General features: G+C 44.0%; 2 protein-coding genes and 7 long non-coding RNA genes across 9 annotated transcripts; 5 read left to right on the top strand and 4 right to left on the bottom strand.

Moving 5' to 3' along the window:
- Positions 1 to 6,418: 6,418 nt before the first annotated feature.
- LOC308590951 lies at positions 6,419 to 8,398 on the bottom strand. Its single transcript, XR_014009964.1, has 2 exons — positions 8,355 to 8,398; positions 6,419 to 6,764 (listed from the first exon to the last, which is right to left on the bottom strand). It is a non-coding gene; the product is annotated as an uncharacterized lncRNA (long non-coding RNA).
- A 1,426-nt stretch (positions 8,399 to 9,824) lies between these two features.
- LOC308590958 lies at positions 9,825 to 11,464 on the top strand. Its single transcript, XR_014009971.1, has 2 exons — positions 9,825 to 9,981; positions 10,425 to 11,464. It is a non-coding gene; the product is annotated as an uncharacterized lncRNA (long non-coding RNA).
- Positions 11,465 to 27,028: 15,564 nt separating this feature from the next.
- On the top strand, positions 27,029 to 27,551 carry LOC308591423. Its single transcript, XR_014010172.1, has 2 exons — positions 27,029 to 27,063; positions 27,346 to 27,551. It is a non-coding gene; the product is annotated as an uncharacterized lncRNA (long non-coding RNA).
- A 24,032-nt stretch (positions 27,552 to 51,583) lies between these two features.
- On the bottom strand, positions 51,584 to 55,405 carry LOC308591847. Its single transcript, XR_014010290.1, has 2 exons — positions 55,265 to 55,405; positions 51,584 to 51,716 (listed from the first exon to the last, which is right to left on the bottom strand). It is a non-coding gene; the product is annotated as an uncharacterized lncRNA (long non-coding RNA).
- Positions 51,730 to 71,179, top strand: KCNG4 (potassium voltage-gated channel modifier subfamily G member 4). Its single transcript, XM_081202819.1, has 3 exons — positions 51,730 to 52,116; positions 55,003 to 55,801; positions 68,399 to 71,179. The coding sequence occupies exons 2-3, from the start codon at positions 55,058 to 55,060 to the stop codon at positions 69,179 to 69,181; spliced, it is 1,527 nt and encodes a 508-aa protein (XP_081058945.1). The 5' UTR covers positions 51,730 to 52,116; positions 55,003 to 55,057; the 3' UTR covers positions 69,182 to 71,179.
- Positions 71,180 to 82,961: 11,782 nt separating this feature from the next.
- On the bottom strand, positions 82,962 to 100,292 carry LOC308590948. Its single transcript, XR_014009961.1, has 2 exons — positions 100,168 to 100,292; positions 82,962 to 83,194 (listed from the first exon to the last, which is right to left on the bottom strand). It is a non-coding gene; the product is annotated as an uncharacterized lncRNA (long non-coding RNA).
- On the top strand, positions 100,284 to 105,206 carry HSBP1 (heat shock factor binding protein 1). Its single transcript, XM_081201324.1, has 4 exons — positions 100,284 to 100,431; positions 101,703 to 101,769; positions 102,785 to 102,901; positions 104,696 to 105,206. The coding sequence occupies exons 1-4, from the start codon at positions 100,387 to 100,389 to the stop codon at positions 104,704 to 104,706; spliced, it is 240 nt and encodes a 79-aa protein (XP_081057450.1). The 5' UTR covers positions 100,284 to 100,386; the 3' UTR covers positions 104,707 to 105,206.
- Positions 104,787 to 112,254, bottom strand: LOC308590937. The gene is made up of 2 exons (XR_014009948.1): positions 112,130 to 112,254; positions 104,787 to 111,657 (listed from the first exon to the last, which is right to left on the bottom strand). It is a non-coding gene; the product is annotated as an uncharacterized lncRNA (long non-coding RNA).
- Positions 112,255 to 112,551: 297 nt separating this feature from the next.
- LOC308592510 lies at positions 112,552 to 120,045 on the top strand. Its single transcript, XR_014010534.1, has 2 exons — positions 112,552 to 112,732; positions 119,894 to 120,045. It is a non-coding gene; the product is annotated as an uncharacterized lncRNA (long non-coding RNA).
- The last annotated feature ends 24,134 nt before the right edge of the window (positions 120,046 to 144,179 follow it).

Here is a 144,179-nt window from a genome sequence, read left to right as displayed (position 1 = left end):
GGAGGTCCGTTCTTAACCTGAAACTGTTGTTAACCTGAGGTACCACTTTAGCTAATGGGGCCTTCTGCTGCCGCCGCATCCTCATCTCATCCTGAGGTAAAGTTCTTAACCCAAGGTACTATTTCTGGGTTAGTGGAGTCTGTAACCTGAAGTGTTTGTAACCTGAAGTGTTAGTAACCCGAGGTACCACTGTAATATGTACCTAACATGCATAATATATATAATATGTAGCTTCCATATAATATGTGGAAGCTCATTGGGTGAGAGATTGTGCAATTTATTGTGCAGCAAAGTTACCAGCAACTTGCTTATGCATTCTCTTGAGCAACCCTATTCTATTGGTATTCACCAATGGAACAAGGATACCACTAAGGTATACAGCCCAATGTTCTGAAACATCTGTGCTGAAACATTAAAAACTGCATACCTCAAATAACCTATGTGGAACATGGCATTGGTGGTACAGTACAGTACACCACTGACCCAACGGTAGCAAGTCACACAAGAAGCCTGGTCCTGTCAGGAATGGGAACGTCACTGCAGTCGATCACCCAGAATGGAAGACAAAAGCGTTCTGTCAATGACGCCTGTCGAGGGTTTTGCTCTGAGGGCATCCAAGGGTCCAGAGGTCATGTCCGACCATGGAATTGCTCAATGGGAGCAAAGCCTGCCTTGGAGTTAGCTCCCTCATCCATCTTCTCATTTTCCCTCCTGCCCTGCATTTCCTCATTATGAGAATGTCCTCACCGCCACGTTCCACTCCTGCCAAGGCTGGCCAATGCATCTCTGAAGGCATCCTAATTTTTTTTACAACATTGTTGTTTCGCTGATATTTCTATCTTAGCAAAAAAGCTTAAGGAGTCTTCAGGAAGAAATTTCCAAACATTCCACGTAATTACCACCATATTTTTTTTATTTGTTTATTTGTTTCCACAAATTTATACCCCACCTTTCCTCACAAAAGGGAGCCCAGAGTGACTAACAAATATATTTCAACAGAAAATGTAGTAGTAACAAACAAGCAAGCATGCACACAGCACTCGGATGAACACACCCCACTTGTGAGCAATGTATGTATTAAGTGTGGTAGATGGTGCTTCTGGGTTGTTGTTGTTTTATTATTTTACATTTTTTATTGATTTATTGTACTCTTGCATTTGTATCTGCTGTAATTTCCTTGTGATAATATTGTGTTATTCTGTCTACTGCCTTGGGAGCCTTTGGACAAAACAGCATAGAAATAAACCAATGAATGAATGGCAGTACCAATAAAATATAACCAATAAAAATAACCAAGATAAACACAGTAAAACTGAATAATCTTAGTATTGTTGCATATTTAGTTAGTTCTGTTGGCGTTCTTCCTAAGTGTCCCTGCAAACAGGCATTTTCTCATGGGTGTGCTCTGCACCAAGTTCTTGACACCGTAGGCACATTCAAATCCATAACATGCCACTTTAAACAATCATGGCTTGCCTCAAAGAATTATGGGAAGGGTAGTTTGTTAAGGGTGCTGAGAGCCATTAGGAGACCCATATTCCCTTCAAAGAACTACAGTTCCCAAGGTTCCTTGGGAAGAGGGACTGATTGTTAAACCACTCTGGGAATTGTGCAACTTGAAATTGCCAACATGTGGTTGAGGGTTGTTGCAGATGACTTGTCTATTGAGCATCTCCCCTGAACCATGTGCAGAGAGATTGTATAATGTTGGCTATTTAATGATTAGCCACTCTTTATACATCTGCAGGGAGGTTCTACAATCTTTTGAGAGTTTGTTCCACAACAGCTCCAAATCAGCACATGATTGAATCCCGCCCAAACATAGTGACGGCCTGGAAGCACCCCATATCCTCATTTATAAAAACCCACAATAGGAACGCAAACTCCAGCCTCTCCATTTAGCCATTCATTCCTCTAGTCTCACGCCATGTGAATTTCATCCACTACGGAGCACTCAGCCAAGCTTTATCAATGCACATGTTTTTAAACATTTGTCACCAACACATGCCTGATTCCTTTCCTTTTAAAGATGCTTACAGGCAAACATTTCAACTTATCTAAATTTAGAATTAACTTTGGAATTTTTCTGTTTATTCCATGCATGGGTAATATAATCACCCAGAATTTATTTGAGAATAAGGGAGACAGATTGAGGCAGTAAGAGCATATCTACACCACAGAGTCCAACTGAGAGTTTTGCATGGGTTAAGACAGATCGTGTAAGACAGATAGCCAGTTTCCCAGACTATCCCTGTACCTATGCTGATTTCTCTCTTATCTCTTTGATGTTTAGACTGATACATCTTAGGCTGCATCCTGTTTCAGCTTCCTACTCCCTCTCACACACTTTTTTGTGGATCTCTCTTTTGAAAACAAAGAGGCAAGCATGGCATTTTTGTTTGTCCAGTTAGATAATTAATTAGGATAGAACTCTTTCCTTTCAATAATGTACTTCCTTTAATAAATAGAAGCTTTCTTATTTTATACAAAGTCAGTCTGAGTCTGAATGCCTTTCAACTAGATGCTTGCTCTAAGCAAGGCGCCATTTAACTAAAGTTAATTTCTTCTTCTGCATATAAACTCTATAAACTAACATCGGTTTCATGGCCATTTAACAGGCACAGCTCCCTGCCCCCCCAGGCCCAGGCAGCCTTTCTCAACCTTGGGTCCCCAGGTGTTGCTGGACTTCAACTCCCATCATCCCTGATCACTGGGCCTGCTAGCCATCCTGGTAGATGATGGGAGTTGTAGTCCACCAAAAATCCGGCCCTGTGCACACATGTTAATTTGCATGCATGAACATTAAAGCTCAATGCAGTGCCCAGCCTAACATTTGACACACTGCAGCTGCTGAGGTATGTTTTGAACTGTCAGGAAGAGAAGATCTGGGCCTCTGGGATTTTCTAAGCAGTAACTGAATTTACTCTCTATCTTAAGAATGGTTTCTGCTGAAAGAATGAGTTCCCTGTGTGTATTTAGTTGATTTATAGTGTTGGTTATAGTCAGGCTACTGCTGGAGACCAGGTCTGGAAAGTCATAAAACTGGCAGATGGGAATTTCCAAGAGCTCCAGATGAAACACTGTCTGGGCTGGGTGGAGCCTTCTGCTCATTCCTCAAAACAATACAAGGGCACTGCTGGCTCAGATCAAGAGTTCCATCAAGTTCAATATCTCCTGTCAAATGTGGCCTGCCTCATGCCTTCTGGCTGAGCAAGAAGAGACATGGCAGACGCTTATAAAATTAGGCATGGCATGGAGAAAGTGGATGGGGAAAAGTTTTTCTCCTCTCTCACACCATTAGAGCATGTGGGAATCCAAAGAAGCTGAATGTTGGAAGAGTCAGGGCAGATAAAAGACAGCACATATTCAAACAGCACATTGTTAAACTATGGAAGGTTTTTATCTGCAAGGCTTTATACAGTTTCCTAGCAGGACTCCCAACATAGGCCTGAGACAACTTTCTTATAGCCTAACAGGGGAATCAAATGAGGATGGGTTGCCAAGACTCCTGAATACAATACACCTTTTACTTTTGGCATCCATCCTTAGAGCAGAGCCGTAGCTATGGGATGGGGCTGGACTATCCAGGTAATTTTTTTTGCCTTGGGTGAAGCCTCCAGAGGGCCACCACTGAGGCTCCCAGCCTGTGTGTGTGTACAGAAATGTACATGGGTGGATGCCAAATTGGGTCTCTGACCCGGGTGAAATAAAGCCTAGTTTTGCCCCTGGTTTGAGGTAAGGTTATCAACATTTCAGCTACCCTCTGTAGCTGAGCCTTTAACATCGGCTTAATGTCCAGATGTTAGTGAAGGATACAAGTGACGTTTGTGCTGCAAAAAGCGTCATTTGCAGATATTGACAGATCAAACCACTTGTCAAAAGCACAGGAGCAGGCCAGACCATTTCTCTGCAGATCACTTGGCAACCTTGCTTTTTTTACAAGGCGTATTGTTTTAGCTGTCATGGCTTATGGCCAGTAGACATATCTTTGGCAAATTCTTCAAATACCTCCTCCCCCTCTTTTTTCTTTGGTGTATGTATGCATGGTGCGTGTGTGTGTCAAAACTGACATTGCTGCTATGGCTGTGGAATTGCTTCCAAACATGAAAACATAATTCTCACTCTAGGGCAGCTGAGCTGGCTGCCAGAGTGACAGGGGGAGGCCTTACCTTCTGCCAGAACTTCTTTGAGGGATTAGACAACTAAACCTTGTATCACCACCACCCCAAAATCAAACCCAAGATTGTGTGCATGCTTTGTTTCTTTCTTTTCCATCTACTGCCAAGTATAAAGACTGTGAAGTGACCACAGCTTGAGAGGGCAGGATTCCTGAAAGCCCTCTGAGAAAAGACTGCATATGGAAATTGTGCAAGCCAAGGAACACAAATTCTTTCAGATATGGCTTTAAAGCAAAATCTCTCCCTCCCTCTCTCTCTCTCTGTCTATTTCTGGTGACTCACTGACTTCAAGGCTGGATTGCTGCAATGCACTCTGTGTGGGGCTTCCCTTGCACCTGACCTGGAAACTGCAGTTAGTGCAGAATGCTGCTGACAGGAGTGAGACGCTGTCTACATGTAAGAACTCTGCTCAGAGATCTGCACTGGTCACCCATTTGCTACCAGGTCAATTCCAAAGTGTTACTGTTGGTATATAAGCAGTTTGGGTCCAGTTTACTTGCAGGATCACCTTATTCCATATATGCCCACTCAACTGCTTTGATCTGAGGAAGTAGCACTTTTGCAGTTACCCCATAATAGCCATTCCATGCTTGTAAGAAATCCATCTTTTAGTGTGGCAGCACCTTTGCCTTTTGATTCCAACCAGGTGCCTTTCCTGCACTCTTTTCAGCACCTGCTTGAAACATTTTTGTTTAGGCACACCTCTCCAGATATGTAGAAGTTATGTGTGTTTTATCTTTTACATGTTTTTAACTGGGGGTTTTTCAGTCAAGAATTGTAATGTTTTATTTTATACTTTTGTAAAACTTGCTTAGCGTCTTGAATGTAATAAAGTGATGTATAAATTTTGTTAAACAAAGAAAGAAAGAGCTAGCAGCTGAGAAGCAGACTGAACTGGAAAATAGCTCAGCTGGTCATCACCTTCCCCACAATGGAGATATATACTGTACTTCTATTTCAGTTAGAGCAAATATTTCTAAATTTGCATCTACACATGCACATCAGCAAAATGTGTCCTCTTTGGTAGTGTGATATAGTGGGTTAGAGAAAGCCCAAGTGGCGTAGGAGTTAGAGTGTTGAACTAAAACTTGAGAGTCTGGGCTTCTAGTCCCCACTCAGTCATGAAACTCTCTTGATAACCTTGGGCCAGTCACCCTCTCTCAGCCTAACTTACGGTACCTCACAGGGTTGCTGTGAGGAAAAAGGTGGGGGAGAATCACATTTTCTTCTTTGGCAATCACTCATAGCTGAGTAAGATTGTCTTCCATGAACACGCTTTTAACCGTGAGTCCGTAAGTGACTGTGGAGGCCACTTCTGAATCCACACGTCCTTCCACAGTGGGGACATAGGTTTCCGAGTGGGAGTTGATCATGGTGAAGGTTTGCCAAGTGTGCCTTCTTCTTAGGACATTTCTCCCTTTCGTCCTGAATTTGAGCTTGTTTTGGTAAAGGCTGTTCTCCAACTGGAGCGCTCATAGGCCAGTGTTTCCCAGGTGTTTCTACTACATTTCTTTTATATTTGCCGTGAGAGAGTCCTCAAACCTCTTTTGTTGACAATCAGCATTACACTTTCCATTTTTAAGTTTGGAATAGAGTAGCTGCTTGGGAAGATGATAATCAGGCATCCACACAACATGACCAGTCCAACGAAGAATCATTGCTTAACCTACCTCACAGGGTTGTTGTGAAGGAAAAGATGGGGGAGAATCAAATACACCACCTTGCGCTCCTTGGAGAAAAGGTAGAATATAAATGTAATATCTATATCTAATGTGCAAGAAACCACTCGTGTGAGGAGGGAAGGCTGAGGGTAGGTGGAAATGTCCCATGGACCCCTGCATACAACCCACAGCCTGGAGGGTCTCTATCCCAGAAAGAAATTCTGGTGTCCCCCATGCCTCCCTTGTTGACTGTTGGGTTGGGGTTAGAGATAGTCTGGCACCTGTTGATTTCTGAAGTCTGCTGCACTGCCTCTTGCCTGAGCCCAGAGCATTGCTTATCTTTTCCTCTTTGGCTGCTTGACATTTAATCAGAATGTCAGATGCAGAAGCCTGAAAGCCATGGCTTGGGACAGACTTTTTGGTTCATTAAAGTCCTGTTCTACTAATGGCCTGTGCGTGCTTTCAGAGGCCAGTGAGCTAGACTCCAGCTGTTCAGGCCTGGAGCTTGTTAGAGTAATTTTCTAAAGATTAGCAAGCATTGATTCCCCAGGAAAGCTTCCCCCTCCTTTTTTTTAAAAAAAAAGAAAGACAGGAAGGGGGTGGGGGAGATTGCCCAGTGCCCTTAATCGCTCCTGACTGCACCCACAGTATGCATAATTTAGGAAGCAAACCTTTCATGGTTGTGGTTGGAAAACAGAGGAGGGAGCAAATGTGCAGAACTGCTTGCCTTTAGAATAATTAAAAAGCCAAGGACATTCCAGCAATGCTGTTAATGACAGCAAATATTATGTTTTTATTTTACGTATGTAATTGGGTGGTGGTAGATTTTCCACTCCAACCCCCTACGTCCCAGCAGCAGTAATTGGCGGATCAGCCCATTTCCATGTCAGTTTCTCATGTGCTCAATCACAGGACTGTTCTGTTCCTATTTAAAAAAAAAAAAACATGAAAAATGCACGTTTAAATTGTATCCATTTAGTTTTCATTTTTCATGCATTATTTGCCTCAAATACTTGGCATTTTCAAATACCGGAAGTGCTTTTCAATACATAAAAAACACAACACCCTGAAACTATATTGCAGAGTTTGGAGGTGTGTGCAATCCACTGGGAGGTGCATTTCAATTAATGTATAAACCCAGGACTGGCAAATAAGACTGGTTCACTTTAGCATGCAGACTGAACAATCATCTCTTTCGCTCCTGTGCAGCAGAGCTCCAGTATGCCTGGCAGCCAGAAGTACAACAGGTGCAGCAGACCTCCATCACTTGATCTCCATGCTTAGACCTACATTTATTTTTTTTATTTTGTATACCTTCATCCAAAGACCTTAGGATGGTTCACAGCATAAAAATATGAGATAAAAAACACAAAATATGTAATAAAAATAACAGAACAAACCAAACCAATAGCTGCCACCCAACCCCCGCTTCCACATTTAAAACTGTGGACAAAGGGATATTATTTCCTTTCTGGAAAGTAGAAAATGGGTTTATGTTAATGCTTCTATAGGCTAATGCAGCATTTAATGTTTAACAGTCACTAGCAAATACAAAGCAGCTGAGTCCAAAACTGAGGGAATATTAGCAGTAGAAAGTTGAAGATGAGAGCAAGTTAGACTGCAATCTCGTACACACTTAGCTCACACTCCCATTTATCGTAATATGGCTTCTGGAGTAGATTTGCACAGATGTTTGGAGTGTAGATTGGAGTGTAGATTTACACTGTGTTTGGAGAACCTGGAAAGGAGAGGAATGGAAGATGGGGCCAGGAAAGACTTCTCTAAAATAAAAGTGGGACTCAAGGAGGAATTTAAAGGAAGAGAGGGAAGGGCAGTCAGGGAAATGCTTTGGCACATCAAGGTGACGAATTAGAGAGGAGGCTGCAGCTAGAAAGCTGCAACCAAATGCCATCTGTTTTTAGTGCAAGGGGTGGAGTAGAAGGTTGTGTGTGGAGGCCTCTTTCCATTGCCCTCCCTGTAACCTCAGCTTTTGTGTGGAAATGCATCAATCAACAAGAAACATCTCAGACAGGACCTTACAGCAGCTCAGGGGCCAGGAGGTCAGTAAATGTCTGAACCGTATCATTGCAAAATTTCCTATCATAATTGAGGTTTTCAACTCAGCTTGATATATGTTGGTTGTTGCTTTTTTTAAAAAAGAAGAAGAGTGATAACAAACCTGCTTGCTAGATTTTCAATATCTATGCCAATAAGAACATACGGAGATTTTGCGTGATCCAGCCAAAGACTCATCTAGCCCAGAGTGCTGTTCTTGGAGTGGCCAACCAGGTACCTATGAGAAGTTTGCAAGCAGGACCCAAGGGTGGCGGTTCTCTCCTCACCTGTGGTTCCCAGCAACTGCCATTCAGAGGCATTAAAAATCATCCCTGCCTCTGACTATGGAGGTAGAGCCTAGCCATGATGGCTAGTAACCATCAACAGTCCTCTCCTCCATGCAAGCCCCTCTCAAGAAACTGAGTTGCACCCAACTCAGGTTATAAATATGCAGTGGTACCTCAGGTTGCGAACACCTCCGTTGGTGAATGTTTTGGAACTCGAGAGGCACAAATACAAGATGGGTGACACCTGGCTTGAGAGCAGTATATGTGAAAAGGTTCTAGGAGTCTTGGTTGACCACAAACTTGACATGAGCCAACAGTGTGACGCGGCAGCTAAAAAAGCCAATGCAATTCTGGGCCTCATCAATAGGAGTATAGCATCTAGATCAAGGGAAGTAATAGTGCCACTGTATTCTGCTCTGGTCAGACCTCACCTGGAGTACTGTGTCCAGTTCTGGGCACCACAGTTCAAGAAGGACACTGACAAACTGGAACATGTCGCTGCGGGATCACATTCATCCGGTGCTATACCAGCTGCACTGGCTCCCGGTGGAGTACAGGATCAGGTTTAAGGTGCTGGTTTTAACCTTCAAAGCCCTACACGGCCTAGGACCCTCGTATCTACGGGACCGCCTCTCCTGGTATGCCCCACAGAGGAACTTACGGTCCTCAAATAAAAACATCTTGAAGGTCCCAGGCCACAGAGAGGTTAGGCTGGCCTCAACTAGAGCCAGGGCTTTTTCGGCTGCGGCTCCAACCTGGTGGAACGCTCTGTCACAAGAGACCAGGGCCCTGCGGGACTTGACATCTTTCCGCAGGGCCTGCAAGACAGAGCTGTTCCACCAGGCCTTTGGTCAGGGCGCAGCCTGACTCCCTCCTTTGGCAATCTTTACAATACTTTAGTTTATGGTTGCCATCAATTTTGATTTTAATTAATTCTTATGATGTTTTTATAATGTTGAACTATTTTAGTGTTGTTAGCCGCCCTGAGCCCGGCTTCGGCTGGGGAGGGCGGGATATAAATAAAATTTATTATTATTATTATTATTATTATTATGTCCAGAGGAGGGCAACCAAAATGGTCAAAGGCCTAGAAACGATGCCTTATGAGGAACGTCTAAGGGAGCTGGGCATGTTTAGCCTGGAGAAGAGGAGGTTAAGGGGTGATATGATAGCCATGTTCAAATATATAAAAGGATGTCACATAGAGGAGGGAGAAAGGTTGTTTTCTGCTGCTCCAGAGAAGCAGACACGGAGCAATGGATCCAAACTACAAGAAAGAAGATTCCACCTAAACATTAGGAAGAACTTCCTGACAGTAAGAGCTGTTCGACAGTGGAATTTGCTGCCAAGGAGTGTGGTGGAGTCTCCTTCTTTGGAGGTCTTTAAGCAGCTGTCTTTAATGATTCTATGATTCTATGAATGCCGAAAACCCAGAAGTAAATGCTTCCATTTTCGAATGCGTCTCAGAAGTCAAAAGGCTTCCGCTGAGGTACCACTGTATTTTTCTCAATTTTGTCTGTAAATTTGCTGACCGACCTTTGCACCTCTGCTTTTGGACATTTCAGAAGTTGAACGGTCTTCCGGAATGGATGATGTTCGAAAACCAAGGTTCCACTGTACCTTTTAAGGAACAGAGCCTGTGCATTAGGAAAAGAGAGGGAAGGATACTGAGGGAATGGATTGGCTGGCCACAAAAAAGCATTCCTAAACTTCCTTCTCTTCCTCTTTCTGCTTTGGAAATGTTGATTGAGGGACAAACCAATGAGAATGTTGTTTCTCTAAAGCAAAACCAAAGTGGAGGTTTGTTGTTTCTAATATTTAGTGGTATAGATTGCATTTATTTATCCACAAAGAACTTAGCACAGGCTACATTGACTCTTATGTTTGACTGCCTTGGAACAGCCTTCTGCAGATGTGGCTGGTTTATAACTCCCATCAGCCCTGACCATTGGCCATATTGGATGAGACTGATGGGAGCTGGAGTCTAAAACATCTGGAAGGTACCAGGTGGGGCTCTTGGTGGATGTTTCACCATGAAACAATCCTAATCAGGGATTGTTTCATTCTGACCCACAGTCTGGTAGTTTGAGGGTTTTCTTATGCTATTTTCTTTAATTAAAGATTATATAAGCAGAAGCCGTGGTATAAAGAAGCCTGAAACACTTTGAAGCAGCTAATCTGCCTATTGTTATTTTTCATGTGGTCAAAATACATTTAGTAAACACAGTGTTGTTTATTCACAGGAGGCTAGGTTCAAGCTGGTGGTACTGGCATGCAAAGGACTACACAGCTTGGGACAAGGATACCCAAAAGATATTCTCATCCCTTCTACACCCAAACTTCTGCAGAAGAGGGCATCCTGCAGATATTGTCTCTTTACGAGGTCCATTCCACATCATGTAGGCATCAACCCTTTGATCAGACATTACTACTACTACTACTACGTCACTTTACTCATAAAATAAGTCAAATGAACCTACAAACTATTGTCTTTCCAGCACTCGTTCAGTGACTTTCGTCTTTCAACAAGCTTTTGAAGTGGAGATTTTTAAAACATATATCACAATTGTGTGAATTTTAAATTGTTTTATACTGTATATACAATTGTTTTTATATGGTTTTTTTTAAAAGACAACAACAAGCATGTGTAATTGATTTGATTGTTTAAAATATGCAGTCCTTTGGTATATGGCTTTGAGATAGGGATGTGATTTTTCAAAATCTCTGTTATAATTTTCTAAAACTCGCTCGCACTCATTCCTTATCCCGACTTCTCATGAGCTGGCTCAGCGGCCCTCAGTCCCGTAGGCTCATTACTCTGATGCTCGGCTGCCTTGTCAATTTCTTTCTCTGTTGCGTGCCTGTTGCGAGGTCTTCCAATTAGGCACAGTGGAGTCTGCTGGGAACGAGGCATCCATCAAGGAAGGCTAAGCGGCAGAGCTGAAGGAACAGACTAAACAAGATGTAAACTGGAAGGCTCCGCTCCGCCCTGTGCACTGCCACTCCACATGACTGAGCAGGGTTAGATTGGCCAGGTGGTAAAAAAACACAGGCCAGGCTTCAAGTGAGGAGCTGCCAGATCCTTGGCAGGCTCCGGTTGAAATGCTAACAGCAACCAGGTCTAAAAAACTCACCGGTGAACAAATACAGACTTTAATACACGGTTGTGGCCTCGCAGAGCAATGGGCCAGATGCGGCTCTCAAGTCCTATCCATTTGGCCCTTGGCACTCTCAGACAGCCTTCCCTCCTCATTCCTCAGCTGTAGGATGCTAGCATCCAAAATGCATAAGTAAAGAGTCAATTGCAAGAACTATAGAACTCTGCAATGTCATATATCTGAGGCAGTTGTGGCAGTTGGTACAGTTATGGCAGTTAGCAGAACAGTCTTAAGAGTTAGAGCAGCAGGTACACTGTCTGCCTCAGAGAGAGTTAGTCTGTAACAGTTTAACCTATGTAAGACATATTTAAGAAACATCCACCTGCTTTGTGTTTTTAATCTGCATCTGCAAGTACAAGTTATTGGTTCTTTAAACTTTCAAAGAGCGTGTCTTGCATAGTTTTTATAGGAGGGGAAAAGACAACTAATTAAAGGGTAACACGACCCAGGGCTATCTTCCGCATTCCCTAGCAAATGGAAACTAGAGTCTAATTCCCACATCATCAGACCTGCTCAACACCCTCCTGGAATGTAAGAACTAAGAAGGGCCTGCTGGATCAGGCCAATGGTCCACCAAACCAGCATCTTGTTCTCACAGTGGCCAACCAAGTGCCTGTGGGAAACCCTCTAGCAGGATCCAAACACTCTCCCCTCCTGTGGTTTCCAGCAACAGGTATTCAGCAGCATTTACTGGAGGCACAGCATATTCATCCTGGCTAAATAGCCATTGATAGTGTGGTGATGGACTCCTTGAAGGTGGCCCTTTGTCGGATCAGCAGATGGATCAAGTGAGGGCGATCCGCAGAGCTAAGACCTTCCAGATCTTGCCACTGTCACTCAAAGGGAACTAGAGCAGTTATCCCATCACGCTCTCCGGGCACTGCTTTGCCAACACAGAAAAGGCAAAGAGTGGCACTTTCCACTGCTCCATGGAGGGCCCCTTGGCATTTTGGAGAAAGGCCTCCAGCAACAGCTCGACCTGCACAGCTTTCCCACTGAATTCGTCCAAAAATTGGTGGAGCAGGGCATGGATTTTCAGTGAAATGCCCTTGACCGCAAGGTCCCTGGCCAGGTAACACACTGCCTCCAGGAGCTGCTCTGGAGGCAGGTAGGCATCAAAGACCATGGGAAGAGTATAGCTGTTATGCAGTAATAACTCTGGGGAAGGTCCTTCAGTTGGGTTGAGGATCCACCGAGCCCTAAGGATTGCCTCCCAGCCCCAGGTTGTTTCCTTCAGCATGGCTTCCTTGCGCCGCATGACAGGCAGGAGGTTGCAGAGTGTCTCTGCTGCCTCACAATCACAGCTGGCATCTGGCTCTAGCACACAGAGACCCAGGACTGCCACCATCTTGCCCAGGATGGATTCTGAAGCTCTACAGAAGGGTGTATATTTGCTTCCAACAGGAGGCCTGAAAACTTCTGAAGAGCCTTGCTGCGGACCTCTTTCTTCCAGCTCTGCAGGCCAGCCAGGACAGAAGCTAGCTGGACCTGGAGTTCTTCCTGGCTGAAGCCCTCCAGCAAAATGCCACCGGGCTCAGCAGCACCCAATGGTGCTGGGACACTCAGAAGAACGTCCTCCTCTTCTCCTAGGCAGCAGACTGAGATGGTGTCAAACTCAAAGTCAGTGCTCATGGTCATCAATTTTCAGACAGCAATCGGTCAGATTTAATTTTCTGCACACATCTACTTCTTCAGACAGCCGATAATCTAGGGCCATTGTATTTTGATAGATAGCCTCTTTCATTTTGGAGCTTTGGTCTGAGAATAAATCTTAACACTGTGGCCGTGCGATTGGTAATTATCTCTACCATGGCTTGGATATGGATAAGGCGATTCAAGATGTATACTGAGGTACGGTACCCTTGCATACCATCCTGACGCCAAGTGGCTGGGCCAAATTATTTAATGATACGAGTGGGGGGGGCATTCCTGGGTTTTCCATGTTTGGGTATCTCCTATCAAGGATGCTTCAGCCGATCTCTTGTGCCTCAGATCATCGTGCAGCGGGACAGCCAGCTGACCTCCTACTTCACTGGGGAGGAAAAAGAACTTAGGCATGAGTATCCCTACATAACAAACCAAAGGGCCACAATAAATGTGATAATGTGTACCCCTGGAAATCCTTGAGTGTGCTTCTAATAGAGAAGTTATGGTAACCTGTTGCTTTATGAAACTGATGATTTTGCAAGTTGCCGTCTCCACCCCAATTGGGGCAGAAATACAGCTAATACGTTGAATCACAAAGATACGGCTCAAAGCTAGAATGTAAGTTGCTACATGGTGCAAATGGCTACAATTAACACAGGTTCCCAACTTGCACAGTACCATAATGTAACAAAATACAGTGAGAATCAAACATGAATCAGCACAAATTGCCAGAGCTTATTGTGCACGTGTAAAACATGAAATAAGGTAATGATGTATATGATTGGTGAAAATTGAAATGCTTTGTTTGAAATGTTCTAAATACCACCACCTGGACCATTGGGTGGGGTTGCAGTTTCGCAGAACTATCAGACTGTAACCTTTTGCTTTGCAATAAACGTTGGACTCCCAACTCCTCGCGTTTCTGAGTTTTTTATTGACATAGACTCAGGAGATAAGCTATTTTTGGCTTACAACAACAGTCCTCTCTGAATTTTTCTAATTGTCTTTTAAAACCATCCAGGTTGGTGGCTATTAGTACCTTCTGTGGGAGTGAGTTCCATAGTTTCACTATGCATCGCATGATGTGTCCCTGAGCTCTGGCAACTCTGGAAGGTAGGAAACCAGTCCACAGTACCAAGTTAAATTTGAATCTTCTCAAAGGGTCTTGAGAAGATTTTGTCCAGAAAAGGCAGACCATAAATCTTCTTTTATCAACCACTTGCCAAACACAAATTTAAGAAGAAATTCCCTTCCCTTCACCCTTGTTCTCTTTCCCCACTCCTTCCCAAATTCAGACCGAAATTCTCCTCAGAGAGGTTTAGGCTCCATCCTAAGCTAAACTACTATTAGATCCACAACCTCTTTTCTGTAGTGATGCAGAATATGACGCAGAAGAGTGCATCTGAGCATGTGCAGTGAACCCTCCTCTTACCACTAACTAAAACAAAAGTCTTTAGGTTTAATCCATGGCTTCTAAATGCATTTGAGCCACGAGATGTCTTCTGTTAGAAATTAAGCACAGTGTTTCCTCTGAAAACTCATTTTTTTTTAATGATAAATAAAATTAGATTGTAGCTCCCTCTTGTGGAAGCAGCACCATTTAGCTGTCGTTTAAGTTTAGCAGTGCCAAGGAATGCATACAGTACTTGTATAGTTAGCATATTTATCTAGCATACTGAAAGTATTCTTAAAATCACTGCCGCATACTAGCACAGAAACTCTGTGAGGCAGCAAATCAGCCCATGGTTGTAATAATCCAGTTTTGATGGAAGGTACTGTTGCTCTTAGTATATCTGACTTGGTAGAAGGCATCTGGAACCAATGGCCTTCTGTCACAGCAATTCAGCCTTCTCGGCTGCAGCTGGACTTCAGCCCTCACTTATAAACACTTCAGGAATTTGGGATAGCCCTGACCTTCAAACAAGCATCTCAGCAGCTGGTCCCAGGAACTAGGCCAAACAGCTGCATATGTTATACTCTATGCTTTAAAAAAACAAAACCAAAACCAAAACCAACAGCCCCCGAATTCTGTTGCCAATGTTATTTTCCCTTTGCTAATTTTCATATTTTCAATTTCTTTTCTCACCTATTAAAGGAGAATGGTAAAAAAGAAAGAAAGGGAGAACTTTACAGCAGTGAACTGGTGTTGTGCAGTGTGTTATCTGTAAAATGAATTCAGGCTCTACCAGGAGCTAGCTTATTATGAACAGTGTTTATACAATTCCCTGGCAGGCCTCTTAACATGAACCTGCAGCAGTTTTGTCCTCCCATCTCCCAGAGGGAGAAGAGAATCTGGGTTGCACTGAAGGGGACAGCTCATAGTTAATTCACAGTGCCTGGGTGCTCAGGATGAAATATTTCTACCTCATGGTGGAAATGATACATAGAGTACTAATTGACTCATTTTCCCCAGGAGATTTTTTTTTTTGTTCTGATGAAACCATTAATATTTTACAAATCAGTCCTAATAAAGGTGAGGAACAGTGTGCGGAAGGACTTCCTTGCTGGCAGGAATGACAATGATGTGGTTTTGTATTTCCAGTTCCCACCAGAGTGATTACGTACATTTTGCTGAGCATCAGCAAATTCTATCCAGAACAGTGCTCATTCTCTGCAGGAGACAGCCTTTTGTCTGTGTATGTATCCGTATAAGAGACCAATTCTGTGCTACAAATATGTTTGCAAACGTGACATAAAGGTTGGCAACATTCAACCCGAGGTGTGAGAATCCCTTGCAGATGACCACAGTATCTGGACGCAATCAGTCAGGTCATGTAGCCACAGCAATGAGCAGAGGAAGAATGACTGCTCAGATGCATCATGTACCAGCACAACTAGCTGCATTCATCTGCCCCAGTTGCAACAAAACAGGTCTTTCCTGCATTGACCTCTACAGCCACACCAAGCACTGTAACTCTCCAGTGACTTGATTTCACCCCCAAAGGTGCACTCCTTCATAGTCTCCCAAGACAGATGGATGCCGACCAACAGAAGATTGTGTAGTATGTGAGAAAGGGACCGGATGAATGGAGGATCACCAAAACTGTGGATGAGATCACACAAGATGTAGAGACTGTTGGAAAGAAGAATGTTAGACCACAGTCTTATACATCCAAGTGGCAAGTGGAGGGCTTGACTCTCTAGGTGGGTGAGAGTGCTAATAATAATAATAGGAGCTGGCTGCAGATAATACCACAGACCCTTGGTGGGGTCTGCCTTCCTCTGCTCCCCTCTCCCAATTAACCTCTGTCTCCGGGGCCTGCACATGGGCCATAAGCTAGGGAGAGTTTTACAAACTTTTCATGCACACACTTTTTAACATGCATCAGGAATTCAGTTTTACTAGCAAAGCGGAGGTTAAACTAGTCTCTTTCCAGCTCCGGGAGGAGTGCGGGGAGCGTCTGCGCAGCACACCTACACACTGTAGATGACACACTAACGTGTTGCAACAAACAGTTTGGAAAGTTCTGAGCTAGGGCAACCCTATGACATCACCAGGGACTGCCCCTAGGTCTTAGGTTTGGAAATCTCAGGGTCTGGGATGTTCCTCACATGGCAACCCTATTCTTGTATAAAGATTCACAACACACAGCTAGACTCTAGCCTACAGGTTCTGCTTGGTCCAAGATAGTTGGTTGTCTGTCTGACTCACTACAGTGCATTTACCAGTAAATTCAACCCCTCAAATAGTTGCCAGGGTTGTAAACAATTTGAGGAGGCCATGGCAGTGTGCAGAGCATGCCTGCGAAACTGATTTGCAGACAAGTGAAACGGAAACCAGACTTAGGCTTCTCATTTCCGATTGAGTTGGAAGTTAAATCACTTCACATATGGCACTTTACATAAGATTACAAATTAACAACAAGGCTCACACAAGGCAATGAGAAATGTAATCAAAGGGAAATGAGTGGAGGCATAAACACAGCAGGGCTAGTTATCAAGAGCAAACGCACGTCAAACTCACTTGGGGTCCCCAGCTGAAAACGATAAGAACGTAAGAAATGCCCTGTCAGAGCAGACCAAAGGCCCATTCAGACCAGCAGGCTGTCCTCACAATGGAGAACCAGGTGCCCCTACAGGAAGGCCAGAAGCAGGACCCAAGTAAAATCATTGCCCTCCAAGAGAGACCAGTACCTTAGAAAAATTATTTGGTTTCTCAGCATTAAATATGGAGGGGCCACAAATAAACACAAGCACATGAAAAAATGCTGGTCTTACTCAAAGGGCACACATTTTACATGACTAACTTAGGTCCATTTATTTCAATGGGTCTACTCTGAGGAGGCCATTGGCCTTCCTCAACCCTAATCTGGAATGATGAAATAGATTTAATCTCAGCTGCAGCCTCTACTGCTACCCAACCTAGCGTCTTCCAGTTGTTGTCGGACTACAACTCTCATCATCCCTGACCATTGGCCATGTTGACCAGGCTGATTGAAGTTGTAGTCTTAAATATCTTGAGGGCACTAGGTTTGGGAAGGATACCCTGTTGCCTTTTCATTGTGGCCTTTCTGAACTGTAGACGTCTGGAATAGTACTGGAGAAAATGTGCCTCTTCTGTTGTTGACAGATTAGAATTGCATTTTAGGAAGTTCAGTTGTGGGTAGTGTGTCCTCGTCTGCTGAATGTCAGCATTGCTTAGTCTAGCAAATGAATACTATCAGGACAAGAGGCAGCCTTCATTTAAGCACTAGTCCAATCCCATTCAGCACATTTAAACCTGGTGATTTCCTGTGGGAATCCCACAAGAGGGCACCAGTTCCTATAATCAGCATCTGAGTTCAATCTCAAGGATTGCAAACTATTGATCTCCAAGAGAAGAGTCTTTCTTGATTCAATTGGTTCAGTTTCTATAGCTAACTTGAACGGTTCTTCAGCCTGATCCATGCGTGCAGTGACACCACACATGACCCCCCCAACCTTCAAATATGGATATGCACAGTGAATTGCGAGATTTATCTGGTGAAATCAGGCTACCTGCAATGGATTTCATGCACTGAAAACCCAGTGTGCAGCAGCTGTGTAAAAGGTCAGTTCCATGCTAGAATTCATAATAAAACTGCCAGCGGCATAATGCTGTTATACAAATCTATGGTGCAACCACACTTGGAATACTGTGTACAGTCCTGGTCATCTCACCTTAAAAAGGCATCTGAAATATACTCGGAATCGAGTGTGAATTTCATGCCTTTTATTCAGCTCATAGTAGTAATGAATGAAACTTTCCCCAAAACGTCTAGCTATATATACATTATTTACACAATGGGCCCCGCGTGATTGGCTAATTCCGTCTGCTCCTGTAGGCCAATCAGGTTGTGGATTCACCTCCTCCAGAAGCCTGATTGGCTGCTCCTGCAGGCCAATCACGTCGCTGATTCGCTTCCACCTGGAGCTGGATTGAGTGGCTCCTGTGGATCAATCAGACTGCTGCATTCTGGATCCTATTGTTCTAGGATTCAGCTCAGTACATAACAGCATCTCTCATAATACTAGAACCCAGAGCCTTCCAATGAGCTGAATGTTGGAAAAATTGGGACATACAAAAAGGAGATACTTCTTCACACCGTGCATGGTTGAACTATGGAATTTACTCCCATAAAAGGTAGTTACACCCACCAACTTGGATGGCTTTGAAAGAGAATAAGGGTATTATTGGCAACTAGCCGTGATGGCTAGGCTAGGATCCACTTCCACTGTTGGAGAAAGTATTCCTCTGAATACGAGTTGCTGGGATTCACAAGTGGGGAGATTGCTGTTGCGCTCAGGTCCTGCTTGCAGGCTCCCCATGGGAATCTGGTTGGACACTGTAAAAAATAGGACTAGACGGGCCTTTGGCCTAATCCAGCAGTTAGGCTCTTCTTATGTAGGCCATGGGTGGCCAATATGGTTCTCTCCACAGGTTCTTACTACATCTCCTAGAATCTTTTATTATGGGTCATGATATGTGGGGCTGCCCATTCCACCCCCGAGCCTTGTGGTCCAAAGTGGTACATTTTAAAGAGACAGGCTTCCTACCTCAGTGAGAATTAAGTCTTTGAGTCTTAATTGGCCACAGCCTTTTCCCATATACAATTGCAAAAGCTTTGGAAGCATTTCTTCTGTCTCCAATGTGCAGGCTTTCAGTGCTGTTGCTGATGTAGCTGAGATGTCGCCATTGGTGTTTAGAAATCAAGGGAGGTGTTTAGGTGTTTAGGGAGGTGTATAGAAATCAAGCCCCTGCTCCCCTCAACCCCCCCAACCTTTCAGTAGAAGGAAAGGGGACCTTGTTGAGAGTATAGGACTGGAAAGCCAAGGGAGGGGCAATGGCATAGATGCCAACTCCCAGGGGACCTGGGTGCCTGAGCACCCACAAAAATCCCCATGAAGGGACTGGGCACCCATAAATTTTGGTGCCAGGGCCATGCAAGCTTCATGACATCCACGGCCCTGGGCACCCATGGTCACAGGGCTAAGTTGGTACTCCTGGGAAGTGGAGTATTCTGGCAATGGGCATGTTCCATTCTGCAACGTTTTGTTGCAGGTTCTATTTGTTTAAAGCTAATTTCTCTCTCCCCATCTCTTATTCTTGCTGCTGACCACCCTTTCTCTCTTAATGAATGCATTTCCAGCTTGCTACTCACCATCCTCTGCCTGGCTAGGCTTGTCAACTTTTCTCTTAGCTTCTGTAGCAATTAGCAGCCGACAGCATTCATCCTTGTAAAAAGCTTCACCAGCTAATTCCTGCAAGACAGGTCATTTTAAACCAACTATACCATTTTTTCTTGGTCTGTTGCCATCTACAGGTCACCCCAGGTCACTTCTGTGACTCCAACAAGTTTTCCTCAAAGTGTTCCAATAGCAGCCATCAAACCAAACTTTTCAATTTCCCTTATTTCTCTAAACAAGCATAGCTGTGGCCCAGTAAAATTACTGTAATGTAATTTTACCTTACTTTTAAAAACACACTTGGTCCTTAAAAAAAGAATAAACACCATGACATGTAGCTTTTAATATCCATCATTGCACATTCACACGAGACGTTTATTTTATTTTATTTTTGAATTGTGCCACACAAAAGGTGGCTGTGTAGACAGAAGTCCTTTCTTTTGGCATTCTTGACCAGTATTGATACATTAAACAGAAAGCACCAGGCTGCAATAAATAAAGCATTCTGATGGAAGCATATGAATATCTGATTGGAAAGAGGGAGAGGTATTTCATTTCAGATCTCCTTTTCCAAAAAGTCTGAGAGAGGCTTCTGCAGTATGGAAAAGAAGATCTGGTCCCATTTCTGAAAGAACACGCAGTCTAATTTTGGAGGTGCCAGATTGAAAGCGGTAGACGAGAGTTTGTAAGAAGGCTTGATGAGGTGGGAGGAGAACATTTGCTCAGGATCTGCATTTTTCTAGGTTACAGGGAAATAGGGATGGTATGGGTGGCTTAATTCAGTTCCATCTCAATCTTGCTGGCCCTCATTCATAGCTCTAATCTGTGCTGTTTGGAGCTGATTTTTATTTTTATTTTTGATTAAAAAATGCATGAATTCTGCATGATTTGTAAAACATAAAACACACATTTGAAATGTAAGATATGCCCCTTTCTATTTTTAAAAGTATGTAGTAAGTTTTATTATGCTTAGGCTGAAATACTCTGGAGAGTGGTTTCAAGGCTAACCTTTACGTAGCGCACTAAATGTCAACTACTTTCCACATTTGTAAGACATCAGTCTTTTAGTGTGGCGGCACCCACTATTGACACGGTTCTCTTTTGGGCAGCTGCTGAAAACATTTTTTCCAGCATGAGGCAGCATGGTGTAGTGGCAGCATGGTGTAGAGCAGACCTGGGAGACCCATATTCAAATCCCTGCTCAGTCATAAAGGGTAAATAATCTTCTGTCTAATTTACTGTAATTAGTTAAAGCTATGAAAAATTAATAAAAATCTTAAGTGAAAAAAGAATCTTCTGTCTAACATAATATTTGTTCTACTATATTATTAAATACTATTTTTCCTTTACACTGTTCATTGCTTTTTCATAGAATCATAGAATCATAGAGTTGGAAGAGAACACAAGGGCCATTGAGTCCAACCCCCTGCCAAGCAGGAAACACCATCAGAGCACTCCTGACATATGGATGTCAAGCCTCTGCTTAAAGACCTCCAAAGAAGGAGACTCCACCACACTCCTTGGCAGCAAATTCCACTGTCGAACAGCTCTTACTGTCAGGAAGTTCTTCCTAATGTTTAGGTGGAATCTTCTTTCTTGTAGTTTGGATCCATTGCTCCATGTCCGCTTCTCTGGAGCAGCAGAAAACAACCTTTCTTCCTCCTCTATGTGACATCATTTTATATATTTGAACATGGCTATCATATCACCCCTTAACCTCCTCTTCTCCAGGCTAAACATGCCCAGCTCCCTTAGCCGTTCCTCATAAGGCATCGTTTCCAGGCCTTTGACCATTTTGGTTGCCCTCCTCTGGACACGTTCCAGTTTGTCAGTGTCCTTCTTGAATTGTGGTGCTCAGAACTGGACACAGTACTCCAGGTGAGGTCTGACCAGAGCAGAATACAGTGGCACTATTACTTCCCTTGATCTAGATGCTATACTCCTATTGATGAGGCCCAGAATTGCATTGGCTTTTTTAGCTGCCGCGTCACACTGTTGGCTCATGTCAAGTTTATGGTCAACCAAGACTCCTAGATCCTTTTCACATGTACTGCTCTCAAGCCAGGTGTCACCCATCTTGTATTTGTGCCTCTCATTTTTTTTGCCCAAGTGCAATACTTTACATTTCTCCCTGTTAAAATTCATCTTGTTTGTTTTTGCCCAGTTCTCTAATCTGTCAAGGTCGTTTTGAAGTGTGATCCTGTCCTCTGGGGTGTTAGCCACCCCTCCCAATTTGGTGTCATCTGCAAATTTGATCAGGATGCCCTTGAGTCCATCATCCAAGTCGTTGATAAAGATGTTGAATAAGACCGGGCCCAAGACAGAACCCTGTGGCACCCCACTAGTCACTCTTCTCCAGGATGAATAGGAACCATTGATGAGAACCCTTTGGGTTCGGTCAGTCAGCCAGTTACAAATCCACTGAGTGGTAGCATAGTCAAGACCGCATTTTACCAGCTTCTTTACAAGAATATCATGGGGCACCTTGTCAAATGCCTTGCTGAAATCAAGGTAGGCTACATCCACTGCGTTCCCTTCATCTACCAGGCTTGTAATTCTGTCAAAAAACGAGATCAGGTTAGTCTGACATAACTTATTTTTCAGAAATCCATGCTGACTATTGGTGATCACAGCATTCCTTTCTAGGTGCTCACAGACTGTTTGCTTAATGATCTGCTCCAGAATCTTCCCTGGTATTGATGTCAGACTGACTGGGCGATAATTATTTGGGTCCTCTCTTTTCCCCTTTTTGAAAATAGGGACAACATTTGCCCTCCTCCAGTCTGCCGGGACTTCGCCTGTTCTCCAGGAATTCTCAAAGATGACTGCCAGTGGTTCTGAGATCACATCTGCCAGTTCTTTTAATACTCTTGGATGCAGTTCATCTGGCCCTGGAGACTTGAATACATCTAGACTAGCCAAATATTCTTGTACTATCTCCTTAGTTATTCTGGGCTGTGTTTCCTTTGCTGAATCATTTGCTCCAAATTCTTCAGGTCGGGCATTGTTTTCTTTATTGGAGAAGACTGAGGCAGAGAAGGCATTGAGGAGTTCAGCCCTTTCTGTGTCCCCTGTTTGCATTTCACCATCTTCTCCTCTGAGTGACCCCACTGTTTCTTTGTTCTTCCTTTTGCTACGAACATACCCATAAAAGCCTTTTTTGTAACCTATAATCAAAACAAATGACTCCATTGATTAGATCTGAATTTCATTTTTCTTAATTCATCCAACAGTTTTTCAATTGATCTGAGTTCCCCTTATTTTCACTGGAACTATGAACTTGTATGCACATTTTATTTGGTGGGAGAATTGCAAAGCAAAATTAAAAGAAGAACAAATTTTGGAAAAAGGCTGTATTCTGGTTTGTGCGTTCTTTCAGAAAGTGTGATTTAGGGAGGTTTGCTTTCAGTGCGAACTGAATTGAAATTTTTCCTTGTTCTTTTTCCAGACTAGTGGGAATTTTGTCACTTTGTTGATAACCTTCCAAGGTAAAGGTAAAGGACCCCTGGACAGTTAAGTCCAGTTGAATTTGACTATGGGGTGTGGTGCTCATCTCGCTTTCAGGCCGAGGGAGCTGGCATTCATCTGCAGACAGCTTTTTGGGTCATGTAGCCAGCATGACTAAAGCGCTTTTGGTGCAACAGAACACTGTGACTGAAACCAGAGCACACAGAAATGCCGTTTACCTTCCCTATAGTGGTATAGTGGTACCTATTAATCTACTCGCACTGGTATGCTTTCAAACTGCTAGGTTGGCAGGAGCTGGGACAGAACAACAGGAGCTCACCCCGTTGTGTGGATTCGAACTGCTGACCTTCTGATCAGCAAGCCCAAGAGGCTCAGTGGTTTAGACCACAGCACCACCCGTGCCACCTGCCACCTTCCAAGGATACATCACATAACTTTTCTCCTTAAAGATACAGTGCAGGGCAAGGGGGCAGTGAACCAACTCTGGGAGAAGAGTGTGTGAATGGAGAAAGTTGTCGGGGGCGGGGAGAGGGGAGAAAGAAGAAAACAGATTCTGATTAAATTGACTGAATCCATGTCAGGCGCGCGGAGAGCTCTGAAAGAGATTTCCCAAGCTCAAAGCCATAATCTACTCAGGAACCATAAGAAGCATTAGAAAACAATTTGACAAAATGGGGAAAAATTGGTCCCCAGATATCAACGAGGGCAGCAAGGAAAAGAGAGGCAGAGAGCATATAAATGTGTTTTTGAGTTACTGGTTTAAAAACAGAACTAAACTGTTTTGTATGTGCTGCTCTTCTTTCCTCGGTTAGTTTTAAATTTGAATTTAGTGTATTGTATCAAACTAAGTCCTGCTCAAAGTAGACCCACTGAATGAATGGCCCTAAATTTGTCATGTCACTGAACTTAAGCAGGTCTACTCTAGCAGTGAATACCACCCAATGGCTCTCCTCCATCAGACTTGAATATAACCATACCTGATTTTCTTGGAGATACAGTGGCAAATAACAAATTATTTACTGCTTCTTTCCTTTAAAAGCCCTATAAAAGGGTGAGCTTAGGGTCACCCCTGAACAACTGAGAGTACGTGTAGAATCTGTCCTGGTTGCAGAAGCACTATCCTATATTCTGAAGGATTCCAACAGATATTGATGAATTTTGAACAAACTATGCTTCTGATAGGTGTGATGGCAACACGTTGGAATTTTGGGTGCAACTTAGCTTGTAGAAGAGAGGTTTTTCATGGGTTAAAACAGACAAAGAGTTAGGACCTTCAGACTCTCCCTGTATCTTTAACTTCTTGAGCTGATCTCTCTAACTCTTTCATGTTAGAATGATACGTCTTAGGTTGCATCCTGCTTTACAACATCCTCCTCCTCACATTTTTTCTCTTGGACTTCAAGATGAGAGAGGTAACCTTGGAGCTGTAATCTGAGAACAAAGGAGCGAGCATGTGGCTACCTTTGTTCTTCTCCAGACAAGTGGGAACTTTCCTGTCCAGGTTCTGCATTACAGCTGACAATATTTAATTTACTCCAGAATTATTTTCTTTCTTTCTGTGTTTACAGGACCAGGGGCGGAGGAAGCCTCTCAGGCACCTGGGGCGGTGCCCCGAGGGGCAGTGTGAACCGCCCCTAGGGACACGGCGCATGCAGCTTCTTCTAGGGACATGGCACACGTGGCACCCATTATAGCTCGGACCGTCTGCTGTAGGGTGGCTGAGGTCGCATGGCGTGCTGCATCCCTATGGGCATCCCTATTGGCATGGCGGCAATCCACTCAGGGGAGATTTTGTCATCCCCCCCCGGATGACACCCAGGGTGGACCACCCCCACCACACACCCCTTTCTCCACCACTGTACAAGACACACTCTGACTGGCAGCAGCTCTCCAGGGTTTCAGACACAGGTATCCACCAGCCAGGGATTGAACCCAGGACCTTCTGAATGCAAAACTGAGCTACACTTAATTTAAAATGAACACAAGAAGCTGGAATGAAGCTCCAATGATGTAGAAAGCTACCTTGTAGACAATAGGTCCATCTAGCCACCACTGGCATTTACTCATCAGCTGTCCAACTCCTTTAGCAAGAGTAGCAGGGATTGAGCCATGCATATTCCAGCTGTGGGACTCTTTTACTCTGATTTCACAGCATGGCTCACAGGCAGCCTTGATCAGGTGATCCTATGTGAAGGAAGCTGCAGAGTCTGGCCAGATCTGGAAATGGTACAGCCACTTGAAGGAGAAGGTTGTGTTGTGATTCATAATACATTCCCCTTGGGGTGTTGGTGGGGATTTAAGAAGGGATGAATATGTCTATTTTGGTTTCTCTATGTTTCTCAATTTTTCTCATGGAGAAAAGGTTTCCCCTCCTTTCTCATAACAAAAGAATTCATGGGCATCCAGTGAAGCTGAATTATGGAAGATTCAGGACAGATAAACAAAGGACTTCGTGCATAGCTAAACTGCTGAACTCACTTCCACAGGAGGAGCGATGGCCACCAGCATGGATGGCTTTAAAAGAGAACTGGACAAATTCACAGAGGAGAGGGCAATCAGTGGCTACTAGCCATGATGGCTTTGTTCTGTCTCCACAGTCAGAGGCAGGAATGCTTCTGCAAACAAACCACTGGAGACCACATTAGGGGAGAGTGCTCTTGTTCTTTAATCCTGCTTGCTGCTTTCCCACAGGCATCTTGGGAGAACAGGATGCTAGACTAGACAAGACATTGGCCTGATCCAGAAAAGGCTCTTCTTACATTCCCCTATTATTTACATTTTGCATATGCAGCTTTCCTAACATACAATTTTGCAAGCACTCTGCCCACTTTCATTATTTTTGCACATTATTTTCCTCAGTATATACACACTTTTCTCTAATACATGCATTCCTGTACCCTTTTTCTTTTTGGAAAGGGCACCACAAAATTTTGGAGAACAGAGAATTTTGAAGGCTATTACTTTTTCAGGGTTAGATGTTGCACCCACACCCCTAGCTGGGGGTCATTTGAGGAACTGGCCTTGTCAAAGCATTTGCCTCTGAGCATATGGGAATTAAGGAGATTCATTATTAAACGGCTCTGCATAGTTCTAAGTGCATTAGATCCCAGCACAAAAAGACAAAGCGTGATCATTGGTGACAAATGGTTACCTTCTGGGGAAAGTTCAAGTTTTAAAATACAGAGTACCTGGTGGTTTGGGGGAGCCCACCTTTTGCAAAGGAGTCTCCATCTCAGCACAATTGGATTGACACTTTCTGTTTCCAGTGGAATGAAGCTGATGATCAACAATGACAGCTAGAAGGTGTTTGCTCTATAGAAAGTAGACCTCCTCCCTTCAATATGTATTATAGCCTTGCCATAAACACTGCCACTTTCAAATGGGAAGTGGGGCTGTGGGTGACTGTATTATCTTTAATCAATTTGTTAGCCTTTTAGTAAAGGTAAAGGGACCCCTGTCCATTAGGTCCAGTCATGGCTGACTCTGGGGTTGTGGCGCTCATCTCGCTTTATTGGCCAAGGGAGCTGGCATACAGCTTCCGGGTCATGTGGCCAGCATGACTAAGCCGCTTCTGGCGAACCGGAGGAGCTCACGGAAACGCTGTTTACCTTCCCGCCAGAGTGGTACCTATTTATCTACTTGCACTTTGACATGCTTTGGAACTGCTAGGTTGGCAGGAGCAGGGACCGAGCAATGGGAGCTCACCCCGTCGCGGGGATTCAAACCGCCAATCTTCTGATCGGCAAGTCCTAGGCTCTGTGTGGGACATGGGTGGTGCTGTGGGTTAAAGCACAGACTTTTAGACCACCCTTCAATTCCCAGAGTTCATTGAGAAGAAGCACTGGTTGTTGAGTCACACTGGGAATTGTATCCTTATGACATGAACAGTGGTCTCCTAACAACTGATCATCCTTAAACTGCACTTCCCAGAATTCTACAAGGGAAGCCAAGGCAGTTCAAAGTGGTATGATCATGCTTTAGATGTATAGTGCATATAGGGTCTCTGAGGCATACTGCTCCAGGATGCCCTATCTTTGATCAAAGAGTTTCATATCAGGAATACAAATGTTATTAGAGCAATAGAGGAGAAAGCCCGAGGCCGCAAAGCAAAGCCTGGCTTACAAATCATGTTATGTAACAAAAGAAATTCCTCTAGACTACAAGCTCCCTAAATGAAGATTGCCCCAGATTTACAGCAGTGACGTTGCTGCCTTCAGATCCATGACTGGTATCTTCTTATTGGCAGGAGAGGGGATTGCCAACTGACCAGAAAACGATTGGCCAGGCCTGCTCTGCCTTTCACAGCAGTTGGCCCTGCAGAAATGAGCAAGCAAAGTTTTCCACGGCAAAGAGAAAGAAGCATTCGCCACCTGTTAACTTCTACAGATCAAGGTGATTTCAGAGATGCAGGAGCGGGGAAAAGTAAAATAGTAAAAATGTTGGCAACTGTTAGGAGAAGTTCTCAGTGAGGTTGTTTCTGAACAAGCAGGTGTGATGTAGCAGAACTGCCATCTCAAATGGCAACACCTAGTTAATTTGGGGACATTCTCCATGTTGCTGGGGACCATCAGTGACATGAATCCGCTCTTCCAAATCCTTCTGCTCAAGTGGAACAGAAAATAATATAGCTTAATTGGTGTTAAGTCCTAAATAATGCACCTTTCCATGTTTAAGGCAACCATCAGCATTATGTATCTATATCTATCTATCTATATTCACAGTTGCTTTTTATTTTACAAATATATTGAGGTAGAGTGAGTGTGCTGGAACAAAACTGAGGTGGGTACCTTTCATAAAGAGTTTTACCACCGTCGTGTAAGGCAGGCAAAGTCCAGTTTCAGGCAAGGCAAGGCAAGGCAAAGCATGGCAAAAATAAAGTTCCAGGTAGCACCATGGACAGCTCCATGTTGAGCTCAGACTGGAGATTCATGCAAGTACAGTATCTCAAATGTTGCTTCAGCAACAGACAACCCTATACTGAGATACAAATAGGACTTTAGCTCAGTCTGGACGGTGACCTTTGCTTCCTCTGGGAACAGCCTTTTACAGTTAAAAGGAACTTGTTCTCTTCAGCAGCCATTGGCTGAGACAATATAAGAGAGTCTGCAGTATTTCCCAGTATGAGGAAGCTCTGTGTCAGTGGCCTCCCAGTGGGGATGAATTTCCTTTCCCTGCCACAATGACAAAGTGGGAAGAAGTATTGCTGCAAACCAGTAGTGACAGAATGCATGAAAACAGAGATGTTTGTTGTCGTGAACATTTCCACGCTTTGACACGACAACCTTTCACAGTGAAAATCAAGACTAGCAATAATTTCACCAATTACATGCCCTCTTAAACAATCCAGTAAAATCATCAGCAACTAGGCCCCTGACAACCTTCGAAAACCTCCTCCTAACAACAAAGGGACACGGCAAAGGGATGGTGTCCGCAATATACAAAATAATACTCCAAAATCCCACAAAGCCCCTAGACGTAATCAAAAAATAATGTGAGGATGACATAGGCTATGAGATTAACCCCACTCAGTGGACCAGAATGTGGTCTAACCCCCCCCTTTAAATCCATATCAATGAAAAGGAAAGAACTCACTTGGAAACTCACCTACAGGTAATACCTAACACCTAGGAAATTAGCGCTAATATGCCCGGAACCTCACCAAAATGCTGGAGAGGGTGCACCTCCACAGGGACATACCTCCACATGTGGTGGGAATGCCCCCAAATTCAACTGTTCTGGACAACAGCCATATGAGAAATATGTAAAATAACTAAGCAAATATTAGAAATAACCCAGATTTGGCCCTACTAAACATCTTCCAAGACAATAATGCCCACTGACATCACAAATAACTCATAACCCACCTACTCTCAGCAACCAGAAACATCATAACCAGACACTGAAGAGACCTGTCAGGAGTAAGCATGGACCAATGGTACCGAATAGTATGGGAAACAGCACTACTAGAAAAATTAACCAATAAACTGAAACTGTTGTTGTTGTTTAGTTGTTTAGTCGTGTCCGACTCTTCGTGACCCCATGGACCAGAGCACGCCAGGCACTCCTGTCTTCCAGTGCCTCCTGCAGTTTGGTTAAACTCATGGGGTCAATTAGAAGAAGATGCCTTCACTCCGGTATGGCTCTCCTTTATCACATACACAGTCCAACAAGACAACAACAATAATCCACCAACAGCGTACAAATCAGTATGGCTAACCTGATCCAAAAACACTTACCCACCCCCCACTCACACACGAAAACAAAGTTCGCCACAGCCAATCACAAACAAGCAACCACACCCTAGGCCACCCCCAACTTCTCTCACCACCAAAGGAACACAAGTGAATAGTAAAGAGAACCCACACAAGTGACACTAACACAAAACCCCACACATACATTAAGTAAAATAGAAACATCGCCTCCCGACCCCACCCACCATGGCTCCCTCCGCCTCTTCCCCCCCTTTTCTTCCTAATGTAATCCTAGTGTCTCAAGAAATGAAACTGACCTATGGAAAATGTAACTTGAAAAAAGAGACATTGTGCATACCTTTGTAAACCAAGAAAACTTTAATAAGAAAGAAAGAAAGAAAGAAAGAAAGAAAGAAAGAAAGAAAGAAAGAAAGAAAGAAAGACTAGCAACAATTAAGGGACCAGCCAAGGCGGGATTGGCAGCCCTGTGGAAGGGAATATACGCCTAGCGCAAAACGACAGAGATTTTCTTCTTCGTCTGTGTGGGTGGGAACTTGTGACATCACTCCAGACAGATGGGTGTGTGGGCTGCTGCCCTCCATCCTGGTGGGTGTGTAGTAATTTGGAAAAGCCACCCCCAGCTGGTGCTTCAACAGCTGTTTGCAACCTTTTCCCTAATCTCCCCTCTCTGAAAGGAAAAAAAAAAGCAGATTACCTAGGAATGGAATGAACTGGTCCATTAGGGATGGGTGCTCTTGCCAAGAATCTCATGTTCAGACCGCACCACCACAACAACAGGTGTTGTAGCGTCTGCTGTCCACACTTCCCAAGCCAGCTTCAGTAAGCCAGGGCTGTAATCTCTCGCTGCGTTTCATAATTGTTTATTCTGACAGTTATTCACGTGGGATTAATGCAATCCAGAACAGGCATCAACCCAACATAGGAAAGCATGGAATTCTGTTCCTATGACAAAAAAAAAAATCAATAAAAAGGGTTTTTTTAAAAAATTAAAAAATAAAAAGTCATGTTAATGAGTAGATGGGGTGGGATTTATTAGTTGTACTTTTTTGTGAACCTGCTGTGATTGTAGTATTTATTATTATTATTTTAGACTATCCTTTCAAATCAGGGGTGGGGAACATGTAGCCCTCCAGATGCTGCTAGACTCCAGCTCATGTTGGTCCCAATTTGCATGGCTGGTCATCTGAGAATAGGGGAGCTGTAGTCCAACAATTGGGGATGCGGGTGGTGCTGTGGGTAAAACCTCAGTGCCTAGGACTTGCCGATCGGCGGTTCGAATCCCCGCGGCGGGGTGAGCTCCCGTCCTTCGGTCCCAGCTGCTGCCCACCTAGCAGTTCGAAAGCACCCCTAAGTGCAAGTAGATAAATAGGTACCGCTTTATAGCGGGAAGGTAAACGGCGTTTCCATGTGCTGCGCTGGTGCTGGCTCACCAGAGCAGCTTTGTCATGCTGGCCACATGACCCGGAAGTGTCTCCGGACAGCGCTGGCCCCCGGCCTCTTAAGTGAGATGGGCGCACAACCCTAGAGTTGGACACGACTGGCCCGTACTGGCAGGGGTACCTTTACCTTTACCTTTAGTCCAACAATTTCTGCCCAGAAAAAATATTTTTCCCCACCCCATTAATATATATATAATAAAATCTCTCTTTCATACTAGTGGGTTCTAAGCAACCTTGGAGTACATTCCTGTGCATGTCTCCTCAGAAGTAAGTCCCATTAAGTGGAATGTGGATTATTATTCCCAGATAAGTATAGGATTCCAACCTTTACCTATAAATAGCAGAAATGGTGTGGTCTCAGTTGAAACAATAAATCTCATGGTTCATTTCAAGAAAATCCCTTCCAATAAGGTTTGAGAATATATCTCTCAGAGAATATATCTCCCAAACAGCTCAAAGCTCTGATCCTTAGCTGCCTTGATTTCAACAGTATATTTACTGAGGTTAGGGATCATCTCACAACTGAGCTATTCATCTAATGTGAAATAAAGATGAGAATAACTCTGAGCATGCGGAGAGTGTGTTTGCTGCCACTGGGTAACCGCAGCAGGATGCCAACCCACTAAGCAGTTATGATGCAAGGCTCACAGCTCAAGATAGAGGTGCTTTTCTGACAAGATTCAGCCCCACAAATCTTTTAGAAAGTTTGAATAAATGTTGATGAATGGGAAAACAGCGGTTTTCTTTGCCGGATGTGGTGCAAAGTGGCTAAAGGAGGTTGCTCCCATCTCATTTATGTAATAATGAGAGGGAACTATATCGTGCCTAGATCTGGATTATAAAACCTTCCTGGAAGTGCTGTGTTAGCCAATAGCTTCGCATCTGGAGTCAGAGATCAGGTGGCTGGGGCAGCTGGGAGGAGCGGGGGTTCATTCAAAATAGATCTGCTGAACAGCTAAGAAGATTATTGGGTTTGATTTGCAAGATTAGAGGCTAGAACATTTTGCTTGCCCTGTTTTTCTTCCCCTGGAGACTTTTTAAGGTTGTCACCTTTCCCTCTCTCTCCCCCTCCCCTTCTCCTACCTGCTAGGCTTCATGCTTTTAATTACTGTGATGGAGATTTATTTACCTTGCACTGTCTGTGTGACCATACATACCTGTTGAATTTATGGGAGTTGTTGAGCAGGATTTTAATGATTTACGGACTCTCCAGGCTGCTGAGTTTTTTTGTGGTGAGGGGTGTATATTCTGCAACATGCCATTGATGCAATAATAAAGCATCAGTGATAGAGCTATACTGGACAATCAATACATCATTCCACTTTATAAGTAGTTCTGCACTGCTTCCCCAACATTATAGCATTTTTGCTGCCTGGAAGGGCCCTCGTGCCACATGGCACAACCAAAACAGAACAAGCGCACACAAACACACCAGAACATTTGGGGAATGAAAAGTGACAGAACTTCTGCAGGAAGCTATGGCATGAGGACTGATCAGAAACGAAGCAGTATGGTCGCCACAAAACCTTTGCAGGCACAAACAGTACTGAACGCAGGATCACAAATAAATGCCCTAATATCACCGTGAGCCCAAATCCACAGGAACATGCAATTACAAGGACATCTGGAGAGGCTGTTTGCGAAGAGTGTTATAAGCCACCAGCCATAAGGGCCCTGTTGTGTCTGAAAGGGAATGGGTATGAACTGAGAGAACACACCAGCAAATAAATAATGTTTCACAGATGCATTTTGCAGTACTGCGAGTCCGTTCCAGAGGATGGGTCGAGATTTCTCAGCACTTCTTAGCCTCAAGAACACCCAAGAGCCTTAAAGTGCCAAAGCTGTAAGGCTGAAAATCTTTTCCTTTACTGCAGAAGCATATTGGGTGTATGTGTGTATGTACACACACACACACACACACACACACACACACACACACCCCAAAACAAAAAACGTGGAATTTCCCCATTGGGGTCTCTCTCTCTCTCTCTCTCTCTCTCTCTCTCTCTCTCTCTCTCTCTCACACACACACACACACACACACACACACACACAGTGTAAGAGGATTACAGCAAAGCATAGCAACAGCTTCACATTTCATCAAGACAAATGAAAGCAGAGTTGGGGCGGTGGGGCGGGAGCAGACAAATTAATGGCAATGTGGCAGCTCTGCTAAGAGCCACCTAAAAAAGCAAAGTGTTGACCATAAATGTTTTATGCTGCTGCTAATATGTGGATGCAAAGCATTGCCAGGGGCAGCCATGTGTCCCCATAACAGATGCTCTGCTCACCACTTAGAAAAAGTTACATAAAAGAGAGGGGGGGCTGAGCACAGGACAGCAGCAAAAACAGACATTGGAGCTTTGGCCTGTTAATTGCACTTTTGACCAGCACCAAAAGAACCACATGCCTTATACCAAGTTACACCCCTTGACCCACCAGGCTCAGCACTGTGGCTCTCCAGGGTTTCACAGGGGAGATTCCAAGCCCTACCTGGAGATGCCAGGAATTGAACCCAAGACCTTCTGCGTGCCAAGCAGATGCTCTGCCACTGAGCCCTTCCCTTCACTCTAGAAGCAGGAGGATGTATTCTCAAGTAAGAGCCTTGGGAAATTCCATCAGAACACATGCATCACTTTGGCTATGCTCTAAATGGCTCTTTGGATCTTAGAGTTAACTGGTTGGGATCCCACTCACGGTGACCCCACTCCAGGGAGCAAAGCCCACTGTGGCAGTTTTTAAGGGCTGGGAGCAGACTACAGCAAAGATGGCTACATCCCAGTCCACTCCCAGGCCCCGCCCCCTAGGACTGCCTGGATTGGCCAGAATTCAAATTGCTGACCGGCGGGAACTTCCAATGCACCATGCGGCTGGCCCAGGGATTTTCCCAACCACCAGCTGCCTGAATAAACATTGCTCCCAGGGTTTTGGAGCCTGTTGCGATGGACTGCAACTGCTGCCCGCCCCGAATGGGTAAGTGGACATTGTCATGTCATGTGGGGAGCCTGTGGCCCTCCAAATATTGTTGAACTCCAAATCCCATCATTCCCAGCCAACCTGACCAATGGTCAGGAATGATGGGAGTTGCAGTCCAAGGGATCTGAAAGGCACCAGGTTCCCCATCCCTGTTTTATAGCTAATACCAGAGGGTGACGAACCTGTGGTGCTCCAGACATTTTTGGACCTTCAGCTCCCATCAGCCCCAGCCAGCATGGCAATTGGTCAAGGGTGATGGAAGTTGTATTCTTGTCTGACAAATGCTTGACGGCTTCAGGCAACCCTGAGATCACAGGATGAGAGAATGTTTTTCACTGTTTTCAGAATGTTTTAACTAAAATTGCTTTTAGAATGCTTTGGAAAAGATTGTATTGTTCTTAATGCGTTTGCCACCTTGGACTCGGTTGGGAGGGCAGGGTATTCATTCAATACAGCAGCAGCAGCAGCAGCAGCAGCAACAACAACAACAACAACAACAACAACAACAACAACAACAACAACAACAACAACAACAACAACAACAACTCTGGTTTCTTTTCAAATCTAATAGTAATGGTGCTAGTAGCAGCAGTAATAGCAACAAAGTAATCATAGTAAGCAACAGTAATCATCAACATTGTCAGAGAGCAATAAAAGAGAGCAACAATATGATACATCAGTGTATCACAAACCACCTGAGTGATTCAAGCATCCTACCTAGTCCCTTCTCTTTACTCAGCCCCATCTCTTATTGATGAGCTGCTTGTTCCATGTCTTCCTTAAGCGAAGTTGGCTTAGGTTCCAAATCACCACCGCCGTGTACAGGGAACAGATGGCTGTTCCTAATGCTCCTGCTATACTGTATATCTCCTTTAGGTCTACAATAGAAAGTGCCAGTGGTAGGACCCCTGGGGCCTATCAGCCTGATCGGGCAACTGGCATTTAATTGGAAAGGAGGTCAGGCTATTCCAGTGCTGCTGTTTGTCACCTCTATCGGAAGGGAGAAAATGGCCAAGAAATAAAAGTCACCGCCAGCCAGGACAGCAGGAAGGTCTCTGAACTGAAGTTTCAAGTGGAACTTGGGAAAGTTGGGGAAAATTATGCCACCCAAGGATCAGTGACTTTGATCAGAGGAAAGGAAGTGCTATTGCAAAGGCCATAGGTACAATTTGCTTGCTCCTCTCTCCTATAAAACAGACAGGTAACACCAAGTATTTTGCAATGAGTAACATTGGCAGACCATACTCTAAGGAAGTGTATGAAAAAGCAGGTTGGCAGATGAAATCAGGCACCATATTGGATTTACCTATGATTCTTAGATACTGTCTTCTATCATCTATCTATCTATCTATCTATCTATCTATCTATCTATCTATCTATCTATCTATCATCTATCTATCTATCTATCTATCTATCAATCATCTATCAATCATCTATCATCTCTATCTTTCATCTATATCTATCTATCATCTATCTATCTATCTATCTATCTATCTATCTATCTATCTATCTATCATCTATCTATCTAGTTATCTATCATCTATCTATCTATCTATCTATCTATCTATCTATCTATCTATCATCTATCTATCTATAAGATGCACACACATTTCCCCTTACTTTTTAGGAGGGAAAAGGTGAGTCTTATAGAGCAAAACATATGGTAGTTTTCCCAGTGGCTTAGAATAAGAAAAACAAAAACAAAATAAGTCATAAAACCATAAGACCAAAAGCTATGTAAAGTCAACAGCAACACAACAACACATGACACTCCACAAAGTATCCTTCCTTCCTTCCTTCCTTCCTTCCTTCCTTCCTTCCTTCCTTCCTTCCTTCTATTTGATTATTGATTACCTTTTTAGTTACCTAACACAGACCAATCTCCCAAGTCCTAGTCCTACACTCTAACCATTACAATACACCACACTGGCTTTCTTTAAAACCAGTGCTGTAAATTGGGCCCAGTAACAGCCAAGAAACCAATGCTGTCTACTCAAGACTTTGGACTGATTACATTACAGGCAGGTACAAAGGCATTCTGTGTCTCTTTCCTACCTATTAATGAAAGGAAGGCTATTGCATTTTAATTATGGATGGCAGAGAATCATGAGATGCCTGTACTGGAAATGAAGATGAGTTAGGAAGGGTTAGTTTCCTTCATTTTATCAAATGGAACAGTGATCTGTCCAGTGTAGTATGTCTAGAAAGCCAACTTCAATAAGTAATGGAGGTTATAATTCAGAATACTAGAAGTCTGCGGGGGGAGGAAGTACTGTTTTATATTTGTATTTTCATATATTTATACCCTATCTTTCTTGTGTTGTGGAATCTGAGACATGGTTTATTTTATGATCATTTCTTAATTTACATACCACCTAATGCCAAAGACTCTCCTCCCTGGAAGAGAGGGGAGCGGTTGTGGGCGGGAGCCCAAGCTCCGCCCCTAGCAGGGGGCTCACCTGGCTGGCTCCCACGCCCCTCGGCAGGCACCTAACCAGGTGCCTCCGAAGGGGCGTTTACAGCAGCCTTTTGCTGCGGCGCCAGCCTCTCCTCGTCCTCATTCTTCGCCGTCGTCTCACCGCGAGTCACCCACCCTCCACTCCCTCTTGAGCTCAGGGTCGTAGTTCATTGGCCTTGCTATGGACCTTAGGTTGGTCGCCCTGGTTGTCCAGGTGGCCTGGTAGGAATTTTTCCATTTGGCGTTAGGCTTTTTGTTTTTTTCGCCTACCTCGTAGCAATCGTCACAACTTTCGTGGTATTGGTGGGTAGGTTAGGCATTGGAATAATGTGTTGTGGTGTGTCGAAGGGCTAGGTGTGGCCATCGCCTATGCCTTCAATTTTTGGGTATTCCGTTAAAGGAATCTGGCGGTCGTGTGTTCTGTCCGATGCCTGCTTGGCGGGAGGCCATAGCACGACCCTCAGTGACATCAGGGGAGAGCCTATAGTTGGATTTGCATCAAGAGGCTCCACCTACTGGTGAATAAACCCCCCTTGTTATTGACATCCAATGCCTAAGCCAATACCTTTTCACTGCTGTAATCAATAAAGTTGTGGCCTTTTCATGCCCATTAACCTTATATCACGTGTCCTTGCGTATTCATTTCACATTGCGGGGGTCGGGTCCTCGAACCACAATATAGGCTTCTAAGTGGTTTACAAAGTATAGAAACCAATTATGAAGCATTACAAGATACAAACATACGTGATTAAACTATACAGTAAAACAATCCCATTAGGGCAGCACAGCAGCTAAAACAGGAGACTCAGGTTGAGGAAGGGCCAATGAAAACAGGTGAATCATCGAAAGCCAACGGCATGCCAACATAGATGAAGCTTCTCATATTTCAGCAGGGAGCGTATTCCATAACACTGGTGTCACCAGTGGAAAAAACCACCTCCACATCACCACAAGCTGATAATCATTGGGCTGTGGTAAGACTAACCAGATTCCATTTGTTGATTTCAGTGCCCTTACCAGGAAATGGAGGGGGAAATGGTCTTCCAGGTAACCTGGTTGAGAGTTCTTTCCATGACATTTCCTGTCCAGGCTTGACCAGATGAACCAGCGATCCCTCTCAGTATAAGGCTACATTCTATGGCAGTGTTGAGCAATCTGTCTTTCAGTGAAATTTGTTTGCCGTTCTGAATTTCTTATGCTGGAACTCCTGATAAAACTACAAGGAGTTTCAGGATCTAGAGTTCTAAAACCACTGGTCTTAAGTGTCAACTGAAACATGTATTAAAAACAAAGTTCTTTTAATTTCACTATTAAAAAAAACACGCCCTCCATCAACACAAATGATTTTCTCAAGTAATCTGTTATATCGTGGAATCCTGATGCCTCCACAGTTTAAGGGGTGGCAGCAAAAAACAGATGACTTCTTTTTTTAGCCATCTTAAATTCAGGGGTAATCTTCCAAGTATTAAATATTCATGGTATAAAATATTTAGATGTCCTGCACCGCTCTGCTCTGGAGAGCTTTATTCTTGTTAGTGAAGAAAGAGATCTTCCTTACATGTAGGGCCAATTGCATTTTTTATAAACAACAACCCATAGCTGCAACCTCACTTCAGTCTTTGCCACGTACAAAGCTGCAATGGGCATTGTTTCGAATCTGGCTCCTAGAATGAATGCAAAATCTGCACCGATGAGGGTTCTCCCTTCTGAAAGCTCATTTTCTGATTAACAAACTGTAGTTTGCTATGGGTGCTGGGTGTTGTCAGGAGGCCCCTCTTCCCCTGCCAGAGCCATAAATCTCTGAGTTTCCTGTAAAAAGGGATTGTTTTTTAAACCACTCTGCAAATTGTAGAGAAATAGGCCTCCTAACAACTCTCAGCAACAACAAACTACAGCTCCCAGAATTCTTTGGGGGGAAGCCATGACTGTTTAAAGTGGTGTGATACTGTTTTAAATGTATGACGTGAATGTGGCCCTAGTGCTTCTATCCCATTTCCATATATCCCTTCCACACTGCACTACCTGCAGTGTATGCAGCTGTGGGTTTTTGACCAACCAATATACAGTGGTACCTTGGGTTAAGTACTTAATTCGTTCCGGAGGTCCGTTCTTAACCTGAAACTGTTTTTAACCTGAAGCACCACTTTAGCTAATGGGGCCTCCTGCTGCCGCCGCGCCACTGGAGCACGACTTCTGTTCTCATCCTGAAGCAAAGTTCTTAACCTGAGGTACTATTTCTGGGTTAGTGGAGTCTGTAACCTGAAGCGTATGTAACCTGAAGCGTATGTAGCCTGCGATACCACTGTACTGGAGGACTTCCGGGTCAGCGCCATCGGTGAATGGCGGAGTTCCTCCGTTCGGAGGAACGGGCTCCGTGGAAACTGGGTCTTCCCGCTGCGGCGAAGGTGGGGACCCGCTATAAATCCCAGGCAGAGGAAGCCTGGGAATGTGGGGTTCAGCAGGGCACCAGGAGCGCCCCCCTACTTGCAGGGAATCCCATTTAGGGGCTCTGGAGTGAAGTGGGGTGAGAAGCGTGGTGCTGCGAACTGACTGCTACTTTCACGGAGTGAAGCCGCACAGCCATTGCCGCTGACTTTTTCCTGTGGACAATTGGATTTAAAACAAGTACCCATGAGTAGAAATGGAAAATTGGATCAAGAAATTTCTTAATTTGATAACGAAGCGGGAAGGTTCAAAACAGGAAGTCTGCCTTCCGCTTTTTGTATATAGACTAAAGCAAAAACTTTGTAAGCTAAAGCCTGGAAAGCTGTCAAAAAAGTCTAAATTTCCTTCATTTAGAATTACTGAAACCCCCTTGGAAGCAGGAGGAAAGGGGGGGGGGACTTTGTTCAACCCTAGCAGGAGAGGATGTGAAGAAGGATAAGTTTCCACCGTCTCTAACCTGGGAACGGGGTGTCAGAGACAGAAATTGTTGGAGAGGTTCACTGACTGTCAATGGAATATTTTGACAGATAGCTAAAGAAGAGAAACAAGCTGATTTCAGTGTTGCCTTTTGCATCTTAAAGAAACAAAATATCTGAAAAATATCTGAAAAACGAAAGTAATTTTCCTTTGTTGGATTTGCCTAAAAGAAATGAATACAAATAGAAATTGCCTCCTCTAGAGGGAGCTTGTCAAATTGTTGCTGCAGTACATTTGAGGGCTCAACAGATGTGAGATTAAGACCGTGGGAACAGGCTTTTCTGAACGTGACTAAAGATGAGTTGGAAAGAAGAATGGGTGCTTGCCTTATGCAAGACAACTGCCCTGCTGGAACAGATGCATGAGAAGATGGACTTGATGAATGAGAAAATGGATTTGACTGTTGCAGTTAATAACTGTGAGCAAATAGGGAATATTGATACAGAAATTATCCAGGCACCAACTCATGAATCTGTACTGACTGGGCAAGTGCAGAAGATAATGGAGGAGGATGCGGTTGCACCCCAAATAATACAAATGGAGAGTCCCGAGGCTCTACAGGAGTATGAGCCGTTGTCATTGAAGATTGAAGTTGGAGTGGGCCAGGGGGCGTCTGGAGTTGAGGAGGTTCCTAATGTTGGAGAGACCTTGGAATATGCTTTTAAATACTTTTTGGACTATATTGAGGATTGTGGGGAGTGGGACTGTGGGGAATGGGTGGGTTTGATGAAGGGAGATGGAGACAATTTTGGCTTGGAATCCCCCAGAGGCCTACCCCTCAATGAGAAAGGAAAGAAACTAAGAAAGAGACCAACAAAAGACAAGGAAAAGGGCAAGTATAAACAACAAGAAGAAGAATTGCAGAAGGGACATGGAAGAGACTTAAGGGCTTCGGACATAAGGCTTCCAGGTTGATGGACTAGATGGAATGGACAGTAAGGACTGACACGATCCGAGACCAGGAAGAAGGGACGTTGGATGAAGATTGGAAGAAAATCTATAAAGAAAATTTTCTATTTGGGGAATTGGCTAAAAATTAATGAATATTAGGGAAAATGTTGGAATGAAACTATATGACTTTAACAGAAATGATATCAGGAGTAATGTATATTTGATAACTAAGAGTCAAGCTTTAAGGTGTTTTAGGGTAAGATAAGGTTAAATTAATTAAGGTAATGTGAATAATAGAATATGGGGAAAGATGGAAAGGATTGGTTGAGTTAATTATTAGATTAAATTAGGTTAGGATAAATTTTTTAACAAAAATTGAGAAAGATGGAAAGAATTTGCTGAAATAACTAATTAAACTAGAATACAAAAAGGGAGGTGTGAGGAAGTCAATGAAACAAGCAAATGGAAGTTTTAGATATGTAATCTGGGATTTGTGTTGTTTTCTTTGTTCTTTTTATCTTTTTGTTGTATTCTTGTATTGGTTTTTGTGTTTTTTCTTTTTTTGTCTATTATATTGTTGTTTTTTAATGTTTTTTCTTTTCTTCTTATAATTCTGAAAACTACTAATAAATATTATTTTTTTAAAAAAAAGAGATACCACAGTACTGGCATGTCATGTACAATTTCATTTACAACAGTGGGCATGGTGTGACCCAACAAATGTCATTGGACAATTCCCCCACCCTTTCTTTACATGTGTGCCTCTGTTTTCCCCTAACAACTACATGAAGAACTGTACGCTGGTATATCACCCCAATTTTCTTCACTTCAATCCTCCAATTTTCCAGGTTAAGAGGGCTGCATTTTTTCTGGAATCAAATGATTTTTTCTGGAATCAAATGACATGGAAATGAGCACTAAACATGAACTATGTTTCATTAGTTGTCCAGAAGTGGCCTTTACATCATGTGAAAGCCTAGATATACTGTGGAAATTAACGGTTAGAGAAATGTCAGGGAAATTGAATAAATTGCCATGTTAATGCAGCCTAACTTGTGATTCGCTATAACTTTCTATCAATAGATATAATTATAGCAGAATTGGTTTTGATTTCCTCCTCCTCTTAAGCGGATATTTTCCCCCTTAGTTCTTCTGGTGTTTTTTTTTATTATTCTCCATATTTCTTTTGTTCTGTTTGTTTTGATCCTTTGGCATTTTAACCCCTGAGTTTCTGAATTGCTTTCCTTTCCTGCCCCCTCCCCAACTAGTCATCTGTTCTTCTTTTCCAGTTCATTTAATTTTCAATTATCGTTTCCATTTTTTTCCTCATTTGAGCTGATGTGCGTCTTTCCCCTTCTCATTCATCTTCAAAGTTTACAGAACTGTGAACTCAGTAGAATTACAGTGTTCCGAAAAACATTTCAAGGTCATACACCATATCTGTTGTGGTGAGGTATTTGAGGCTTAGCCTTCTTCAGATCTCTAACACATGGATTTCTTGTTGGTTAATGGCAGCAGTGTAGTGGCAAATTCAGAAGTGCAGGGTGCCTTCATGGTAAGCACAACTATGCCCCCTCACAGCCGCACCCCCTTCAAAGAGCATATAATAATCTTATAATTATACAATAATAATAATTAGGGATGCCTTGCAATGATCAGTGCCGATCTCCATGTTCTGCCTTCCAACCAGATCTTCTGCTTTCTGTTCACATACACGGGCAAATGATTTGGAGTGCTCCAATATATTCCTTTCGGAGTGGCTTAATTTGTGTTTTCCTTGAAGTTGCATTGTACATAACAGAACATGCACACCATTCTCTTGAAACTGAAGCACCGAATGTTTCTGGTGCTCCTAAATGTTTAGCTTTGGAGCACAGAGAACAACTCCTTCTCATTGAAGAACATGCAAACATAAGGAGAACCTGCTATATCAGGCCTATGGCCCATCTAGTCTTGCAGCCTATTCCCACACCGGCCAACCAGATGCCTGTGGGAACCCTGCAAGCAGGAACCTGAGTGCAACAGTAATCTCCCCTCCTGTGGTTTCCAGTAAATTTAGAAATAATTGCTATAAATTTAAATGCAATACATCTCACTACATCAGGGAACCTCTAACCAGGTGGCTTGTCTGCCTGCACAATCTGCTGTGCAGGTGCCAATTGTGGGTGGGCAGCTTTGAGGTTCTCCCTAGGGTTCATTGCCTTTAAACTGGACTTGGACCAGTCAACCCTTCAGATAGAGGATACCTTGAAACAAAGGACTGCACTGTGCAAAGCAGGAGATATGGCCACATTAATAATAATACCCTGCCCACCTGGCTGGGTTTCCCCAGCCACTCTGGGCGGCTTTCAACAGAACATTAAAAGCAGAATTAAACTTCAAACATTAAAAACTTCCCTAAACAGGGCTGCCTTCACATGTCTTCTAAAAGTCCACATTTATTCAACAAGGCTCCCAATTCTGAATTTTGCCAATGCTGCTTTCTGATTTGCATTGCTCAGTATCTCATGCGCCTGGGCACAAAGGCTGGGGGCAATGAGAGGCAAGCAGGAAAGCCAGATTTTGTCAAAGGGCAGATTTATGTCTGAAAAAGCTGACAAGGATTAGCTCAAATACCCGTTCTTCAAACCTTGGCATGCCACCTTGTTTTCAACTCTCTGAACTTGATTAAAACACATCAACAGCAGCACTCCAGAGCAAGTGAGGTGAAGAACACTTTTTTTTTTTTTGCTCCAAAGCCTCAGAGCTATTAGAAAGAAAGATCCCTGCAGATCTTGACTTTCTCCCTGAAGAAAAACAAACTGGAGGTTTACATTCTTTGTGTGCTTTACCCATTTTGTTGCATATATACCTAATCTCTTAGCAAAAGTGCAGACGACAACAAATTCCTTGTACATCAACTTTCAGAGTCAGCTTATCAAAACTCACCACATTCCAGGTCCCACACATCAGGAGGTTGGGAATGAAAGACAGCAACTGGGAAGATAAGATGGGGAAGCTGGCTTTTCCTTTCCTATGGATGGCTTTATAGCAGTGTGTACAATGGACTTGGAGACCATGAGGACTAGAACCAAGAAACCTTAAGAATGATAAAAGAGAAGTTACGTACACCACTAGGACAGCTGTTCAGAAAGAAATACATTATCTTCTGGTCAAAAGTTATATTTGGCAAAATTGAGGACATTTTTAACAAGAAAAAAAAATCACAAACAGATGTGGGGATGTTACCTGATGTAATGGTTTCTAAGGGGTTGCTCGTGTGCAAGCAGGCAACTATCTCCCTGGCTGGGTGCAAACACCTGGCTGGGCTGCCAAAGTAAACTTTATCTGTCCAGACGCCACTCACCCGTGGCTGACTCAGTCGCTGGCAGAATCCGTGAGTGGGCGTTTCTTAAACTTCTTCCAGCAAAGAAGCTCTTTGACGCCTAGTCTCCGCCTACCCTCTCTGCACGAAATCCTTCTGCCCAAGGAGGGCGTGGGCAACGGAGGACCCCTACTCTCCCCGCTGGTCCCAGGCAAGGAGTCATGGGACCGCCTCGCCACTTCCCCCATCTGCCCCCCTTCTCCACTGGTGCTACACTGATTCTCTTCCCCAGAAGATGGGCTGCTTCTCCCGATCCCTGGACGCTCTCTGGAATCCCTCTGGCTTTTGCTCTCTCCCTCCGGCACTGATGGCAGTTCCCTGACACCTGAAGAGTAAAAAAATGAGAAATTGAGAAAAAGTGAAATTGACAGATTTGCCTGTTCTGAAGTCTGTGGCAAAGAAAAGGAGTTACCTCTCCCCTTTGTACCTGCTGTAATCTTGATAATTCCCCCCCCCTCTCTCTCTCTCTCACACACACACACACACACTGATGCTGTATACATTTTTTTAAAGCAACAATACCTCTGCACTAAATGCCAAGCCTGAGTCTCTTACTTCTCTTTCTGTAAAATGGGTCACATGTCTTGGCCTATTTTTCCAACCTTGGGTATATATTTTATTTTGCTTTATTGTACTCCGCACAACTTGCTTTGTGCTCTGTTGTCAAATCATGAAACTAGGGAGGTTCCCCCTCCCCCCTATGGATAACTCTCTGCAAGAGTCCAATATGTTTGCCTCACTGAGAACAACAAGCAACTGCATCTGTGCATCCATATGATTGCTTAATCTTCTAGTTTCGTAAGATAATTATGGGACAGAAAAATGAATATCCACATGTAAATTCAAACCCTAAGCATCTGGGGTGAGTGCCCAGTAAGCTGGTGATTGAGGGAGAACTCTGCTCTTCTCAGCTGTGAGATGGCCTGAGATGTAACAATCCCATCAGGGGTATCTGTGTTAATCCATTGCACCAAAAACAACAACAGAGTCTTATTGCTCTTTACAGATAAACACGTTTATTGTGACCATAGCTTTCATGGACTGCAGCGCACTTAATCAGATTCACAAAGTTTTATCCTGAGTTGAAGGTCTATGTACACATGGAGCAAGTGGGGGGGGGTTGCAAATAGTGAGGCCCCATCTGCCCTATACATTCAAAGCAGTAAAGCAGCTTTCAGCAGGAACTGCAGGCCATTGTGAACTCCTGAGGATTGATAACAGAATAAGGTGGAGGAGATGAACCACTTAATGGGTGCTAGAACTACAGACAACTTGGCTGCAGGTATCATTAAGGTGGGTTCAGAGTAAGAGAAGTGAATTGGATATAAGTAGAGCCCCTACCAGCTTCCCTACCAGGCAGATAGAGCCAAGCGGATCGATTTTCAAAACAAACATGATATCCTTGAGGAGAGGGGTTCTTTGAAGACAGGCTTCTAAGGCTCTGCTGTTGGTCTAGCTGCCTTCACAAGCTGCTTGCTACTCATAATGAACTCCTAAAAAACAGGCCTCTCAGAAGGGGGCAAAGGGGGAATGCTTTTCAACTGAGCAGGAATGACTGAGCCAGATGAATCATGAAAGGAGAACCCCCTGAGGATGCTTTCAGATCAAGTCATTTTCTAGGTCAGTTGTGAACTGCATGGGTAACTCTGCACCAGAGAGTCAGATGGCTCTGGGGTCGAAGCTCAGCCCTGAAGCTCACAGGGCAGCCTTGGGCATAGCTTGGAGACTTAAGAAACTGATTCTCTTTCATAGCTAGGAGGAGAAGTTAAGGATCCAGAGTTTAGAGAGCTTGGCTGATGGTGCGAGAGGTTACCTAGGCTGCTACTTACTGATCTCAGAGACAAATCAGAGAACTTGTGGACTGTGAAATCAATGGAGGGACCACAAAGGTCGATTTGGCTGGCTGCAGTCCATCCTGCAGGTGCAATGTTTCCTAAATGTGGAATGAATTGTTTTGATTTCTCAGTTGGGAGGAAAGGGAATTAGCCACATCTGTCACCCCAAAGCAAGCAGCTGTAACAGGAGAGTTATTTTCTATGTTAATAGTGGTTTCCTGAGGATTCTTTGGCCAAGAAGAATCCATGGAGATGTGCCTTTTACTTCCTGTACATTCAGGCTCTGGTTTCCAAAGCTTCTGCTGATCTCAGGGACCTTCAGCTCAGTGGCATGACACATGCTTTGCTTGCAGAAGGTTCAAAGTTCAGTCCCTGGCATCTCTAGTTTCAAGGAGGAGATAGTAGATAATGAGATAATTCATTGGTCTTATGAACCCCCCCCCCCTCTTTAGAGGATAATGTGTATTCCATCACTCCACAATCAAGTGAGCTACCTCTACTGCATTTGGAGGCTGTCCTGTTCATTCTACTGAGTGGGCCCTAGGCATCACCCCCAAATTCCTTCCCTAATAGCACCACAATGGCCGTTAAAATTGTCAAAATATGATGAGATGTACCAATGTGAATCACAAACCATGCACACATTCTCAGCCTTGAAATTACAGAACCATAAACCCATATTCTCAGGAACGAGTTCAGGACAACTCAGCTGACCAAAACAGAATCATTTATCATCAGCAGCATCAGCATCAGCATCACTGTTCTTAGGGCTTATCCAGACTTGTCATTGCCTTGCTACTTTCCCCCAGGAAAACCCAATCTTTAGCACGGAATATTGACGCAAACATCAATCAGCTTTTCTCCAGATGGACGTTTGCTCCAATTTATCACTAAAGAGTGGATTTTCCAGGGGGAAGCAGTGAAGCAAAACTACTTGGATACATGTCTAGGTAGCAAGTGGAAGTGTGGACAAGCCCTTATTCCTAAGACCTGGGAATCAGCATCATCTCTTGATTTGTTCTGCAGTGGGGCGAAGCAAGGTGGTGAGAAGGTTGGTGCTGGTGCCCCTTGTGACTGATGGGGCATAAGGCAGAGAGGATCACGGAAGGAGCAGGCAGAGCCAACAAATTCTAGTTTTGTCCCTATCCTCCTCCCTGATGAGTTCTACAAGGGGCAACACTGAGACTAAGGAGAAGGAAGCTTTATTTATTATTTTTTTTCAGTGCTCTTTTTTCTAGAAAAATAGGTGCCGGTACTCACCATGAAGTTGTTACAGTAAGTGCCACACTTTTTAACAAAACAACAACACCAAAAACAAGAGGTGACGGTACTGCGTAGCCTTAAGTACCCCCTAGAAAAAAGGCACTGATTCTTTTTATTTATTAAATTTGTATACTGCCCTATATCTACAGGTCTCAAAGTTGTTAGTCACTGTCACCCTTGGACTAGTTGTGAGAAAGAAGGAAGGAAGGGCAAGGGTTGACTGAATGCAGACTGAGTTTGGTGGGGCAGTTCCCCATTCACTTAATGGACCACTAGGCTGAATCCACTTCCCTAAACAAAAACTTTTAAAGGAATACCTTTAGCATTCACACTTCCCTGAATTTTGTGATGCACTTCTTGTTAACCAGGCCTGTCTTTTATTCGTGCTCCTTTTAAACAGATCGCCTCTGAATTCTCTAAGGATTAGAATAACTCTTTGCCTGACATTTAATGCATCATAAACACAGAGCTGAATTTGTATAGTAATTGAATTTTACAGTCCAGCATTAGGAGCAAGTAGACAAAAGCAATCAATTTTCCTCCAATAAAAACTCTAGGGATGTATTCCCCAGGTAGTGTTTCAGAAGATTTCATGATTCAGAAATGTGGGAGGAAATAGATGTATAGATCACCTATGTGGGGTGCTTAATAAAAGACTTGGCTGGATCCCTAAATCAGAAGTGCATGGCTAAAGCACACTCTACGGCAGAGTTTTAAAGTCATAAAAGCAAGCAGCAGTATAGCATGGGAATATAGACTGCTCAACCTTTTAAATATTCCATGTAGTCTGCTAGCAGAGCTCCCTATTTTTTAAAAAATGAGAAATAAAACCCCAATTAAAAAAGGGGAAATACATAAAGTGTTGACTGAGGTCTGAGCTTTCTCAGTAGCCAGGGAATGCTGATGGAATGTTTGGGAAGGGTTAAGAATTGGGGAGGAGGGGAGTTTGAACGGAGTAGCTGGAATCCTGACCAGGGAAGGCTCCACACTGCAACATTTAGTTGCAAATCCCACAAGTTAATCCCTGCAATCACAGGCTGTGCACACACCGTAAATTTGAAGCACGTCAAAAGCATATTTTTCCTACAAAAGAGAATCCTGGAAACTATAGTTTAGCCCACATGAGTTATGATTCCCAGCACCCTTATAACAAGCTACAGTTGCCAGTATTCTCATTCTCTCTGTCTCTGTCTCTGTCTCTGTCTCTGTCTCTCTCTGTCTCTGTCTCTCTCTCTCTCTCTCTCTCTCTCTCTCTCTCTCTCTCTCTCTCTGTGTGTGTGTGTGTGTGTGTGTAGAGGGAAAATGTGCTTTAAATGTATGGCATGTTGGCAGCCGCAGTGTGCTTTACACTTGGTTTGGAAAGAAGGGGGGGGGACCTGTGTGCACGCTAAAGATTTATAGCTCGGAAACATCTCCTGCATCAATGAGCAGGTCAAAGCATATAGAGTGCAAAATCTATACTAATGCTATTAAGAGTAAATGAAAGTTTGGATGTGCATGCTGAGAAGAAGAAAAAGCAGAGAGGCAATGTATACTTGCTATCAACCCTCTTGATGTTTTTCTTATTGACTATGAACAAAACTACTTGGTATTCAAATAGGTGGAGAGGGGAACTTCAAGTGAATGACCTTGGTGATTGTGGTGGCAGTGGGAGGACTATAGAAAATTAGACCCCATCTGCACCATACATTTTTTTGAAAATGTATTTTTATTAAAGATTTCCTTGGTTTACAAAAGTATGTGCAGTGTCTCTCCCCCCCCCCCCATAACATTTTTCACAGATCAGTTTCATCTGTTGAGACATTAGGGAGAAGAGGGGGAAAGAGGTGGAGAGGGGGGGGAGGTGAATGGGGGTGGGGTCGGGTGGCGATGTTTCTATTATACTTAATATATGTGGGGTTTTATGTCAGCATCGCTTGTGCAGGTTCTCTGCTATTCACTTGTGTTCCTTTGATGGTGAGAGAACTTGGGGTTGGTCTAGGGTTTGGTTGTTTATTTGTGATTGGTTGTGATGATCTTTGTTTTCATGTGTGAGTGGGGTGGGTGGGTGTTTTGGATCAGGATGGCCATATTGATTTGTATGCTGTTGGTGGATTTTTGTCACTGTCCTGTTGGGCTGTGTATGTGATGCAGGGGAGCCATACCGGGGTAAAGGCGTCTTCTTCTGTTTGTCCCCGTGTCAGTTTCAGTTTATTGGTTAATTTTTCTAGTAAAGCTGTTTCCCATACTATTTGGCACCATTGGATTTAAAGCAGTATCATACCATTTTCAACAGTCATCACTTTCCCCTGAGAATCCTGGGAACTGTAGCTTGTTAATGGTGCCGAGAGCTGTTAGGAGACCCCATTCTCCTCACCAAGCTACAATTCCCAGAGCTCCCTGGGAAGGGGGGACTGTTAAACTGTTCTGGGAATTAAGAAGATGATAAGAGCCAATGACACATCTAGCCCAGCATCCGGTTCTCCCAGTGGCCAACCAGATGCCTGTGGGAAACCTGCAAGCAGAATTTGAGCACTTTCCCCTCCTGTGGTTTCTAGTAATGGTATTCAGAAACATTGCTCTTTCCAACTGCGGGGGGCAGAATATAGCTATTGTCACTTGTAGCCACTGATAGACTTCTCCTTCATGAATTTTTCTATTCTTCCATCTAGGTTGATCACCATCACTGCCTCCTATGGGAGCAAGTTTCACAGTTTAGCTATGTAGTGCATGAAGAATTGCTTTCTTTTATCTCCAAACATTTCATTGTTTCATTGGATTTCCATGAGTTCTTGTACTATGAGAGAGGGAGAGAAAAAAAATTCTATTCACTTTCTCCACGCCATCCATAATTTTATGAAGTTCTATCATGGCATCTCTGACTTACCTCTTCTCTAAAGTAAAAAGTCCCAAACACTGTTCTGGTATGTGCTTGAAGAATCTCTTCTGCAAAACACTGATGGCCTGGAGGTGACCAAAGAGAAGATTGGATTTGTAACCAAGTCGGGTTTTCTGTCTTGCCTGAGACCATGCCTGCCCCTTAGCCTTCCCAAAATTAATTTCATTCACACTTAGCCTTCTCTGTGATGACACAAGCTTGAAAAATGTCTCTGCTTGCAATGGAGAGCGGGGAAACCAATTACACATGCATTATTGTTAAATCATTTACAAATGTAACTGGTGAGGATGTTGATTAGGTGGTGGGCATGAGAGAGAGTGTTGTGTTTGATAAATAATGTCTCTTTATGAAATTCTGCAACTGTTTTTGCCTAAGGGGCGCAAGTCCCAAGGAATGTTAAGTGTGCAGATTGCACAACATCCCTTTCAGGAGGATTCCTGTTTCAAAAGAAATCAAATTACTATTGAGCCATATCACATAATCAGACAGGCAAATGTAGATATGATACAGCCTATGTGCTGGTTATTTTGAAACAATGGTATAATGTAGTGTCTAGAGTCTGGGGATTGCCAACAGACTCAACTCAAATATATATTTTGCTGGAAACCATCCAGAGTGACTGGGGCAACCCAGTCAGATTGGCATCATAATCATCGTCGTCGTCATCATCATTCATGTCTCCTTTCCTAATTACAATCAAATTGTATCTCTCCAGCCCTCACCAAATTAGAGACCTTGTGTGTGTGTTCAATAGTTTGTAGCCACCAGTCATCATTGCTCATAAACCTAACCATTTTCTAGGTATTAGTGGCTATTATTGAAAAGAAGGGACAATCTTGCACAATTTAGTCATCTCGTCTGTACACTGATGATGTGAACAACTCCTTGTGTGAACAGTTTCCCCCCTCTAGTTTATTCTGACTAACCATTAGGAATATCTTTATGATGATAAGAGCTGTTTGATAGTGGAATTGACTACCTTAGAAGCTGATGGACTCTCCATCACTGGAGTGGCACAATGGATGAAAAAGTGACCTTTATACAGTAGGCTAGTTTCTGCACGCACACACACACACGGACCCCCTCTCTATCCTTCATTCATGCAAACAAGAAACACTATCACAGTTCAAAGACACAGTCCAGTCAGGCAAAAACTCTCAAGGAGGATGAAAGCAGAGGCAGTGAGGGAGTGTAGTCTGGGAAGAGTCCTGAGGGCCAGATGGAGCACCCTGGAGGGCCACATGTAATCCCCAGGCCTGAGATTCCCTACCCATGCACTGGAATGTGACAGAAAGCTGGGAGAATGGGAAGGATTGTTGGCAGCTAGTATGTGTGTATACACAAAATACACTGTAAGGATATGCCCGGTTGCCATAGGCGACAAGGAATTCCTTAAAGGCAATTGGGCCGACTGTTGCAGGAAGGATGGAGCATTCTGTCCCTCTTCTGCACCTGGCATGGAAACTAAGAAGGCAGCCAGATGGGGGAAGTCCTCTCCACCATATCCAGAACACCAAGCTGTTGCAGAAGCAGCAGATAACACCATCATTCCTCTGCCAGCCTCCAGCAGGCTAGTAATTTTTGTGGGAGATCAAATATATATACAGCATGATTGTGTCTTCCACAGGGGTTCTGTTCTGGAGGTGGTGCGAATACGCAAAAATGTGTTTCTGCACCAGGAAAACCCAACACATTAGAGCTATCCACCTTGTGTACAGTTATTTGTGAGATTTCAACCAGCCAGCTTTCAACTAAACAAGTTTAAAATTACACAAGTTCATTGCATACATACTATGTGCGATTCATATTAGTATTCCAAATCATCCATTGGCTCTGTGCGCATGCAAGAGTCTTGATGTAAATGCAAAGTCAGGAACAGCTGTTGTGCAACCCCCTACAAGCTCCATCACTCATGGAGCTGTCCCAAACCTTTTGTCAGCAGCTTATTACATAAGGGGAAGGAGCCTTCTTCCCTAGAGTGAGATGACTGGCTGGATCCATCATCCTGGCACACACCCACACACCCCAAACCACTACAACAACAGCAAACTTACCCTGTGCACATGCCCTATTAAATCTTATGTGAAATAGTAAAGTGCTTTTTTAGAAACCTGGAACTTTCAGAACTCAACACCTGAAAGGAAGCTGCTTCTGGGGTGTGTGGGGAAACACCCTGAAACAATTCAATTGCTGCCTCCAAAGTCAAAAAACAGGGAGAGAATGGCAAGTGTTAACACTGGCAAGTGTTATGGAGAACTGTCTTTGTCAGCATCAATTTATTATTGAGCATTTGTTGGGTCTCTCTGCTTCCACTCCAGACTGCTGCTGAATTGCTGGTATGCCCTGCAGTCTGCTCTAAGGATGAAGGGCTGGAGGATGCTGGAAAGAGAGAACAAGGGAGAGATTATGTCTAAGCCCTTCCCTCTTCCCTCCCTCCTCCTTCTGTCAGGAGGACCACACTGACAGCCCTCCAGGGAGGAAAAGCGGAGAGAGGGAGAATACAGACTTTGTCTCTCTTTTCAGTTGCCCAAGAAGATTTAGGGATGCCTTCCAAGTCTTTGAAAGGGTCTTTGAGTGAGGGAATCAGTCTATAAAGGAGAGAGAGAATATCAAGAAGCAGATGCCGGCCAAGAGCAATTTTATTACATCCATGGAATCAGGGCAACAAATGTGCTTTGATGCTTCTCCATCCCCCAGGAATGGCAACAATTCCTCGCAATGTGTTCTGCTCTTGCTGCTGGGGAGACAGTTGACCCGGACACAGCCCGTGTTTAGCGCAGTAAGTAACTTTGCGAAACTTCGTTCTGGAATGCTGTCAGCCTGCACCGGGAGGGATGGCAAGCCGGAGGCAGAGAAGAATAAGACTGGAGGGGTTTTGTGCTTACTCCCCATTAGCTTCAAACCTCTACAAAGGGGTTTGCTTCTCAGCATTGTATGTGTAATTGGTTTTGTGCGATGTCTACTTGAAGGGGAGGGGGGGTCGTGTATGTATTTAGCAAGAATGAGACAGAATTCCACCTGCAGGCGGTGTCTGTGAAAAGGAGAGGATGAACACCAACCTAAGCCCCACAGTCTGCAATATGGGGATATTGATATTTGGACTACCTTACAGGGCTGTTGTAAAGGTTATAAGATAATTTGTGTGAAGAAATCAAATGCATACATCATTGCTTTCAGCTTCCTCCTATGCTTTTCATGATTCACAGCAGCTCAGCAACTGTAAAACTTCAGGCTTCCCTGATTTTCTATTTGCTTTTGTTGCATCCATGGTAAAATGTGGAAGGGGCAGGTTGTAGCTCAGTGACAGAGCATCTGCTTTGCATGCAGAAGGTCCCAGGTTCAATCTCTGGCATCTCCAGGTAGAGTTGCGGTGGGGACCTTCTGGACTGAAATCCTGGAAAGCAGCTGCCAGTCAGTGTCAACAGTACTGAGCTAGATGGACAAATGGTCTGACCCAATATAGAGGAAGCTTCCGGACTCCCTGTGAATGTGAAATGGAACCAGTCTGTGGATGCTCAAGAGAATCCTGTTAGACGCTTGTCAAACCCTTGAGAAGTTATTCACTTCCATGATATTGCCGTTTCTGCTTCTCTCTCTTTTGGGGGTGTGCAAATGTGTATAACTTTAAAACATCATCAACAGAAGAACAACATTTAGAACTTCCAGCTAAGATGGGCAGCCTTTGTAAGCACTGCCGCCTGTTCTCTTAGGACAGACAAACTGCCATCATGTTAATTAATCCCTGAGAGTATCCTAGGTACCACTGTACTACCTAGACGGATTTCTTGCTGAAATGCCATCATTCAATGAAGTTGATTTGCAGCAGATTCAGGGCAGGCAAAAATAAATCCTGCCCATATAAACATGATTAACTTATGGAATAGGGATCTAGTGAGGTGGGGGAGGGGAAGTGCTTAGATTTATTTTATTTTATTAGGATTAGACAAACTCAGGATGAGTTGGTCAGCCAAAAGCTTTTGGGCTTGATAGTTAAATAGAACTTTCACATCCACAGGCTCTGTGTCTCTGAATACGAAAGGATCAGTACAAGCCAAAGAAGGAGACATCACCTTCATGTCCTGCTGGAGGCATCTGGCTGGTCTCTGCTGGAAAGTACAGGATTGTAAAGTTGGAAGGGACCTCAGGGGTCATTTAGTCCAACCCCTTGCAATACAGGAATCACAACTAAAGAATTCCTGGCAGATGGCCTTCCATCGAAGGAGAGTCTACCACCTTCTAATGTAGTCTATTCCATTGTCAAATAGCTCGTACCATCAAAAAGGTCATCCTAATGTTTAATCAGAATCTCCTTTCTTGTAATTTGAACCCTTTGGTTCGGGTCCTTCCCTCTAGAGCAGCAGAAGACAAGCTTGCTCCATCTCCCATGGGACAGCCCTTCAGATGTTTGAAAATGGCTATCATATCACCTGTCAGCCTTCTCTCCTCCAGGTTAAACATCCCCAGCTCCCTCAGCCATTCCTCATAAGCCTTGGTTTCCAGACCCTTTGCCATCTTGGTTCTCCTCCACTGCACACATTCCAGCTTGTCTATATCCTGGACCCAGACAACACTTTGGGTTTGATCCCAGCAGGGCTGTTTTCACTGCGGCACTTCTGTTCGCACTACAGGAGTGGCTGCTCCACCAGGGTGTCATTGAGGAGGACTTCAATATATAAGCAGATATATATTGGTTATACATCAAGTTTTCCCAGGAATGAGGTTTGATTGAATCCAGTGGCTACCCTTCTTTTTTTAAAAAAAATAATAATAGAATGTGTCAGCAGAAACAGCTAAGGCATGCCATAAAAAGGGGATGTGGGACCTTTTTCAGCCTGAGGGATGCATTCCCTGCATTCTGAAGGGAGCTTCCGGGCAACCTCCCAAGGGCTACATGCCAGTGGTGGGTGGAGCCAAAGGCAAAAGTGGGCGGAGCAATGGATTTAAAATTTACCTCAGTGCAGAAGGCTAGTTTCTGGACACACCCACATATCCCTCTCTATCCTCCGTCCAGGCAAGTAAGAAGAATTGCCAGAGGACACACTCCAGCCAGACAAAAGCACTTGAGGCTGTAAAGCCAGGCCAGTGAGAGGGTATGGCTCGTGTGTGGTCTGTGGAGAGTCCCGAGGGCCTGATAGAGAGGCCCAACAGGGCCTGAGATCCCCAATCCCTCCTTGTAAATAAAGGGGTATTTTGTTGTTGGGTTTTATTTGTTTGCAAATTGTCCTGGCATTTCTTGTTGAAAAGAAAACTGGTATTAACATTCTAACAACTACAACTGGTTATGAGAGACAGGTGCTTTTGCTCATGCAGTACATAGCCAAACTGTGGAACTCACTTCCACAGGAGGAAAAGGTGGCCACCAGCTAGGGTAGTTTTAACACAAGATTGGACAAATTGGGGCTGCTAGCTACAATGGCTATGTTGTGCTTCTCTTGTCGGAGGCAGTATGCCTCTGAATACAAGTTGCTGGAAATCACAGGAGTGGATAGTGCTCTTGTGCCTGGGTCCTGCTTATAGGTTGTCCACAGAGACCTGGGTGAACAGGATGCTGGACTAGATGCGCCATTGGCCTGATCCAGCAGGGCTTTTCTTATGTTACCGTGTTCCTCATCTCACAATGGTCATGATCCTGTCTCTGTTTTCCCTCCTATTTCCACCTCCCTAGCCAGCTTGGCTCTGATGCTGCTTCTGTGCTGGAGCTCCAGTGACAACCCTCAGAGATGCCTATTCTCTCTGGAGGCAGTGACCACGACTACAGCTACAATTCCTGCACTTCCTTGAACCACCTGTTTCCCATCTCAGTGGTCGAGACTCCCCCCACCAAAGGGGTCCACTACCAACGGGCCCAGAGGATTTACCACCCAGATCGGCTCGGGACAGTCGATCTGAAGAGGGAGATCATGGTCAACGTTGGCGGCATCAAGTACCTGTTGCCCTGGAGCACCTTGGACGAGTTCCCCGCATCCCGGCTGAGCAAGCTGAAGTTCTGCAGCAGCTACGAAGAGATAATCCAGCTGTGTGATGACTACGATGAAGACACGCAAGAGTTTTTCTTCGACCGGAACCCCAACGTTTTTGGGGTGATTGTCAGCTTCCTCGCGGCAGGGAAACTGATACTCCTCCACGACACCTGTGCCTTGTCCTTCCAGGAGGAGCTGAAGTACTGGGGGATTGAGGAGTCCAACTTGGAGAACTGCTGCTTCCGGAAGCTCTTCCAGAAGGCTGAGGAGCTGGCCGAGGCGCGCAGAGAGGAGGAGATGCAGATGAGCAAATTGACGTCCTGCGTCCTGGAAGAGGAGACCAAATACGGCCAGTTTATGAACAAGCTGAGGGACATGGTGGAAAACCCCCGGTCGGGCCTCCCAGGCAAAATCTTTGCTTGCCTCTCCATCCTCTTTGTGGCCACCACAGCGATAAGCCTTTGTGTCAGCACCATGCCGGACTTAAGGGAAGAAGAAGACAGGGTGAGTAGGCCCTGTTTCGTATTTATGCTCTCCTTCCACTGTCACAGGCAGATGCTGGGAGTTCTTAGGTTTCATAAGTGGGGAAAGTGTCGTTCCACTCAGAAGGATCATAGCTCAGTGGTAGAGTATCGGCTTTGCATGCAGTTTCAATTCTTTCCATTTCCAGGTATGGCAGGGAGAGGCCCCTGCTTGGAACCACAAGAGCTGCTTCTGGCCAGTGTAGGCAGTACTGAGCTATATGGACCAAAGCCGGTTCCTGTGTTCCTACCACCCTGTTTGTGGGCAATGCATAGAACTCCCTCCCACAGAAGGGAGTGATGCCCACCAACTTCGATGGCTTTTTAAAGAGGACTGGATAAATTAATGGAGGAATGAAGCTACCAATGGCCACTAGCCTCTATTATGTCTCCATGGTGAGAGGGAGTAATGCTTCTGTGTGCCGGTTGCTGGAAACCACAGGATGAGAGTGTGCTCTTGTGTTCAGGTCCTGCTTGCGGGTTTCCTGCAGGCATCTGTCTGGCCACAGTGAGAGCAGGATGCTGGACTAGAAGGGCCTTTGGCCTGATCCAGCAGGGCTCTTCTTCTGTTCCTGTTACCATAAACATCACTAGTTATATTACATCTGCAGACCTATGTTACATCATGATATTCTGCAGCCAACACTGCATGCCTACGTTTGGACTAATTCACTCATGCATTTTCCTCTCTTTTGCTTTTGAGTGTTGTACACTTGTTGCCAATGCACACAGGTTTAACTGTCCCCATGTGTGTATAACGCTGTGAATATGAATATGCATATGGATGGGGAGGGACATTGTGGTAGCACGCTTCACTTGCATATAGCTACATATATGGAGGTAGGGGATTTCTCTAGGTGATTGGGTTCTCTGCTTCTTTTTTCACTGAGTCACCTTGGGCCACTCACCAACTCTCACTCTAACCTGCCTTAAAGGGTTGTGAGAAGGTGGGCTATAAATACAAAAACAAGCAAATGAACAAACACAGGTCTCTTGGTCCTGGGTCAACACGCTAGCCACTGCACCAGGCTGGTACTCTGCTAATTTTATGTGTTTGTTGTGGTAAAGTACTTCTTGGGAAACTGCCCTATCTGTCAAGAGTGGCTCCTAAGTGTGGAAGTGTGTGTGTGTAGGCAGAATTATGCCCAGCGTGAAGACTAATCTAGTTTTTCTAGGGAGTGGGGGAATGAGGTGGTCCAGGGGGGAAATAATCAAATGGTTCGTCAATGTATGTTAGAATGAGTGGTTCAACTTTCCCGGATTAGCAACAGGGTTTAATTTGAAATGAAGGTTGCTAGTAAGCTCAGTTCAGAGCAAGCTCAGAAACTGTGAAATGAGAGAGTAACACTTTTGCATATTCTAACTGGCTGGTGGGGAAGGAAATCATTCCTGCCTCTGCTAAACACCTTTTCACAGACACCATTTGAATTGCACAGGAACACAGAATAGAACTACTAAACCTATAAACCACTCCTTGGAGAACAAAAATCTATATTCACACAACAGTGCCTCTGAGTATGTATAGGGTGCCCTTTCATCACCAATGAATCCGTCAAGCCACTGAGATTGGGCAAGATTCCTTAGACAGGGCTTGTGGATGCCTTAAGCAATCATTGGTTTTGCATTTGATTGTTTGTTTGCAAATACATGTTAAATGGAAGGGAAGCCAGTCCATTCACTAATGGCAATATTGCCTTTTTTTTTTTTTAGAAAACAATCTCGAAAAATGCATGTTCTTTGTACTAAAAGGAATGAAAAAGGCTACAGTTGACTGTCGTTCCCTCCAACTGTATTTATTGTTACATTGATTCTTTTAAAGCCATTAGCATTCACTAATATTTTCTGCAAAAAAGTATTTTTAAAATAAAAAAAACCCCTAAGGAAAGCCAATTAAATTTTTGGCACAATCTTTCTTTCTTTCTTACAAAACAGCACATGTTTACTCAGACGTAAGTCCCTTTTTGTTCAGTTAGGGTTGCCAGGCCCAGACATAGCCAGCAATTGGCTGTTGGAAACAACTTTGGGCAAAACAAAAAAAAAAGCTCTGGGCAAAACAAAAAAAAAAGCTCAACAACAACTTTGCCCCCCTTCCTGAAAACAAAAGCTCAACAACTTTGCCCACAATATGGCAACCCTAGTTCAATGCACCTACTCCCAGGAAAGCATATTTAGGAATGCAACCTTTCCCTTTTATAAAGTGCCAGAATATTCTTTGTATTTAAATCAGTGTTGTTTTTTTCAGTTTGATCCAAAGCACATTTGCTGAGAAGTTAGTATTATGGAGGCTTCCTCAGAGGTTGAGCAAGGAATGCCCACAAGGTTCTCTAAACATACCTATGTGGTGCAGTGGTTTTGCTTTGGCACACAAACCTCCACCATGGAGAATCTGTGAAAATCCAGCAGTTGTTGGGCTTCAGCTCCCATCAGCCTGCAACCAGCATGTCCAAGGGCCAGGGATGATGAGAGTTGTAGTCCAACAACAACTGCAAGGCCATTAGCTCACTATCCTCACTGTTTCCTAACAGAGAATCTGGTCTCTCTCTTTATCACTTGAGTATTTTGAAATAGACTTTAGTGGTAGTAACAGCAGCAGAGGAGTAGAAGTAATAATAAGAAGAATTCTGACCCTCACCATCTGCCTTTAAAGTACCTGGAGAGAGCAGTCTTATGAGATACACTGAAGTCATCATTGATGCATGAATACATTGGTGCAATGTGTATCAAAATAACCACACTGACACCACCACTACCACCAAAACAGTGTTTATACAGATGTGCACATAAAGATATCTACACCTTCTTCCTACAAGGCATGCAAAATAATATCTGTGTCAAATGCACAAAATTGGTGATAAAGAGAGAGGAGAAAATGAGCTGCCACCTATGCGCGATCACAGTATTGCTGCATCATGTGAATTAATGCAGAATAGTTAATATCCCACTCCCATTGCGCCAACCTGTACTTAAAACCACAGACAAGCAAATCAGAATCACCTTCCTAAGGTAGCCAGCTGATCACAAACACTCCCCAACCCCACAAAAGCACAAGGCCAGGGCTGGTTAAGAGCAGCCTAAGATGCAACTTTTGGGAAATTTCATGACACAGAGAAAAGCAACATCACTTCCTAATGTCCTCAGATCAAATAATGGTTGAAGGTAGTGCTGTAGCAGCTGGTTCATAGGCACCTTGGAAACTGCCTTACACCACTGTTCCCTCCAGCACAGAAGGCCCACACTGACTGGCAGTGACTCTAGGGTTTCAGCTAGGGAACTCTCCCAGCTCTAGCAGGAGATGCTGCTAGGGATTGAACCTGGGACCTCCTGCATGCAAAGCAGATGCTCAACCACTGAGCTAAGGTTCAAAAGCTAGAAACTGTACTTCACAAAGAACTCTAGAAAGCCAGTTTAAAAACATCCTGCTTCTTTTTGCCAGCCTTCTGTCGCTTTGTGTGTTTGAATCAGAGGATCATAAAAGAACCTCAAGGTCATCGTCTCTCCTGTGCTGATGCAGGGAATCCCTTGCTACAACAATCCTGCTGGATGGCCTTCCAGCCTCTGATTAAAAAACCGCAAATGAAGGAGAGTCCATCACCTTTTGAGACAGTTTATTCCACTGTCAAATAGCTCATGCTGTCAGGAAGTCCTCCTCCTCTAAAGCTGGAGTGGGGAACATTTTTCAGCACTGCAGTTGCATTCCTTTGTGGGCAACCTTCGGGGGGGGGGCATCCTGCAGAGGAGAGCCAAGGCAAAAGGTGGGTAGCCCAACTCCTGGCATGTGGCCCCTGGAAGGCTGCTCAGAAGGAAATGTGGCCCTTAGGCTGTAAAATGCTGAGCTTCGGTGAACCGGAGGTCTGACTCAGTAAAGCAACTAATCGTGAACTCAATGAGGCTGAAATCTGTGCACTGCTCTAAAGATGAATTATAACACCAAAGAGGCACAGAAATCCTTTGCAAAGCTTTTTCCTAGCATATGATTCAGATCAGCTAGATGCCTAGCTAGCTTGTGACATCCTAGGGACAAATGAGGCATGTCAGTTTATGGCCAATGTATGCTGTTTTGTAGCCCATGTCAGATCAGCCCAAGAGGTGGAAAGCCTCGTGGAACTCAGGCAGACTACTTGTCCAGAGTAAACATGTGTAGGATTAATATCTGCCCATTGTGGTGGAGCTTAGGGATGACTGTCTAAGCAAAAACAAAATAAAGGAGAACATAGCTTCACTGTATATGTCATTAATTTACTTCTCCCCGCTTTTACTATGCATCATGCGGTACAACCAGTACAACTGTTTCCACATTTTAGCGCACTGTGGGAGGTGTGAAACAGAAAAAAGGCTGCTTGATTGCCTGACAAGTCATTCAAAGGGATGCTGGATGCAACTGCACCAATGGCCTGCAATGGAGTTTGGCATTTCTCAGTGAAAACTGCGGACCAGAGGCAGGGAAGGTTGGTTTTCAAAGAACTGGGTGACAATTATCTGTCTGTTACTTGTAATGGTATATCTCTGAATAGCAGAGGCTGGGAAACAGCGTAGGGAAGTGGTTTTCAACCAGTGTGTTGTGGCACCCTGGAGTGCTTTGAATGGTGGTCAGGGGTGCCATGGGCAACATTGGTCTCTGTCCCTCTTTCCTTTCCTCCATCCTCTGATGCAGCCTCTTGCATCTCTGCTTCCTAAAGGCTTGCATAGCTGTTCGTTGCAACAGCCCCAGCTACAAGCTCCCCAGGCATTGGGTGTCTCTGGGGCTAGCCAGGGGGTGCTTTCCAGGCCCTTGTGGGGCAGCGTGAGGTAGCACCTGTCTTTGGGTGCGGGGGGGGCAGCTCAGAGACCTGGGATGGCAGCAGCAGCTGCCCAGAGAACACCCAAGGAGAGGGCAGAGGAGAGGAGGCTGAGGAAATACTCCACAAGGGAGGGTGTTCGAAAAGGGATGAGAGACTGCCAGCTCTGCAGGCAAGGGGTGACATAACTGGGCTCCTGAGCCCCACAGAGGTGCTGCAGAATGACTGTAGCTGGTCAAGGGAACCGGGGACCCAAAAGGCTGAAAACCTCTGACCTAGGGAGTGGCTTTTACCTTCATGTTCTGCTAATGGGCTTATGCAAATTATGTGGTTGCCAGCTGCAGGAAGGACAGTGCTGGACTAGATGGGCTTCTGCTCTGATCTAGCAGATTCTGCTCTTCTTATATTCTTACATGAATTAAGTTTGGTGGCAAGAGCTAAGAAAATGGCTTCACTTGTGCCAGACCTCCCTAGAGCATCAGGACGGAACTTATTTCAAATGTCAGGCCTTAACCCCAGAATGCGTCAAATGAGATGTTAATACACTTCACTTTAGGGCTGTGAACTGATTGTTTGTGTGATTCTGTTTGTTGTTGTTTTTAAAAGCTGGTTAATCATATGGTGACTAAGAATCAAATTTCCATGCTGCATAACAACTTGCACCATCAGATTAAGTTTGCACAGAAGCACAAGTTTCATTGGGTGTGCAGCTTTTCTTTTCAGACTGAGGGAGGGAAGACCCAGAGCTCCTGAACCTAAATCCCCACCACCCACTATTCAGTCTTTTAATTCTCTCCTCACACAAAAAATAGGTTGTAATAAGGCTGTTTTTCAATGCAAACACATATGGCTTGGGTCTGATTTTTTCAAGGGTGGTGGTGGGAGGGTTTAAAACTAAGCAAGCTGTCTGCAACATGTCTTCTGCTGTGGAAGCAGCAAATAACTATCTTTTACAAAAGAGAAAAGTGCAAACAAGCACCCAGGATATTTGTGCAGTGCCATAGGTCAATTTGTTGAGCAGGTCAGAATCCCTTTAATCCAGGGGCTTTAGCACTGTGCTTTGCCTCTCCCCCAGCATTCCCACCCACGCATAATATTTCTGGGTTGTTATCCCAAATGCACAGGGTAATTTAAAAATGAGAGAGAAGAGGAATGATTCATCATCATCATCATCACCATCACCACCATTGGTAAAATCATCAGAAACAGCACATTACGTTTAAGATCAAAACACTTATCTTTGATTGTTTGCACTGAGACCATAGTTGGATTAACTGTAGTACACATAAGTTTCCCTTAATGGGGCAACTAACAAACAAGGGAGGGGGGAAAATAGCACAGAGGAAATGCGTTAGCACCATCCCTTGGTCCTCTGACTGGAATGCATCCCAAATGAAACAACCAAAGACCCCATTTCACTGCTTATTGGGAGTTGAAATTTGCCACAGCAAGGTTTTAAGAACATAAGAAGAGTACCGCAGGATCAGACCAAAGACACATCTCTTTTATTTTTATTTTTTTTAAAGATATTTATTAGAGTTTAAATATTACAAAGAGAAAAAAAGAAATACATACAATGAACAGCTACAAAGCCTCAAAGACAAAAAAGAATACAATAAAACAAAACATCAACAGTACATCAAAACATTAAAAAAGATAAAAAAGAAGCAAAAAAGAAACCCTGTATTTTCATATCCACCTCTTTCATTTGCTTATTTCCTCGACTTCCTCACACCTCCTTTTTTGTATTCTAGTTCAATTAATTGTTCCAGCAAGTCCTTTCCCTCTTTCTCAAATTTAGTTCCATAATTTATCTTAACACAATTTAGCCTTAAATTTACAACTTTACCCAATGTCAATCTATTCATACTTAATTCTTTATAATATTTCTGCTAAAGTCATATAACTTCTTTCCAACATCCTTCTAACATTCATTAATTTTACAATATTTCTGTAAATATACTTTAAATTTTTTTCAATCTTCTTCCATCGACTCTTCTCCCTGGTCTCAGATTCTGCCAGTCATTTCCGCCAATTCCATATAATCCATCAGCTTCATCTGCCATTCTTCCCTGGTAGGTAGATCTTGTGTCTTCCAGTGCTTTGCGATAAGTATTCTTGCTGCTGTTGTGGCATACATGAAAAAAACTCTGTCCTTCTTTGGCACCAATTGGCCCAGCATGCCCAGGAGAAAGGCCTCTGGTTTCTTTAGAAAGGTATATTTAAACACCTTTTTCATTTCATTATAGATCATCTCCCAGAATGCCTTAATCTTTGGGCACGTCCACCAAAGGTGAAAGAATGTACCTTCAGTTTCATTACATTTCCAACATTTATTATCGGGCAAATGATAAATTTTTGCAAGCTTGACTGGTGTTATGTACCACCTGTAAATCATTTTCATTAAATTCTCTTTTAAGGCATTACATGCCGTAAACTTCATGCCAGTGGTCCATAACTGTTCCCAGTCAGCCATCATAATATTATGTCCAACATCTTGTGTCCATTTAATCATAGCAGATTTCACCATTTCATCCTGAGTATTCCATTTCAACAGCAAGTTATACATTCTTGACAAATTCTTAACTTTAGGGTCTAACAATTCTGTTTCCAGCTTTGATTTTTCCACCTGAAAACCTAGTTTTTTATCCAAATTATATGCCTCCATTATTTGATAATAATGGAGCCAATCTCGTACTCTGTTTTTTAATTTTTCAAAGCTCTGTAATTTTAATCTGTCACCCTCTTGTTCCAAAATTTCCCAATACTTCGGCCATTTGGCCTCCATATTGAGTTTTTTCTGGGCCTTTGCTTCCATAGGTGACAGCCATCTTGGGGTTTCATTTTCTAACAAATCCTTATATCCAGACATTAAACAGTGCTTTTCTTACAATATGGTTTTTGAACGCTTTGTGTGCTTTGACCTTATCATACCACAAATATGCATGCCAACCAAATACATTATTGAAACCTTCCAAATCCAAAACATCCGTATTTTCAAGAAGCATCCATTCTCTCAGCCAACAAAAAGCGGCTGATTCATAATAAAGTTTTAAGTCTGGCAGGGCAAATCCACCTCTTTCTTTAGCATCCGTTAATATCTTAAATTTTATACGAGGCTACTTGCCCTGCCAGACAAATCTGGAAATATCTCTCTGCCACTTCTTGAAACAGTCCATTTTGTCCAAAATTTGCAGTGATTGAAACAGAAACAACATTCCTGGCAATACATTCATTTTTATCACAGCAATTCGGCCTAGCAGTGATAGCTTCAAATTTGACCATATTTCTAAGTCTTTTTTCACTTCAGTCCAACATTTTTCATAATTATCCTTAAATAAATTCACATTCTTAGCAGTCATGTTGACCCCTAAATATTTCACTTTCTTAACCAATGTCAGACCTGTCTCCTTCTGAAACTTCTCTCTCTCAATCTCATTTAGATTTTTCTCCAAAACTTTACTTTTCGTCTTATTCAACTTAAAACCTGCTACCTGACCAAATTCTTGAATCAATTCTAATACTCTTTTCATACTTGATTCTGGCTCCTGTAAAGTCAGTACTAAGTCATCTGCAAATGCTTTCAGTCTGTACTGTTTAGCTCCCACTTGTATACCTTTAACCAATTGGTCCCTTCTAATCATATTTAACAGAACCTCCAGGACCGAAATAAAAAGCAATGGGGAGATTGGGCAGCCTTGTCATGTTCCTTTCTCAATCTTGAATCCTTCCGTCACTACATCATTCACAATTAATTTAGCCTTTTGTTCTGAGTAAATTGCACCTATGCCATTTCCAAAACCTTTACCAACCCCCATCCCCGATAAATTCTTCTTCATAAAACTCCAAGAAATATTGTCAAAGGCTTTCTCCGCGCCCACAAAAATCAGAACTGCTTTAGTATTAATCTTTACTTGTAGCTTTTCTAGAATGTTAATTATATTCCTCGTATTATCAGACAAATGCCTGCCCGGGAGAAAGCCCGCTTGCAGACCAAAGACACATCTCGTGGGTCTCACAGTGGCCAACCAGATGCCTTAATGGGAAGGACCTGTTCTTATGTTCCTAAACTGCTTTATCGCAAGTCAGACCAATTTGTCCATCTAGATCACTATTAACTACATTGACTGGCAGTGGCTCTCCAGCATGCCTTTACTTTGGTGCATTTAAATGTTCTTCCATCAGTACTTCTGGAGGGGAGGTTCCAAAAAATATCCTCTTGTCAATGTAAATGCCCCTGTGAATCTGGAGAGGTAGAACCAATATATCTGGTTCTTATGTACTGTTCCTTTTATTACAACGCACGTAAGATTCTTCCGAATCCCTTTTACGGGAGTCCCAGGATGATTGGATACGTTTTATGCCTTTTTACTCCTTTCAGATCAGAAAGCTTCCACCTCTTCCAGGGTGGCTAAATATTGTGATGCTGCACTGGGGACTAATTTAAGCAAACTTATAATTGTGCTTTCTATATCTGGAATTTTATACCATGACACAGTTACTAATGGTTGTATTGTTATGGTTTCTCTATTTTATTCTGTTTGAGGAATGGTTGAGGGAATTGGATCTTTAGGTGGGATTGGTGCAGGTCCCAGCCTCTGGAGCAGGAGATAAGTTTTCTCCATCCTCCATGTAGCAGCCCCTTAGATATTTGAAGATGGCTATCAAATCTCCTCTCAGTCTCCTCTTTAACAGGCTAAACATACTCAGTGCCTTCAACCATTCCTCATAAGGCTTGATTTCCAGACCCTTGATCATTTTGGTTGCCCTTCTCTGTACACATTCCAGCTTGTACATGAGGATGAGACCATAAAATGAATGGAAAGTCGATTTTGCCTCTCTACTATCTTTGGTCACAGATGGTTAAACCATCCAGTCTCATCCTGCTCCTGTAATCACCATTTAGTAACATATTGGCTGGTGCCATGCCAATTCTCAATCAGCCATTATTATTTTTTTTGGATCTTAGCATGTGCTGCTATTACAAAACCTGTGAAATTCTGGAAGAGCCTTCCAAAACAGTCTTGGTGACCGGGGTTGGGGAGGAAGATACTTGTTAAGTTTCAAAACCAAACCCTTTCTTCCCTGCCTACAAATGACATTTGTTGTAGGTTCAGAGGGTAGTTATCAAGGTCAGGAACACATCTGTATTGAGACTGCTGACTACTGTATTGCTCAGGGATTGCATTCCAGGTGAGCATCATTGGGTGCTTGCTGTCAGTGATATATAGCACTGCTGACCGTCTCATTGCAGAACCGTGAGCTGAAGTTTCATCCTATTGTTTATCCAAGGATCTCGGGGCAGCGCACATAGTCCTTTGGACTTTAGCCAACAGTCCTGTAAGGTGGACTTGTTACAGTGGTACCTCTGGTTACATACTTAATTCGTTCCGGAGGTCCATTCTTAACCTGAAGCACCACTTTAGCTAATGGGGCCTCCCGCTGCTGCCGCACTGCCGCCACGCGATTTCTGCTCTCACTCCGAAGCAAAGTTCTTAACCCGAGGTACTATTTCTGGGTTAGCGGAGTCTGTAACCTGAAGCGTATGTAACCTGAAGTGTATGTAACCCGAGGTACCACTGCACTAGTCTTAGAGAGACATTGACTGGTCCATGATCATCTAGCGGGTGTCCTGGTAATGTGGGGATTTGAAGCCAAGTCTATCTGGTCATAGTCAAGCATGCTAGTTGCTACACAACAAGGTCTCTCATGTATCTTTGAAATATCTGCCCTTCTGGCCTTACCTACTTACTCATATCTCTATCACTGCCACCACCTAAAAATGCCCACTGAAGAGTGCTCAGAATATTGTTTTTCCTTAAGTGCATCATATATATATATATATATATATATATATATATATATATATATATGGGCTAGTACCACTTCAAATTCATAGCCACACATTCTTTGGAGGAGGCAGTTGTATAATAGTGCTATGCTGAAATCTGTAACACCCATTTCTCAGAGGTTTTCATCTATAAAAGAGGCTTCCATTTGTCTGCCTCATTCTCTTAAGTTTCTTTAGAACCTCAAGATGGGCAAGGGTGGTATGTGTGAGTGTGTTTTCTTTCATCCCATTTCTAGCCATTTCCCCAGTTCTCTGCACCCTCCCCAGCTTCCCACACTTCCTGATCTGAAAAAGCCCTGTGAAAGGAGCTCCTTTACGATGCCTTCTTGTGGGCTTTGATTGAAAGTGAAGGAACCAGGGAAGGCTGCAGAGCAAAAAAAAACCTGGTGCCATAATTTGTAGAACAAGAGAGAGAGGACGCTCACAAGCACCACCTGACCACCTCAAAAGTAAGGTCAGTGCACATATACACGAACATGAATGCACACACACACAAAGAGAACCCCCCCCCCTATCCTTGAGAATTTCACCAAAATGTTCTCTCCCCATTGATAATTTCCAAATGCAATTTCTTTTCTCATTAACTTGATGGAGACCAGTGCGGAGGGGGGGGGGCTGCAGGAGACATTTTTGGCACAGCGCTGTTGAATAACCTTTGCTGTTAAATGGTATGACTGAACAATACCTTCTCAGTGATCCATAAGGAAATGTTAGAATTCTCTCTGAGCATATCCAGATTCATTATTCAATGAAGAGGAGGGATTCAGGGTTGCCCACAAAAGCCTTTGTGGTTAAATGATATTGGCTTACGACCACATATTCAAAGGCCAAAGTGACCTATTGGAGGTACTTAATTTTTTCCATTTCTGTTCTCAAGTTCTCACCTTGGACAGTTTGATTTAACTAGAGCCTGGGCTTAAATATTCAAACAAAAGCAGCAATGCAGGAAAAGTGACTCAGCAATCCTCATGGCAGCAATGCAGTCAGGGGATTTGAACAGCTCTTGCTTGTAAGAGGGTTGAGGACAAGGCAGATACAAAATGCCTAAATGGTAGAAGGTTCCTCCCCCGCCCGCCTTTCTTCTAGGCAAGGAATTTTCACAAACCACCTCTTGTTAGAAGCTGGATTCAATGGGTTTGTAACTTCACCCAATTAGCTGGTCAGTTACAAACATTGGTTAGTCACAAAGTGCCTTCCATAAATCATTCAGCCACTTGTACCTTTTGAAAATTATTTCTGTATTACGTGCATGCATCACAACTTCATTGCCTTAAAGACAAGGGCCACATCAGCATCCACAACTAATAGAAATAAAACATCCAATATATATCAACAGAAAGCGCTGTCAGATTGTGGGTTGTATGAGCAATGGTGGCTACTGAGACTCATAGGAAGTGGCAGGGATCACAGCACATGGGAAGCTGCTGAACTGGTGGCCTAATAAATCTATAATAAATAATAACAAGGTAAAATAGGTTGTTCCTATATCCCTTTTATATGCAGGCATTTTCCCAGAAGGAGAGTCATGTAAAGATCCAAATGTAGCAGATGGCTGGTAGGAGGGTGCGTCATGAGATCAAGAGATGTTTATTATCTACTCTGAGTCTTGGGAGCCCTGGGAATTGGGGAGCCCTAGGAACTGACATTATATACACATTCCCCTCTAATATAATGTATTTTTGCACATATTGTTGTGTTGAAGAACTGTGCCATAAAATTCAGAGAAGTGTGAATTTCAAAGGATATCTATGTTTTGCGGGTTGCACATTGGTTCAAGAAATGTGAATGAGATAGCTTCTCATTAAAATGCAAACAAAACTTCTCCCTCATCACTAGGACTGGGTAACACACACGGTGTACATTACAGCCTCTGTTGTATTTTCTGATTTATTTTTTTTAAAGGAGAGAGACGTCCATTCATTCTGACCTCTTTCTTGTCCCCTTCCGTATGCAGGGCGAATGTTCCCAAAAGTGCTATTACATCTTCATCATTGAGACCATCTGCGTGGCTTGGTTCTCCCTGGAGTTCTGCCTCCGATTCATCCAGGCCAAGAGCAAATGTCAGTTTTTCAAAGGTCCTCTGAACATCATCGACTTCTTGGCCATCTTCCCATATTATGCATCCCTCATTGTGCTGGATGACGAGCCCACTGAAAAAGACAGAAGGCCGAGCGGGAGCTCGTACCTCGAGAAGGTGGGCTTGGTGCTACGGGTCTTACGTGCCTTGAGGATACTGTATGTCATGCGCCTTGCTAGGCACTCTTTGGGATTGCAGACTTTGGGCCTCACCGTCCGGAGGAGCGCAAGAGAGTTTGGCCTGCTCTTGCTCTTCCTGTGTGTAGCCGTCACCCTCTTTTCCCCCCTGGTCTACCTTGCAGAGAACGAATCTGGGAAGATCCTGGAGTTTACCAGCATCCCTGCCTCTTACTGGTGGGCTATCATCTCCATGACAACAGTGGGCTATGGGGACATGGTACCCAGGAGCGTCCCGGGCCAGATGGTTGCCCTAAGCAGCATCCTGAGTGGGATACTCATTATGGCTTTCCCAGCCACCTCCATATTCCACACATTCTCCCACTCCTACTCCGAACTGAGGAGGGAGCATGAGCGGCTACAGTCCCGAATCATGAGGCTAAAGAACGCCAACACTTCTGGTGAGAGTGACACACTGAACGAGAGTGAAAGCTTCACTACGGATGCAACTGGCTCACCCATCAAGTACATCTACAAAGGATAATGAACATCCTGCTGCAAAATAATAATAATAATCTGTGTACTGTAATGCACAAAGCAAAGCAGTTAGCCCAAGGCTTGCAATTCGCCATTTTCAAATGCAATTGCTTCTGCAAAAGTCTGCCCGGGTGAAGCTTAAAGCACATTGCTGAGAACAGTAACAAACAATGCTCAGGCAGTGCCAGCAATAGCAGGGAGGGTCTGGGGTACTAAAGAGTGCTGATGATGTTAGGAGCCCCACGTAGGAGTCTGGCTTACAGGCTGAGCGAGACATACACCAAGCTGTGGCCCTAGACTAGATCAGAGGTGGGAAACCCCTTTTCAGCCCAAGGGCCATGTTGCTTCATAGGAGACCTCCTAGAGGCCACATGCCAGGGGTGGGCAGGGCCAGGGCAAAAAGTTGGTGGAGACAGAGACAAAGGTGAACAGGGCCAGGTGCAATAGTGGACGGAACAACAGTTGTGTGACTTTTTGCCTCTGTACAATAGGCTGTGTTCCAATCATGCAAAAGCCAAAGGTTTCTACATGTGCACATCTATACCAGGAGAAACTAGAGGCTTTATCAAAGTTAAAGGGCATAATTTGGCCAGGTAAAAGCACTTCAGGGGTGTGTGGAGCAGGGTTGGTGTGGAGTGTGTGAGGGACAGAGAGGGGAGCATTTTGAGAGCCAGATAGAGAGGTATCCCCTACCCCTAGGATAGGTGGTGATGCATCTTTTCACCAGGTATAAGCATGAGACAACTAACCCATCATGAAGGCTAGCTGAGCAAGACGGCACTCTTCATGAAAGACTTCCTTACATTAAGGGAGAATGATAATGAGCAAACCAAATGAACAAGACCCTGGAATGCCTTGAAAGACTTTTTGGATATTGACTTTTGACCTTTCCCTGCAAACCAGAGATTGTGTTTCATTTTTAAAATGAGTGCACAGCATCACACAGATCTCACCTTCCCCAAAATAAGTTTGCACATTATCAGAGTTTCCAGTCTCAAGAGTTGCAAAGTCCAGTAATCAAGGCAAGTGGAAACATCATGCCAACCAAATAGACATGGAGGAAAAGACACTCCATTGCTAGGTTAGCACACGAGGTACCATTTGTATCGCAGGATAGGCAGCCCACAGAGCAATAAAAGTAAACTATCCTGACCCACTTTGCTGGGAGTAAGCCCCATTTAACGGAATGGGACTTACTCCTGAGTGGACACATGCAGGATAGCACTGTAAAGAGACTGAACACATGCAGTTAGAACTGGAGTGGTGAACATAGCCTAGAAGCCACATTCTCTGGTGGGCAGCCATCTGGGGGCCACATGCCATAGGTGGGTGGGGCCAGGTGCAAAAGAAAGCATAAGCATAAATGGAAATTTTGACTTGGTATAGCAGGCTAGTTTTTACACACACATGTGCACCCCTCCATCCAGGCAATTGGGAAGCATGTTCAGAATTCAAGGATACATTCTGGCTAGGCAAACACACTCAAGGAGAGTGCAAAACAGGGGCTGTAGGGAGTTGTTGTTAGGGAGGGGTGTTTGACCTGGAAAGAATACCAAGGGCTAGACAGAGTGGGGGTGGTGCAATTGACTCCCAGGCCTGAGATTTCCCATCCATGAGTCCAAGAGAGGTTACATAAGAATGCAAGACAGATCCTGTTGGATCATACCAAAGGCCTATCGAGTCTTGCATTCTGTTACTCAGTGTGGACCACCAGAGAAGCCCAGAAGCCATCTCCTTTTCCTGCTCTCACACCCCAATTGTTCTTTGGTGGCATACTAACTGGAGAGTCTATCGCGGCTAACACCCCCTGATTGATAGCTTAGTCTCCAATAATTTGCCCAATTGCCCATAAATTAATGGCATGCCATGTGAAGAAGTCCTTTCTTGATCCTGTCCTGAACCTGCTGCCAATCAACATCATTGGCTGAACCAAATTCCATTTTTTATGAAAGGCCAGTCCTTCCATTAGGCAGAATGAGGCGGCCACCTGAAGCAGCTGATTTTGGCTGTCAGGGAAGGGCAGCAAATGATTAGTTGTTTCATTTGTTTTATTAGTGCCAGGAAAGGGAGAGGAGCTTGTAGGATTTCCTGCCTCAAATGCCAAAATAACTTGGCTAGCCTTGGGTACTATGCGCCTTGACTTAATGTCTTGATCCAGTCCTGGGGAGAGGGAGAAAAATTTACACTGCACCAGGCACCAATTTGTTAATTTTACCAGCAGTCACTGGTTAAGAGGGCTTTACGCAGAACTTATATCCAAGAGCTAGATCAGGCACCAATCATACGATGATGCCTGCCTTATTGCAAGTCAAATTATTGTTCCATCTAGTCCAATCATGTCTTCATTGATAGAGGCATCCCTACCATTAGGCTGAAGGGGGTAGCTGCTCAGGTGGCATAAATGTTGAAGGATAGAGATGTGTGCTACATGTCTTGCACTGCAGTTCACAGCAAGCCTACTGCTGTGGTGGGTGCTGTCCAGTCATCAGTGCTGAAATAGGATTCAGCTACCAGTCTAGTTGGCTTTGTAACATGGACTTGAGCCTTGGAGGACTTTCTTGCCATTCATCTCAGATGGCAAAATGTATTGGGTCAGCCCTGGCTCTGACTGGCAGAGGATTTCCATGGTCAGCCCAGCTTCCTACAATCCTTTAACTAAGCAGTAGTCAACCTTTTTATACCAACCACCCACTAACGCGTCTTTCTTGATGGTAAAATTTCTTTACCACGCACCAGTGCTCGATGGAAGGAGGATTCAGCTTGTGCCGTAGAACCCCCTACGGCCCACCTAGAATCCTGAAACACCCACTAGTGGGTAGTAGGGACCAGGTTGACAACCCCTGCTTTAACTAATGATACTAGAGACTGAAGCTGAATGCAAAGCTTGTGTTCTACAGCTCTTGTGTCATCTACAAAGCCCCAGAAAGCCCAGGAGGAGAAGGCAGGAAATCTTTACAACAGGTATAGGGATACCCGTGGCCCTGGGAAAGTGGTCACAGTTCAAGGGCAAATATCTTGACTTATATACAGAAGGTCCCAGGTTTAGTCCCTGGCATCTTCAAGTAGGGCTAGGGGAGACCTCTAAGGCTGAAATCGCCTGCCACTCAGTGTAGACAAAACTGAGCTAAGATGGGCCATTGGACTGACTTGGGATATGGCAACTTCCTAGGTATATCTTTGTAGGCAGATATTGTTGAACGCCAACTCTCACTCACCCCAGCCAGCATGGCCAATGGGCATGCATGTTGTTGCCCAACAGCCCCTGGAGGACCACAGGCTCCCCTTCCTGGCTTTACAGTTCCTCAGCTCTTGACTCTGATAGTTGGCAGTTGACATCTCAGTTGATTCCAGTTCCATTGTTGATGGCGCAAGAGTCCTGCCCAAGCCCAATGAAGGGCATGCGTGCAGCAGGAGCATTTGGCGGATGACACCCTAAGCCCTCTGCCAACTTTCACATCATGTTGATTAAATGAGTGACAAACTACAACAAGGCCCCCATTTTGGGAGAGACAGAAAGGGGCAGCCGTGGGACACTTTTGCTTATTTCAGCTGTACAGGCTCTTTGTAGTTGCCTCTGACTTTCCAATGCCCTTTACAGCCATCCGTGACATCAAAGCACTGGAACAGGTTCACATAGAACTTATATATCTTGGCCATTTATAAAATGCTGAGCACTGAACATATCAAAGAGCTCTCGATGATGCATTTCTGCATCCTTGAAGCCAAAGGCACAAAACACCCATATGTGGAAGCTTTTAAACCTCCTGCAGTCAACTGATCTGTATCTGTACAAGGACTGCACCACAAATGACTTGCTTAGCACTCGGGTTTAAGAAAGAAAATAATAGAGAGCGCTTTGACATGCAGCCTGCCCTCCGTAAACTTTTTACACTAGCAAACAATTTTTCTTACATATACAGTAATTTCTTGAGATAATGAAGAAAGAATTTTAAAAAGAAATGTCTTGTTTATCTGAACTGTGATAACATCTTGCATTGTAAAGGAAGTATTTTGTAAAGGAAATAAATGTCCCAGATGAAGGCTTTTCAATAATATTAACATTCAGTACCATGATTTCAATTGTTTGAATGTTCCACCTGCATTTTCTTCTCAGAATCTTTGCAGCAACTCCATAACAGAGGTTTGGGGAAACTGCTGCCCTCCAGATGTTACTGGACTCCAACTCCCATCAGCCTCTGCCAGTATGGCTAATGGCCAGAGATGATGGGAGTTCTAGTACAACAATTTCTGGAGAGGCACAGGTTTCCCAGCTCTGCGGTAAAGTAAGTGTCACCATACTGCAGACGGGGGGAATAAGGCAGAGAGTGACTTATCTAAGACCTCTTCCCTGGGAAATGATGCATCTTGTCTCCAAAGCACACTCATGTACAGTGCGTGAACATCAAGGTGGTAGGCAGCACACAGCCTGCCATTTCACATGCTGTTTGAATCTCTTCTTTCTTTTCTTTTTTGATAACAGATTGTTGAGCCATTTTGTTTTTCTGGCATATCTTTAATCAAAAGAACAAACAGCCTCTTGGCTTTTAAGCTAGCAAAGAGAGCAGGCTACTGCAGAGGAAATGAACACAGCGACTTCAGCAATGAGTAAGGGTGTGGGGGTTTCAGCCAGTCTCCTTGGCATGGAAACAGGAGTGTTACACAAGTGGGTCTCTATTTTCATCTGTGGTTGTGTTGGAGGCTGTTGACTCGCTCATAGTACTGCAGTCCCATCTCATGATGAAGAAGATACTCACTCTCCAAATGCTTCCCCCCCCCCTGCAATCCAGCCTTCTTCTTCTGTCAGCTGAGAAGCACTGGGGGAAATAATGGTGAGTGGATTGTAGGAGGCTTTGAAGGCCACCAACTTGGATAGCTTTGAAAAAGGATTAGATGAATTAATGGAGAAGATGGCTATCAATGGCTACTAGCCATGCTGGCTATGCTCTGCCTTTCACAGTTGGAGGCAGTAATGCTTCTGAATACTACTTGCTGGAAATCACAGGAGGGGAGAATGCACTTGTGCTCAAGTCCTGCTTGTGAGTTTCCCACAGGCATCCAGTTGGCCACTTTAAGAACAGGATGCTGGAGGAGATGGGACACTGCCCTGATCCAGCTGGGCTCTTCTTAGGTTCTTATCACTTACTGAAAATGTGCAGCAGTTACGTAAATTAAAGAAAATGTCAAAATAAAAAAATTCCTTCCAGTAGCACCTTAAAGACCAACTAAGTTAGTTCTTGGTATGAGCTTTCGTGTGCATGCAGCTCATACCAAGAACTAACTTAGTTGGTCTTTAAGGTGCTACTGGAAGGAATTTTTTTATTTTGACTATGGCAGACCAACACGGCTACCTATCTACTAAAGAAAATGTGCAAGTTAATTGCACACATCCAATCAATATGGCATGTAGTTTGCCCCTATTTACCATGACCAACAAGAAATAAGCATGAATGGTGTCAGAAGGAAAATATCTCAATGGGGCTAAAGCATTGTACTAGAGTTTCTGGCTTCTTTTCAATATGTTGATTCCATCAGCCTCCATTTGGTGAGTTCAGACTGTGCTCTGGTGCTTCTTTTCTTAGATTCCCTCTTTCATGCTGTTTCCCCTTTCTTCTTCCAGAAAGAAGCAATATGTTGAAAGGAACATTTAGTTCTTCTTGTGTAATTTAATTCTGCCTGGTACAGGCAGTTATCGTTGGCAGATATTGGATCGGCCAAGTACCACTGCTCACATAATTTCATGACCATATTTAATTAAAAGAGCAGTTTAGGTGCCTGGCAAGCAGCCTCACTTAGCTTAAAGGCACTTTTTGTTGCATCAACTTCAGGGATGCTTTCCCCATATTTTTTAAGCCAATGAAGTCCTCCCAAAAGTCTCTACAACATCTTAAATTGGAGAGTGGGAACAGAGTTGACTTAAACAACTTTGATCCTGCATGCCTCAAAGTCTACCTTATCTCCTGAAAGCACTGACAAAATGCCAATGCAATGTAGCAGTTGGAAACCTCTGGCCTGAGGGTGTAAATAGACCTAATCTGGCCCATAATGTCATTTCCTCCAAATCACACCCACCTGTTGCACATTTGATGTAATATATGATGCCAAGTGCAATGCAGATAAAGACGCAACTCCCTGTCGAAAAGTAGGGTTTTCAGGTGCTGTTGATCAGTTGATTGGCAGTGTCTGGTTTTTGCCTGTGCAGTTTGATTTTAACTGTATGGGTAATGGTATCAGGACTGATTGGTGGTGGCAGGGCTGATCGGTAGCAGGGCTGATCAGCTGTTCAGTGACACTTGCAAACCCTGCTTTTGGAAGGGAGCCATCTTTTGCTGATTGCACCTGCACATTCCTTAGCCTTTGCCTGCCACTCCTGCACCATCTCAGTCTGAGGGAGTGGCTCTTAGATCATCCTCAGTCTCTGTGGATGAGTCCCCTGTGGCTTCTCCTGCTCTACAACCACAGAGGAACACACATATGCAGAACTGGCTACAGGCTCTTTAAAGGCAGCAGTCCCAGGGTGTACAGCCAATAGGTATGGTCAATATCTCAGGCAGCAGGAACCACTGGGAGCTAACCATGGTTTTGATTTGCCTTTTATTGCCTTAAGAGACTCTTGTGACTGCTACCACTTCCCCAGCAAAGTCCCAGCACAACATGATACTCAATTCAATAAAGCTTTGCTTTAGCCCTGTGCAGTTGCTATAATCAATGTGTGTGGTGGTGGTGGGGGGTCATCATCTGACTGTGCTCCCCACCCCTTTGTAATGTCCAGTATCTGCAAATTGGTTGTCCAGTAGCACCTTAAATGTAAAGGGACTCCTGACCATTAGGTCCAGTCGCAGATGACTCTGGGGTTGTGGTGCTCATCTCACTTTATTGGCCGAGGGAGCCAGCGTACAGCTTCCGGGTCATGTGGCCAGCATGACTAAGCCGCTTCTGGTGAACCAGAGCAGCACACAGAAACGCCGTTTATCTTCCCACTGGAGCGGTACCTATTTATCTACTTGCACTTTGACGTGCTTTCGAACTGCTAGGTTGGCAGGAGCAGGGACTGAGCAACGGGAGCTCACCCTGTCGTGGGGATTCGAACCACCAACCTTCTGATTGGCAAGCCCTAGGCTCTGTGGTTTAACCCACGTCCCTTAGCACCTTAGAGACCAACTAAGTATGTTCTGGGTATAAGAAGAGTTTGGATTTGATATCCCGCTTTTCACTCCCTTTAAGGAGTCTCAAAGCGGCTAACATTCTCCTTTCCCTTCCTCCCCCACAACAAACACTCTGTGAGGTGAATGGGGCTGAGAGACTTCAAAGAAGTGTGACTGGCCCAAGGTCACCCAGCAGCTGCATGTGGAGGAGCGGAGACGCGAACCCAGTTCCCCAGATTACGAGGCTACTGCTCTTAACCACTACACCACACTGGCTTTTGTGTAAGCTTTTGTGTGCATGCACATTTCTTCAGATACACCCAGAACAAAATTAGTTGGTCTCTAAGGTGCTACTGGACAATTTTTTCATTTATTTCGACTGCGTCAGACCAACACTGCTACCTACCTGAATGCAAATTGATTATAATATCAATATAGGAGTGGAACCTATGGGTGTCCGTTCCAATAAATGAAGAGTGGAATTGCATAATCTATTTACCACAGATCTTGCGGTGCACAAATCTTACAATTTCTACCTACACATGTTAGGAGCAGTGTAGACATATTTCGTGCTTGAACATTGAGGACACTGAAGAGCTCTCACTGGTTATTTTATAACATCTGCTCAGACCTTGGAACTAATTATTTGACCCAACTCTCTACAAAGATTCTTTAATAGTAGGCAAATCTATGGCCAACTGAATACAATCGATGCAGAGACTCTAGTATGGATAAATTATGATACCTACTTCACAAGTATAAGTATTGAAATTAAAAGGATGACAGCTAATTTCAGAGCTAGATAAGGTGCAGTTGATAGGAAATTACTGCAGACTAGAGGAGATTGAGTGAAGAGGAGGAGGTGCGAGACTGAATGAAACGTCCTTGATGACAGAGTAAAAGACTTTTGACTGCATTTCTGAACAGGATTGTTATCCCGTGACTAATGTAGCAAAATCCAGCCTCTTGAAAGGCGCAGCGAAGCATTGCCAAATTGTAAAACTGGCCAATATATAGTGCTGGATTGAGCTACCTCATTTAAAGTTGGGGAAGAAAGAACGAAAGGTAAATCAGCTTTAAATTGTCTCCCAAAGGAACCAGAGCATCACCGGGGCTTGCTATTAAGGATACCTGCCTTGAATCATGGAGGTTTCAGAGCAATAGCATTTTTACAGTAGCAGCTATCAGGCTGGTAATGTGCTACTAGTGCTTTATACCCTATGGTATCTATTTTATTCTGTATCCCCCCCAAAAAATACATATTCTAGAGCCCTGTGGCTGTATTTGCATATAATTTCTTGCATTCTCCCCAACCTGCCTCTCCTCATTATATTTTGCTCTTCCCTAGTGCAAACAGCATAGAGGAACCAGTATCTAGATCACGAATTGTAGCTTGTTCCTCCCTAACAAGCCACAGTCAATGAGAAATTACTAGCCACAATGACTATGTTTTACCTCCTCTGTTGGAGGCAGGAAGCCAGCTGCTGGGAAAAACAAGCAACTTACACTCAGGTCCTTTGTTCCTACATAAGCCTCAAAATGCAAAGTCTATCTTCAGGTGGTTAGTTTACTGTTTACTATGATAGTTTACTAGACCTGCCAAGATAGGTTGCTTAGCAGAATGTGGGGGAAGCCTATGGCTTGGTGGCAGAGCATCTGCTTTGCATGCAGAAGGTCCCAGGTTTAATCTCCAGCATCTCCAGGTAGGGCTAGGAAAGACTCCCTGTCTAAAACCATGGAGAACAGCTGCCAGTCAGTGTAGGCAACACTGAGCTAGATGGATCAGCAATCTGACTCAGAATAGGGCAGCTCTTTATGTTCATAAATGCAGTATTAAATTTATTTATTTATTTTTATTCATATTGAATTTGCATATCACCCTTCATCTGAAGATCACAGAGCAGTTTGCAACATAAAAATACAAAATGAGAACACAAAATACGCAACTATGTCCTGTACAATAGATGAGATACTGTGTTTTTTTCAGTAGAGGGAAATATCTCTTTGAAAGTAGGAAAATTAAACAAAACCATATCCTGCAAAACTCCTAGAGAAGTGGGTCAGGAGGAAATTCATGCACGCTGCTGCCAATCTAAGCCTCAGGAGAAGGAAAGGGGAAGGTCAGAATTTAATCCCCCAAATTCCTGAGTTTTAAAGTAGCCTGAAATCCTAGATAATGAAATCAATTGAGCTTTTGATTTTTATCTCGGTATTTTATATTTCCCTGATGGTAAACTGTTTGCCTTTGTTCTGACTCAAAAGTTCAGTTAGTGCAGCCTGGCAGAACCTGATTGGGATGAAATTATTGTGTAGGAATTCCCATGGCCTGATCCAGCTTTCCCCAACCTGGCGCCCTCCAGATACAAATCTCAAAAGAAAATCCCCCCTGCCTTAAAGGATGGGTGTAATATCTTACTGCCACAAAAGTGCTGTGTACACACAAGAATGCTTTGAATGAATACCATGAAAATATTGCTACATGCTGCCCCAAACTCTGAGCAGCGAGGGACTCCAGAGGTTCCACGTGCTTGCTCAGAGTTTGATTTTCTTGGAATGGAGGTCAGCAGAGACTGTGCTCTCTTTAGGATATGTGGTTTTTATTTATACCGATATATAATCTGAACACAGAATGGAGGGGCTCACAGCATTAACACGCTGAAAGATCATGCTTCTCCGTGAGTCACAACCTTGGACCCAGCACAGAGCAATGCATGTCTCTGTGTCCTGCTCCACATAAGAACATAATAGGAGCCTACTGGATAAGGCCAATGGCCCATCGACTCCAGCATTCTGTTCTTGAAGTAGCCAAGGAGATGCATGTGGGAACCTCAGAAGCAGGACCTGAGGACAAGAGCCCTCTCCCCTCTTGTGGTTTCAGACAACTGGCATTCAGAAGCATTTCTTCCTCCAACTGTGGAGGCAGAGCATGTCAGTCATTGCTGGTAGCCACTGATAGTCCTCTCCTCCATGAAGTTGTCTAATTCTCTCTTAAAGCCAACCCAGTTGGTGGCCATCATTGCCTCCTGTGGGAGAGAGTTCCATAGTTTTAACTATGCACTGCATGAAGAAGTATCTGTCCTGAATCTTCCAACATTGGATGTCCACGAGTTCTCAGCTTGTTTTCTACTCAGCTCACAACAACTAAGTTCCTATTGTTCTCACCACGTGGCTGTTAGGTGATGTTGCCCATCCATTTGTCTGGAGGGCAACATCAGTTAGTTGTAGGCTCTTGCAGCCTGGCCTGTTCTTTTAGGATACTGATGAAGGCGCTTAAGAATTCCCCATCAGCTTTCAATCCCTATTGGGTATAGGATCTCAAGAATTGGAAGGGACTCAGGGAATCATCCAGAGTGACCTCCCCCCACCCCCCAACCAAGGAGCTTGACACTGGCTGCACTGTTGAAAACTGACTTGCCTTCTGAATATATCTTACCCTATGCCTACCCTGCCCATTCAACATCTATAAAAAACATGGATGAAATCTGCCCTTCCAATGGTACATCTGCAATATGAAAATGATATTTACTTAGTGGGGGGCACCTGAGCAGGACAGTAAAATTGAGGATCTTTCCCATTTAGCTAGATTGCAAAACCAAGACTTTACTGATTTTTTTCCTTTTTCTTTTTACTATTTCTCTCTTAATGAGAAGCAAAGAACAGTGTCCTACTTTTTTGTGCAGATTATGCCGATTTTAATCTTCCAATCATCTGAAAAACTGAATCAGTGCATTCCTAATAACAGCACATAAGCTAATCTCTATGGAAAGCATAGTCATTCAGCCAGGAACAAAACAAACAAACAAAAAACATTTTCCAGGTTGTATAGCAAGGGTTTAAAGCCAATATTAAATTCTTGCTGCTGTTCTCTTCTCCAATCTATTGGTGTGCAATCAACTTTTTGATGTACATTTCTATATTGTGGCTGTACCATTGCAAGGGCCCCCATTCACCTAACCACAAGATAGCTACTATTCTTATGCCACAATGACAAATTTAGATTTTTCAAGGTTTTCCATTACTGGGTTTATGAAATCCTGGCAGAGTTTAGGTAGTTTTATCCAAATACAAGCTGGGCCCATGGGTAAATCCCAAATGGAGAAGTAGGAACTAATTTGTTTTTCTAGATAAAATCAGATACTCTGTACATTTCTGAGAAGTTTTTTCAGTCTTGATTTTTCAGAACATAGGTGGGAGATTTAATACTCTAAGACCGCTTGGTATACGGCATGCATTCCAGCTGCTTCCTGCAGCTGTTAACCTAACATTTACTAGCATTCTTCACTGGTAGTTATCCATGTAACAACACCCCTGGTGATTGTAAATAGTGATATTTTTTTATGGAGGAAGGTGGAAATGCAAACTACTTTTGTTGTTCTTCCAAGGAACAATAGTTTGCCTCCAACTGGCAATGTGAGCCAACAATCATGACTCTTCAGTAAGGCTCTTAATGGATATGGTTGCTTTGGGCCTGGGCCTTGCAAGCAACCCTAGCTCAGGAGTAGCATCTGCATCTAAATCAGACATTGTATGTGAGCGACAGGACAAAAGCAGTGCCCTTGTAAATGCAGACTAGGAAGATTGGGCAGAGCCAGTTTTGTGTAGTGGTTATAGAATGTGGGACTGGGACCTGGGAGACCAGGATTGAAATCCACACTCAGCCATGGAACTTACTGGGTGGCCTTAGGCCAGTCACTGCCTCTCAGCCTAACCTACCCACAGGGTTGTTGCGAGGACAAATAGGGGAGGAGGAAAACTATGTACACTGCCTTGAGTTCATTGGAGGAAAGGTGGGGTATAAATGCAGTTAAATAAATGAGGGTAGGGCCAGCAAAGATTCTCTCCCCCCCCCCATTTGATGATGTTTTTGGTCTCAAAATGTTCAGGATATGGGCCATCCCAGCAGTTTAAGCTACATGGCATAGCATCCTCACTTCCTTCTGTAGGCACATTCAGCTGCCACCTATACTCAACATCTGTACGATATGTCGTTCCGAAGCGCCATACTTCCCCACTGAGACCAAAAGGCCTTCACAGTGGTGTTGAGTGGGGATGCAATTCCCCAGGGAGGATAGGTTTGTGAGTTAATTTTTGACTTGCACACAATCTTGATCTTCCCTCCGTAAATTGTTCCTGCAATGTCAGAACCCCTACAGTAGGGGTAGTTGCACTTCTGTAGAGCAGGGCAGGGTCTTCCCAATGTCTTTGCCCTCCCTCTTCCTGTGCAGCCACCTCCTTGCCTTTGTGGGTTTTGGACAACTTGCCTGTCAGGGATGGGGCTCAATTTACATTTTAACATTAATCTAAATTACAGTTCCTGAACCAATACACAAAAGGAAGCACGGCTATCCTTGGAAATTTCTCACTTCTCCAAACTTAGCAATGCAGTTCTCCAACCAAAAAATGAAGAAGGAGAAGGAGAAGGAGGAGAAGAAGACGACTTTATTAGGGGAGACTAGGAACAAAAAACACACATATAAGTGAAACTAATATAGCAAAGATGAATTATGGGGGAGGGGGGAAACGCTTGCAAAAATGCACATATTAAGAGAAATGCACAAATTCACCTTTTTTCTAAACTAAATGTCCCAAATACTGTAATCTTTTCTCATAGGGGAGTTGTTCCACCCCCTTGATAATTTTGGCCACTATTTTCTGAATCTAAGCTGGTTATGGTTTGTTTGTTTGTTTGTTTGTGATACGGAACGGAAGGGGGGGGCTCCTTTCCCCCTTCCTTCTAGGAACATCCGAGGCCCCGCTTATTCCTATGGCCCCGCTTTAGCCAATCACAGCCATGCATTCGTCCTGCAGAAGCTAGCTCAGGGAGCTCCTGCACGCCTCTGGCAAGCTGCTGACGGCCCCCCACGGCGAGAACAATGGATCCGAAACCAGGGACCTCCTGTTACAATGTATCCATTCTGTTTCTGCTTTTGCCCTATAGTACAGAATGGGTTTGAAATCATTGAAATCTTTAGAAATTGATATAAAATCAACCGTAACTCCAACTTCTTCGCTCTCAGTGTCATTCAACTCAGTTCCTCGTGGACTCCATGATGCTATCCCTACTTCCATAATCCCCGAAGCGGCAGGTCACGTACGCAGGAACTTCTTAATTTGCCAAACCTTCCCTCTAGGCAATATTAGGTGGCAGACGATGCATATCTCTGACCCATTGTCTTGCCACCACCGGTACTCAATAAATGTGTATCTATGTATATTTCCCGCTCCGCATATCCCCCCTCCCTCATCCGAAAATGCTAATTAATGTAATCCCACCTTTTCATAATGTATTCATGACGTGTAAAGTATATTCATGATGTAACTTGTGAAACCCAACCTTCCCATAATGTATTCGTGACGTTTCATGCACTGTATTCTGGGATATGGAGGGAAATTTCAAAAGTTCATGTCACCCCTTTCTCTGGGTTCAATCTCGCCTTGAACCTGTTGCGCAATAAACTTGGATCTTCTGCAGTTTGCTCCTGCGTCCGGCTGAGCTCATTTTCTTCCGCAGGGACCCACGGACTTAGTCCGATGAGCTGGGTGGCAGAGTAACCCCGCACCCAGATTTTAGCCGTAACAGTTTGTTTGTTGCAGCACAGCTTTACCATTTGGCTTTTATTATTTTTAAATACAACAAATACATATTTTGAATGCCACAAATAAATACCTTTTTATTTGCAAGTTCTTTCAAGGAAACATTATTGAAGAGGGCCCACATTGACAACAGTAGCAAGGGGGAGGGGCAGAATTAGCTATTCGCCTCCACACACAAAGACAAATTATTTCTTATAATTAAATGCATTCAGCTTTGTCTGTCAGGAGCAACGGAAATGCCAACGAATCCTTTCAGAGCTCTTCAAGGAAGGGGAAAAAACCCGCTGCTCCTGTGAATTTAAAGTACTGGAATGATTCATGTATTCTATTTTTATCACTCATATCAGATGAAATACTCACCCCAGATTCTTCCAGTGGGCACCTGCAATTAGCAAATGAGCAAGAAAAGTTTAGGACTTTTTCTGTTATTGAAAAGCAGGATTATTTCAAGCAAAATGACCGTGACATTCTGTATTCTCAAGGACTGGACGAGAATAGCATTTTTTTAAATAAAAAGATTAAGAGTTTATGTAAGGATAGGAAGACGGGTAATTGCATCATAACTCGGTGTAATAATTTATTTCTACTGGTAAGGGTTGTGGGTGGTGTATAAGAATATTTTCGTAGTAAAGATCCGTGTCTGCCATAAAAACACCTTCAGGAAATGGCCTACACTAGAGTATCACTCAGATCAGTGTTAGTACGAGTTTGGCAATTTCATTTTTGCCTTTCATTGATGATCAAAATAATGTTAGAAAGATCCATAGAAACAGAATGAGTGAAATGTCTGAGATTCTAAAGAAAGGGCTAGTTTACTACAGACTACCTTTAAAGTGATGTCTTTCACCTTGTAATTCTTCTTACTTTGACATATTATTTTCTCACTTTGTCCCCAGAACCTCCTGGAGTTGTTTTGGTCACTACGGAACAGCATTTAGAATTGCAACTTGGGTGCTTAATTAATATGCAGCAGAGTATGGAACTCACAACACCCAGCAACAGAAAGAAAAAATCCGCAAAGGAGAACAAGAATATGTTATACAGAGCTATATATTCTTACTCATATCTTCATTTCAATAATGTTTAAATGCAGGTGTGGGTCTACTCCTGAACAATTCCAGGAAAACATGAGCAATGTCAGTTCCTGGAAATCTGAAGCAACATGGAATCAAGGGCATTCAGCACCTCTCAGGATTGAGGCCCTTACATGTGCCAAATGTTGAGGCTAAGGGCACTCAGCTAATTAATGAGATAAGGTTGAATCTTCTTAGCTTTATCAGTCAGGGCTTAATAACATCATTGTACCCTCCACATTGTGGGATATGGGTCTTTTCTCCTGCTGTGACTTATTAACCCCAAATGCAAGGACTGCAAAAAAAGAGGGGGAGAGAGGGAGAGCGGGGGTGATTAGTCCACATACTCATCAATCACCACAGCTTATCATCTGTTTAATCATCTAATTAACACAGAACTGCAAGTTTCAATAGTATATAGTATATACTTCCCACAAACATTGCTGGGAAGGTTAGTGCCAATTTTAAAAGACTTCATTGCACCTTAGAAAGAATATATGTGTTCATCTGAAACAGGGATGGGAAAACTGTGGTCCTCCAGATGTCACAGAACTACAACCCATCATCTCCAATCATTGTCTGTGCTGGCTGGAGCTGGTAAGTTTAGTAACACCTGGAAGGCACCTGTTTGGAGAAGGCTGCTTTGTGCCATTGTTTCCTACAATCCATTTCCTAACATAGAGGTAGCCAATGAAGTGCCCTCTAGACATTGGGCTCATCCAGACTGCCACTTGTCCTGCCACTTTCCACCAGGAAAACCCAATATTTACAGCTGAATTGGAGCAAATGTCAATTGGCTTTTCCACAGATGGATGTTTGAGCCAATTCAGCACTTTCCTGGGGAAAGTGGTGGGGCAAACAGAAAACCACATGGGCCTGTGCCAAGAAAGCACAAGATAAGTGCAAAACTGTTCAGACCTTTGCATTCTAGGCCTGGGACAAGTGGAACTGTAGATGAGCCCATTGTTGAACTACAAATACCATCAGCTCTGATCATTGGCTGGGGCTGATAGGAACTGGAGTTTGATGGCATTTGGAGAGACGAAGGTTCCCCATTGATTACCTAAAATATAAAGCAAAACTTCTTTCACCCGCCCTCCATGTATTCACCCAATGTAGTCCTGTCTTTTCACTTGCAACACACACACCCCAGATGTGCCCCAAACAGCCTTGTGATCTTGAACTGTGGATGATTCAGATTCAGAATTCTAGGCTTACACATTGCCCAGGAATCCTGATCATTGTCTGCTTTAAGCTTGCAGGATAAAATTTCCACTCATTACTCTAGTTGAGGAGGTAGAGAGAGGGAAAGAGAGGGGAGGGGGGAGAGGGAGAGCAGAAGCTTTTAATTAAACCTGCCAAATTGTGACTTTCTTGCAACTTCAATGAGATGCCCTCTGGAAAGGAAATAATTAATCAGGAAAGGCTCTCAGATTTAAAAAGTTATGCCCTGCTATCACACTGGTCTGTATCATATAACAGGTTTATGGGGTGACTTATTTGTATGGTATTGTAGCAAGCTCTTTCCTCTCTCCCTGCCCCCTTTCTTAGATTTCCTAGCTGGGAGATGGGGGACCAAGGTACATTTCTGCCACATTATTGTTACTCAAAACAACAGCAGGATATGGGGCAGCATATTGGCTGAGTTATGAATCATGAAGAACCAGAGACTGCTCAAATCTCATCTCTGCCATGCATTCTCTTCCACAAGCCCCTTGCTCTCAGCCTCAGTTGTGTTCCCCTCCCATCTGAAATATGGGAGTAATAGCACACTTATAAAATTGTAAGGGTTGCAACCAGATAATGTAGAGGAAGTGCTTTGTATACTAGAAACAGCCATACAAATGCTAATAATGATTATGATGATTAAGAGGAAAAATATTAGATCAGAGAATGTAAGCTCCCTGGGGCCAGAAGCAAAAGTGGCAAAGCAATGAATGCAAATTTTATTTTTGTACAGTTTCAACACACACTATTCTCTATCCACCATCCAGGGAAACAGGAGACCAGTAGTCAGGTTGATGGGAGTTGTAGCCCAACAATATCTACAGCAGGGGTTTCCAATCTGTGGTCTATGTCTGTGGATTTGTCACTGAAGATGGGCAATGGCACATCCATCACACTGAAAATTGATTTTTAATTGTATTTCTTTTGCCCCCTTTATTTCTTGTTCTACATTTTATTGCATTACTATGGAATTAGAACTACTGCAACAGGTGGAAAAATCATTAAGTGCTCCACCAAGACCCTCAGCAATGTTCAAGTGGGAGATGAGGGGTGGGGGGAAAGTTTGGGAACCAATGGTCTCGAGGGCACCAGGTTAGGGAAGGCTGCTTTGAGGGATCACCAATTGATAGCTCCATTAGTTCCTTCTTACTCTTTCCAACACCCACTCCAACACACCACCTAGCAGTAATCTGTCTTTGGCAATTTTGGATTGCCATTGAAGACTAAACTGCAAGCCCAGAAAATTCTTTTCCTTGAGTTTGTAAGGAACTTTTTGGTAATTTGCCCTTTCCTCTTAATGAAGTTTGAAAAGCAATTATCGCATCGAACAGAATGCTAGCAAATGAGCTTTGTGCCTGATGCTCCTATAGCATTTGATCAATGCCTCCTGATCCTTTGCATAGCACGGCACAGATGGCACCTAGAAAATCTCCCTGCAGGCTGAATATCCAATGGAAATAACAGCAGAACTTTTTCAGCTGTCTCTAAGTTTCCCCTTTGGACCAAACTGAAGCTTTGTGACTTTAACAGTAATGATTCCATGGAGATTTATGCTTCAACAAATTCATAGTTCACAGCATACTCTGAAATTCTGGGGTTCAAAAACTTATCTGTACCTCCATACGGAGATCAGTAAAGGTGAGATCATTTTCCTAGTGTCAGATGAACACAAAGCTTCTCAGAACAGAATCATAGAGAATTGCAGAGTTTGGAGCACCAAGAGTCATCTAGTCCAACCCCTGCAATTCAAGAATAGGCCCACTGAAATTAATTAGGCCCATTAATTTCAGTGGGTCTACTCTGAGTAAAACCTAGTTGTATATAGACCAAAAAATATTTTTAATAGACTGGATGTACAAACTGCATATATGCAAAACACATATCCAATCATTCAATTTAAATTATATTTATCTACACTCCCACTTAATGTTCATCTAAGGGTTTTTTGGAGGGAGGGGGCTTGACAATAAAAAAGTTCCCCTGAAGGCCATTCCTACATCCCACAGTTAGCTCTCATTTCTGTGGTGGAATAGGATGCATGATTCCAGTTCCACACAGTGAAGGAAATTCTAGACAGGTTGATTTCTTAAGTTACTAGACCTGATTTAGGCAAGTACAGTACTATTCTTGCCCTTCCTCCACTTACAAGACAAGTACTTACACTTTCCACTGCCACCGCTAGAAATTATGAGTCCTTTTAATACAAGCTCTTTTCAGAACATTTCCGGTGGGCAAGATTGGACTTTTGGATCCTGACGTCTGAGAGAGAAGTGTGAGGAGGAAGAGGAGGAAGTTGTAAAACAGGATGCAGTCTGAGAGTATCAGTCTAAAGCAGTGGTTCCCAACCTTTTTTTGGCCATGCCTTACCTAAAGGTAAAGGTAAAAGGACCCCTGACCATTAGGTCCGGTCGTGGATGACTCTAGGGTTGCAGCGCTCATCTCGCCTTACTGGTCGAGGGAGCCGGCATTTGTCCACAGACAGCTTCCGGGTCATGTGGCCAGCATGACTAAGCTGCTTCTGGCGAACCAGAGCAGCTCACAGAAACGTCGTTTACCTTCCTGCTGGAGTGGTACCTATTTAACTACTTGCACTTTGAAGTGCTTTCGAACTGCTAGGATGGCAGAAACAAGGACCGAGCAACGGGAGCTCACCCCGTCGTGGGGATTCGAACCGCCGACCTGATCGGCAAGTCCTAGGCTCTGTGGTTTAACCCACAGTGCCACCTCACCTAAGCATCTCTAAAAACACCCCCCCCCGTGACATATAATTCTTATTATTCAAAAAGTGAACTCCTATTCACATGGAGGAAGCCTAAAAGGCCATTCATTGTTAATAACTCATTCTCGAATTGTCCCCCTTAAAAATCAAATTGCCCCCCTGTGGGACATGTGTCCCACTTTGGGAATCATGGGTTTAAAGCAAGGAGGAGCAAGAGATGGTCTGGGAATCTGGAAGTCCCAAACCCTATTATTTTAACCCATGCAAACCTGTCTTCTGCAAGCTGAGTTGCACTCAGACTTCCAACACTGGTCCACCTGACTGCCGGGTGGTAGGAGGGGACAAACAGGTGGCAGTGGCAGTCTTTGGGCTTTCAAATTTCAGCAGCGCCCTGTGTGATGCCAACATTTGCCCCCCACCTCTCGTCTGCTGTTTTAAGTCATTGTTGCAGTGCCTCCTGCAGGCGAACTAGTCTCACTCCCCTAAATCTGCCTCTGTTCTAGTTTTGCCTCTACTGTCCTCCTTGCTGAGCTCTACAAGGACAAGACTGAGACTGAGGAGGAGGAGGAGGTGGAAACTGATAGGCAGGGCTACCCTCTGGACAGGCTGTAAGCAAGAAGGCAAGGCAAATGAGTGCTGGCAAAATGCAGACTCAGGTTGGAGGGGTAGTGCCCCATTTGCCCTAATGTTCCAGGCTCCATGTTTTATGCCTATTCACTCCCTCCCCCATCATTGCTGAAATCCAAACCTCCCCAATTTTTGCAGCCTCTGCCAACAGAGCAGAGTGGACATTTTGCCTCAGCACAGCAATTCTAGGCTCGGCTGACCTTGAGAGTGTTCAGAGTGGCTGAGGGAAGAACTCGCAGTAGGTCTCACAGCAGGAACGCAAGAATTAAATCCCCTTACAAATTCTGAGCACATGTGAGAGATTTTACAAGAGCTAATTGCTGTCGGGAGAGAAAGGGGACAACATGTTCAGGCCTCAGAATTACTTTGACACATTCAGGAAGGCAAAGTTGCATTATTTTATACCCTGCGGGTTTCAGAGCAAGAAACAACTGAGGTCCTATGTTTAAAAAAGAAAAGAAAAAGTGTGATGCAATCTGTAGGATCCACTCATATGCACCTTTTTTGTTATCAGAAAGCTAATTTTCATAACACCTTCTATTTTCGAAACCACCATCAGCACCATAAAATCTCTTAACCCCAGAGTGGGATGTTCATTTACACAAAGCTGACAGATATGTCAAAGACCAGGCTCCTGTGAGGAAGTTTAGCATCACAAGTCCTATCTTTGCAGGCTGATTCCTCCTGTTACATAAGACAACCTTGGCTGCTGAGTCAGGCCAAAGGCCCATCTAGTTCAACATCCTGTTTCCACAGGGTGGAATTTATCTAGATTTTACTCAAAGTAGGCCCACTTAAATTAATGATCACAACTAAGTTAGGCCCATTAGTTTCAGTAGCTCTGAGTAAAACGTAGTTGAATGCCACCCATGGTGGCCAACCAGATGCCTATGGGAAGCCCTAAAGCAAAACTGGAGCTAAATAGCCCTCTCTCCACCTGCGATTCCCAGTAACTAGTATTCAGAAACATATTGCCTCTGACAGTGGAGGTAGAACCTAGTCACTGTGGCTAGTAGCCACTGATAGCCTCATCTTGTGTTGATTTGTCTAATCATTTTTTAAAGCCATCCAAGCTAGAGGCCATCAATACGCCTTGTGCAAGAGAATTCCATAGTTTAGATATGTGTCATGTGGAGGCATCCTTCCTTTAGTCTGTCCTGAATCTCTTCAGATGCTTTGGATTATCGCATGGATTCTATATTGTGAGAGCGGCAGGACACCTTCTGTTTATCCACTTTCTCCATATATTTCACCTGCTTCAAGAAGATTGACAATATATGTTGTGACACCTCCAGGACTAGATGATGACTGTCAGTTGAATGAAGGTCAATGTTATTAAACAAGTTTAAAAATAAAAAAGAAAGAAATATCAAAGGGGGACTGCACCGTGAAATTGCAGCACTCAAATTTATTGATAACTTTCTCCTGTTCATTTAGGAATAATTGGGACCAGGGTTTTATCATGTCCTCCTACCGGTGTTAAATTATCAGAGCAAAGCCAGGAAGATTGTGTTATCCCTCATTGCCATTGTAGCAAACAGTCATTGTGCTCATCACTGCGCTCATACCAGGGATGGGAGGCTCCAAGTCCCATCAGCCCCAGATGACATGACGAATGGTCAGGAATGATGTGAGTTGTTAAAAAAAAATAAGAATCTGAAGGGCCACAGGCCCCCTATCCCAGGTATATATGTTTAGGCTTTGCATCTCATGCCATTTCCCCCAGTGGCTGCAATTTCCTCTATCTAGGAGGCAACTACAGCACCCCTTAAATATGGCTTCTAGTGAATGACAGCACAGCCTTCCAGAGGCAGCCTGTTCCACTGGTAAACAGCTCTGGCTGTTGGAAACTTCCCCATTGGTTTACTGAAATCAGGATCCCTATCATTTCCAGTCCTATTAGTTCCAGTCCTCCTCTCCAGAGCAAGAGAGAACAAGTTTGTTCCATATTGTGTGTGGCAGACTTTCAGTGTTCCCTTAATCTTCTATTTTCCATAATCTGCCCCTGTATGCTGCCATTTTGGACATCAGAGCCCTGACACTGGTAGGGCCAGGAGAACAGAGACTGTGGCAGCAATAGAGAAGGAGACACTGTCATCACATCTCCCTTTCTAAGACCAGGAATCTCTCTCTGCCAGGGGCCACAGCAGGGATGAGGAACTTCTCCTTCTGTAGGTAACCTTGCAGGGACCAAAGGCCAGTGGTAGGTAGGGCCAGAAGCAAAAACTATTCGGAGCAATGGGTGTGACCTTTGTATGGCAGGCTATCTTCCAGCCATGTACAAGCCAATGGTCAAACACACACATTTATCCATCCAGGCAGTCAAGAAGAATTATCACAGCACAAGGACACATTCTGGCCAGGTAAAAGCCCTTAAGCAGGGATGGTAATGTCTGGGGAGAGTCCTGAGAGCCACAAAGAAAAGTCTGGATGGCCACCTTTAGCCCCCAGGTATGAGGTTACCCATCCCTGAGCCTAGAATTGCTGGCCTGTGATTCACAGTCAAAGACCTTTCCTGCCTTTAATTAGTCTGCATTTATATCTGAAATCCCCCTTGATATCATTAGGCATGCTGAAAGCTTGCATCGCTCCTATCACTTTTAATGACACATTGTAACCTTCCCATGGATATCACAATGCATGGATGTAGAGAGGAGACGATAATAAATCGAGTATAATTTCATCGTTCATTAGCATTGTTATGCTAACAAGCCCTAGCAGAAAAATACATCAGCTTCAGCTTCCAAGAACATAACTTGAAAATTAATGATGGGGAAGAAATTCATGTTCATTTGCATCATCTTTGTTGTCATCCATCTGTCTCAAGAGACAATGGAGTGTGCCTCTGGGGGTGAGTGAAACTGTTGGAGAATTGCAGTGCCTGCTGTGGCTGCAGAGACTCATAACTGCTGCCTTCTGTGTTGTTTTTGCTGCATTTAGCAGCACCAAGGTGACCTCTCAGGGCACAAGCCTGGGCAATGTGTATGGGGGGTCCTGGGCCTTGCTGAGAGGGACCCCCCAAAGGAAAGCTGAGCAATGCATTTGGCACTAGCTTAGCTGCAAAATCTGCTGGAAGGAGGCGCACAAGGAGCCATCCAACTATCTTAGAGACTGCACTCCAGATTTGTGGAGGCTTTACTCCTTAGTCTTTACTTCTCCCAAAGTTGTCCTGCAAGGCAGTGGAGGTTTAGGATCAGAGGTTTCCTTCTTCTAGATGTTCCCAGGTTGATGAGCTCCATCTGCCCCTCATTTCCCTCTGCAGCATGTGCATTAACTGCCTTCGTTTGACCTACTATTGGTTACTGCTGGAGGCTGTCTTCACATGTAGGGGACTTTAGAGAGTGCAGTTGACTGCTGAATGGGACACTGTTGTGGGCAGACTGAGAAACCTCCACCCACTCTAGCAAACCTAGACTGAGAGACAAGGGTGACACCAGCAGTTTCCAGGATCCTTCCTCTTTGCAAGACTTTTGTGAGTGAGCTAAGAGTTTGATTGGTCCTTGGGTGAGAGCCAAGTTGGGTGGGTGGAGTCCTGAGTGAGAGCCAGGAGGCTGAGAGGGGAGGATGTGTCAGACTGTAAATGAATTGATATTGGCTTATATTTATTACTAACTTTGTATGAATATAACAGTTTTATATCTGTGTACATTGGTAGTTGTTTATGTTGTCAATTGTTGCATTGGTTTTCTATACACTGCTTAGATATGTATTTTTTAAATATACTAAGTGGTATAGAAATTGTGCTTGTAAATAAATAAATAAGATGGGGAAAATGAGAGACATAGAGAAACTGAAATTGGCAGATTCACCCATCCCTACTGAAAAGCAATTGGAAAGCTTGAAATATTTGTAGGATTTGAAGAAAAAACAAGAGTAGTGTTTCTTTCCCCCCCTAGACATCACCATTATTTTGGCCTTAGTCTTGTATCTCATCTCCTACTCCTGAGCTTTTCATTTCAGTGCTATGTGATTCATGAAAAGGCTGAGTTCAGCTTGTTGTTTCCTCTTCTCCTCTGTGCCTGTTGATTTCTAATTATATTCTTTTCGTTAATGTTACTCCGACAACTTCATTTATATTTGAAAGCCCTCAAGGAACATCCCTCCTCCCTTCTAGGCTTATGGATGGGTTCTACTTGCTTTCTCCTTAATACTTTCCACCCTTGACTACCCACATCGTAATTGATGTATTAAAAATTCATTTTCATGCTTCCAAGAAGTTTTGGATTCCTTTGATTCAAGTTGCCGAGACGAAACAAAGAAAATAGTGAGTGTCATCTTAAAATGCCTTCCCAGGGTTTGATGGCATGTCCTGCAAATATTTCAGAACCTGAAATATTAGCAAGTGCCACTTCTAAATATCTCCACTGCCACAAGCTTTGCGCACCTTCAGACACCTTGACCTTTCTCAGCTTTTTCATGATAGAATAGGAGATCACTTCCTCTAACAGCAAACTCAGGTGGTGAGTGCCAACAGAAATGGAGGTAAATGTGGCCACTGGGATATGGAGGAGGCAGTGGGACAATCCTGATGCTTGCAAAGTACAAGAAAAGAAAATGTTGATAGAAATACCTGAAGTGGCAAAAAACAAAACCCAAAGAAACCACCACCAAGACAAAGGAAGCTGGCTTACTCTGAGTCAGACCATTAGTTCATGTAGCTCAGTATTGTCCACATTGACTAGAAGCAGGTCTCCAGTGTTTCAGATGAGGGACATCCCCAGCCCTAACTAGAGATGTTGTGGTTTGAGCTGGGGAACTTCTGCATACAAACCAGATGCCCCACAACAGCTTAATGAGGACTGAACAAACCATGGAATGCTGGGAGAGGGGAATGGAATGAGCTGTTGGATAAGAGCATGGCTGGCTGAACAGACAATACAATTGTTTTTTTCAGGGCCCACTGTATGTCTTATTTTAAAATAACTTTTAGCCTGCTCTTTGGCCAAAAAGGGTTCTCAAAGTGGCTTACAGATCAATAAACAAAGGACAGTGCCTGCCCTCTGGTTTACAATCTAAAGACATGGCACAAAAGGGAAATGGATTTGGAGGGAGGAGGACAAACTTGGGGACAAGTTCTTAGTTACAGGTTCTTCTTATAACCAGCCAGGATGGAAAATTTCAAGGACAGGTGCAAAAAACTGGTGGTCTCTCAACTGAGCCCCTCATCCTCTGCAGCTTGCATGTGACATGTAATACAGAGAATAACAAAATCATTCCATACATTTATGAACAAAATCTTCACTTCTTGGATGAAGAATCAGAGTGGGAAGTTGAGAAAGAGCATGGGAGAGAAATCAGCCAGCAGTCAAGGGGGTTACCAACCTTTTCAGCCCTATAGGCAAATTTAGATATCTGAGTGAGTATTGTGTGTGCCACCCCCTCTGGTCACTTATCTCCCACTACCTCAGATCAGCTGCCATGCCATGAGACACTAAGAAAGTGTGTGTGTGTGTGTGTGTGTGTGTGTGTGTGTGTGTGTGTGCGCACACACACAGCCCCGTTCAGCTTTCCCAAGAGATCTGGGCAAAAGTCAGATCCAGCAGAATTTATCTGAGTCGTGAAAAGCACATAGAGCTGAAAGTGCACCACTCTTCCAACTTTCTCCTTCAATTCTATGTACTATTCAAGGAAGAAAAATATAACCACATTCACCACCTCATGACCAAGGGGGCAGGGAGTGGAAGAGGTTAGAGTCTTTTAAGGCTCCCAGGGATAACTTCTAAGGCACCACTGAACCCACTGGCACAATGTTGGGAATCAGGGCTTCTAGGAAAGGAATGACCTTGCAGAACTTTTTCCTCCGGTTCCAATCTCCTTGCGCACCAATGCACCTCCCTGGAGAGGTTCTTATGTAAAACACAGTTTCACAGCAGGATTCTTGTTTTAAAGAAACCTTCTGAATTGCTAGATCTTACTCTTATGCGGGAATCATAAACGGCAGCTTACAGACTCTGCAGTTTAGTTGCTACACAAGACACGCAGCACCAACTACACAAAGCACAGATAAATTATGTGCCAGTGGCATCTAGCAGATCTAAAAGTAATCACCAAAATGCTGCTTCTCTTGCACAAAATGCAGTAATGTAATTTCCCTTTTGAGATGCTAGTATTGAACAAATTTGAACAAACTGTCCGACTTTAGATCTGTGCTGCATGACACTTAATAGAAACATTTCTCTGGCAATAAGAGCATTCCAATTAGCATCCTTTAGAACAGGCTTCCTCAACCTCGGCCCTCCAGATGTTTTGAGACTACAATTCCCATCATCCCTGACCACTGGTCCTGCTAGCTAGGGATCATGGGATTTGTAGGCCAAAAACATCTGGAGGGCCGAGGTTGAGGAAGCCTGCCTTAGAACAAGAGAGCTGATGGGTGGTGACTTGCAACACTGCAGGTTGCAGGTTTTTATGGTTTGGGAAAAATGGATCTGTAGGCCAAACCCGGACCTGTGCTGGGCCCAATTTGGCTTGTGGGGCAAAGATTCTCCAACCTTGCGGTCCATGGGAAGCCCTGAAGGTGGAAATTGTACTGTGGGGGGGGGAGGGAGAAAAGGTGGGGTAGGTAGAGAGAGAGAGAGATGCAGAGTGAACCATGCAATCCTGGAAACTCAACCCACTAACATCTCTGCCCGCCTCCCACATGCTGTGCTTGCCAGATTACCCTCAAGATAACTGCATTATGAGAGAATGTGCACTTTGTGGTGGTGTGCAAATCCATTTTCTGTTTAGAGTGATTAAAGACACAGAATGAATCCTGTTGGGTCATAATAGCATAAGAGGAGCCCTGCTGGATCATGGTCAAGAGCCCATCTAGTCCAGCGTTCTGTTCTCATAGTGGCCAGTCAGATAGCCCAATAGGAAGCCTGAAAACAGGTCCACAGATCAACAACGTTCTCCCCACTTGTGATTCCCAGCAGCTGGAATTCAGACGCATATGACAGTCAAGGCAAAACCTAGCCATTGAGGATAGTAGTCCTTGCCCCCACCCCTACCTCCCGCATATGATCACTGGTGGAAATGATATTGATGGTACTAAATTTTACAAAATAAATATATGCATATATGCTGCTGCTGCTTTTTATCTCTCTCTGTTTTTCCTTCAGGGTGCCTTTGGGCATCAGGAGATGGCAAACTCCCAGGTGCCCATCTGAGGACAGCTGCTACTGCAGCAGCAGCAGCAGCAGCAACGTATAGGAAACTAACTGAAGTGATAAAGCAGAGAATGCGGCATTGCTCAAATGTCATGTCAACCCAGGTTAATTCCATCTGGGACAGGGTTTTAAGAGCTCAGGAACAGGGTAACATTCAGCCAATGATTCCCCCCACCCCCAGCTCAACACTATCCTAAATTACATCTATGGATGCTCTGCTTTTCTCAGAGACCTTCTTAGATGAATACAGAGCAAACCTGGACAGCATTTAGGTTTGTGAATGTCAGTATTAGCCAAGGTTCTGGTATATCCTTTTGCCCACGTTCAGCATAATGGTGATAATGATGATGCTTACAATCTACATTGCATTTTCAAGTGTTCCAAGCACACACCTCATCTGCTTATAAGCCTTACACATGGGAGTACAGTGGTACCTCGGGTTAAGAACTTAATTTGTTCCAGAGGTCCGTTCTTAACCTGAAACTGTTCTTAACCTGAGGTACCACTTTAGCTAATGGAGCCTCTCGCTGCCGCCACACGATTTCTGTTCTCATCCTGAAGCAAAGTTCTTAACCCAAGGTACTATTTCCGGGTTAGCGGAGTCTGTAACCTGAAGCATCTGTAATCTGAAGTGTCTGTAACCCGAGGTACCACTGTAATCAACATTGTGCCCTCCAGATGTTGTTGGACTCCTTGGAGTCCAACAACATCTGGAGGGCACCACATTGGCTACCCCTGCTAATATATATTAGCAGATGGGGGGCTGAGAGAGAAGCTTGCTTAAGTCTACTTACAGCGGATATGAGATCTGAACCAGGAGCTCCCTTATTTGCCACTCAGCCTTGCGGTTTGGACTGTGCTGCACCAGCAACCCTGTCTTCATTGGCGAGTACTTTGGTGAAGTATTATATATGCTGTAACTGGTCCCTTGGGGGCATCCCCTGGAGTATGACAACGCCTCAAAAATATTCATCTGGCTTCTCCACATTTCTTCTTATGCACAGATCAAGTCAAAATTTGCCTTATTTCTAGAACATTCTAGGGAGGTTATTTTTCCCCGTTTCCCTTTTGTGGATTGTGCCAGCTCTCTGGGTTTCAGTATGATTTTGGGGATTTGATTGTTAATGGTTTATAAGTGGGGCCTGCAACAAAAAGCTGCAATGTGCAGTGCTCCAGTTCAGTGTGCCAGCCTGTCTGTTAGCCAGCCAGCCCCCCCCCTGCCAAGATACTCCATTCCATTTCCCCTCTCCTGTGATTTCCACTGCCAGTCAGCATTCTGTGCCTAATGAGCATGTTTTCAGATCCCCTCTGGAAAGTTTTTTCTCCAATTTCTTTTTTAACCTGTGCTATACTAGGGGTTCCTACAAACACACTAATATGTTTCTTTTGTGCAAGGAGTGGGCTGTTTTGGCTACAAAAGGGTCCACACTCACAGAATGAGTTAGCCATATAGGATTCTGGATTTGTAGGCCACATTGAATTGTGTCCTGTGCACACTTAAGCAGATAAGGCACATTATAAGAAAGATGACAAAGGTGGTGATGCTTCTAGAATAGATAGTAGCCAAATTGAGTTTTGACTACTATTTTGCTGCTCCTCCACATGCAAGAAATATAACTTCATTGACAGACCCTCCAAGTGTCCCTATTTTCCAGGGACGTCCTTGATTTAGAAAAGCCGTCACAGTTTCTGATTTGATCCTGGAATGTCCCACTTTTCCTTAGGATGTCCCTATTTTCACTGGAGAAATGTTGGAGGGTATGGAGTCCCAAGCCATCTGAAGGCAATCCTGTATAAGGAAGTTTTTGGTTTGTTTAATGTTTAATGTTTTATTATGTTTTTATATATGTTGGAAGCTGCCTAGAGTGGCTGGGGCAACCCAGTAAGATGTGTGGGGTTTAAATAGTAAAATTATCATTATGGAATGGGACGTCCCTTTTTCATTGGAGAAATATTGGATGGTATGCATTGATTATAGTGGGTGTAAATCTAGACTACTCACATCTCTGTAGTGAATGCTAACTTTGGACAGTTGTTTCTCCAGCCCGTAATGGCAGGGATGCAATTAAGTGAAGACAAAAGATTATAGGTTAATGTGAAGAATAGGTTTGTTGAGCACAACAGCATCCCCAAAGCAGCAAACTGTATTAAGAAAGATCAATAGAATGCAAGTGGCAATTAAGTTTTAACTAAAAGGATATAAAGTAGGAGAGACAAAGGGGCTTAGTAAGCAACCCAATGAAAGAGGCTGCTTTGATGAGCTATGGAAAAACGTGCACAGCCTCCAACAAATGTGTGGTAGCCTTAGCTGGCAATTGACATGATATCAGCAGATGAGTTCAAAGGAATCAATGGCCTCAGCAGATTGCCTTCCAAAGCAATTGCAACACAACTTTTTTTTTTAACGCAGGTAGCAGTTCTTCTATAAAAAACAGAAACTCTTTAATCAACTGGTGTCTTTGCATTAGAAATAATAAAACATAACACTGAAGGAAAGTCCCTACTGCACATTAATCACATATATTGTTTTCAGTGTCCAACCTTTGCATAACCTTACTCAGATAATCTTTTACTGCAGAATCTACTGTTTGTACAGATGGCTTCCCCTTTTGATTCCAGATTACCTGCACAGCATGAAAGTCTATGCTCAAAGCATCAAAATAAGCAGCAGGATTACGTTTCCAAACTTTCATGTGCTGCAGTCAAATAAAAGTGGACTGACAATGCTTCTTTGACTAACCAAGAGTGGAAAAGATTCCCCAAGGAAAATAAATCTAAAACAGATTCATTGTCAGAAATGTTTAAACAGAGGCTGGATGGTTACCATTGAGGGATGTCATAGCAGCTGATTAACGTTATCAACATGGGATTGGACTAGATGATCTCAGATGTACCTCCCATCTCTATAATTCTAGTTTCAATCAAATTAATTGATTGCTCTGCATATTCGTCTAGGACAGTGCTTGCTTGCTTTTAGATGGTGCACATACTTCTGCCAGCTGGTGCCATCTGTGTAAGGATGAAGAGGGAGCACCTATTCTAAGCAGTGTCAGGATGGCATCAAGGCAATTCCCTGTAACAATGGCATACACCGAAGACAGGGATCCTGTAGCCCCTCAAATGCTATTGCACTACCACTCTCATCATCCTCTAACCTTTGGCCATGCTGGCCGGAGCTGATGGGAGTTGCAGTCCGACAACATCTGGAGGGTCACAGGTTCTGCATCTGTGACATACAATCTAATAGAGAAGGCAAAAATTAAATGATGGTGGAAACGATAAAGGAAAAACATTCTCAATCAACTGGAAACTTATACCCAGCATTTGAGTTATGGGTGGAAAGCTACAGGAGCTGGCTGCAAATTATAGCACAGGTACTCCAAGGGTGGGGGTGGGGGTCTGCTCTCCTCTGTTCCCATCCCTTAATTAACCTCCATCTCCGGATACCACTCCATGACTTCATGAGGGGGTACCCTTAGGTCTCAGGTTTGGGTCCTGAAATCTCGGAGTCTGGGGTGGAATCTACACACATGTTAAAAACATAGTGAAAATGCTTATTTTAAAAAAAACCGTTTTGAAAAATGCATCGGATTTGCTATAGCTCACATTTGCCATCTAGTGTCACAATTGTATATTGCACTTTACAACGCATTCAAAATGTTTTATTTGCAGCTGGGATGCTTCTAATTTAGCAACCCTGCTTTACAAACTGCCTGTGTGATGGTGTCCACTATTTCAACGGCTTTCTGGTCCAAGTCTAGCTTAAAGTTAAATGATTGCATTTCTGTTTAAAATACATTTTATTTCTCTTGAAATTGTAGAACTTATTTTAAAATCTACATCGATAAATAGAAATTACTATGTACAAATGTTATGCAAATCAATGTCCTTTGGGGGGCAGGTGATGTGCATGTGGCTACCCTATCACTTCTGAGTTTACACCTGCCTGCTCCTGATACCTTCAGTACACCCATGACTCCATTTCCCACAGTGCTCATCTCCTAGCTCTTGGCCCCACAGAGATAGCGAAAAGGGTAGAGTCACACATTGCTGGAGGCCTTTTGATCGCTTCTGATCTCAAATCTAAGGATTTCTAGATTCCTAATGCAAAGGATACAGAAGATAGGTCAACAAAAAAATGAAAGGTCTAGAGCGGTGCGACCTTTCGCGTGTTTCCTATTTTGAGTTTAGACTGTGAGTGCCCTAAATGTTCCTTCCTCTGTGAACTAGAGAGACTACATTCCCCACAATGCTATTCGCCCCTTATGAGGCCACTCCGCTAGATGGTTAAAAACACTCCATTTCCCATAAGGCTCTGCCTCTTTCCCAGCTCCTACATATGAAAGGTTGTTTTTTAATCCTGCTTCTTGACCAGAACGGGTTCCAAAACGCAATTTTTAAATAATAATTAAGCACAACCACATACAAGAAAATAATTTATATTAACAAAACACTCGCACACAAATCTGTCAGGGCGTCCAACGGGGCGAACTACGAGTCCCACAATGCATTGCAAACTCTTGACCACGTCCTGTCCGTTTTGTCTCGCGAGGCCTGAGGCAGGGAAGCCGGATTCGGAGCAGCGAGAGAGGGCGGAGAAAGCTCGTAGGCGAGGCCAGAAGCGCCTTCTGGAGTCGGGCCTGGAGAGGGGAAAGAGGCTGGACACGGAGAGGACCGACATGGCCGAGACGGACCCCAAGACCGTGCAAGACCTCACCGCCGTGGTGAGGCGGCAAAAAAGGCAGCCGCGGGGAATGCAGGGAGCGGTCGGGAAAGGATTTCGGTTGCTATGGAGACCGACAGGGGCCACTCAAGTCGGGGAATGTGTTGCCATGGAGAAGAGAGAGGGCCTACCTAGCGGGGGGGGGGTTGCCATGGAGACGAGGACAGGAGTGGTCAGGGCGGGTCTGATTGCCATGGAAACCGAGGGGGCTCTGCTTGATACAGAGATTGGGGGTCGGGTGGGGCCTCTATGGATATTTGGGGCGGGGGCTGCTCTGTTTATTTTAATGACTACTCCAGAGAGAAAAATGTGTATGTGATGGATATTATATAATGTACATATCTTAATATTGTGTATTTTTGTAATCTGCCCTAAGACACACACACACACACACACACATTCTGCCCCCCTTTCTTATATATACACTATGTACATAACAAATTTATTTACATCCTGCCTTTCAAAATGCAGACCTTTCCCAGGCAGTTTGGAAGTAACAAAGATTCACTAATACTAATATTTAGAATACAACAACCCATTAGGGTACTTCCTACAGTGTAGTTGGTAGGGGCAGATGCTGAGGGACAGGGAGCCAATATAGGATTCTGGAGGGCAGGGCTGTGTGTGTGCTGCATGCCCTACCCCTTGACTTGCTAAGTTGGTGCTCTGCCCTCATACCAGTGTTGGCAATGCTGTCCTGTCACCAGCATTAAAGTTGGATTTAGCTGCAGTCCAAGCACCTTTTGTATGTGGTGTAGTGGGGAGTCACTGTCTTGGCCACCTCAGGCTACAAAACGTTGAATTGGGCCCAGAGCATTATGGAAACATATTTCAGGATGCATTTTGTATCCTTATTCATTGGGATCCCACCCTAGCAAGAGAAATTGAAACATCCATATATAATATTTTATCAGTGGTGATGCTCCTATGCAATTTTGTATTTGTTGGATTGACAAGCCCGCCCCCCACTACCACCACACTTAATAATTTGCTATTTGCCAGCCTGGCAGTTTCCACGAGAAGAGATATTTTCACAAAACTAACCCTTCAGAACTTCATTTAATGCTTCATAGCTCAAGTATGCTTGGGACCTTTGTCAGAACCCAGTGTTCACTTTCAGAAGTTGTGATGGAAACATTTCACTTGCAGGGCTTAGCATTGAGCAAAACGCCTCCCTTGGGTTAAGTACTGCACCTGGGAGCTAAGAAATTAAAATCCTGTGGCCCCAGATAATTCCTGTTTAAAGCAAAACTCTTCTTTTTTTCTCATCAGGTGCAGACACTGCTGCAGCAAATGCAGGACAAGTTTCAAACCATGTCTGACCAGATTATTGGCCGGAATATCCTTTGGGTTTTCCATCTTTTAAACAGAGCTCTTTGTGTGATGTACAGAATGGATGAATTCTATAAATCCCCCAAATGACTTGGTTCCTCCAAAGGCTGTATATTTAAAGCAGGATCATACCACTTTCAACAGTCATGGGTTCTCCCAAATAATCCTAGGAACTGTAGATTGTTAAAAGTGCTAAGAAGTATTCAGCGATTCCATCTCTCTCCTCACAGAGCTGCATTTTCCAGAGTTCCCTGGGAAGAGTGAGTGATGGTTAAAACATTATGTGATGGAGCCTAACTTTTGAGGACAAAGGGAGGGAAGGTAGAGGGCTGTTATATACCAGATAATATATTATTTCTCCCCCAGCCCAGGATTGTCTTTTCTGGCAGGATTGCAGGAAGTGAATGATGATTTCTTGGCATATAGCTACTAGCCATAACAACTTGATGAGTACTGCTCATCTGGGAGCAGCTGTAGAAGAGGCCTCATGTCCTGCTTGTGTTACTGTGTTCTAAAGCTGTTAGCGCTTCAGTAGGTGCTGAGCAGTTCTTACTTTTATATACTGCTTGATTGTAAAAAAGCAGTTTACAAAGAGAATAAAACAATAAAATTATTAGTAAAAACAATTTAAAACATTCATGATTTTTTTTAAAAAACACCAAGCAATAAACTAAAAATGCACCACATTTTAAATATCTGGGCAGGCATATCTAAACAAAGGCATATTTAGCAGGGACCAAAAAGAGTACTGTGAAGGCGTCTGCTTGATCTCAATAAGCAAGACTTCCAAAGCATAGGTGCTGCCACACTAAAATGCCAATTTCTTACAAGTGTAGGATGTGTTATATGTGGACTCTGTAACAGTGCCAGTTCCACATAACATTGAAATCTTCATTATTGATTTTTATAATGAGGCCCAATTTACTTAGTTATAAAAGCATCAGGGTCTAGGCTTTCTGAGGGTCAGGTGGTTTCTCTCCACTTTTGCATTTCTCTACTCTGTTTTCTTTAACTCTATTCACTTGATGACATGAGCTGCCGTATTGACGACCTGGAGAAGAACATCGCAGATCTCATGACGCAAGCTGGAGTGGAGGAGCTGGAAGGCGAGAACAAGGCACCTGCTACTAAAACATCAAGTGAGAATCATGTTCAAATGAGTTCAGTGTCTGCAGAACAAGCTAAGCAGGGCTACATGTTGAGAGCTGAAACTATCTTTTTGGACTGGGAGCAGGCAGGCTAAGCAGAGTGGCTTCAGCTGGTGGATTGGGAACCCAGATGAAGGGGATAAGATGGGTTGCACCAGCACCACAATCTTGCATTGCTTTGTTTTCTTCTTCTGGTAAGAGAGAGGGAAAATACCTGCTAAAATGGATAGGGAACCCATGAACCTCCAGATGTTGCTAGACTCCCAATTCTCATTGTCCCTGATGATTGGCCATGATGCTGGGGTTGAGTTGGCACCCAACAGCATCTGGTGAGCTACTAATTCACCACCCCTTTACCAGAAAAAAACTAAAAGTAGACCTGTATTTTAATTGGGTCTGAAAGTATCAAAGAGTGCTAGGCTTGGCCTGTCTGTTTTCAAAGGTTGGAACAATTTACCCCTCTTTTTAGAACAGGAGCTGATTTCACACACCAGATGCATACAGTGCTAAAGCTAAATAGACCTTGGCTTGCTAAACATTGGATGGGTGCCATGCCCTAGTTTTCCAGAGTGTCTTAAGTTTAATAGAATAATACTTCCTGGAGTATTATTGGCAGTAGGTTGTAATAGAAGAAATAAATGGATGGCACTTCTTGCCACCAGGTGTAGCTGTGGCTGCGTGGAGAAGAGTCTTGTTGATAGAAACAGCTGATAGTAACAGTAGTCACTTGTGCGCTATACAGCCTATAGAGCTATATCTCTTTGAATACCAGCTGGCAGGATACAGCTGTCACCTCATGCTCTGCTTGCAAGCTACAGAGAAATCACACTGGCCAGTGTTGGGCCTGGCTTAGTGGTCCAACAAGCTAGTTAATAAGGTTCTTAAACAAGTGGAACCTACCACAAACTATTGCAGTGTGGAGGGCTGCTGTTCAGTGTGCCAGACACCCATGGCCACCTCCAGGATATTCCATTACATTTCTCTCCCTGATTTTCTCCCCTTATCACCCACAAAATCAGCTGGCATTCCATGACCACTGAGCATACTTAGTCCTTTTGGGGCTGTTTTGGGAGCCTCTCCTTCCTTCCATATTTCCCCCCTCCCCCAAGGTTTTCTTGAGAATTCCCTAACCCTGCCTCTGGATTATTTTGGATGGCTCTGTTTTGGCTACACAAGAATAATCCACATTCAGAAAATGTGTTCACTGCTAGCATGTAACCACACTTCCTTTCAGATTTAACACTGCCTGCCTCCCTCCCACGTTAAGGGCTGCATGGTCAGAACATTTGCTTGCTTGTTTATAGTGTTTATATCCTGCTTTTTATATCCCAGTTGCTGGGAATTGCAGGCAGGGAGAGTTGTCTTGCTCTCAGGTGCTGCTTGCGGGTTTCCCATTGGGACATCTGGTTGGCCACTGGGAGAACAGAATGTGGGAGTACATGGGATTTGGGCCTGCTTCAGCAGCCAGACTCTCCTTGTGTTCTTTCCTTCAATAACCCCAAGGTCACATATGTAGTTCTGCCTCTTGTTTGTTTTCATAACAGCCTTAAGAGATAGGATGGGTTGGGAGGAAGTGACTGGGACAAGGTCATGGACTAGCAACTTCATAGCTGAGTAGTGTTTTTGATCCTTGGTCCTAATCTTGGACTCTACTTGCTACATTATTTTTTCAGTTAAAAGTATTTTTAGATGCAGACTTTGTTAACACTGCTTATGAACATTGGTAGTTTTCTCTGGTAGCATTCTTGTTAATAAATGTGTCTTACTTTTTAATCCCCTCAACAGCTTGCCAATAATCTACGATGGGTGCTGGAAGGAAGCGGTTTTTACAAGCCTACAGGGATTTGAAGACGGCCTTTTTGTTTTCTTTCCTTTGTTTTTCAACTGCTAATATGTAAACGCATTTTTCTACTGCTGTAGAACTTGCATTCTTAATGTACCTTGTATAGCTAGATTTGGAACAATTTCTATTCTGGTTTCTTGTGTATTTGTGGGTTTCACACAGTTTTTCAAAGTAACATGTTCTATAAACTTCGGTTGTTTAAGCAGAATTTGATGGCATTGCAGAATTTGATAAGAATTGAATTGAAAATACTAACATTATGAGTGGGCTTTTGTGAGGTCGCACTTTTAAAAAGAAAAAGAAAACATTTTTACTTGTGGCCTTTTTGTAATTATTTTCAATGACGTGGCTAAAGACTAGTCCTTTCCATCAGCCTGCACAACAAATTTGTCATGTGTTTGTAAGGTACTTTTGTGGACTGGAGTACAAGAATGAAAACACCGTGTTCTAAAATCTGTCATTGTGCCAGTATGTTGCCCTGTTAGTAATGGATTTAATACAACAAGCAATCTGCTCTGGGGGATTTAGGCTGCATGAACCATAACTCTTCTTTTTAGTTTTCTTATTATCAGCCAGTGTTCTTCATGATACCAGCTTGTGGTTTTGGGCAAATGATATATTAAGGTCATATTTCAGTAAGCTGCAGGCAGTGCTGCCCTGGGAATGGGCTTTTACAGTTGGGAGATATCCCTTTAGAAAGCTAGTTTATTTCCAGGTATGGAGATTACCTGTTTAAACCTATTATTAACTGGGGGTGGATGGTTCTGCCTTCCTCATAAAATAAAAGGGAAGTATTACTGGGACATCCCAGCAGCTCATCCTGGGCTCCCTTCTTTTTTAAATGGGATGCTGGATGTGAAGACCATCCCAAAGCCAATGTGAATCAGTGAAGGTCCTGTGCTTCATGGGCCTACCTGGGTCTTGGCTTGGTGACTGAAAAATAGCCCCGCCTGCTTCAGGATCATATCCATTCCTGCACCTTCAATCACTACCCCCTCTTTTCCATGTGTCTTTTGCCCTCCAAGAGAATTCCCCCAGTCACTTTTAATAATCACTGGTCAAGGATCTTGCTGTTGATTGATTTTATATCCCAACAGAGTGCAGCAAAGGAGACAGGGCCTATTGCTGCAGGTAGGTTCTCTAGCACAAGATAGCCGCAACCCCAATCCAGCACGCTACAAAGCAAATGTCATTTGCACCAGGATAAACGTAAATGCAAATATAACATTTCCTTATTCTAGAGATTGGGAAGCTCTGGCCTTACCACATACTTGCATTGTTCCTGACCATTGGTCATGCTGGCTGGAGTTCCCAACAACAGCTGGAAGACTAGAACTCTTAAACAGTGTAATCCTATACCTATTAATTCAGAAGAAAATCCTGCTGTTCAGTGGGGCTTGCTACTAAACAAGTGTATCAGGATTGCAGCCTAAGAATCCACTACACTTTGCATCAACATACTTATACAGTATAGCCTCAGAGTTCCCTAGGAAGAGAGTGATTGATAAACCATGCTGGGAATTGTAGCTCTGGGAGGGGGAGAGGGGTCTCATAACAACTGGAGCACTATGATCCCCAGGATTCTTTGGATCCCTGACTGTTTAAAGTGGCATGATACTGCTTTAAACATACCGTGCAGATGGGGCATTTGATAAGCTCTCATGCATGATTGCTTTGAATCTTAGCTGCTGATAGCACAGAGAGGACCTGTCCCATGACAGGCCAGGTTATATGTCAATTGCTCTTGCTGGTTAGCCCCTCCATTTAACTGGCTTCCTTGTGAAGAGACTCAGCAAGCCTGATGTGAACCAGGTGGGGTTCCATCTACATAGTTGTAACTGAAAGAGCCACATATTGGTCCGTAAGAGGTCTTTATCCACTCAAGGTAATAGCTGTAGGGGGCTCTGGAAGACATTTGGAACCTTCTCATTTACGGTATATATTTTACCAGCAGTAGAACCCCTTTAGGAGTTGAACATTTGTTAATAGGCAGCAAGAAATAAAGAGAGGAAGATAGGATTCTTTGGGGTGACTAGCTGGAAGTTGTAATAACCCCTCACCTTGTCTAAAACATGCAAGATACCTCTCCACCCATCTGCATCATCTGTTGTTCACCATCTGTGCCACTTGTAAAACATCTCGTGTCTGTTGTGGTGATAACGTGGACGCTGTTATTACTCAAGGTGCCAAGGAAGCCCTCTTAAGCTGTATTAAGAAAGCAAATGGAGATAGGAGAAAATGCATTGTGTACCACCAGCCTTAGACTTTCCAGTCCTGTTAGAACTGTCTAATAAAAATGCTGAAATTGCTCTAAATTAAGGCTAGATCTGTGTGTAGGACATGCACTCTGCGGATCTTGTGTCTTTAGTGATTAACATTTGGTTGGACTTCTGCACAGTGAATAATTATTCTGCCATGGGGTCTGGGGTGGCCAGGGGGATCTGGTCATCCAGTGTGGGCTGCAGGATGCTGGACAAGATAGGCCCTTTGATCCAGCAAGGCTCCTGCATTATATTATTAGCTATAATAGCTAAATGGAAACTCCATGCTTAAAAGCCCTATACCTCTTAACCTGTTGCTGGCAGGCGAACAGCAGGGAAGGGCTGTTGCTTTGTCATCCTGATTCTGAGCATTCCAGGGGCATCATGCTGGCCATTGTTGACCAAAATGCTGAGCCAGATAAGCCTTTGGTCTGAGACAAAAGGGATTGGTTACACTTACATGCTTATGTGAGACAGGTATGCTGTGACAGTGCCCCAGTTCACAAATAGCAATAAACCAGCTTTATGTAAGCACACTGATTTCTGGAGAGGAGATTGTGGCCACATTGCTCCTCCAGTGCTACTGTGAGCTTAATCAGGGTTTGGCTTAGTGTGCTGTCCAAAGTTAGGCCAATGGTTTGTCTCACTGAAGAAAAACCTTAAACTGTAACCAATGTTTGCTCTTGGTTTGCCTGAAGGATTCCATACCCATTAGCAGATGGCATGGTGGGGCAACGGTACTCACCTAACCTCTTGACAGTTGAGCCTCTGATGGTTACCAGGAACTAGAGAAGGAAGGGTGAGGCAGTGTGGAATTTCATGCAATGCAAACACATCAGCAGGAGCGCCAGATTGGTTCTGCCAATGTGTTTGCACTTCGATGACCTCCCTCCACCTCCCCGGTAAGCAGATGTCGGGTCAGGTGAGCACCACTATCACTACACTGCTACTGACAACATCTCACATCACCCCAAATCTTTTAACATGCTGGCTGGGAATGATGGGACTTGGAGTCCAACAGCATCTGTAGGGGCACAGGTTCCTCATTCCTTAGCTAAAGCAGGGCAGGGTGGGGTGGAAAGGGCTAGAATGGGAATTCTGATGACAGATCTCTTGTATTAAGTGCCATTTGCCCCTGAGATTACAAGTAATAATAATATAATAATAGTTATACCCCGCCAATCTGGCTGGGTTCCCCCAGCCGCTCTGGGCAGTTTCCAGCAGAATATTAAAATACAATGATTCAACAAATGTTAAAAGATTCCCTAAACAGAGCTGCCTTCAGATGTCTTCTAAAAGTCCGATAGTTTTTTATTTCTTTGACATCTGATGGGAGGGTGTTCCACAGGGCAGGCACCACTACTGAGAAGGCCCTCTGCCTGGTTCCCTGTAACTTCGTTTCTCGCAGTAAGGGAACTGCCAGAAGGCCCTCGGCGCTGGACCTCAGTGTCCGGGCTGAACGATGGGGGTGGAGACGCTCCTTCAGGTATACTGGGCCGAGGCCATTTAGGGCTTTAAAGGTCAGCACCAACACTTTGAATTGTGCCTGGAAACATCAAGTTTGCAATTGATGTTTCTTTCTTTTGCAGTTCATCAGTTGAAGTAAAAAAGCAATAGCACAGAGCTGATGGTAATCAGCCCACACCAAAAACAATGTACTCCACGATTACAGTCAGCCCTGATTCACAGACACAAACACACCACTTGATCTCTGATTACTCAGTGCTCCATGACACCCAGCTGGGTGCACCAGCTGTTTGCAATGAAAACCCACTGAGCTACAACTGAAAATACAAAACTCGTTTGTGAATCTGAGTAATTTGGACTTCTCAAGTGGAGTTGTTTTTGTTTTATTTATATCCCACTTTTCTTTCAAGGAGCTCAAGGTAGTATGTTTTGCTTTCTCCCTCCCCATTTTATGCTCACAAGAACCATGGGAGGTTAAGCTTAAGAATCTGGCTCACGAAATGAGCTGCGTGGTTGAGTGAGAATTTGAACCCTGGCATCCCTGGTCTTAGTCCAACACTCTAGCCACTACACCACACTGGCAGCTTTTATTTTAACATTTCTATATTGGAAAGCAACCACAACTGGGGAGGAGAGGGTCATCTAAACCCTCAATTTGGAAAGCACAGATTGATTTTATTTTGTTTGTTTTTTAATTGCACTCAAATTCCCTTGGCATTGTTCTTCCATGACTGGTCGCCATCCTTTCTCATTAGCTACACTACACTAAGAGTAGGACCTTTAGTGTGGCAGCACCCGTTCCTGGAATGTGTTTCCAATGAACAGCAGGCAGAAGCCTTCATGACTGACATTTAGGCACCTGCTTAAAACTCACCTGCTCACCCAAGTAATCCCTGATGGGTGATCCAGCTCTGTTGACATATTAACCTGATCTACCCTTTGTGATCTCCAAGTAAGATTGGAGTGATCCCTGCCTGAAATCCTGGAGGACCATTGTGAGTCAGTGTAGACAATACCAAGCCAGGTGCTCCAGTAGCCTGACTTGGGCTGAGGCAGTTTCCTATCTTCCTATGACAGTTCTGGTTCCTGGCACAAAGGGACATCTGTTTTCCTCTCCTTGGAGTTTGGCCATAGCTGATTTTATGTTTCTCATCCTCTAGAAGCATAAATCCACATTGCAGTTTTATGGCAGATACTGCCCTCTAGTGCACGATGTCCCTGTTTCTTGTTTTTAATAAAAAAAAACAGAGTCTGTTCCAATTATTTATCTTGTTGCCTTCTTACACTGAAGCTTTGATGTTACCACTTTAATGGGCCACATGTGGATTTGAAATGTGATCATTAAACTAGGCAGTGTGTTTACCATTAAGGAAGTGAACAGGGCTCAACAAATCCTTCTGTACGCCACCGTTTGAACCTCTGCTTTGCTCCGAAGGGGCTCGAGGCTTGCTGTGATCTCTCTCTCTCTGTGGCTCTTTTGAAATTAAATCATGTGAAAGATGAAGGACAGGGGAAGAAGAGTACTGAAAATGAAGCAGCCGCCATATCTGGGCTGTGATTCAAAGGAGGCAACAGCAGACACCCAGGACGAGATTATAACCCTACCTCTTAGATGTTTCCTGCAGCAACCATGAGTGGGCCTTGCACGGTTGTGATGAAACCCTCCCTCCAGGCAAAATGAGAAAGGCCTCTGTGCAAAGCTTCTCAAGGAGCAGTGGATGGGCTACTAGCCTCTGAACTTGGAACAATTGGCCTGAACTCTGAGCAGAGCCTACCCAACCATTAGGCAGAGTGAGGCAGCTGCCAAAGGCAGCAGATATGGGGATGGGCAGCAGGGTAAGGCATAGGAGAACAGAGCTGTGTGTGCTACATAGCCTACCCTGTGTCCTCTAAGCTAGCCCACTGATCTTAGCAAATGAATTGAGGTGATACCACGACTTTTGAGTTCCTTGTGACAGGTTAACATAACAAGCAAGTCAAAGAATGAGGGGAGAAATCAAACATAGGCTGGTTGCTGCTTTCCTTTTTTTAAATGGGGTCCCTGCTTTCACCCTAACAATGTAAACCCTAGCATGTTTACAAGAGAGGTTATATTGGACCTCGGCAAGCCACAGATCTCTCGTTAAAGCTATGACCTATCAGACATAAGCATCACTGAGTTCAGTTGAGCTGACTCACAGTAGGCATAGGATGGCAGTTACACAGATCTTAATACATTTCATATCATTACACACACACACACACACACACACACACACACACACACACACACTACTGCTGTTTGTGGGGGTGATAATGGGTCATGGATCATTTGTCACAAGAAAAGGGGCCCATCAAATATCCCGGAGCTCCAGCAGATGAAAAAGTCTCAGAGCTGCATTGTCTCCTATCTCCCCTCTCCACTAAGCCATGCATACAATAGGAGGCAGAAGAGGAGCACACAGTCATTGCCTTTAAATTGGCCCTTTTTCTTCAGTGCCAATGCTCTAGGTCAGATTTCTTCCATATGATGTTGGGCTACACCTCCCATAATATCTTGCCATTAGCAATGCTGCCTGGGGCTGATGGGTGCTGTAGTCCCACAAAATGTGGAGGGCCACGAGCAGAGTGAGGTTGCTTTTGTTTAGGCTATAAACAATTGCCTGGATTTCAGCACTGGACAGCTCCTCCTTGACCAACATACCTTTGCTTCCAGAGCAAAACTCCCTTAACATTTTATCACTAGTTATCCATAAATCATATGTGCAGCCTGGTTGATAAAAGGCACTGGAGACTCTTTAGTTGTTATCTGTTTATCTGGCATCCCATCCTGAATTCTGATATGTACATTTCTGCTTCCCCATGAGTCAAGCGTGAACATATTTCTTGCTCTAAATGATTTGGGAATTTGGACATTAAGCTCTACTCCCAGTGGTGGCTTCTTTTCAGGCTGGCGAAGAGAACTACAAAGTACTTAACAGACCCCCCTGGGGAACTAAAGGCACCATGAGGAAGTATGCTTCTCTGCATTATGCTCCATGGGGTTCATTTAGTGCTCAGTAATGATAGTGCGCAATTACGTCTCTTCCACTCTCTTCCTTTCCAGTTTGTGGTCTGTGCTGTCATAAAAAAGCTAGTCCAAGGATACTCAGATTATAATGGCATGGAGAGGTGGATTCTCCAGTCTGCATAAAATTCTGTAGAGGAAACAAATTTGCACTCAAACTCTTTGTTGTTATTTTGCTTTGCTTTGGGGCTGTTGTTGTTTTGCATAAATTGTTATGCTCTTCAGCAGCTTATAGAAGCAGAATGAACTCTGCAAAGTGGCAAAACAATAATAATGGCACGTGAACCTCCTTTTAGTAGGAAAAGTCAGGAAGGTATTGATGTACATCAACTTAGCTTATGCTATCAGCTCCTAATAAGCCCACCAAAGGACAGAAAATACTGTTGTGGCAACCAATTTTCCAGGGGTAAGTTAAATTTGTGGGTGTCATTAGTCCCACAGAAACAACTTCATAGGGCTGAGTAGAAGAATGAGGCCATGGAAGTGGAGCTTGAAGTGGGGCCCAAAGGTTTGGGAGATATTGAGCTGCACACCAGGGAGGGACTGAGCCAGTTGTCAAGTAAAGGTACCATCAGACATCCTGAGAACTGAGGAGCAGCCACCTGACTTGTCTTTGGCACTGCCTCTCATCATAGAAGTGCACCACACCTCTGAGGAAGTTCTGAAGTTGGATCAGACAGTGAACCAACTTTATCAACTTTGCCTTCATCTCCAAGGATGCAGTGCTGGCTGTGCCAGCATGAACAAGTCCAGCCTACATGCAGGAGTGCTTGTTTGCTTGCCCTCTTTTAAGGCTTGGGATGATAATAATGTGAATTACTGGGCCCACCCCACTCTCCAAAGGGGGAGCTCATGGGGCATGTCAAATGCTGAGACAATGTCTTACACTAGTCATGTATCCTAGAGCTCTGCTATGAACTTCTGAATTGTGTACCCTGTAGTCTGATATACATCTGGGTATTGTAATGGATTCTGGAATAAACACCTTGGCAACAATTATGCTGTAAGTCAATGATCTTCAAATATGAACCAGGACACAGGATCCCTTGAGGGAAGGCAGAACAGGCCATAGAGCTCTAGGATAAAGATAGGGAGCCTCCAGACAGTGAGCCTAATCAGGCCTGGCACGGATCCTGATCCGTAGCTGTTTTCCCACAATCACATCTACCCACCCCATATCTGACATCATATGGGACATGGGGGATGTAAGGATGTGGTGATACAGGAATGATCAGGAGCTTAAAAAGAATTTGTGATGGTTCCATTGTGAGAGGGAATCACTAGAGTAGGCTGCATCAGTATCTAAAACTCGGATAACCAACACTGTGCCCTCCAGACATTGTTGAACCCCTAGCTCTCATCGTTCCTGATAATTGGCCATGGTAGCTGGAGCTGATAGGAGTTGGAGTCCCACAACATCTAGATCTAAAGAGGCCACCAATCTACTCTTTAAAAATTGTGTTTACTTTAGTAACCCTGAATGCCTTTGGATGAAGGTGAAATATATATGTAGCAAATGAAACCTCGTCTAATTTGTCATCTTCTAGTTTAGGGTAGACAATGTGATGCCCTCCAGATGTTGGACTACAGCTCCCATCAGCCCCAGCCAACATGAGAACTGTAGTTCAACAGCATCTAGAAGGCACAACATTGGTTACCCCCATTCCAGCTCCCATCAGTCCCAGTCAGCTAAGCTGAGCTGTCCAGGGCTGATGAGAGTGCTACTCTTAAATATCTGGAGTGCACCAGGCTGAGGAAGACTGTAGTAAATATGTATCCAGCCAGTTTAAAAGCAGGCAGGATAAAATCAGAAGTGAGATTATTAACCAAGATATAGTGGAGAGAGAGCTGTCCAGTGCTGAAAATTCTGAAAACCTTTTATAAGAAGAGGACAAAAGGGAATCTGAGAGAAAGCTAACATTAGTCCTAAATTCCCATAAATTTGTACCAGTTGGATATGGGGGAGTGTTTAAAACAGTTACTAGACTGACAATTGACAATGAGAGCAGAAGTGGGGGAAGAATTGATGTTTCTGAAATGTTCTCTAGAGCTTGCTGCAACTGAGAGAATTGAATCAAGGAAACTGAAACAGTTGGCATCTCAGATTAGGAGACATGAGCAGCACATATCTCCCAGAATTACAGGCAAAGTAATGTGGCTGTTAGAATGCAGCTTTCATTGGTGCAGAAACTGGGTTAACTTGGCATTCTGATGGGGAGGATAAGGTAAAGGTAAAGGTACCCCTGCCCGTACGGGCCAGTCGTGTCCGACTCTAGGGTTGCATGCTCATCTCGCTTAAGAGTCCGGGAGCCAGCGCTGTCCACAGACACTTCCGGGTCATGTGGCCAGCGTGACGAAGCTGCTCTGGCGAGCCAGCACCAGCGCAGCACACGGAAATGCCGTTTACCTTCCCGCTATAAAGCGGTACCTATTTATCTACTTGCACTTAAGAGTGCTTTCGAACTGCTAGGTGGGCAGGAGCTGGGACCGAACGACGGGAGCTCACCCCACCGCAGGGATTCGAACCGCCAACCATACGATCGGCAAGTCCTAGGCACTGAGGTTTTACGCACAGCGCCACCCGCGTCCTGATGGGGAGCATAGAGGAGGACAAAATCCTCATTTTACCCTCACATAAATCCCATGAGGCAGGTTAGACTGAGGGACAGTGGCTGGTCCAAGGTCACTGAATGAGCTTCATGACTGAGTGAGGATTCGAACCCTGTTCTCCTAGATCCTAGTCCAAGTACTACACCACAGTGCCTATATAGCAGACATACTGCATGTTAAAAGGTGGGGAATAACTGGTCTGCTTGAGCTTTTTTTAATAAAATATTTATTAAATTTTCACAAATTATATAAACACAACAATTCAAACAAACACACATACAAAAAAAAACCAAGCATAATTTCAAATCCTTATTTTCTTAAAACTTACTTCCCCGACCTCCTCATACCTTCCCTTTCTGCATTCCAATTTCAAGGTCTGCTTGAGTTTTCAAGCAAAACACTTGAAAACGCCAGCCAAGGTTGTTCCAAATAGAAAAATTTTATGTTTTGATTTCTTTCCCCATGCCCACTTACCGCAAGGATGTTATATCCAGACATTCGCACCACAGGGTTTTCTGACCCAGCTAAAGGGAGCACATGCACAATGTCAGATCCATACAGAAAAATGCAGTTTCTGTGACACTTCCCACCACTTTTCTACATTGCCGCTTTCCTAATAGTGGGGAAGGCCTCATCCATAAAATAACTTTAAACAAGGCAGCTCACTGGTAATTAAAGTGGTAACAGATATGATGGAGAACACTGGGGAGAGCCGGCTGGACGGTCTCTTTGGGGTATTTCATACGCTTTTTTCCAGAACAACATTTCCCTCTCATTTCGGAGAGCTAATTATACATGTGCTGCACACTAAGTGGAAGACGAAATTAATTGGAAGAACAAAGGCAATTTGTTGCGGATTGGACCACGGCCACCAGCGTTCTTTTCCCTGGCAGGAGAATACGACTCCACTCAAAATGATCTGTACTGAATGGGTATTCAGAGTCTGGTTTCTGCAGACGGCCGGGGGGGGGGGACCTCCTGGACTGCTGCTGCCACCCAGTGTAGACAGTACTGAGCTAGATGGGCCAATGGGTCTTCCTCCTGTTTCTGGTCCATTTGGGGCTGCCAAATCATGCTGGATCCTGAAGGGGCTGAGGAGTTCATAGCAATTCCCTCTTGCTTCCTCTCTGTTCTATAGCTTCATCCAAACAAGATTCTCTTGCTCTTATACTCCCATTCCCTTTTTCTTTCCTTAGATCCAAAATCCTGTCTCAGTCTGGGACAACCATTGTGGCCTTCTGCCCTTTTTGCATCTATGATATGGGCCAGAATGTTTCCCTTGCCTAGCCTTCCCCTCAGCATTCACCCTCTGGCCCTCCCATGTTTACAATTTGTTCAGGTGCAAGAGGGATGCCATCTTACTTATTTTATTTTATGTATTTATAGCCCACTTTTTTCTCCAAGGAGCTCCAAGTGGCAAACATGGTTCTACCCCTCCTCATTTAATCCCCACAACAAACCTGTGAGGTATGTTAGGCTGAAAGGCACAGTGACTGGCCTAAGGTCATCCAGTGAGCTTCATGGATGAGTGGGGATTTGAACCCTGGTCTCCTGGGCACTAGTTCAACGCTTTACCCACTAGAGCACGCTGGCTCTGAAACAAGAGATCATATGACAATCATGAGTAGCTGCTTCCTGCCCTCACAGAAGGCAAACAAATGCCTCTCAGAAGGAGGAATGAATTAGAGAGAAAAGGATAAGATGGGAAAGCATGAGAAGAAAAGGGAGTTAAACAATTGACCTAGGAATAGGACAAAACTGAAGTCCAAGAGGCTGTTGATAGGGAAAAGCAGCAGAGCCTTTAATAATTTCTGAAGTAAGATGAAAAAGAATGGTTGGATCAATAGCTACTAACCTGTGGAAGGGAGTTAGATCCAGAGGGCAAGAGGAGGGCTAAGCTTCACTGAAGAAAGAATGGAGGGAGAAATGAGCATCAAAGGAAATCAAAAGAAAGTGGGAGGGATGCTACAATTATAAGGAGAGGGACGCAATCATGAAAGAAATTATTATTAGGGAAATGTAGTCAAGGAAAGGATTGAAAATAATTTAAATGTTAATTTAAAACCTTTTTTTAAAAAAAGGGGGGGAGACTGTGAATAGCATCTGCAATGGGAGAATTGGGAAGGTACCATGGGCACTGACAAGTTTTACTTTACACTGGCAGAGGCAGTGTTTCCCCCAAATTGCATGGTGGTAGGTAAAAAAAAAATACCGTATATGATGCAGCAAAGGTGTTTGTGCATGCCTGTCTCTCTTCACCTGGGAAGTTTCCTCCTGAGAATCCTCATTTTTAATGGGACTGTATCCTACAGGTGATGGCAACTGGCTCTTTCTGTCTTTATAACGGGAGAAGAACCTGCAGTCCTTGTTTTCGTTCTCGGACTTGCAGAGTTATTCCTGCCAGCTTGGCTGAATCCCCATCCCTAATAGAAACTGAAAGGTCTCTGTCCCATCCTCCACTGAATCCACCAGTCCTTCCTCTCACACACAGCAAATTGCATAGCTTTGAGATGCCAGAGTTGATACATCTCCATTCATCTCCAGCACCATGATCAAACCTCAGGAGGCCAATTCTCAGAGTCCAGATCCCCAACAGATTATATACTCTTTTGCATTTTGCCACAAAGAAGAAGGAGATTTAAAGGATGGTGTCTGTGCATGTGAGAGGGATCCTCCTAGGAATGCAATGACTTGTGAAGTTTTTGTTTATCTGCAAAACTTAATGATGCGGTGGGGGGCGGGGACCGGGCGGACAACAACAAGAGCAAGAGTCAACATGGTTAGGTCGTGGGTATATTGTTAATAAACAGAATTGAGCTAAATGCCCTGCAAAGGAAAACTTTAGCATGCAGCAAAGTTGAAGGTGACATTTGTTGATTTTAAGCAAACTTGCATGCCTCCATTCAGCAGAAGGCAGGGTTGAAACCAACGGATAGGGATAAATACACTTTGTGGTTCCTTGCAAAACACACACACCTTCTCCTTCTCTCTCATCTATCTCTATCTATCTATCTATCTATCTATCTATCTATCTATCTATCATCTATCTATCATCTATCTATCATCTATCTATCATCTATCTATCATCTATCTATCTATCTATCTATCATCTATATTTGTCTGTCTGTCTGTCTGTCATCTATCTATCTATCATCTATCTATCTATCATCTATATTTGTCTGTCTGTCTGTCTGTCTGTCTGTCTGTCATCTATCTATCTATCATCTATCTATCTATCATCTATCTATCACTCTATCTCTCCTGAATGAGGCATCCATGGAACTAGCTCCCACCATGTGAGTTTAGAGTCCAAAGCCATTCTTGTAAATATGAAGAAGAAGCAGGTAAAGAACCTTTTCTCCCTTTTACCAGTGGGACCTTTGTGTGTTTTATTAACCTTTTTAAAGCAATGTTGCTGTCATGAGAATGAGACAGAACAGCTGCTGGTGGGACTGGATAGTTCCAGCTTCCAAGCTTTAAACTCTACTATAACTTCAATTAAAGGAAAGAAACCCAAGAGCACTTTGGTACATTGGGAGAGGGGGCTGTGAAAGGGTGTAAGGCTGGTAGCAAACTTAACACCAATGGCAACAGCACTCCTACAAGTTGCCATAGCTTGTGCCAACATCATACATATTTCTTCATTGGAAGCCTTGCCCTGGAACCAATCAGAGTAAAGGCAGTGGTGCCCACTCTTCCTCTGGAGTAGAGATGGGGAACCTGTGGTCTTCCAGATGATGTTGGATTTCAGATCCTATCAGCCCTGGTTGTCATGACTACTAGTCAGGGATGATGGTAGCTGTAGTCCAGCAACATCTGAAGGGCGAGAAGTTAGCCACACCACTGCATTGTGGTGGTTGTTTTTTGCTGCAACAGCTGTCTGAAAACCAAGCCTTATGAGGAACGTTTGAAGGCACTGAGTGTGTTAAGCCTGTTAAAGAGGAGACTGAGAGGAGATTTGATAGCCATCTTTAAATATCTCAAGGGCTGTCACATGGAAGATGGAGCAAGCTTGTTTTCTCCTGCTCTGGAAGGTAGGACTCGAACCATGGCTTTAAGTTACAAGAAAGGAGATTCCCACTAAACATCAGGAATAACTTTCCGATGGAAAGAGCTGTTCAACAGTGGAAGAGACTCCCTCAGGAGACTGTGGACTCTCCTTGAGTAGAGATTATCAAGCATAGATCTCCTTCCAAATCTACAATTCTATTATTCTATCTGCACTGGGAACATCCCACTTTCTGTTATTATCAAGTCTATTCTGCTGTGCGCTAAGGCTTTTGGTGACTTTGGAATCTGCCCTAGATACAGAAGATTCCTTTTCAAGAGTCGGGGGATGCCTGCAAGCATTTGGAGTCCCACTGAGATGTGGCTTATTTTTGTTTCTTCTAATAAACGATATAAGGCAGTGGGAACCTTTCAGAGCTGTTGCTAAATCTCCTTGAGCTCACTCCAAAATTTACAGCACCCTCCATTTTCTGCTTCCTAAAAAGAACAAGCCTTAAATATGCAAAAACAAGATCCATTTTAAAACATGGGGAACCTTTGCCATAAGAGATTGGCGATAACAGGATGTAGGAAAAATGCCCACATGCTTTCCCACTAGGTGGAGCTGTAGTCATTCCTGAGACACAGCAAAGGGTCTTGCAAAAAGCACCTGCGCTGCCTTAAACAGCAAAAGGAGGCAGCGGGGGTGGGGGGACTTTTCTCTGTCGTAAATAATACATTTGCAGTACTCACATCAACAAAACTTACACACAGGGACATGCTCTTCAAGTAAAGGCTCAAATCTCTGCCATAATCAAAAGGATATTGAATAGTACATTATGCAGCTTAAAATAGATCCAGAGACCACTTTACAGTGGTTAGGGTAACAATTGCTCATCTGCCAAGGAACATTTTACTGAGGACGTAAATACCATCTTCCAGCAAGGACTGATGGGGATCCTGTTGGGAAAATGTTGTGATTTAGCTCCTGTCTGATTCTAGTAATTCGCTTAGACGTTGCTGAATGTTACCTGCCTATCTCCAAAAATGTAGCAGGGAGTAGAGCATGATCCAGGACCCCAGGAAGGGTGTGAGGTGGGTGGACTTTACAATGGGGCTATAAAAAGGCCCGTTTGCATGGCAAGTGAAGGAGGAACCAATCCTTTAGAGCAGGGTTTTCTCAAACTTGGGTCTCCAGCTGTTTTCAGACTACAATTCCCATCATTCTTCACTGCCGATCCTGCTAGCTATGGATGATGGGAGGTGTAGTCCGAAGAAACAGCTGGAGACCCAAGTTTGGGAAGCCCTGATTCAGAGGCAGGACTGCAGGTCATTGGCAGGTTATGCTCAGAGATAGAGACTGGGCCAAAGGACACCTAGTGAGTGTCATAGCTCGGCATGGGTTTGAACCCAGGTCTCTCCACTCCAAGAGTGCCTAATATTCAACAGCCAAACACCATCCTTGCCTCAAGATTGACCTGGATTTATTCTGAATACATTTCTCACCATGATTGCATACAGCACCCTCAATCTCCATGGCTCTGAGTGGGATATAAAGAGGAGAGAGAGAAAGATGGAGGTTACAGGTTATTGTATTTTAGTGTTTTGTTGGAAGCCACCCAGAGTGCCTGGGGAAACCCAGCCAGATGGGCAGGGTATAAATAATAAATAATAAATTATTATTATTATTATTATTATTATTATTATTATTATTATTATTATTATTATTATCACTACTACTACTACTACTACTACTACTACTACTACAGCATTGGCCCATCACCAGGGAGAACCAGGTACAGATCTTGCTGCAATGAGTCTCACTGGACCAGTTACTACCTGAGCCTATCCTACCTTACAGGGATGTTGTAAGGGAGATTTCAATAAAGAGACAAGAGGAAAACCGTCACAGGAGATGCAAGGGGAGCAAGATGCAAGTGGGACTGCTTGTCTTGCAGGGCCAGTTTGAGGAGGGAGAGGGTGGTCCAAGGGCTTCCTGTCGTGGGAAAGAGTTCCGGGTGGCAGGGAGCAGAAACCAAAGAGTTGAAGGAGCCTTTTGTAAAAGCAACAAATGATGCTGCGATGGGCAGCAAGGTGGCGCTGGAGGGCAACACAAAAGCTTCATTCTAGACAGAACCTCATCCGCACCAGAAAGGGCTTTTTTTGTTTTGAAACTGAAAGTGGGGAAAATTTTCCCATCTTCAGCACCATAGGTGGGAGAGCGCATACCGTTCTCGTAATCCGCAATAGCAAAAAATGCAGGTTTACTTGGAAGCATGTCTGCAATAGAATGGAAGGATTAGCCCCCGCCCCTCGCAAGCCCCCCCCCCACAAACTGGGCAAGTTCAAGTCCCGCCCCACCTCTTCCTTCTTGTGGTTCCTTATCTTTAAACTGGACATGGACAGGGCAACTCGTTAAGTAAAGGATTCCTTCAAACAGAGGACTATAAAGTAGGACCCTTGGCGGCTCTACTTTTGAGCACCTTTTTTGAAAAGAGAGGCCTTCTCCAACACACATTCAGGCATCCCTGCCCACCAGCGCCACCCAGTTCAGGTAGCGGCACAGTGAGTCTCTTGCATTCCTGCTTGTGTCATGTTCGGTATAGCTCTCCTTGATCCAAGCATAACTAGATAAGGGGAGCTTGCTGGATCAGGCCAATGTCCCATCTAGTCTAGCATTCTGTTTTCACAGTGGCCAGCCACATGCCTGCAGGAAGCACTCAAGCAGGAGATGAACTCAGCAGCACTCGGCCCACCTGTGATTCCCACCAACTGGTATTCAGAGGCATTGTCTAAATGTTGTCTCTGTTTAGACCCAAATGAATGGAGCGCAGGCTCCTGCTGAGCTGCAGTCCAGGAGCTTGACTCTGGAACTTCCCTATATAGGGACACGTTCTTACACAAAAGGGGCTCATAGGAGCAGCTAGTACTCAAAGTGAAAGAGAGGAGTACCTGAGAAGCAAAATACAGAGCTCACAAGTAAGTTAATAACCTTCACCGTAATATTACCTTTTTAAAAAAAGAAAAAGAAAAGAGGTTTTAATTTCCAGACCTCCACCTGAGATGCTACTTAGGAAGGCGGAAAAATTAAAAACCCAGCAGGCTCTGATGGCACTTTCCCCCAAAGTGGGAGCCAATTAGTTATCATCAATTAAATAAAATTAAAGAAAAGAGATCTGCTCAGAGAAGGAGAATGAAAAATGAAATGACCTTCTGGAAACAAGGGAATGGGGGGGGGAGAAAGAGAAAAATAAAAGGCATTTTTAAAACTGAGTCAAAATTTACACCTGGTAGAACAAATCAACTGTTGACCATGGAGCCATTATAAACTGATTTGAATCCCCACGCCCCCGTTTTTCACCAATACTTTGGTGTCTTACCCTCCTGGTTTGGACACTGTCACAATCTCTGCTTCTGGGTGTGGTGGTAGTGGGATGGTGAGATAGTGAGAACAGCCACTGATATCAGGGAGGGAAGAGGATCATAACTGCAGTCAAGTCAACTGCTCGAAGGAAGAGCTGTGTGGCAGGAGCCACCCTGTCCTTGTGTCTTTTTTAGATTGTGAGCCTGAAGGCAGGAACCATATTAGAGCATTTTTTGGCTAAAGGGTGAAGCCTGCGTGTCCTTAATAAAGATGGTGGTGATGATAACAACCAGAATAATGGCACTGAACAAGCACAGAGAAGAAACGTTCGTGGTCATTCTGTATTAAAAGTCATCCACTCTTGACACTTCCTTGCAGTGTGTAGAAGTGGAGCATTTTGAGATGGGCAGAAGTAAATTCTTCATCAGCATAGAACAGAGTCACTTGAGGCTTTGGGGGGGGGCATATCTGACGTGGTGGAGGCATAGAGGTTTTCCGACATCTTAGTTTAATTTGAGGAGGAGTAAAATTTGCCTCATTATTCCATACCAGCAGAGAGCAATGGCATGTTCCTAGGATGTGCTGTTATATAGGAGCCAACTCCTAGGGCCCAAGGGGTCTTTGTCCCCCCCAATAAAATATTTGAGGGGGCCACCCCTTGCCAAGTTGATGGGCATTGCCATTCAAATGGTGTATGTGCACTGTGTCAGGTGACTGATATTGCGGGGTGGGGCTTACCTGCCCACCCGCCCCAATATTTTACTCAAGTTGGTAGCCCTTGCTGTTAAATATATATTTTAAACATGGGCTGCCTGTCTGACTCACCAATGGGACATCAGTGGCTGATGCAGCATTTGACCCTGTGCTATGTACGTTGGAAGTTCCAAGGCCACAGTTAAGTTGGCTTCACACTGGAGTTAAAGATCTCACCGTGAATAATGCTCTTTCAAATAATACATCTATATTCACTCAAAAAAAAACCCTTTAAAATTCTTTAGAAAGGTGGGAAGCAGAGAAATTTGTTTTTGCAAATCTTATACACATGAGCTGGTTAATGTCACAACTGTGTCACCTGCAGCATCCTCCAGGCTAATTGCCCGATGTTTTTCTTCTGTAATGAAGATATTCCTCCCCCTCCCCCCACCGCCGCCGAATATTTAGGATGGATCCATTCAAATTTATTTGTTAATGGGGAAAAATAATAATATGCAGCAATTCTGGCATTTCATTAGAAGGGCTGGGAAATAAACACTAGGACCCAGTGAAGTGAAGAGTGTATGCAAAGAGCCATCACCAGCCTCGCTGATCTTTGGGTTTAATTAATAATAAGCTGCATCGTTCCGATTCATCATAGCCAGACAGCTTTACAAAATATGCACTTCTGCAGGATCCGAATTCTTTCAGAATGCATTCATTAAACAGATAGCTGGGTTCGTTCACACTCTGTTTGATAGATGAAGCACAATGTACAGTAACAGATTAAATATTATACTTCCTAACCTGTTTTGCATCTAGCTGCTGCTCCTGCAAGATCTTGGCAATGTAACAAAGAAAACCATAGGAAGGATTTATTTAATATATTGCATGGTATGCTAGGAACTGTCAGGGAAGGGACCATCATCACCCAGTGATACAGCGCAGCCTTTGCAAGCTGACGGGTTGAGTCCAGGTAGCAACCGGAATAACCAATACTGGATCAGTTGGGCAGATCATCTCACCTGGTATTAAGGTACCTTCCTATATCCTTATGGGAAAACCTCACAGATGGAAGGTTTCTTATTAGGTGTGTACTCTCACATTTCCTCAAAGAGGCTCAAGATAGCTACATCTGCACCCTCCCCATTTTATTCCCACAACACCTCTGTTATGCTGAAAGATGGCCAAGTGTCTTAAGTCACCCATGAAACTTCATAACTGAGAGGAGATCAGAACCCAACACGCTAACTGCTATCCCACCCTGCACAGGGGTCATTCATTTCAGTTGTGCTACTTACCCTGTGAAACAGTGTAGAGCTAGAACAATATGTGCATATTTGCACAATACATATTAATGAAATTTTGATTAACTATAGGGGAAGAGAGGTAAACTAAGGCTTAGCAGAGAGCCTTCCTGGTCAAATGAAAGTAACAGACTCTGGAAATAGACTGAGTTCTTAAGGAAGCCTCTCTTAAGGTGAGCCTCTGAGGTAGCCACTTTAGATAGGCAGTCACGCTAAATGACTGAGCAATCCAATTTGGATGGTTTCTTAATTTGTGCCAAGAGTAGATTGTGAAAAGGGTTGCGCTTTTGAGTCTGGCACTGGAGGACTCCCAGATTCCAAACCCTCCCTCTGCTGGGATTCTTGGAAAAGCAGCAAGCTAGGAAGAATTGATATTGCATATGATGACTGCAATCTAAATTAAACTTAGAAATGCAGCAATAGAAATGCAAAGACAAAAGATTAAGAAGAAAGCTTCTTGCAAGTGTGTGTGTGTGTTTGTTCCAGCAAAAAAATAAAATAAATATGTCAGAAACCACTGCTAATTGATCCAATTTCCATCATATACAAAATGTTAAGTAAATCTGGCATTTCGAGGTAGGGCTGGGAATGACTTCTTTCTCTTTGAAGCTCTGGAGAGGCATTGCTAGATGGACTGATGGGATGACTTGGTGCAGGCTGCTTCCTATTTTCCCTTCCATTAAGCAATGTTTTTGTGCAAGTCATATGGGTCTTGGAATTACCAAGTTAATTTCCCACAATGCCTTAGATTGAGGTCATGTGTCAAGGGCACTGTGGGAAATTAACATGGCAGCTTCCTGGAAGTGCTGCTGACCTGGCCCACTTATGCTGTGAGGGCAAGCATATCACAGGTGCATGAACGGGTCGGGGGGGTGGAGGTCTACTGATGTGGGGCAGAAACCTCAAACCTGGAGTTTCACTGTCATGGCACAGAGAAGCAGCTTTCAAGGGATGCAACCTACTTGTTGCTGTGCAAACCTTTTGTGGTCATCCGGAAGCTTTTTCCATCCGCTCCCCTCTCTTGGACAAAGCAAAGCCGCCTGACCTATGACAGGAGGGGAGATTGGTTTTTGCAGCTTTGACAAAAGCATAATCAGCCGTGTGAAATCCGATGTGTTAGCTTGGCCAGAAGCAGGTTGTTGCATGTCAGGCAACTGACTACCTTTGGCTGCATTGCCAAGGGGGAATATCCTATAAAAAATATGGTCACACAAGCGGGAATGAGAAGTGTACATCTTGAGAATATTTGTTGCTTAAAAGCAGAGATCTGTGATACAGGAGTTTTAAAAGGAGAGAAAAACCCCGCATACATATATTAAGCATTGGCTGGAATCTTTGCTCACACATTATTTGAATATAAATGTATTTGGGAAGTGGGATTGCAGGCACCCACCTTGGTGTGTTCAGTATAATGTCTGATTCATTCTGAATATACCACTTAGCAGAGGCTGCACATTTCAAATAGCTCTGGTGACCAGGTTCTGGGCTGGCTTTGGGTGAATTCAAGCAAAGGGAACATCTTGTTAGTTTCCCTGTTATAAAGCTAGCCTTGCCGTCCCATTTTCTAATCTTCCTTTCACACCGCAGTACCTGTTGTATCATGGAAGTGTGGCATTTTAACCAATATAGCTGCATGCTGCACTACATTTCATCATACCTGTGGGTGTGGTGTGACAGAGCAACAAATTTCATCAGACCACATCACTACTCCTTGCCCTTTCCACACATGTGTGCTTCTTTTCTGCCCATGATAACTGCAGGAAATAACTCTATGCCACCCCCAAATTTGTCTCTTTATGCTCACAATTTTCCAGGCCAAGTAGGCTACAAACAGATCCCCCCCCCCCGCCGCCCCATAGTAATCCAACTGCCATCAGTCCCAGCCAGCATGGCCAATGGGCAGGGCTGATGGGAGTTGCCAGCCAACAACATCTGGAAGGGCTGCAAATTCCCCATCTCTTGAGTTTAAAAGACCTCTGGTAGCAGCCAGCACTTGGAAAGACATGCAGGGTCAAATGCATGTGATGCAAATCATACTGTTTGTCAGTGAGTGCATGGTTTTTATTTTGGTAATAGTGCATTGGGGAGCAGTTGCAGAGTGGACCCCAGCATGGGAAGCAGGGAAGGCGATTTAACCCTTTGCCCCCTGCTCTGGTGACAGTCCAGAACACTTCCTCCTCCATGCCTGATGTTTGCATGGAGAGGAAAGCTCCATGTGCTCCAGTCACAACTGTGGCTTTGCAGTAGAGGCCTGTGATTCAGACCTCTTATAATGCGGAGAAAAGCTGACGATAAACTTTCAACCTTTGCTGAAGAAGGAGCAGTGTGTGTTACCTAGCCAAAGGGAAACACTTGTAAGCTCATCCCAAGAAGTTACAAGAAAGGAATTTAAGACTGAAACAGCCAGAGAGGAGAAGGAATTCCATAATTTATTGATAAGAATTAAGCCTCTCAGGAAAAACAACAACAAAACAATTACTGTCCCCCTGAGTTCAGGAAAGGGGAGGAGGAATCAAAAATTCAGGAGGAGAGATCCTTTTAACATTTCTGTAAGAAGGAAAGCCCTGAGCATGCATGAGTGTGCATTTGTGTGTGTTCAGCCAACCCTCTTTGGAAGCCTTAAGCCTCTCCTGTTAATCACAGGACTTTTCCTCTCTGCTTCTCAACCGGCATTTTCAGGATGGAACATCTTAACGAACAGCTTGAAGCCTGGCTTGGGAGGAAAGCTGGGCGGCATTTCCGCCAGAGGGAGAAACCAACAGATTTGCTGGATGCTCATCGCTGGCACCAACATGAACTCGGCACTGGCTCCATAGCCAGCAGAGGAGTCACGCTTGTGTTTTGTCTTGTTGCAAAATATGCTCTGATGCCCAGAAGCCAAAACAGGAGGCAGCGGGGCTGGAAGCAACAGAGCAGGGGTGGAGAACATTTCTCGGCCTGGGGTCCATATTCCCATCTGGGGCACAAGCCAGTGGTGGGTGGGGCCAGAAGGAAAAGTGGGTGGAGCATCAAGTGCAAATGTTAGCTTTGTATGGTAGGATCATTTCAATATACACTCACGTACCCTTCTGTATCCTGTAGCCAGAAAACTGACTGAGTGACGTTGGGCCAGTCAGTGTGCCTTTCAGCCTAATCTACCTTACAAGGTTGCTGTGGGGATGAAATGCAGAGGTAGGAGAGATGGAAAAAGATAAAGTCCCTACCAGGGAAGAATGGCAAATTAAACTGTTGGACTATGCTGAAATACGGGACGCGGGTGGCGCTGTGGGTTAAACCACAGAGCGTAGGACTTGCTGATCAGAAGGTCGCAGTTCGAATCCCGACGGGGTAAGCTCCCGTTGCTCAGTCCCTGCTCCTGCCAATCTAGCGGTTCCAAAGCACGTCAAAGTGCAAGTAGATAAATAGGTACCACTCCAACGGGAAGGTAAATGGCATTTCCGTGCACTGCTCTGGTTCACCAGAAGTGGCTTAGTCATGCTGGCCACATGACCCAGATGCTGTATGCTGGTTCCCTCGGCCAATAAAGTGAGATGAGCGTCGCAACCCCAGAGTCGGTCACGACTGGACCTAATGGTCAGGGCTCCCTTTACCTTTATGCTGAAATGGCAAAATTGACCAGAAAGCTAAGGAACCAAGAAGACCAAAACTTCAATAAAGAATGGGGGGGGGGATAATTTATCTTGGAGACCACTGTAAGCAGATGAAAACATTAGAAGAATTGCAATAACACTTGAAATGTAATGAGTACTATGGAGATAATGGAGTTATTAAAAAAAATGGATTACTGAAAAAGATGCAGTAGAAAAGGTTTATCAACAGAATGCATGGAGGGGAAGGTGGGAAGTCCAGAGATTCAGAGGAATCTTTTAATTGTGGATGTGTGTTCTGGTATTATTATAATTTTATATTTGTAAAACCAAATAAAAATTATTTTTAAAAGAAAGAAAATAAATGCAGAGGTAGGAAACCATGTGTGCCACCTTGAGCTCCTTGGAGGAAAAGGTGGGGCATGAATGTAATAAATATGTAAATAATCAGAGCTGCATCAGCATATGCAATAGGGGGAGGTGGAAATATGGTAGAAATTGTAGGGAGAATGGGGATGAGCCGTAGCTTAACTGGGAGAGAATTTGCTTTGCATGTAAGATGGTCCCAGGTTCAGTCCCTGGGATCTCCAGGTAGGATGAGCAGAGACTCCTTTCTGAAAGCCTGGAAAGCCACGACCAGTTAGTTTAGACAAGACAGAGCTAGATGGACAAACAGTCTGACTTGCCTGAGCAGCTCCCTAGACTCCTCGACTGCAGCTGGGTGACACCATGCATCCTCACCAATCAAGTTTCTGATGTGTCTGATGGACATGTGAGTAGCCCAATGGATGAGGTGGGTGGGTGTTTGAATAAGTGGCTGCTTTCAGTATCACCAGATCTCAAGAGATCATGATTAGGCAGGTTGGTGGCTGAGGGAAGCAGTAACTGCACAGTTAATTCATCTCCCCAAGATAATGACTATATATATATATATGCGCACCTTAAGAAAGAGACTCTGAATTGAGAGATGGCTGGCATTTTACTTCACCCACCTCTTCAAACAATGGTCTATGATGTGAGCTGGGCTTCTGAAATGCACTTTACACATTGGCAAGATGTCCTAGTGCCATGTGTAATGGGATGCTAACACTTTTTTGTTTTCTAAAGGACTGGAAGGGAGGTGAGCCCTTAGGGAGACTGACTCACCAGGGAAAAGGGGGCTATTTTGAGGCTTTGCTTTATCTGCCCAGATTATCCAGGGAGAACAGATACTGAAGCTCTGTTCAAGCAGGCAAGCATCAGGCTTATTCCTAAGTGCCACTCTGAGAAATACTTCCAGAGGGCTGTTCATCCCACGGGACAAGAAGTAATTTTCTCTCCCCCCCACCCCACCCCCAAATCTAATTCTTAAGCTGGGTACACATCATACATTTGAAGCACATTTAATGTACATGACTTCCCCTCCCCACAAAGAATCCAGGAATTGTAGTTTCTTAAGTATGCTGGGAATCGTAGCACTGTGAGTGATGAACTCTAGTTCCCAGGACCATCTGTGAGAAGTCATCTGCTTTAAATATATGTGCACAGAGCCTAGTTATAGTCTGTCGCCAGGACACGTAAATGTAAAGGTTGGGGTTCACTCTTGAGAAAGTCAGATGTGCCATCAGTGTGAAATCAGTAGGAATGTTTAACTGTGCGTAGAATTTCCTTTGGCTCTAATGGGGTAGAAGGGTGCTTAGCTTTCTTCAGACTGCCTCCAAAGAGATTAAGAAGAGGGAGAGTGAATCAGAGGAGTCATACACAGTGAGGTGACTAAAAGGTCATTTTAAACAGGGACCTAGTCTGGCAAAAGGTTGGCCATACTTAGGACTGTAGTCAGGCGTACATTTTCCTGGAGGCAAGCACCACTGAACATGGTGGAAATGACTTCTGAGTAAATGTGTATTGGGAGTGGGCAACCTCTTTGTGTGTAGGTCGCAGGGTCAGGAGAATCTGTCGATTTCAGCTTCTCTCAGTTTCTGATTGCTCCAGTCATAAGTTCAGTTCTAAACATTTACACAGCAGTTCCTTATTATTTTTCTTTTTTAAAAAATAAATAAATATGGCCTTATGAAAATCCTTCAGCATTTTAGTGCAAATTTCTCCTAATACACATTTTTTGTATATCCAAATTAACCTACTATGCACATTTTTTGCAAAGGAATTTTCTCTCATAGAATCCATTTTTGTATGTCAGTTTCAGTATTACAGTACATGCATTTTCAGGCAGATTTCAATTTGATATTTGCATTTGCTTGGCTGGAGAACAGCATTTTAAAATGGGAGGAAGTGTGAATTTCAAAGGATCACTTTGCCTCAATTCACATGTTGTTTCAGAATTCTTAGGTTTGCTTTTAAATGCTGCTGAATTAAATTTCTCCCCATCCATAGTAGCTCATAAAAGCTACTCCCAGTTTTAAAGCTCCTCTCCCCCGTTTTAAAGATTTATTTATATTCTTTTCCTCAAGGAGCTCAAGGCAACATACATGTCTGTCTGTCTGTCTCCCTCTTCCTCCCTCCCTCTCTCATGCACACATACACACAAAATACACACTCGTTTTCTATCCCATGTGACACTTTTTTAAAAAAAGAAAACTGAATCATCCTTGTTCATAAAAATATAAAACACACAAATGATCCGGTAATGATAAAGTGCTACAGTACCAAATTAAAACTATGAACTTTAAGCCTATAATAACATTGTATCCATGTATTAATGAAATATGGCTATAAATTGTTGAGCGGGGGAAATTGCATTTTAAACTCATACAACATCCCTGTGAGGCAGGTTAGGCCAGGAGAGACTGGTGTGTTGAGATTTACTGAGATTATTCAACACAGTTTTTAATGTACATATTTCCACATCATCATCTCTCTCTCCTCCTCCTAGTCCTCCCCCCCATCCCAAAAACATGATTTCCAAGGTCTTGGCAATCTCCTCAAAGATTAAATAATAATAATAAAAGAGATGTATTTTGTAAGATCAGATTAATGTTGCATTAGATCCAACTGTGCCAAGTGTAATATTTTCCTCACTTTTTCTTTTCATGGGAAATTACGAAATACATGGATTTCATTTATTTACTTATCTCAGCACTCATTTAATTTTGTAATTCAAATGGGAAAATATATCCCTGGGCCCAGAGGCTCAGATGAGTTAACAGGAAAAGGTGACCTGCAGATGTCAACAATGTAAATTGCAGCGCAGGGCTTGGATGTGACTCCCTGTAATCCATATAAATTACTGCTTGTGAAATGTAAAGAAGTTAATATGCCAAAATTGGCAGAGAGGAATAGACTTGTTTTCAGCAGTATGCGGTGAAAATAATAAAGTAACAAGTTTCTACCGTCTCTTCACAATAGCACCTGAAGCTGATACAGTTGTACCTCAGTTTACGAACTTAATCCATTCTGGAAGTCCGTTCTTAAACTGAAACTGTTCTTAAACCGAGGTGCGCTTTCCCCAATGAGGCCTCCTACCGCTGGTGGCCTTCCACCATTCAGATTCCGTTCTTAGACTGAGGTAAAGTTCTCAAACTGGGACACTATTTCCGGTTTTGCAGAGTTTGTAAACCGAATCATTCTTAAACCAGAATGTTCTTAAACCGAGGTACCACTGTATAAGCTTTGATGGCCTTATGCTTTGAAGCTGTCCATAAACATGGTCAATAAAACAAAACAAAGCCACTACCACTCCATTTTATCCTCACAACATCCCTGTGAGGTAGCTTAGTCTGAGAGAGAGAAAGTGACAGGCTCAAGTGAGTTTTATGGCACAGTGGGGATTTGAACCTGAGTTTCCCATGTCCAACACACTATCAACTACAGCATTGAGCCTTGTGACAAATTGCAATTCTTGTTTCAGTCTCCTTTTGCAATCCCTTGTTCAAGGAAGGCCACTTAAAGATTAGTTACAGAGCCTCCTGGAAGGCTGAAATGTCCCTCTCCACACCCCTCAGATTCTGGATATTGGCCATTTCTGGTGCCAGATTTGTGACCATTTATTCTTTCCCTTGCAGATACTGGTCTGTTTGCCCTACACAGCGTACAAAAGGGTATTGCAGGCAGATGGCAGCATGTATCCCATTGGAAGATGAGCAGGTCAGCAAACCTCTGGTGTTGTGGATGGCATTCCTGATGGAGGAAAGATGCTACCAGAGGGAAATGTCAAGTGCTGTGATTCCTAAACTTTTTTTGGGGGGGGGCACAACCCCTTGGTTCCATAAACTCATCCCCAGTTCCCTCCCCACAATCCTACACATAGCATTATTCAGAATATTGATTTGTGTGTCGAGGTCCCCAAGACACCCCCCCCAAAGAAAAACACAATTGACACTTAATTTTTGTTTAAGGTTTTTTGGCAAAATTTTGGCCACAACTTTATTCAAATTACAGCAATGTGAGTGGTTGCTTAGGCATTGGTAGCACTAACTGACCCCACACGGGGACAGCTCTGACATTCGCCTCCCCCCCCCCACAAAGTCAGCAAGGGTAAGTCACCTGGGGAGAGAGACGGGACTGGGAATCATGCCTCACCTCTCCCCAGAATGCTCCCAGGGGCTTGCGTGGCCCTAGCCCCTTGCCAGGGGGTTTCGGACAAAAGCATGGGGAACCCCTGGGTTCCTTTAATGGAAAACCCTTGAAGCAGCAGCAGCAGCATTTTGGAGGGGCAGGCACAGCCAAATCCATACCCCTCCACCAACCAATTCCAAGACCAATGCCTAACCGCAAACCTTACAAGTTGTGACGATTTGCTACGCAGTAGGCAAAAAACCAGGTGGCACACACTCATCAGCCAAATGGACAAAATTCCTACCGGGCCCCTGCCCCAAAGCAGACGACCCCATGACAGGCATAGCAAGGTCAAGCAAACAGCCTAAAATTAGGGAAGGGAGGGCGGGTGATCTGAAGTAAGCAGCGAAAAGAGGAATTGTATTTAACAAATAGGGCTGTCAATCAACAAATGGCAACATCTAGATTTCCCCAGTAACAGCCCGCCCCTGCTTAAAGGATGGCCAAACCATTTGCCTAGCAACAGTGAGGTGTCTCGTCAGCCCCGCCCGCAACCTGTGCTCTCCATGAGGGAGGACACACTTTGCACAACCCACTAAGGAAGATTATAACACAATAAAATTCCAAACACTAACAATGAATTGCACATTTATTCAAAATCCAATTAAAACTATGTAGTTTAATTAATTCAACAAAACTGATGAACTGGATCCAGTGATGCCAGCTTTGCAAAATCTGGTGATTGTTTACATCTCCAGTGACCCCCCGCCTCCTCCCTTGCTTCTTAGTGCCCTCCCAGGTAATCCTATTGCTTTCCAGGGGGCAGAACCACCCACTTGGGAAACCACAGCTGTACAGAGTACTTCTGCACCAATAACTCAGTCCAACAACCCTAGAACAAAAAGTGATATTTCTGCTTTATCCGTTTTTGCCCTGCTTTTAAGTACGACGTGGTGACTTGTCTAGCGTTATACATTCAATTACCATATTTGTTATACCTATGGCCTTAATAACTCCAGGAAGCGAAGGGAAAAGATCCATATTGAAACAATTAAAGCATGCAAGCTCATTACGCGGGACCTTAAGCCACCACCGATCAATACTTTTGACAGGTGAGCGATTGCCGTCATGATTGAAACACCTCAACATCAGGGGAATCAGCGACCAGGGCAGAGAGCAGGCCTCAGTGTCCCGGAACCTTCTTTGGCCTGTGTTATCTTCATATTTCGTTCACTCTCACTTGCAAATCATAATAAGGGTGGTAAACTTTTTGCAGGTGCCCATGGGGAATAATTCACAAGACAAATACGTTCCTAGAGGCTGAGTGAACAGCATCTTGTTCACCTTATTACAGTCTCTAGCAGAGGCCTGACATATTTTAAATCCCCACCTAGGCAATTCCTCAACACTGGAACAGCGACTTACATTTCATTTTCTGCTGAGTGTCCCTTATTATTTAGCATGGGAAGGAATGTAACAATGCATTAATTTGCACGGCTCCCTCCCCAACCCCCCGCTGTGCAGAAAAGCCAAAGATGTTCAAGTAAATACTTTTCACCCTTTCATTCCTTTTGCTGAGGAAGCTAGCTTTAAAAAATAATCAATTTGCACAAAATGTTCCAAGTTTACCCACCATGGTGCATCTGTGCTGTGAAAACTACACCTGCTGAGTTTCTGCCTATCACATGGTTTATTAAACTCTTCATCCCTGGATTGATATGGCCAGTGCTTTTTTTCCTGTGGGTACGCATACCCCTAAACATTTTGTGAATCTAAGTTTGGCCTCATTGAGGGGCAGTATTTAGAATAGAATAGAATAGAATAGAATAGAATAGAATAGAATAGATTCTTTATTGTCATTACACAAGTGCAACATTGTACAAAGTGCAACGAAATTGGATGCCATCCCTTAAAACATCAAAAGCAAAACAACAACAACAACCAAACAAACCACATTCCAGCCACACCCACACCACACCCATCAAACTCCCAGGTCACACTATCGAGTTACAGCATTCAAAAAGGCCACAGCTCTTGGATAGAAACTGTTTTTCAGTCTATTTGTCTTTGACTTGATGTTTCTATATCTCCTGCCAGAAGGCAGTAGTGCAAACAGACCGTGTCCCGGGTGAGATGAATCATGCAGGATGTTATTTGCTTTCCTAAGACAACGGGAACCGTACAGTTCTTCCAAAGATGGGAGAGGATGACCAATAATCCTTTGGGCTGTGGTTATGACCTTCTGGAGCACCTTCCTCTCCCTAGCTGTACAACCGGAGAACCAAGCACAAATACAGTATGTAAGAATGCTCTCTATGGAGCCTCGGTAGAAGCACACCAGCAGTCTCTCACTCAGATTGTTCTTCTTTAAAAGTCTGAGGAAATAAATTCTCTGCTGGGCCTTCTTCACCAGAGCGGTGGTATGTGCGCTCCAAGTCATGCCCTGATCGATAGCTACTCCCAAAAACCTGAATTCCGCCACCCTCTCCACCCGTTCCCCGTTGATATACAAGGGCTGAATGTCCGCCTTTTTTTTCCTGTAATCCACCACCAATTCCTTGGTCTTAGCCGTATTAAGAGCCAGATTGTTCTCTCCACACCAAACACAGAGCCGCTCCACCTCGTCCCGATAGGCGGACTCATCCCCTCCTGAAATGAGCCCCACCACCGTAGTGTCATCAGCAAACTTGATGATTTTGTTGCTGGAATAGATGGCTGTACAGTCATACGTATAGAGAGTGTAGAGCAGGGGACTCAACACACAACCCTGTGGTGAGCCGGTGTTAAGGCTAAGGGCTGTGGACATGTGTGACCCTACTTTAACCCTCTGAGAACGTTCTGACAAAAAATCCAAAACCCAGAGACAGGTGGAGTTGGAGAGTCCAATCGCCTCTAGCTTGGACACCAGTCTATGGGGGAGGATAGTGTTAAAAGCAGAGCTAAAATCCACAAACAGCAGCCTCACATAACTCCCCGGCTGCTCCAGATGGGACAGAGCAGCATGGAGAGTGGTATTGATGGCGTCTTCTGTGGATCTATTTGCTCTGTATGCAAACTGGTAGTTGTCAAAAGTTGATGGAAGACAGGAAATAATGTGACGGCGCACCAGTTTCTCAAAACACTTCATGATGATTGGAGTCAGTGCAACTGGTCTATAGTCATTCAAACTACTGATTGTGGATTTTTTAGGCAGAGGGACAATAGTTGACGACTTCAGGCAGGGTGGGACAATAGACTGGTGTAAGGACTTATTGAATATCTTAGTAAAGACCCTCGCCAGCTGATCCGCACAGCCCTTCAACACCTTTCCAGTGATACCATCAGGTCCAGCCGCCTTCCTCGGATTCGCCATCCTCAAAACCTGTCTCACCTCATGTTCCTCTACCGTGAATGAGGGGCCCCTATGGGCTGGTGGCTGTAATACCGGCGTCTCAGGTGGCTCCTTCTCGAAGCGAGCAAAGAAGAGGTTAAGCTCCTCCGCCAGCAAGGGGTCACCGTTGACAGCACCAAGGTTAGGTTTGTAGTTGGTAATATGCTGAATCCCCTGCCACATCTGTCTTGTGTTGTTGCTCCTTAAATTATCCTCAATCCTCAGCCTATAATCCAATTTTGCCCGTCGAATACCCCTCCTCAAGTTTGCTCTTGCTACACTGTAAAGCTGCACCTCGCCTGACCTGAAAGCCCTGTTCCTTTCCCGCAACAGGCACTGGACCTCTCTATTCATCCAGGGTTTCTGATTGGGGTAAAACCGGATGGATTTATTTACAGTGACAGTGTCTGTGCAGTGATTGATATAGCACAGAACTGCCGCCGTGTGCTCCTCCAGGTCTGAACTATCGAAAATATCCCAATTGGTTCTCTCAAAACAGTCCTGCAGCTGGTGAATAGCACCTTCAGGCCAGATTTTAACAGATTTTAATATTGTGGGAGCCCGTTTCCTGACTGGGATATATGCTGGTACCAGGAACAGAGACATATGGTCGGACTGGCCCAAGTGTGGCAGCTGTAAAGCCCTATAGCCGTGATTTACATTCGAATAAACTTTATCCAGTGTCTTGTCCCCTCTTGTGGGACATTTCACATGCTGATAGAGCGTTGGGAGCACTGTTTTAAGTTCAACATGGTTGAAGTCTCCCGCAATGATGTGCACAGCTTCAGGATACTTGTCTTGCTGGCTGCTGATAAGGTCCTGCAGGCATCCCAAAGCCAAGTTGGCATTGGCATCTGGTGGCACGTACACACCAGTTAACATAACAGCTGTGAACTCCCTAGGGAGATAGGCTGGTCTACATTTAACAGCCACATATTCCAAATCCGGTGAACAGTGACTGCCCACAGTCTTCGAATTATTGGACCAGCATTTGTTCACATATACACACAGCCCCCCTCCTTTGGTTTTTCCGAAGTCCATGCCTCGGTCATGACGATGTACCGCACAGCCTTCCAACTGAATAGCTGTGTCTGGTATGGACGGTTGAAGCCATGTCTCAATGACAAATAAAACGCAGCAATCTTTTACAAGGCTGTTCTTTGCTGCCTGCAGCCTCAATTCATCCATCTTGTTGGTAAGAGATCTCACATTAGCAAGAAATATGCTAGGGAGCGGTGGTTTAGATGGACTCCTCTGCAATCTTACCAGGACGCCAGCCCGACAACCTCGCTTTTGCCTCCTGTCTCTACGCCGCCTTCGCCTCCTCCCTGGAGGCATAGTAATCCATGGAGAGCCCGGTGGCCTGGCTACTCCCACAGGCACGTTGTCTTGGCGAAAATAATCAGCTCTTACAGCTTGTTCACACTGTAACCCGACCTTCAGAAGTTCCTGCCTGCTGTAAATCTTTCTTGCCCGGCCAGACATACTCAGACCAAGTAAAAATAATAAAAACAAAACAAAACGCTGAGGGAGAGCACTAAGCCACAGCGTCTATGCGCGCTGCCATCTTGTATATCTTGTATCTGGTTACTGGCTATTAGATTCCAATTAAACCACTCCTTTCCTTATTCGCTTGTTCAAGGCTGAATTAATTTACGGTCCTCTTCACAATCAGGAAGGTGCAAATCCCGTGTAGACAAATGGCATCCCAAAGCCAGCGCCCTACAGCAGCTGAACTGTCAGTTGGACTTTAACTGCCAGTTGGACTTTACTGGCTACTCCCACAGGAACGTTATCTGGGCGAAAATAATCAGCTCTTACAGCTTGTTCACACTGTAACCTGACCTTCAGAAGTTCCTGCCTGCTGTAAATCTTTCTTGCCCGGCCAGACATACTCAGACCAAGTAAAAATAATAAAAACAAAACAAACAAAACAAAACGCTAAGGGAGAGCACTAAGCCGCAGCGTCTATGCGCGCCGCCATCTTGTTCCATCCAATATGAGTAGGAAAATGACAGTACCCCTAAACATTTTTTTTAAAGAAAAAAAGCACTGGGTATGGCCCTGGGACCAGTTCTGGATACTGCAGTTTGAGAAGGCTATCAACAAGCTTCAATTAGTCCAAAACAGGGTGACAATGATGGCGAGGACCCTGGAGACCAAGTCTCATGAAACTGAAGAAATTGAGTATGCTTAGCCTGGGCAATAGATTATTAAGAATTCTGCTACATAAATGACAGAATAACATTTGTGCCCCGCTGTTCCAAAGCAGGGGCAGCCAACGTGGTGCCCTCCAGATTGTTGGTCTGCAGCCTCCCATCAACTTGGAGCCATTGGCCATTGCAACTGGGGCTGATGGGGGTTAGGAGTCCAACAATATGGAGGGCATAACATTGACTTTCCCAGCTCCAATAGGCCAGGGAAGGAGTGTGGCTTAGGGAGAGTCCTGAGGATCAGAGAGAGGAAAGGGAGAAGAAATAAGGTGACATGTCAAATTTTGACATCCCAACCCCACTGGTTCCAAACCCACCTTCTGATGGAATGTGTCCCCCACAAAGATTACTCCTGAAGATCTGTGGCTCTCAATAGAAAAAAAATCCTCTCATGAGCTATACAGTTTCAATCAGATTCTGAACAGAACAATGAAAGCAGAAAGCATCTTGTGGAGGTGGACCCATTTATTTTTTAATCCAAAACTATTCCCCACCCCCAAAAGGACTGACAGCTTGCCCATCACCTTTCTCCTTGGTCACATCCTTATATTGATCCCCTTGGTTCTGAGGAGCCTACAGAGATCCACAAGGAAAGTATTTGATGGAATTGTACATGTTCGTTTCAGCTCAAGACAAGACCAGGGAAATGATGTGACAGAAAACTTGAGATGAAAGCAGAGAGGAGAGGAAATGTAAGAGGAATTCAGACTTCTGAAGGCTCCAAAGAGATATGGATTTCAATTTGATGTTCAGCTGATGGTTTAGCTCTGCTCCTAATTTTAGACTCAACAATCGCTCCCATCGCTCCTTCACTCTATCTTATCTTCTTTAATCAAGAATTTCTATGTATGTATCACTCTAGAGAGTTGAGCGGTGGTGGGGGAGTTCACCACATTTCCCCACAGCTCCTGGCTTTATGGTAATGCAAGCATATGTCTCTATAATTTATTCACTAAGCATGGGATTGGAGTGAGTGGGAGGGCAGGGAAAGGAAGATAAGAAGGTCAAGGCAATTCAAGGTGATGGTTGTAGGTAACATGTGATTTGGATAGTCTGGCGAGAGAAGGAAAAATCGAAAGGCAACATGTTGTAGTGGATAGAGTGTCAGACACTAGGGCTTGGGAAGTGAAGGTTAAAATCCCCACACAGTCATAACCCTCAGCAGATGATCTTTGGCTGTTCAATGCATCTTCAGTATATGATGAAAGCTGTATAAGGAAGTTGTCAGATGCAGCTCTGTGGGGAGGGAATTACACAACTTAGGGCCCTCTTCTGGGCCATTGCCACATAAACTTTTGAGGGACCAAGAGGTTTCCCCCTGCTAACCTTAACACCTACAACTGCCAGTAGAGAAGTAGGAAGCCTTTCAGATATTTGGGCCCTAATTTGATTAGGGCAGGCATGGCCAAACTTGGCCCTTCAGATGTTTTAGGACTACAATTCCCACCACTGGTTCTGTTCGCTAGGGATGATGGGAGTTGTAGTCCCAAAACATCTGGAGGGCCAAGTTTGGCCATGCCTGGATTAGTGCTATAAACCTGAGCATGAGAACTTTGAATTGCACCCATAAATGAGCAGGCAACCAATGCAGCTGTTTTAAAACAGAGGTTACACGAGATCTAAATGGAACCCCAGTCAATAATCTGGCCTCTGCATTTTGGATCAGTAGAAGTTTCCCAGTTGTCTTTGAGGGCTGCCCCATGTGGAATGCAAATCAATAAGCCCATCCAGAAGTTACCAGAGCATGAACTACCATAGCCAAGTCATGAGTATTGTGAGGGTAAAAGTGAGAGCTGGGGTAGAGGAGAAAGCTATGCATGTCATCTTGCTTTCTGCGGAAGAAGTTGGCATATAAATGTAATAAATAACTTGAAAAGTCTCAGTGGGTGCCTGGCCTATGAGCTTTAGTGACTGTTCTGCTTGCAAGCCTGTCATCAGTTTTGCTTCATTTAATTACAGAAGTGTGGGGTGGTTTTTTTTTTATATATGGGTCATGGTACGTGGAGGGGTTTATGCCTCCCTTGCTGCAATCACCCCACCATCAATAACTATGACTATTTATAAAGCAATCAGAGAAAGGAAACCCAAAGATGTGATTGCAAGTGCCACATATACTTGGAACCTTCAGCACCCTTAATTCTGCACTGGATTTATGCATTAATGTTTGCCGTTGTGCTGCTTTTATAGACAGCCACTTTAAGTTTGAGATGTGATTTTCATGTGGTTCTGTTATTCACCTATTTATTTATTGGCTGTCTGGTTTTCCTTCTATCTTTTTGATTGTATTGTTTTTCCCCTTCACAAGCTGCTTTGACGGCTTCTAACAGAAAAGCGAGATAAACAACAGCAACAATAAAGAACAACTTAGCCTGGGATGCAAACTAATATGTCAACTAACCATTCAGAAAATGCCATGTATTTATTTCTGCTTATAGGATGCTTGTCATTAACTTAGCATCTAGCAGTGACCGGGACACTAACTCAGACGCTACAGTCAGGGAAGAGATGTGGCTCACTGGTAGAGCACTTGCTTTGCATGCAAAAGATGCCAGGTAGGATAGAGACTCCTGTCTGAAACCTTCTGCCAGACTGTATGGATCAGGGGGTAGCAAAACCTTTTCAGCTCAAGGGTTACATTTCCATCTGACTAACTTTCTGGTGGCCACATGGCAGTGTTGGGTGGGGCAAGAGGCAAGCGCATTTGGTGCAATTTTCCATTTGTACAGTAAGCTAATTTACACACACACACACACACACACACACACACACACACACACACACACTTTTCTCCATCTAGACAAGCAAGAGCTATTATCAAGGTCACATTCCAACTAGGCAAAAAAAGTCTGGGTGCACAGCAGGGCCAGTAAGGGATGTGGGCTTCAGAGAGTCCCAAAGGCCAGATAAAAAGTCCTGGAGGGCCACATTCAGTCCCTTGGGGATGAAGTCACCCACCCCTTGTTTAGACAGGACTGAACAAGATGGATCTGTGGTTTGACACCAGTGCTCCAGTACCACTGTCATCCGTTCACTTCCAACCCTGGGAGCAAGCACCTTGCTAGGAGCTGTCCTTGGTACTGAAACCTGCCTAGCTGTTCCATGCCCCTTCATCCCTTCCTTGCGGGCTTACTAGAGGCACTATGGGAACTTGGCTACAGTGGTACCTCGGGTTAAGTACTTCATTCATTCTGGAGGTCCGTTCTTAACCTGAAACTGTTCTTAACCTGAAACACCACTTTAGCTAACGGGGCCTCCTGCTGCTGCCGTGCTGCCGGAGCACGATTTTTGTTCTCATCCTGAAGCAAAGTTCTTAACCTGAGGTCCTATTTCTGGGTTAGCGGAGTCTGTAACCTGAAGCGTCTGTAACCTGAAGTGTCTGTAACCCGAGGTACCACTGTACCAAACTGGATGGTGCTTTAAGTTGACCAGCAGAGGTCTTCTTAAATTTACACACACACACACACACACACACACACACACACACACACACACTGCCTGATTCTCAAAATAACAGATGATCCTCCAGTACCAACAGTAGGGTTTCTTTAAGCTATTGCTCATAAATACTGTTTGCGTGAACTAGGAGGCTGAGACTAGGCCAACACATTTGCTGCAATCAGCAAGTGTGTGCAATGGGGGATGACTCCCTGAGGAGGAATGGCAGGGCCAGCATCTGCCACCTAAGCCCACTGACTCGCTTTACCTAATGATAGGGCTAGCCCTGCAAGGAGGCATCTCAAGATTGTTTGTGTGCGCGCACATGTGTGTGTGTGTGCGCGCGCGCACACACGCATGAGCATAAGCATGCTAGGCTGTGAAATATTAGCTTACTCACCATCCTCCAAACACTGCCTGCCCCAAGCAGCAGTTATTGCACATGGCCACAAAGTGAATCAAAGAACAAAGCAGCTCAGGTTACCAGCCCTGGCCTTATTACATCTCCCAGATGAAAAGGACTCTGCTGAAGTAAAACCAGTGTCATCTGTATTGAATTTTCCTGAACCAATCTGCCTCAGGTCTGTAAGATTTGTTATTGATTTGGTAGAAGGGCCTTTATCTCTCTCTCCCAATTTATTTATTATTATTATTATTTAAAATAGCAAAACCATTTCTTCTGCAACTCTGAAAGAATGCATAAAGGAAATCCTTTTGACCCCCACTGTGTGGAATTATCCTCCTCAGATACTATAAGAGCAACTGCATGCCAGCTCACTCCAGGAGAGATCAAATGGAACCACGTATTGGGTAGGTATATAGAAAATTACCCTTTAAGGCCAGGGGGAAATAGGGAAAATATAGGCTGAGCATGTAGTTCTAGCTCTTACAAATAGCAGAGGGTAAGACAATAACCCTATTTCTGGACTGGACCATGATAGGAGATGGGGGGGTCATATGAATGCATATTATTTTAGGCTGAAAAGTCAGCAATCAACCACATTCAATGGACATAGAAAACTTGATGCCATAGGTAAGGATTCTTGCCTGACAGTGGGCTCCCTTTGAAGTAGGGATGGATGAAACCCTCAATTTCAGTTTCTCATTTTCCCAGTCTTAAATTCAGTTCTCTATGTTTCCATGCTTGTGATTTTTTAAAAAGTTCTCATTAAAACTCATCAGCATTTTAGTGCTAATTTTTGGGTCACGCTCACGAATATATGTATTTTTATGCATACTTTACCTTAGCATATGTATTTTTGTACATATTACTTCACCGGATAACTACACTGGAAAACTCAGAGAAGGGGGCATTTTGAAGGCTGTGTTCTGTTTTATGTATTGTTTCAGAAGGTGTGAATTAGCTAGACTTGCCTTCAAATGCACACTGAGTCAAACTCCTCCATTCTCAGGGGGTAGCAATGAGGAGGAAGTGTTGACAGAGTTACTTAAATGATGCAGACGGAGTCCAGAAAGAAAAGTCTGATAACACTTTACTGAGCAAACTGAAAAAAAACCAGTGTATAATTTGAGAAGAAAGGAACAGAGAGGTTTTGTCTTTCAGTTCAGACTTTATACAAAGCAGAATGATAGTCAACTAAAATATACAAAGTAAAAACTCCCTCAGAACTACACAACCAATCAGACCATGTTCTCCCTCACTAAGGATCATGCTACACTGCCTGGTTGCTAAGCAACACCACCACCCTCTTCATTACTTGAAGTACTGATAACAGAATTAACTCTTAAGCTACACACTGAATGATCTCTGCTGCTGCACTTCAAGCTGGAAGAGCGGTGACAGTATGGAGGGTGGCTTGCCCAAAGTTTCTCTAAAACCTGGAGCTAATGCTGAGCACAAACCTCAGGCCTGAGTTGATTGCCTGAGGGGCAAGGCAGCATGGGAAAAAGGGGACTGAATGGCCTTAACCCCCCCCACAAGGTTTAGCTTAGACGAATGTCATAACCCTCGTAAAATGCCAAATAAAGCTGTGATATTATACCCCACGAACGGTGCCTGCCTTATCCTTGCCAATCGCGACCTCTGAGTATAATCTGTGCTTTTGAAAGCAGGTTTGCAGCAAAGGAGTAATTTTAGCTTTTAGGAATGGTCATTTTCTTTTCAGGCAATAAAAAAGGCTTTTTGTGTTGCCCATTAGCATTCCCAGGGAGTTCCTCTCTCCAAAGTCTCTGGCTTAGAGAAGTTAAGGGAACAGCAGCTTATCTCCCCGAATTCTACTGACACTTGGGTTTTTCATAAAGCTGTGTAAACGTCACTTCAGTTCTTTCCCCCTTAAAAAAAAGGGAAAAAAGAAATGAAAAGTCTAGATGTTGAAGAGAGAAGTCTGCAGTCGCTTCGTTTAAACACACATCTCTTCTTATCTATAAAAGCAAAGGACAATTGCCCTTTGCCAGTAAGCAAACATACGCTCCTTTGCTTTCAGAAATAAGATTCCAGAATCTGGACATTCTCTTGGGGCACAGGGAACAGATGATAAGAAAATTGCAATTCTGAAGACAGCCTCCCCCCTATTTCTGTTCATGCATGGATGTTCTTGTGAACCCCACATGCATAATTTTGAATACAGGTAGCTCACAACTTAAACAGGGGTTATGTTCCTGGTCATCGCACATATAAGTAAAATGGTGTAAAGTCAGAATGCCCCTCAGAAAAAGAAAAAAAAACAACAACCCAAAACCTAGAAAACTAGGGGGGAAACCTAGAAAACTAGAAAAAAATTCTGTAGTCTGAAGCTCTGCCAACTACCTCCTCCACACATCAAACCCCTGTTGTCACCTTCTCTGATCACCTTCTCCAACTCTTCTTCCACAACCAAACACTCTCATGAAGGCGTTACCTATATGCATACATGCAAGGGCCACATTCCCTTCCAGGGGCCACATGCCAGTGGTATGCAGGGCCAGACTCAAAAGTGGGTGGATCAGGGATTGTGAATTTTCCCTTTGCACAGCAGGCTAGTGTCTACGCACCCACACAAACCACCCCTATCCTCCATCCATTCTATTCTAGCAAGAGGTATTATCCGCTTTCAATGTCACATTCCAGACTGGCAAAAACACTTGGGGTACAAAGCAGGGCCAGCAAGGGTGTGTGTGGCCTGGGGAGAGTTCTGAGGGCCAGATAGAGGGATCCCGACACCTGACATAAAAGCACTACTGCTTTCACACTGCTACCTCCAAGAAAGATAATTTAAGACTTTCGCCCTGTGATTCTATGGGTCCTGGCATCAGGTCTCGTCAGTATTAAGAGACAGCTCTTCTTAGGTAGGGAGATCTGATATCAAATCACCTCCTACCACCACAGAAAGGTCCCTTGCCCTTTTGATATCAGCAGAGCTGAAAGGATGTATGTCACTGAAGGACTAAGGATGCAATCAGAGGCACCACCTTGTGAGGGAGATTTGGGTGGGTGGGGGGTAATGACATGCATGTGACATCAGGACTTCAAGAGGAGCCAGGCGGCAGAGGCTGAACATAGCGGCAGCACGGCTTCAATGGCCAGCAGCTCCTCCTCTTTGGCACTCGGCTTCTTCCTCCTGCTGCTGCTGTTGTTACTGGCTGGGGGCTGCTTTCC

The sequence above is a fragment of the Podarcis bocagei genome, assembly GCF_964188305.1.
Source record: "Podarcis bocagei genome assembly, chromosome: 7".
Classification (NCBI taxonomy): Eukaryota; Metazoa; Chordata; class Lepidosauria; order Squamata; family Lacertidae; genus Podarcis; species Podarcis bocagei.
Note: the sequence above shows the minus strand (reverse complement) of the source record. Positions and strands in the feature narration are given on the sequence as shown.

What these genes read in the sequence shown, in the direction of transcription:
- KCNG4 (XM_081202819.1), top strand. Translation starts at nt 55,058, where the DNA reads ATGCCTATTCTCTCTGGAGGCAGTGACCACGACTACAGCTACAATTCC. An exon ending in TAAGGGAAGAAGAAGACAGG is followed by an intron (nt 55,802 to 68,398) that starts GTGAGTAGGCCC and finishes TTCCGTATGCAG; the next exon opens with GGCGAATGTTCCCAAAAGTG.
- HSBP1 (XM_081201324.1), top strand. Translation starts at nt 100,387, where the DNA reads ATGGCCGAGACGGACCCCAAGACCGTGCAAGACCTCACCGCCGTG. An exon ending in TGCAAGACCTCACCGCCGTG is followed by an intron (nt 100,432 to 101,702) that starts GTGAGGCGGCAA and finishes TTTTCTCATCAG; the next exon opens with GTGCAGACACTGCTGCAGCA. An exon ending in TGACCAGATTATTGGCCGGA is followed by an intron (nt 101,770 to 102,784) that starts ATATCCTTTGGG and finishes AACTCTATTCAC; the next exon opens with TTGATGACATGAGCTGCCGT.